Raw genomic sequence first — 129,806 nt, 5'->3', positions numbered from 1 at the left:
AAAAGTTGCACACGTGCAAAGCATGCAGGGGAGCTGAACAGTCATACCAGCTGGAGCACTACAGGACAAAAATCCAGACTGGCCATTCAGCTATCTTGCGGCTTGAACTCACGACTTAGTCAAGTCGCGACGTCAAGTTGCCAGCTAAACCTGTTTTGGAAAAACTGACTCTTCGCATTCCATTCTTACACCAGCATAAATACCCCTCATTTCCACAAAATATGTGTGGCCATTTAGAAAGAAAAACCCTAAGAGAGGTTTCTTCAAAACACCCACCCAATTAGAGAGAGCTACTCATTCTTAGAGAGAAATCTTTGTAGTCTCTTCTCATTCCCTCTCTCATTGTCATACCTATTGAGAAAAGATTTCTATCCAAACACTACCCACACCCATTTAGAGTGTTGAGTGTTTTTGGAGTTTTGGGAAGCATTGGAAGATGCCAAGGATGACGGATGCTACGGTCTAGTAGCGGAATCCGGGAAGCTAGAAAAGAAAAAGGTTCGGCGCAACCTTGTTGGAGCAAGAAGCTTGGAGGGCTTAGGTACATCGGGTAGATTAGGCTTGGAGGGTCTATTGCTGTTCATGTACCCCAACTACATTTTCTAGTGGATTATTAACCGCTTGGAGGGCGGCGGAAAGGTTTTACGCTGAGGGCTTCGGTTTCCTCTTCGATAACACATCGTGTGTTGTCCTTGTGTTTGCATCTCTCTTTCCTTTATCTTTGCCTTTTATTTTCTGCTGTGGATGTGATTTTAATTAGCTTAGATTGTTTACCAATTCTGTTTTTAGCTTTTGTTCATGTTCCGCACATTAATTGTTTGATATAAAGCTTGAATTGGTAATTTGTAATTTGGGGGTCTAAACGTTCAAGGGTGTTTATACACATATTTGAACTTTCAATCTTCTTTTCCTCGCTTTTGCCCTTTCATTTGTGACTAATTAAACAAGATGGACCAACAGGCCTATTATTTTTATTTTAGTCATTAGTACTTGAGTATCAATCCTTTTTGAAGATTTTTGGGTTTCCCCTTTTAATATTTTGTGTTAATTAGTAGGACTGGGAAACATGGGGACTATTTGGGTAACATCCAACATGTGCACATAGAAGATATTAGTTTATATTATTTGTAGGATTCATGAGGCTTATTTGGGTAACATCCAACATATGCAGATAGACCATAGTAGTATAATTTCGATGTTCCTTAAGTTTTTTTGCCACGCATTTGCCAAGATTATTCTCATTCAGCCTAACCATATTCCCCAATGTGTGCAGATGCATCAAGAGGTTACAATATATTAGAAGGCCAGCTCTCTGTTTATATTGGAGAAACCAAAAGGAGGAGTTTTGTTGTCCAAAGTCCATACTTGAAGATTCCTTCATTTCATTGTAAATTTTGCATGTTCTATATGAAATTCGGAAGTCAGAACTTCCCATGCAAATATATCAAATAGATTTTTTTTTCTTGCTTTCCATAATTATTTTTTTCTCTTTCAACGAGGCTCACTTCAATAATCATAAAAAGTTGATTACTGAGTTCTTCAATATCCATATGCAGTTTGTGTCCTAGCCATCCTAGGTTTGGTTTGTCGAATGAGAAACAGGACTTTAAGGTAGAATTGAAAAAACATATGGAAGTCATTCTGACTGATATGATCAACTGAAACTGATATAAATATATATATATATATATATATATATATATAATTTGGTAAAGCTGTTCAGCACTTCAGCATAATCATTGCTTTCTTGATCTTGCCCCTAAAAGCTTTAATTGTTTTCCTTTTTTTTTTCTTTTACCTTCATAATGTAACTATGCTTTTCAATTTCATCTTACCTGTTGCTAGTGGTAGAGTTAGGAATTTGTATTTGAGGGGCCAAATACAAAATGATATGATTAAATTTGTATGTGTATGTATTGTATACATAGTATGCATGATACTCTAAAATAATATAAAAATTATCATGTTCAATTGATTCCTCCAAATCCCTTCCATTTTTAGTTGGATGTGTGACATGTTCCATTTATTTGATTTTGAATGTCACACATTTTATATCTAAATAAAAATTAGAGGGAATGAAATGATTCAATAGGATAGCCCAAATAGGACAATTAAAGTACAAAGATTTTTAAAAATAAAAAACTAACAAATTGAAGATTGCTAAAAACTAGAAAAAGAATCATGGAACGCAAATGAGAAATATATTTATATGATATCTAAAAGATAAATCGTAACATTTATTATTACTATACTCCTATTAAGTTAGTATTGCATTTCAAACCATTTTGATCCATTTGGTCCACTTCAGTCAATTCTGGTGTTCACTTTAGTCTACTTTGGTCTATTTGGTCCACTCAGTCCACTTTGTCTCCTTCGGTCAATTCCAGTCTTTTGGGTCTGAAAGTTCAAAAACGTGTACAAAACACCTTTGAACGTTTAGACCCCCAAAATACAACTTAACCAAATCAAGCAATATGTCAAACAACAAGTGTGCGGAAACTTAACACATGCTATAATATGAAATTGGTTAAACAACTATCTAAGCCATAACAAAATAAAACCACAGCAGATAAAATAAAGGCAAAGATAGAGAGGAAGGAAGATGCAAACACAAAGACAACACGCGATGTGTTATCGAAGAGGAAACCGAAGTCCTCGGCGAAAAACCTCTCCGCCGCCCTCCAAGCGGTAATCAATCCACTAGAAAATACAGTTGGGATACAAGGACAGCAATAGACCCTCCAAGCCTAATCTACCCAGTGCACCTAAGCCCTCCAAGCTTCTTGCTCCAACGAGGTTGCGCCGAACCTTTTTCTTTTCTAGCTTCCCGGATTCCGCTACTAGACCGTAGCATCAACCAATGAAGATTGGCTCCTTCCTAACTGCTTCCCAGAACTCCAAACGACTGTCTCACAGAGATGATGATGGTGAGAACCAGGTTTGGTATAATGCCTCTCAAGGATTTGACAATGGAGAGGAAGAGAGTAAGGGAATTTGAAGAGACTCTAAGGTATAGATAGTGGGTGAAGCAATCTGGTTTTTCTTTAGGGTTTCTCTCTCAAAATTCTCTCTGGAAGCTCTCTTTCAATCGTGGGTTAAAGAGGTATTTATACTGGAGTGGGAGAGGAATGTGAAACGTCAGGTTTTACAAAACAGGGGTGGCTCGCGGCTTGACCAAGTCGCGAGATCCAGTCGCGAGTTAACCGTATGGCCAGTTGTCCTGTTTTGTCCTGTAGTGCTCCAGCTAGCATGACTGTTCATCTTCCAGCATGCTTGGCACGTGTGCAGCTTCTGGCGGCTTGCAGCCGTGAGTCCACCCGCGAGTCCCAGCCGCGAGTCTCTGTTTTCTTGCACACTCTTGAGCAAACTCCAGTCTATCTCACTCACTACCCTTACAACAAACCCACCTAAATACAGGGTTACTAAATGCTGAATTACAAGCAAATCTGGCACGGAATAAAGTCAATTAGATGGTTGAATAAATTCAACCTTACAATCTCCCCCTTTGGCTATTCTGTGACAAAACCCTAAAACAGACTCTAGACTTAACATGTGAGTTGGGAACAGTTGAACAAAACTCACTCACACCTAACTCTAGAAGCTGTGAAGCACTTGAATCATATAAACATAATTCTCCTGAAACACAACAATACACCATGATCATTGTAAGCAGAAAATTATAAATGCATATGAAACATGAAAGTTCAAAAACGTGTACAAAAACACTTTTGAACGTTTAGACCCCCAAAAACCAACTTAACCAACACAAGCAATATGTCAAACAACTAGTGTGCGGAAACTTAACATATGCTATAATATGGAATTGGTTAAACAACTATCTAAGCCATAACAAAATAAACCACAGCAGATAATGTAAAGGCAGAGATAGAGAGGAAGGAAGATGCAAACACAGAGATAACACCCGATGTGTTATCGAAGAGGAAACCGAAGACCTCGGCGAAAAACCTCTCCGCCGCCCTCCAAGCGGTAATCAATCCACTAGAAAATACAGTTGGGATACAAGGACAGCAATAGACCCTCCAAGCCTAATCTACCCAATGCACCTAAGCCCTCCAAGCTTCTTGCTCCAACGAGGTTGCGCCGAACCTTTTTCTTTTCTAGCTTTCCGGATTCCGCTACTACACCGTAGCATCAACCAATGAAGATTGGCTCCTTCCTAACTGCTTCCCAGAACTCCAAACGACTGTCTCACAGAGATGATGATGGTGAGAACCAGGTTTGGTATAATGCCTCTCAAGGATTTGACAATAGAGAGGAAGAGAGTGAGGGATTTTGATGAGACTCTAAGGTAGGGATTGTGTATGAAACAATCTTGTTTTTCTTTAGGGTTTCTCTCTCAAAATTCTCTCTGGAAGCTCTCTTTCAATCGTGGGTTAAAAGGGTATTTATACTGGAGTGAAGAGGAATGTGAAACGTCAGGTTTTTCCAAAACAGGGGTGGCTCGCGGCTTGACCTCGCGGCTTGACCAAGTCGCGAGTTAACCGTATGGCCAGTTGTCCTGTTTTGTCCTGTAGTGCTCCAGCTAGCATGACTGTTCATCTTCCAGCATGCTTGGCACGTGTGCAGTTTCTGGCGGGTTGAAGCCGCGAGTCCACCCGCGAGTCCCAGCCGCGACACTCTGTTTTCTTGCACACTCTTGAGCAATCTTCACTCTATCTCACTCACTACCCTTACAACAATCCCACCTGAATACAGGGTTACTAAATGCTGAATTACAAGCAAATTTGGCACGGAATAAAGCCAATTAGATGGTTGAATAAATTCAACCTTACAATCTCCCCCTTTGGCTATTCCGTGACAAAACCCTAAAACAGACTCTAGACTTAACATGTGAGTTGGGAACAGTTGAACAAAACTCACTCACACCTAACTCTAGAAGCTGTGAAGCACTTGAATCATATGAACATAATACTCCTGAAACACAACAATACACCATGATCATTGTAAGCAGAAAATTATAAATGCATATGAAACAGGCAATATGAGATCAAGCAAAGATGGAGTTAATAAACAAACCATGGCTTGATCAACCAAGTGAACACCACAAGGTAGTGATCACAGTGCTCATTCACACTTGGAATGAACATAAGGACATACAAGTTAACAAGCACAAGGCAAGACACTTGTATGCTCAACACTCAACCAATGCATAGCACACAAGGCATATGCATCTAGGAACAATCCTACAAGGGCACAAGAGTGACAGTACATAAACCAAAATGTAGAACATTTAGATTAAGGTACTGATTTCAACATAGCATAAAGGCTGCACTTAAGCAAGGTACATACCATAAAGCCTACAAACTATGCATAAACCATAAACCCTAAAAGCTTACAAAAGCATATGGGTACAAACACACAGAATATCCTGAATAACAGTTTTACAAAACACAATATATCAACTTAAAGAGAGAAATGAAACTGAAAAAAATAAAGACACTCCCCCTTAGATAAAGACGCTCCCCCTTAGGGTAATATCCTCCCCCTTTGATTATGCCTATCACTCCCCCTTTTTGTCATGGAATAGGCTAGTCATCCTCTTCGAGCTTCCTCTGAATTTGATCCAATTGAGTTTGAAGAGAAGTAAACTTCATATCCCATCGGTTGCTTTGATGGTGTAGAGAAGCAGTGAGTCCAGACATCTTTGTATTCAACTCGTGGACAGAGGAAACAATGCGATCAAGTTTCTCATCGAGGGAGAGATTGCTGAACTGAGAGTCACTGTGAGAGGCAGAAGTTTCTGGTTTGGCTCTCTTCCGACTATGTCCAACACTTGCATTGTATGTACGCATGTTGATCGGACTCGGTTTGGGGATAGGAGACTCATCAGCCATTGGATAAATTCCCTTGAGCTTCAAGATCCGTGAAATGAGACTGCAGAAAGGAATGCAGATCCGAGACTCACTTCGAAGAACCGTTTTGCGCAGAACATGAAAGATATGAGCACAAATGTCGATTTCTTCATCAGAGATTAGATCATGAAGAAACAAAGCACGTCCGAGATTCATATACCCAGTACTTGATAAAGGGTACAAATTGTGAAACATCACAATTGTAAGCACTCGCAGTTTCGGAGAAAGGGAGGAAACACTGATGGATTTTCCATTGGGTGAGAACTCCAAGTCTTGACCAAGACTTTGTTTGAGAAGATCCTCATCAGGACATAGATCATCATAGACCGGTGAATGACGAAAAATGGGTCTGTTGATGTGAAGAATTTCGGCCAGGTATGTAGGAGAGACAGAAAAGCTCTTTTGCCGAACCCAGCACTTAAGTTCATCTCCTTCCACAATTGCGTTAGCATAAAATTCTTTAACCAACTCTTCATACACGATATCCGGATCAGAGAGAAGGTAATTCCAATCCTTGTGAGCAAAACATATCGGAATGCCAGTGTTGTGAAGTGAGGGCAGATCCACAGCTCTCTCTAGTAATGGTGTGGCATGAAGAAAAAAATTTTCATATGACTGATAGGCTGAATAGGATCTGAACTTATTGGGATCGAATCGCTGTGATGAAGAGCGAGTCACTTTCGGGAGAGGTGTGTCTTCATCAACATCAATTACGGGTTCCTTCCCTTTGGAAGAACCTCCTTTCACAGCAGCCTTTTTGAATGGAGACATGACCAGTCTGTATTATAAACAAGGGAAATGACAGAACACAATCCAACAGACTATATCAGCAGTGGGTTAGTGAAAATTTAGGAACAATGAAGAAACCCTAACAGCTGGATGAGTATGGTCAGAAAGTAACAATGAGGGACATCAAAGGCCCAAATTAGAACTACACAGTATAGAGAGATCAAATATAACCACATAATCAGCTGAGAAAGGACCAAAATCAACACCACATCAACAAAATACCACACAAGATCAAAGTGAAACATGATAGCAACAGCAGATCAGACAAAAATTAGCTAACCCTAGCTAAGCACATGATGAAGAACACAACCAACAAAAAAAATTAGCTCAAAACCAGAAGCACAGGTTACCATAAGCTAAGAAAGAACAACGATGACATCACAAAACCCATCACAAAACCCATCACAAAACCACAATCAAAAGTGAATAATCCAGAGGGAAAACCAAGACATTAGGAAAATTAGAGTGCAAGACAGAGAACCATACCTGTTAGTCGATGATTTTTAGCTGAGAAGAAGCAAACAATGGAGATCGACAATGGAGGCACGGTGTGAAAGGGAAAGTGCAGAAGTAAAAGACAATGAACAGTCACAAAAAGATCGAGGGAAAACAGAAAATTTTAAAAACTGCCCCTGTATGTCCAAAACACGCGATTTTCGCGACTGGAGTAAGTCGCCACATAGTCGCCAGCTCAAGCCGCCAAATCACTCAAGAACAAAATTTTGAAAAATTTTCTAAGTGTTTTTCGAGACTGGAAGGTCTACCCGCGAGTGAGTCGCGAGCTGAGCCGCGAAAATCTCTGAGTGAACCTCGCGACTGGACCTTCCACTCGCGAACAAGTCGCCAAACATGACCAGCGAAGATGCGACTGAGGCTCGCGACTTGACATACCCGCGACTGAGCCGCCAAAACAGGGCAAAACTGTATTTTTGAAATATTCAGATTTTTCCAACAAAACACTTTCCAAAAACATCTAAAACACTCAAAAATCTTTTTGTGCTTGAATTAATAAAGATTGAGCATGTGAAAACACATTTTATCAAGTACAATCACACAAATGAATATGGCATTTATTGAACATAAACTTGTGTGTTGTGTGTGGATATCAACAATGAGATAGTCCTTTGTCTAATGTGAAGCTTCAATGATCAATTCAACCAAGGCATACATAATTAGCACAAGATCATGTGACCAATCTCAATTATAGAAATATGAATATATGACCTCCCACACAACTTGATAACATAACTTGGAGTTTTTCATTTGACTCCACTTTCAATCATAACATTTGATCTTTTTGATCTTTTTGAGACAATCATCTCTCATTGTGAGAGGGATATGTAACATTTCTCTTTGAAGAACAGGCCTTTGGCCTTTTTGAATGAAATTTCACTTTTAATATACGGTCGCTTACCCTTTTTCCTAGTCAAATACTAGAATGTGCGACAGGCTTTTGCAGCTCAATATCTCTTTTCATTTGGAGATTTACATTTGGTGAGCTCTTTTTAGCAAAACAAAAATAAAACGTGGGAAGATATATAGACACAAGTCTATGCATGTCTCAAGATCAACATAACCATTCACTAATCATTCATGACAAGGTTGAAGATCTATTTACAACAATCACATAGATTTCAAGATTTTTCCCATAGTGATATGAGTGCATGAAAACAAGCAATGCTCGAAAATGCACAAAGCCATTAGCACAAAGGTACAAGGCAAAATAAGTTTTGAGACAAAACTCAACAAAGTCAATCAAGCTTTTTGATTTTCTAATTTTTATGTGATTTTTGGATTTTTGACACAAGAAACAAAAATGATTGAACAAACACAAAAATATCCAGCAGTATACACAAAAGAACAAACAAACAAGAAACATGTTGCAAAAAAAATGTGTGCCCCAACACAGACAGATTTAACATATTATAACAATGTGAAGCACACAACACACAAGAGAGTCAAGGAATTGTACCGACACCAATGGTCTTATGGAGTGATTCAAACCGTGGACCATCGAGAGGCTTGGTGAAGATATCCGCCTTTTGATTGTCGGTGTGTATGAACTCAAGACACACAACTCTTTCCTCTACCAAATCCCGAATGAAATGGTAACGTATCTCTATGTGTTTGGATTTTGAATGCTGAACAGGATTTTTGGAAAGATTGATGGCACTGGTGTTGTCACAGAAGACACACATCGTTTCTTGAGGAATTCCATAATCATGAAGTAATTTCTTCATCCAAAGAAGCTGAGTGCAGCAACTTCCAGCAGCGATGTATTCTGCTTCTGCAGTAGATAGAGACACTGAATTCTGCTTCTTGCTCATCCACGAAACAAGATTGTTACCAAGATAAAAACAGCCGCCTGAAGTGCTTTTCCGATCGTCTACACTGCCAGCCCAGTCAGCATCCGAATACCCAGCAAGACACGCATTTGAGTCTTTTGAATACCACAGACCATAGTTTGCAGTACCATTCACATATCGAATGATTCGCTTAGCAGCAGTCAGATGAGATTCCTTCGGATTAGCTTGGTACCTGGCACAAACACCCACACTGAAAGCAATGTCCGGTCTACTTGCTGTAAGGTAGAGCAAACTTCCTATGATGCTCCTATACAATGTAGGACTTACTTCAACTCCTGATGAATCCACATTCAGTTTAGTGGAAGAGCTCATGGGAGTGGAGGCATGTTTTTTGGAGTCTAGGCCAAACTTCTTGACAATATTTCTGGCATACTTCTCTTGAGATACAAATATACCCTCCTTCTGTTGTTTGACTTGAAGACCCAAAAAGAATGTGAGCTCCCCCACCATGCTCATCTCAAACTCCTTCTTCATCTCCTCAGAAAATTCAGTAGCACGATCTTCGATAGTAGCTCCAAACACTATGTCATCAACATAGACTTGTGCCACAAGGAGATAATCTTCATAATTTTTGACAAATAGAGTTCGATCGGCGTACCCTCTCTTGAAACCTCTATCTAGAAGATAATGTGTAAGACGATCGTACCAGGCTCTAGGCGCTTGTTTTAAACCATATAGTGCTTTCTTCAATCTTAATACATGATCTGGAAAATGAGGATCCTCAAATCCTTTTGGTTGCTCAACAAAAACCTCTTCATTTAGATATCCATTCAGAAAAGCACACTTAACATCCATTTGATAAAGTTTGAACTTCAAAGTACACGCAATGGACATGAGGATTCGAATGGATTCGAGTCTTGCCACCGGAGCAAATGATTCATCAAAATCCACCCCTTCTACTTGTGTGTATCCTTGAGCCACCAACCGAGACTTGTTTCGAATTATCTCTCCATCTTCATCAGTTTTATTTTTAAAAATCCACTTTGTGCCTATAACATGAACATTCTCAGGCCGTGGAGCAAGTTCCCACACGTCATTCCTCACAAACTGATTCAGTTCTTCATGCATTGACTCAACCCAATTCTCATCTTGAAGAGCCTCTTCAACCCTTTTTGGTTCAAACTGTGCAAGATAACAGTGATATGTTACATGATTGGCAAGCAGAATATTTCCTTTCCTGAGGCGAAGACCGTCATCAAGTGATCCTATGATATTACTTTCAGGATGATTCTTAATAATTCTTGAGGAAGGCCTTTTTGAAGTGGAAACTTCATCACTGCGAGAGATAGGAGGATGAACTTCTGGAGGAGTAAGAGGACTTGAAGTTCTAGACATCGATCTCGTTTCCCTTCTTGGGTTGATGGGAGTCGATTCTACTTCTGGTATAGGTTCTTCACCTTCTATATCCAAAGCTTCTACCTCAACATCAGGCTCTTCTGTGCTCGGCCCTTCGACATCATTAATCATTTCCACCTTAGGTAGGGCATCATCAATCTTGACATTTATGGATTCCATCACAGTCTTTGTTCTCTTGTTAAACACTCTATACGCTCGACTTGTAGTAGAGTAGCCAAGAAAAATACCCTCATCACTTCTTGCATCAAACTTCCCAATATTCTCTCGATCATTTAAGATATAACATTTACTTCCAAAAACCCGGAAATACTTCACTTTAGGCTTCTTCCCATTCCATATCTCATATGCAGTCTTCTTTGTACCAACTCGAAAGAAAATCCTATTTCCAATGTGACACGAGGTGTTGACAGCTTCTCCCCAAAATTTTTGAGGTATTTGCTTGTTAAGCAACATGACTCTGGCCATTTCCTGAATCACACGATTTTTTCTCTCAACCACTCCATTTTGTTGTGGAGTTTTGGGAGCTGAAAACTCTCTTTTAATACCATTCTTCTCACAGAAGGACTCGAATCTTGCATTCTCAAATTCTCTCCCATGATCACTTCTAACTTTGGCTATTGGAATCCCCTTTTCATTTTGTAGTTTCTTGCACAGAATCTCCAGCTTCTCACAAGCTTCTGATTTTTCTCTAAGGAACTCAACCCAAGTGTATCTTGAGTAGTCATCCACAATGACCATAATGTATCTTTTTCCCCCTAGGCTTTCAGTTCTGGTGGGCCCCATCAGATCAACATGAAGTAACTCCAAACAACGAGAGGTGGCTATCACATTTACCTTGTGATGACTTGCCTTAGTTTGCTTCCCCATTTGACATGCTCCACAAATGGTCTCCTTTACTTTTCCAAACTTAGGAAGTCCCTCGACAGCTTCAAGTTTGGAGACTTTTGCTACTTGTTTGAAGTTGGCATGCCCAAATCTGTGATGCCACAACTCCAACATATCCACCCGAGCACTTCTACACGATATTGGTGCCGTGGGAACTATTCCATAACAATTATCCGTAGTCCGATTTCCTTCCAAAACCTGAATCCCCTCTTTATTGATGATCAAACATCCTTTCTTGGAGAATTGTACCAGGAAGTCGTCATCACAAATTTGAGTGATGCTCAGCAAATTTGCCTTCAGCCCTTTTATGAACAGCACATCTTTCAACAGAGGCAAACCGGGTATCTCAATGGTTCCTTTGCCTAGGACTTGAGCATGGCTTCCATCCCCAAAGGTCACATAGTCACCCACTTTTTCTTTGAGTGACTTAAACAGTGACTTATCCCCTGTCATATGGCGAGAACACCCACTATCAAGATACCACAAACATGCATTAAACACCTTTAATGAGGTATGCACAAATAGGTTCACATGTGACAGACAATCTTGACCTTCAAACACAAACTCATTATCAGGTTTCATGCTACTTTTAGATTGATTTTTCATTTTCAGATTCTCAATCATCTCACACAACATTCTATTCTTTCTTTTATATTTCTTAATCAATGATTTTGATTCAGATATGCTACTGTGTAAGACAAGATTCTGATTCTCAAGATATTTCAGCATGTGAACAAAAACTCTAGTATGTTTCTTAGTTATTAATAACTCTACAAGATCATCAGTAAGACACCTTTCAGACATATGCATAGAGACATTTTCACAAACACTTGAGCTACAATTCAGCATGGTATAAACGAAAACAACAACCACAACACAGGGGTCTAGGATCACACTGAGGTGATAAAACCAAAAGCAGTGTACCTGCTCTGATACCAATTGAAAGTTCAAAAACGTGTACAAAAACACTTTTGAACGTTTAGACCCCTAAAAACCAACTTAACCAACACAAGCAATATGTCAAACAACTAGTGTGCGGAAACTTAACATATGCTATAATATGGAATTGGTTAAACAACAATCTAAGCCATAACAAAATAAACCACAGCAGATAATGTAAAGGCAGAGATAGAGAGGAAGGAAGATGCAAACACAGAGATAACACCCGATGTGTTATCGAAGAGGAAACCGAAGACCTCGGCGAAAAACCTCTCCGCCGCCCTCCAAGCGGTAATCAATCCACTAGAAAATACAGTTGGGATACAAGGACAGCAATAGACCCTCCAAGCCTAATCTACCCAATGCACCTAAGCCCTCCAAGCTTCTTGCTCCAACGAGGTTGCGCCGAACCTTTTTCTTTTCTAGCTTTCCGGATTCCGCTACTACACCGTAGCATCAACCAATGAAGATTGGCTCCTTCCTAACTGCTTCCCAGAACTCCAAACGACTGTCTCACAGAGATGATGATGGTGAGAACCAGGTTTGGTATAATGCCTCTCAAGGATTTGACAATGGAGAGGAAGAGAGTGAGGGATTTTGATGAGACTCTAAGGTAGGGATTGTATATGAAACAATCTTGTTTTTCTTTAGGGTTTCTCTCTCAAAATTCTCTCTGGAAGCTCTCTTTCAATCGTGGGTTAAAAGGGTATTTATACTGGAGTGAAGAGGAATGTGAAACGTCAGGTTTTTCCAAAACAGGGGTGGCTCGCGGCTTGACCTCGCGGCTTGACCAAGTCGCGAGTTAACCGTATGGCCAGTTGTCCTGTTTTGTCCTGTAGTGCTCCAGCTAGCATGACTGTTCATCTTCCAGCATGCTTGGCACGTGTGCAGTTTCTGGCGGGTTGAAGCCGCGAGTCCACCCGCGAGTCCCAGCCGCGACACTCTGTTTTCTTGCACACTCTTGAGCAATCTTCACTCTATCTCACTCACTACCCTTACAACAATCCCACCTGAATACAGGGTTACTAAATGCTGAATTACAAGCAAATTTGGCACGGAATAAAGCCAATTAGATGGTTGAATAAATTCAACCTTACAAAACAGGCAGAGTGTGATCAAGCAAAGATGGAGTAAGATACAAACCATGGCTTGATCAACCAAGTGACCACCACAAGGTAGTGATCACAGTGCTCATTCACACTTGGAATGAACACAAGGACATACAAGTTAACAAGCACAAAGCAAGACACTTGTATGCACAACACTCAACCAATGCATAGCACACAAGGCATATGCATCTAGGAACAATCCTACAAGGGCACAAGAGTGACAGTACAAAAACCAAAATGCAGAACATTTAGATTAAAGTACTGATTTCAACATAGCATAAAGGCTGCACTAAGCAAGGTACATACCATAAAGCCTACAAACTATGCATAAAACATTAACCCTAAAAGCTTACAAAAGCACATGGGTACAAACACACAGAATATCCTGAATAACAGTTTTACAAAACACAATATATCAACTTAAAGAGAAAAATGAAACTGAAAAAAAATAAAGACACTCCCCCTTGGATAATGACGCTCCCCCTTAGGGTAATATCCTCCCCCTCTGATTATGCCTATCACTCCCCCTTTTTGTCATGGAATAGGCTAGTCATCCTCTTCTAGCTTTCTCTGAATTTGATCCAATTGAGTTTGAAGAGAAGTAAACTTCATATCCCATCGGTTGCTTTGATGGTGTAGAGAAGCAGTGAGTCCAGACATCTTTGTATTCAACTCGTGGACAGAGGAGACAATGCGATCAAGTTTCTCATCGAGGGAGAGATTGCTGAACTGAGAGTCACTGTGAGATGCAGAATTTTCTGGTTTGGCTCTCTTCCGACTATGTCCAACACTTGCATTGTATGTACGCATGTTGATTGGACTCGGTTTGGGGATAGGAGACACATCAGCCGTTGGATAAATTCCCTTGAGCTTCAAGATCCGTGAAATGAGACTGCAGAAAGGAATGCATATCCGAGACTCACTTCGAAGAACCGTTTTGTGCAGAACATGAAAGATATGAGCACAAATGTCGATTTCTTCATCAGAGATTAGATCATGAAGAAACAAAGCACGTCCGAGGTTCATATACCCAGTACTTGATAAAGGGTACAAATTGTGAAACATCACAATTGTAAGCACTCTCAGTTTCGGAGAAAGAGAGGAAACACTGATGGATTTGCCATTGGGTGAGAACTCCAAGTCTTGACCAAGACTTTGTTTTAGAAGCTCCTCATCAGGACATAGATCATCATAGACCGGTGAATGTCGAAAAATGGGTCTGTTGATGTGAAGAATTTCTGCCAGGTATGTAGGAGAGACAGAAAAGCTCCTTTGCCGAACCCAGCACTTAAGTTCATCTCCTTCCACAATTGCGTTAGCATAAAATTCTTTAACCAACTCTTCATACACGATATCCGGATCAGAGAGAAGGTAATTCCAATCCTTGTGAGCAAACCATTTCGGAATGTCAGTGTTATGAAGGGAGGACAGATCCACAGCTCTTTCTAGTAATGGTGTGGCATGAAGAAAAAAATTCTCATATGACTGATAGGCTGCATATGATCTGAACTTATTGGGATCGAATCGCTGTGATGAAGAGCGAGTCACTTTCGGGAGAGGTGTGTCTTCATCAACATCAATTACGGGTTCCTTCCCTTTGGAAGAACCTCCTTTCACAGCAGCCTTTTTGAATGGAGACATGACCAGTCTGCATTATAAACAAGGGAAATGACAGAACACAATCCAACAGACTATATTAGCAGTGGGTTAGTGGAATTTTAGGGACAGTGAAGAAACCCTAGAAGCTGGATGAGAATGGTCAGAAAATAGCAATGAGGGACACCAAAGGCCCAAATTTGAACTACACAGTATAGGGAGATCAAATACTACCACATAATCAGCTGAAAAAGGACCAAAATCAACAACACATCAACAAGATACCACACAGGATCAAAGTGAAACATGATAGCAACAGCAGATTAGACAAAAATAGCTAACCCTAGCTAAGCACATGATGAAGAACACAACCACCAACATAAACTAGCTCAAACACAGAAACACAAGCATCCAAGCGAAGCTAGAACAAAGAATAATAGTTGAGCTAAAAACCCATCACAAAATCACAATCAAATGTGAATGAACCAGAGGGAAAACCATAAGAACAAGTAAAATAGAGTGCAGGACAGAAAACCATACCTGTTAGTCGACGATTTTGAGCTGAAAAGAGACAAGTATGGGAGATCGAAAATGGAGGCACAGTGACACAATGTAAGAGCAGATGAGAAAGACAATGAACAGTCACAAAAAGATCGAGGGAAAAATAAAAAGTTTAAAAACTGCCCCTGTTTATCCAAAACACGCGATTTTCGCGACTGGAACGAGTCGCCAAAAAGTCGCCAGATCAAGCCGCCAAAACACTGAAGGACAAAAAGTTGAAAAATTTTCTAAGTGTTTTTCGCGACTGGAAGGTCTACCCGCGAGTGAGTCGCGAGCTGAGCCGCGAAAATCTCTGAGTGAACCTTGCGACTGGACCTTCCACTCGCAAACAAGTCGCCAAAAATGACCAGCGAAGATGCGACTGAGTCTCGCGACTTGACATACCCGCGACTGAGCCGCCAAAACAGGGCAAAACAGGATTTTTGAAATTTTCAGAATTTTCAAATAAAATACTTTCCAAAAACACCTAAAACACTCAAAAATCTTTTTGTGCTTGAATTAACAAAGATTGAGCATGTGAAAACACATTTCATCAAGTACAATCACACAAATGAATATGGCATTTATTGAACATAAACTTGTGTGTTGTGTGTGGATATCAACAATGAGATAGTCCTTTGTCTAATGTGAAGCTTCAATGATCAATTCAACCAAGGCATACACAATTAGCACTAGATCATGTGACCCATCTCAATTATAGAAATATGTATATATGACCTCCCACACAATTTGATAATCAAAACTTGGAGCTTTTCATTTGACTCCACTTTCAATCATAACATTTGATCTTTTTGATCTATTGAGGCAATCATCTCTCAATGTGAGAGAGATATACAGCATTTCTCTTTGAAGAATAGGCCTTTGGCCTTTTTGAATGAACATTCACTTTTAAAATAAGGTCGCTTACCCTTTTTCCTAGTCAAATACTAGAATGTGCGACAGGCTTTTGCAGCTCAATATCTCTTTTCATTTGGAGATTTACATTTGGTGAGCTCTTTTTAGCAAAACAAAAATAAAAAGTGGGAAGATATATAGACACAAGTCTATGCATGTTTCAAGATCAACATAGCCATTCACTAATCATTCATGACAAGTTTGAAGATCTATTTACAACAATCACATAGGTTTCAAGATTTTTCCCACAGTGATAAAAGTGCATGAAATCAAGCAATGCTCGAAAATGCACAAAGCCATTAGCACAAAGGTACAAGGCAAAACAAGTTTTGAGACAAAACTCAACAAAGTCAATCAAGCTTTTTGATTTTCTAATTTTTTTTTTTTTGTGATTTTTGGATTTTTGACACAAGAAGCAAAAATGATTGAACAAACATAAAAAGAAACAACAGTATTCACAAATGGACAAACAAACAAGAAACATGTTGCACAAAAAGGCTAATCAAAAAGGTGTGTGCCCCAACACAGACAGATTTATCATATTATAAATATGTGAAGCACACAACACACAAGAGAGTCAAGGAATTGTACCAACACCAATGGTCTTACGGAGTGATGCAAACCGTGGACCATCGAGAGGCTTGGTGAAGATATCCGTCTTTTGATTGTCGGTGTGTATGAACTCAAGACACACAACTCTCTCCTCTACCAAATCCCGAATGAAATGGTAACGTATCTCTATGTGTTTGGATTTTGAATGCTGAACAGGATTCTTGGAAAGATTGATGGCACTGGTGTTGTCACAGAAGACACACATCGTTTCTTGAGGAATTCCATAGTCATGAAGTAATTTCTTCATCCAAAGAAGCTGAGTGCAGCAACTTCCAGCAGCGATGTATTCTGCTTCTGCAGTAGATAGAGACACTGAATTCTGCTTCTTGCTCATCCACGAAACAAGATTGTTACCAAGATAAAAACAGCCGCCTGAAGTGCTTTTCCGATCGTCTACACTGCCAGCCCAGTCAGCATCTGAATACCCAGCAAGACAAGCATTTGAGTCTTTTGAATACCACAGACCATAGTTTGCAGTACCATTCACATATCGAATGATTCGCTTAGCAGCAGTCAGATGAGATTCATTCGGATTAGCTTGGTACTTGGCACAAACGCCCACACTGAAAGCAATGTCCGATCTACTGGCTGTAAGGTAGAGCAAACTTCCTATGATGCTCCTATACAATGTAGGACTTACTTCAACTCCCGACGAATCCACATTCAGTTTAGTGGAAGAGCTCATGGGAGTGGAGGCATGTTTTTTGGAGTCTAGGCCAAACTTCTTGACAATGTTTCTGGCATACTTCTCTTGAGATACAAATATACCCTCCTTCTGTTGTTTGACTTGAAGACCCAAGAAGAATGTGAGCTCCCCCACCATGCTCATCTCAAACTCCTTCTTCATCTCCTCAGAAAATTCAGTAGCACGATCTTCGATAGTTGCCCCAAACACTATGTCATCAACATAGACTTGTGCCACAAGGAGATAATCCTCATCATTTTTGACAAACAGAGTTCGATCGGCGTACCCTCTCTTGAAACCTCTATCTAGAAGATAATGTGTAAGACGATCGTACCAGGCTCTAGGCGCTTGTTTTAAACCATAAAGTGTTTTCTTCAATCTTAATACATGATCTGGAAAATGAGGATCCTCAAATCCTTTTGGTTGCTCAACAAAAACTTCTTCATTTAGATATCCATTCAGAAAAGCGCACTTAACATCCATTTGATAAAGTTTGAAATTCAAAGTGCACGCAATGGACATGAGGATTCGAATGGATTCGAGTCTTGCCACCGGAGCAAATGATTCATCAAAATCCACCCCTTCTACTTGTGTGTATCCTTGAGCCACCAACCGAGACTTGTTTCGGATTATCTCTCCATCTTCATCAGTTTTGTTTTTAAAAATCCACTTTGTGCCTATAACATGAACGTTCTCAGGCCGTGGAGCAAGTTCCCACACATCATTCCTCACAAACTGATTCAGCTCTTCATGCATTGACTCAACCCAATTCTCATCTTGAAGAGCCTCTTCAACCCTTTTTGGTTCAAACTGTGCAAGATAACAGTGATATGTTACATGATTGGCTAGCAGAATATTTCCTTTCCTGAGGCGAAGACCGTCATCAAGTGATCCTATGATATTACTTTCCGGATGATTCTTGATAACTCTTGAAGATGGCCTTTTTGAAGTGGAAACTTCATCACTACGAGAGATAGGAGGATGAACTTCTGGAGGAGTAAGTGGACTTGAAGTTCTAGTCATCGATCTCGTTTCCATTCTTGGGTTGATGGGAGTCGATTCTACTTCTGGTATAGGTTCTTCACCTTCTATATCCAAAGCTTCTACCTCAACATCAGGCTCTTCGGTGGTCGGCCCTTCTACATCATCAATCATTTCCACCTTAGGTAAGGCATCATCAATCTTGACATTTATGGATTCCATCACAGCCTTTGTTCTTTTGTTAAACACTCTATACGCTCGACTTGTAGTAGAGTAGCCAAGAAAAATACCCTCATCACTTCTTGCATCAAACTTCCCAAGATTTTCTCGATCATTTAAGATATAACATTTACTTCCAAATACCCGGAAATACTTCACTTTAGGCTTCTTCCCATTCCATATCTCATATGCAGTCTTCTTTGTACCAACTCGAAAGAAAATCCTATTGCCAATGTGACACGAGGTGTTGACAGCTTCTCCCCAAAATTTTTGAGGTATTTGCTTGTTAAGCAACATGACTCTTGCCATCTCCTGAATCACACGATTTTTTCTCTCTACCACTCCATTTTGTTGTGGAGTTTTGGGAGCTGAAAACTCTCTTTTAATACCATTCTTCTCACAGAAGGACTCGAATCTTGCATTCTCAAATTCTCTCCCATGATCACTTCTAACTTTGGCTATCGGAATCCCCTTTTCATTTTGTAGTTTCTTGCACAGAATCTCCAACCTCTCACAAGCTTCTGATTTTTCTCTAAGGAATTCAACCCAAGTGTATCTTGAGTAGTCGTCTACAATGACCATAATGTATCTTTTTCCCCCTAGGCTTTCAGTTCTGGTGGGCCCCATCAGATCAACATGAAGTAACTCCAAACACCGAGAGGTGGCTATCACATTTACCTTGTGATGACTTGCCTTAGTTTGCTTCCCCATTTGACATGCACCACAAACGGTCTTCTTCACTTTTCCAAACTTAGGAAGTCCCTCGACTGCTTCAAGTTTGGAGACTTTTGCTACTTGTTTGAAGTTGGCATGCCCAAATCTGTGATGCAACAGCTCCAACATATCCACCCGAGCACTTCTACACGATATTGGTGCCGTGGGAACTATTCCATAACAATTATCTGTAGTCCGATTTCCTTCCAAAACCTGAATCCCCTCTTCATTGATGATCAAACATCCTTTCTTAGAGAATTGTACCAGGAAATCGTCATCACAAATTTGAGTGATACTCAGCAAATTCGCCTTCAGCCCTTTTATGAACAGCACATCTTTCAACAGAGGCAAACCGGGTATCTCAATGGTTCCTTTGCCTAGGACTTGCGCATGGCTTCCATCACCAAAGGTCACATAGTCACCAACCTTTTCTTTGAGTGACTTAAACAGTGACTTATCCCCTGTCATATGGCGAGAACACCCACTGTCAAGATACCACAAACATGCATTAAACACCTTTAATGAGGTATGCACAAATAGGTTCACATGTGACAGACATTCTTGACCTTCAAACACAAACTCATCATCAGGTTTCATGCTTCTTTTAGATTGATTTTTCATTTTCAGACTCTCAATCATCTCACACAACATTCTATTCTTTCTTTTATATTTCTTAATCAATGATTTAGATTCAGATATGCTACTGTGTAAGACAAGATTCTGATTTTCAAGATATTCCAGCATGTGAACAAAAACTCTAGCATGTTTCTTAGTTTTTAATAACTCTATAAGATCATCAGTAAGACACCTTTCAGACATATGCATAGAGTCATTTTCACAAACACTTAAGCTACAATTCAGCATGGTATAAACCAAAACAACAACCACAACTCAGGGGTCTAGGATCACACTTAGGTAGTAAAACCACAACAAGTGTACCCGCTCTGATACCAATTGAAAGTTCAAAAACGTGTACAAAACACCTTTGAACGTTTAGACCCCCAAAATACAACTTAACCAAATCAAGTAATATGTCAAACAACAAGTGTGCGGAAACTTAACACATGCTATAATATGAAATTGGTTAAACAACTATCTAAGCCATAACAAAATAAAACCACAGCAAATAAAATAAAGGCAAAGATAGAGAGGAAGGAAGATGCAAACACAAAGACAACACGCGATGTGTTATCGAAGAGGAAACCGAAGTCCTCGGCGAAAAACCTCTCCGCCGCCCTCCAAGCGGTAATCAATCCACTAGAAAATACAGTTGGGATACAAGGACAGCAATAGACCCTCCAAGCCTAATCTACCCAGTGCACCTAAGCCCTCCAAGCTTCTTACTCCAACGAGGTTGCGCCGAACCTTTTTCTTTTCTAGCTTCCCGGATTCCGCTACTAGACCGTAGCATCAACCAATGAAGATTGGCTCCTTCCTAACTGCTTCCCAGAACTCCAAACGACTGTCTCACAGAGATGATGATGGTGAGAACCAGGTTTGGTATAATGCCTCTCAAGGATTTGACAATGGAGAGGAAGAGAGTAAGGGAATTTGAAGAGACTCTAAGGTATAGATTGTGGGTGAAGCAATCTGGTTTTTCTTTAGGGTTTCTCTCTCAAAATTCTCTCTGGAAGCTCTCTTTCAATCGTGGGTTAAAGGGGTATTTATACTGGAGTGGGAGAGGAATGTGAAACGTCAGGTTTTACAAAACAGGGGTGGCTCGCGGCTTGACCTCGCGGCTTGACCTCGCGGCTTGACCAAGTCGCGAGATCCAGTCGCGAGTTAACCGTATGGCCAGTTGTCCTGTTTTGTCCTGTAGTGCTCCAGCTAGCATGACTGTTCATCTTCCAGCATGCTTGGCACGTGTGCAGCTTCTGGCGGCTTGCAGCCGCGAGTCCACCCGCGAGTCCCAGCCGCGAGTCTCTGTTTTCTTGCACACTCTTGAGCAAACTCCACTCTATCTCACTCACTACCCTTACAACAAACCCACCTAAATACAGGGTTACTAAATGCTGAATTACAAGCAAATTTGGCACGGAATAAAGCCAATTAGATGGTTGAATAAATTCAACCTTACAGGTTCCATTTTGGACCCCTTCAGCCCATGTCGTACCTTTTCGTCCATAAGGTCTACTTCAATTCATTTTGGTCCACTTTGGTCCAGCTCTTGGCCATCTCAGCCCGTGACCACTGTTGAACAGCCAGTCAGATACTCCCTCTCAGCCTCACCATGGGTCTTGGCTCTACTAAAGCTAATCCCAATTTTCTTAATTTCAAATTTTGAGACTTTTATATTGTTTACTGAAATGGGAGGATGAAGAAGGTAAAGATGTACAGCTAGTCTTAACAATTAATTTGATGTCATGTTTCATGAAGTATATAATTAGAACAAAACAAAAGCTATATAATCTCCATATGTTCTTATAGACAATCTAAAATATGATGAGCCAAATATTTTTAATGATGACCAGTTTGAAATGTCCATCAAATTATCACTGCTTGGGACTTGAGGAGGCCGATTTCACAGTTTAAATTGTTGTTAAGTACAGAAAGAAATGATGGTCATGTACATTGTCCAGCCATGAATACCAAGTATAATCAGGATGGTCACAACCATGGATATGATGCTCTGTACCGAATTTAGACTTCTCTATTCAAGAATATATATATCAAAACAATATTGCTGCTTCCTTTCTTTCTTTCTTTCCCCATTATATAATAAAACAAAATATGAGCCATGAAAATATGGAACAGAATTGAATGACCCACAATGGATAATTGGCCTTTGCATGCTGGTGTAGAAATTTGTTAGTTATATGAGCCATGGTTTTGATTGGTGAGTTGTACCTTAGAAATTATGATGAATTAAGTCTATGAGCACTTAGCATTTAAAAAAATCATTACAATTCTACATCCTAGGCAACCAACACTAAGCATAATAGAGATGGTTAATAATTGATCACTTGGCTTGCTGGTAATGGTCGAACTGATAGAAATTTGTTTTGCCCATAAAGAATGAAATTTATCAGAGACATGGCTTGCTGAATTTGGTGGTTCTGGTTCAGTTGGGTTGAGATGTTAGCAGCATAGAACATCATCACATGCTAGGTGGTTTGGTGCTCCCACTTCAATTTATCTCCCTTTCAGATTAAGGTCCTGGTCATATAATCACAATACTTCCCCTCTATGCATTAAGCAACATCAGCACATGAAGTGACAATCTGTTTGTGATGAAAATATATGTGGACAATGTGGGCCTCTGTTGCTTGCTCAGTATTTGAGAGGTTAATATTGATGAATCAAAGCAAATAGGTCATAGCATGAAATTAACAAGACCTTGAGGGAGGCAAAATCATGTGACCCCTCTTGACAAATGTCCTTTAATGGTCCCCCCAGTGGTACATTTCCCCTTAACACTGTTTCCAGTTGAAATTGATGGCCACATAATAGATACATTTCACATTAATGTACTTAAAGACCGACAAATTCTAGTGGTTTTAATTTTGGAATTCTTATTAAATGCAGTTCTCTTCTTGCATATTGTGAATACTCTTGCAGGTAGCTGCTGCTTTTCAAGTTTTTACAGTTTGGTGTTTTTTTTTCATTTTAATGTTTCACTGAATTTTTTCCCAAATGTTCCAATTGTGGTTATTCAAGCTAACTCAGAAGGTATTTGATCTTTGAGGAAACGATCACACAATAGTTTTTTAAATTATCCAGTGCATGGAATGATGAATTTACATCTCCTATTCTAAAGAAATGAAACCCTGAGTAAGTTGAGGTTTCATAATCTAACAAGTAACAAGAGGTTGGCCAATTAACTCAACAGAAGGTTTCTCTTATCCACATCTCTTATATTCAAGGGGGGGTGGGGGGGCTTGTAGGTTGTGCTCCCTGTTGAAATGGTTCGGCATAAGTCTTCTATAAAGTACAATTTGAATCAGGACAAGTTCTTGATTATCAATTGGAAGACAAAACCATGTGATCCTTCATATGACTGTCTCTCACTAATATACACCCAAATTCCTCACAACTGACACCACTCACATTTTAGAGATTTTCCCACACCCATTTTCATCTATAAATACACGCAAAGGTTATTCCATAGCCAAATCAGGTCTTCTTATTCCCCACTAGCAAATATTTACCTGCATTTTTTCCTCCCAACTCATTTGTGAGCTTCAACCTTTTCCTAAGTGTTAATATATAAATGGCTATCCGAGTTCCTGCCATCATGCAAGTTAAGCAGATTCTCCGCAGGTCTGTTCTGAGTAGTAAAGAAGCAGCTTTTACGGCCAAGAAAGTTCCAAAAGGTTACTTTGCAGTCTATGTTGGAGAGGAACAGAAGAAGCGATTTATTCTACCTATATCATACCTGAATGAACCTTCATTCCAGAAGTTGCTTAGTAAAGTTGAGGACGAATTTGGATTTGATCATCCAATGGGTGGTCTAACAATTCCCTGTGGAGAAGATGTCTTCATGGATCTCACTTCTCGCTTAAATGGATCATGATTCATAACACCGAGATCAATCAGCAGGGACAGATTTATGGATTCACGCACATTTATGCCTCCTTTCAGCGAAGAATTAGATGGCATGCATGTTTAAACCCACTTTAGAACAGCACTGCTGTATCTTAAGAACATATCAATTTGCCATGGACTATTCAGCCAAGCAGAAGCAGATGTGGATGGCTCAACTTGGAAACACACAAAGGAGGTGCTTCATGGTTCCAACTTCATCCAATGGGTGGTTCTCACAGAACCTCATGCAGAGAATCCTTCAGTGATCAACTTGTGTTTTGGATACCTCAGGAGAGAAATGAAAGACATGATACTGAGTATTGAAAACATAAACTTTTCAACATTCTTAACCCAAAAATCTATCTGTTCAATTTTGAAGAGTATTAGATTATTTCATAACTCATTGTAAAATTCCTTTTTTTTTTAATGGTTATGAAAGTTGGGAATCATATCAAAAATTTCTGTGCAAATATTTCATACAAAATTATTTTTTCTTTCTGCAAAATCTGCTTCCATTTGATGGCAATGCAGTACAAGTAATCACGAAAAAATATGCAGATTCAATTTCAGCTGCAAGCAAATGTGCATAATATTTATCATTTATTTATGGATGTGTATTAGCTCCTTTACTTCACATTCTGTGAAACAATCATTTACATTTAAAAGTTCAGGTCAAGTCTACCAAAGGCTAAAAATTCTAGCAAGGCTTAGTTTTCAATAGCCATATGGACCTATACATAGGTGGAGCTAGGATCATGGGAATAATGAGTCGCTAAGAGAGCCCTCGAGTTGGATTCTAAGAATGTTTGGATATATATGTGCTATGTTATCAAACGTATATGCCAGATGTGGTATGTGGAATGAGATTGAGCAGTTGAGGGAATAAGTTGACTGTAGGATGCAACCTTTGATTCTGAAAGAGAAAAATACACAGAAACAGACTATATAAACAAACCTAAAACTATCATAAATTGTTTTATATCTTAAACCCTTTTGAGTCACAAGTAATTGATATTGCCCAACTTCAGGTTTGAGATGCATGCCAATAATTGTCATCAGTTACAGACAAATTTGATTATGTATTTTGAATGGTTTGGGTTCCAATGACAATGAGGACCATGCATAAGACACACTCCTTATGCCCTTCACAAGGGTTTTTTGTAGTACCAAAGCTACAAGTGCATGCTCTTCACAAGGGTATGTCGTGCAACCAATGTACCAAAGCAATAAATGATAGTGATTTTGGCTTTGGATATGTTATTTAATTCAATTATCTTCAGCCTCAATTTTTCTGTCTGGAAATAAATAGACTTATATGTCCTCCTATGTACCAATCACCCAAAGTTGTCCACAAGAGGTTTCTTTTTTTCATTTCTCTTACATATCAAGTTGCTCTCTTGTGGTTTGTTCGCCAAGAAAAATAGTCTCAATCAATAACAATTTCTCAATGATGATTTGTAGACAGGACCATGTGATCCTTCAAGTGCTTGTGTCTTGGGCTAATCCCCACCTGATTGACTCCACACCACTCATCCACATACCAGAGATTCTTTAGACAACCTTCCATCTATATATACTAAACCAAAGTAAACAAATTCCACAGCCAAATCATATCCTCACAATCTCTTCTAGCAAGTATTTTTCTTTCTTCTCCAAAGTCAATTGTGAACTAAATCCTCTTCTAAAGTCATAACATAGACAGAAATGGCTCTTCTATTGCCTGGTATTCTGCATGCTAAGCAGATTATCCGCAGGTCTGTTTCTGGTCTTGCTAAAAATGTTCCAAAAGGCTACATTGCAGTCTATGTTGGAGAGGAACAGAAGAAGCGGTTTGTGGTACCCATATCATACCTGAATAAACCTTCATTTCAAGAATTGCTAAGTAAGGCAGAGGAAGAATTTGGGTTTCATCATCCCATGGGTGGCCTTACAATTCCCTGCAGAGAAGACATCTTCATTAATATCACTTCTCGCTTAAGTGAATTTTAGTACATGTCACTAAAATTGATCAGAGCAGACAGATTTGTGCATTTCTTCTCTTTGTCAGAATGGATAGAGCAAGAAATGTCTACCAAGTGATGAAAAATCACTGCAGTTTCTCAAGGAAATGAGTCTACTTAAGGTCACTTCACTTGGGTAGACATTTTCCCAAGATCATTCAGACTATAAGCATATTCTCCAATGGGTGCAGACGACTCAAGGTCACCATATGTATCAGAAGGCCTTATTTCAATGCCTGCCATGATCTCACTGGTTGCTTGAATCACTCACAAGAAAGATGAAAGACATGAAAACCACTAGTCCATTAAACATGAACTGTCAGACAAATTAAAGAAAAAGCCGTTCCTCTTGAGTTTTGAATTAAGATAATTGATTTATTCATTCATTTCATTGTAAAATTTTGCATTGTCTATGATGAAATTAAGGATTCTGAACTTTCCATGAAAATACATCAAATAGAAGATCTTTCTTTCTTCTCATATAATTTTCTCTTTGATGGAAATGTCATTACAAGCTTTCACCATGAATTTGCAGACTCAATTCATCTTCTTTTCCTCACTTTTGCCCTTTCATTTGCGACTAATTAAACAAGATGGACCAACAGGCCTATTATTTTTGTTTTAGTCATTAGTACTTGAGTATCAATCCTTTTGGAAGATTTTTGGGTTTCCCCTTTTAATATTTTGTTTTAATTAGTAGGACTGGGAAACATGGGGACTATTTGGGTAACATCCAACATGTGCACATAGAAGATATTAGTTTAAATTATTTGTAGGACTCATGAGGCTTATTTGGGTAACATCCAACATATGCAGATAGACCATAGTAGTATAATTTCGATGTACCTTAATTTTTTTCGCCACTCATTTGCCAAGATTATTCTCATTCAGCCTAACCGTATTCCCCAATGTGTGCAGATGCCTCACGAGGTTACATATATTAAAAGGCCACCTCTCTGTTCACATTGGAGAAACCAAAAGGAGGAGTGTAAGGTTGAATTTATTCAACCATCTAATTGGCTTTATTCCGTGCCAAATTTGCTTGTAATTCAGCATTTAGTAACCCTGTATTTAGGTGGGATTATTGTAAGGGTAGTGAGTGAGATAGTGTGAAGATTACTCAAGAGTGTGCAAGAAAACAGAGTGTCGCGGCTGGGACTCGCGGGTGGACTCGCGGCTTCAACCCGCCAGAAGATGCACACGTGCCAAGCATGCTGGAAGATGAACAGTCATGCTAGCTGGAGCACTACAGGACAAAACAGGACAACTGGCCATACGGTTAACTCGCGACTGGAACTCGCGACTTAGTCAAGCCGCGAGGTCAAGCCGCGAGCGACCCCTGTTTTGGAAAAACCTGACGTTTCGCATTCCTCTTCACTCCAGTATAAATACCCTTTTAACCCACGATTGAAAGAGAGCTTCCAGAGAGAATTTTGAGAGAGAAACCCTAAAGAAAAACCAGATTGTTTCACCCACAATCTCTACCTTAGAGTCTCATCAAAATCCCTCACTCTCTTCCTCTCCATTGTCAAATCCTTGAGAGGCATTATACCAAACCTGGTTCTCACCATTATCATCTCTGTGAGACAGACGTTTGGAGTTCTGGGAAGCAGTTAGGAAGGAGCCAATATTCATTGGTTGATGCTACGGTGTAGTAGCGGAATCCGGAAAGCTAGAAAAGAAAAAGGTTCGGCGCAACCTCGTTGGAGCAAGAAGCTTGGAGGGCTTAGGTGCATTGGGTAGATTAGGCTTGGAGGGTCTATTGCTGTCCTTGTATCCCAACTGTATTTTCTAGTGGATTGATTACCGCTTGGAGGGTGGCGGAGAGGTTTTTCGCCGAGGTCTTCGGTTTCCTCTTCGATAACATATCTGGTGTTATCTCTGTGTTTGCATCTTCCTTCCTCTCTATCTCTGCCTTTATATTATCTGCTGTGGTTTATTTTGTTGTGGCTTAGATAGTTGTTTAATCAATTCCATATTATAGCATATGTTAAGTTTCCGCACACTAGTTGTTTGACATATTGCTTGGGTTGGTTAAGTTGGTTTTTGGGGGTCTAAACGTTCAAAAGTGTTTTTGTACACGTTTTTGAACTTTCAATTGGTATCAGAGCAGGTACACTTGTTGTGGTTTAAATACCTAAGTGTGATCCTTGACCCCTTGTGTTTATTTGCCATGGATTGTGCTTTGTATGACTCTTTGCATGATTTGGTTGGTGATGAATGTAACATGCCACGTGTTTGTGAAAATGCCTCTATGAGTGTTAATCCTCGTAAGTGTGATGACATGTTATTTGAATCTATGGGTGTTGTTGGCAAACTCTTCAAGAAAAATGCTAAGAAGTTTCAAAAGAATTTGAGCAAGTTATTTTGTGAAAAGGATGATTTGATTGCTAAGCTCAATGAATCCAACAAATTGGTTGAGAAATATAAAAAACTTGCTGAAATTTCTCTTGAAAAGCTGAAAGAGTTTGAATGTTTGAATATGGACTTGGATGCTAAACTTGTTTTGTCTAACAAACTTGTTGATGATCTTAAATGTGAAAATGAATCTCTTAAGATGCATGCCAAGTGTTTGATTGCTGAACCTATTGTTAAAAAGGATGATAATGTTTGTTGCAATCATGTTGTGGTACCCGATTTTGTGCCTAGTGTGTGTTCTACCTTAAAGGACAAATCGGTGTACATTCCTCCACATAAAAGAAATCAAAAGGTGGAGAGAAAGGCTGTTAAGTCAAAGCCTTCGTTTAGGTCTCAACCTAAGGCTTTGGATGGATCTAAGTTTGTTCCAACTTGCCACCATTGTGGTGTGATTGGTCATATAAGACCTCAATGTCATAAGTTGAAGAGGGAACAAAACCATGTTGATAGATCCATTCCCAAAAAGCCTGGTGGACCTAAACACATTATTTGTCACCATTGTGGTGCCTTTGGTCATCTAAGACCTCATTGCTCTAAGTTTCAAGCTCTTAAGAGAATCAAAAGAAAAGAGAAACTTGAGCTTTTTGGAAGTTGTGCTAAAAAGAGTAAACTGGATTTGAGTGAAAATAGCATGTTGTTAAAGAAAATGTTTAATGCTCTTAACTCCTTGACTATGTGCATCTCCGGTTCTCATTCTTCCAACCCTCGTCTCGCTTCTCTTGAGACACTCATTCCAAACAATCGTTCCGTTTGGATGAGGAAGGGTTCCTATGGTTGAGCTTTTGCTCTTTTGGTCCTTGATCTAATTCTTTCGATCCTTGTAGGACCCTTCATGCATTAAATGTCATATCTTCATGCATTTTGTGCATCTTGCATTTATTTGTATGCATTGTTTCATTTTTTATCTTACTTTTATGTTTCTATTTTTGTGTGAGTAAAAATCCAAAACCACATAAAAAGTGAAAAATTCAAAAAGTTTGATCGTATATGTTTGAGCACATATCACATGTGAGTTTGGCCTTGTACCTTTGTACAAATGGCTTTGTGCATTTTCGAGCTTAGCTTGTTATTTTTGCACTTATATCTTTGTGGGAAAAATCTTGACATCTTTGTGTGATTGTTGTAAATCGATCTTCAAGCTTGTCATGAATGATTTGTCAATAGTCATGTTGGTTTTGATACATGCGTAGACTTGTGCTTATATCTCTTCCCACTCTTTTATCTTTATTGCTTAAAGAGCTCAATAAATGTAAATCTCAAAATGAAAAGAGATAATGAGCTGCAAAAGCCGTCGCACATACTAGTATTCGACTAGGAAAAAGGGAAAGCGACTTATATGAAAATGTATGATGCCCAAAAAGCCAAAGGCTTGTTCATCAAATTGAAATATCAAAAATTTCAGGCATCAATCTCAAAAATGAGATGTATTGCTCAAAATGAGTTGTATTGATTCAAAATGATCAAATGATATGAATTGTAAGAAGCCAAATGAAAAGCTTCAATCTTATGTAATCATTTTCTTGTGGGAGGTCATATATGTTCATTTCTATAATTGAGATAGACCACTTGACTTAGCACTAGTTGTGTATGACTTGATTGAATTGATCATTGAAACTTCACTCTAGACTAAGGACTATTCCACATTTGATACACACACACAACACACATGCCTAATGTTCAATGAATGTCTCATTCATTTGTTAGATTGTACTTGTCTAAATGTGATGTGTGTGTGTGCTCAATCATATATGGTTCAATTCAAAAATATTTTTGATCATTTTATATGTTTTTGGAAGTGATTTTTATCACTTTTTGTGTTTATGTTTAGTGCTTACTTTGTTTTTCAATGTTTAAACATGTTCTGGTTTGAAAAACAAGTGTCAGATTTTTTGGCCACTCATTTTGGCTGGTCGCGTGAGCTGCCAGCAAGCTGCCAGTTTTGGCTGGTCGGTTTGGCGGCTTGCAAGCCGCGAGTCTAAGCCGCGAGTTCAGACAGAGAGGTTTCGCGGCTCACTCGCGACTTGGCTCGCGACTCGCCAGTCGCGAGTCGCCCAGAATCAGCTTTTTAAAGAGCTTTTTCGTGGGAAACTTGTTTTAAACCTCTCCCATCCTCTCTAAAACCCCTCTTTCAATATTTTTACATCAAAACCCAACCAATTTGAATGGTTTTTCAATCCATTAACATCTCTAAGGTAATTATAAACTCTTTTCATTGATTTTGATCCTTAGATTATGTTTTGGAGAGTTTTGTGCTCTTGGTTGGGATTTTCATCATTGGGGTTGGGAAAACTTATTTTTTTGTCAAATTTCTTTATGGGATTGGTTTCTTTTGTTGATATGCATTGGATGTTAGCCCCTTCTGGCAGAAAGAACATGTATTAAGGGTGGTTTTCATGATGTTCATGCATTGTTTCACATTATTGTTCATAGTGTGCATGCTAGGTGTTTGATAAAATGCCTCTTAGACATTTTCTCGCTTGTTTGGACTCCGATGAGTACCAAACTTTGGGGTTTCTCATGTTTCCTCATTAGGAACATGTTTGGTTCATTAGTTGTGTATTTTGCACACTTTGCCCCACATGTGCATTTTTCATGCATTGGTCATGCATTGCACTTAGCCACCTCTTGCACACACCTTTGCTACCCTTGTCATGCATTGGTCTTTACCTTATTTCTTCATCCTAGCATGTCATGGTTACCTTATGCTTTGTAGCATGTTACTTTGTCTTAGGTTTGAGCTTCATTTTCTCATTCATCTTGCACCCCTCATGCATCATTATCATTGTTCATACCTTCATATCTTGCCCTCGTTTCTTCTTGACCCTTTGTCTATTCCTGACAAAAAGGGGGAGAGTATACTCTAGAGAATGTTTCGGAGTATTTTGTCATTTCTATATGACTCTTGTGCACATCCTTAGGGGGAGAAATTCTATTTCTCATGCACATCTGTAGGGGGAGATATTTTCCATAGGGGAGATGCATATACCAAGGGGGAGAAGACATTGTGTTAACTAGAAAACCTTGTTCTATTTGTTTTCTTGTTGGCTTTATGGTGCTTTGAGTTATGCTTTGTTGTTCTCACTACATCATGTTTGTGCTTTGGACATGCATATATCCCTATGCTATTATGCTTCATTGAATGCATGTTCAGATGATCATTTGCTTTGCTATGTGATCATTATAGCCATTTCTATACTTGTTATATTATACTTGTTCTTTATTACTTGCTTTACCTTGAGGGTCTAATGTGTTTTGTGCAAGTGTTTCAGGTTACAAGTATATATGTTCCAAGTGCATCACAGCTTCTCATCACTTTAAAGGGGAGAAATTTTAAGCACTTTTAATTTATATTGTTTAAGTTTATATTCAGTATTTTGTGGTTTGTACCCATATGCTTTTGTAAGCTTTTAGGGTTATTGTTTTATGCATAGTTTGTAGGCTTTATGGTATGTACCATGCTTAAGTGCAGCCTTTATGCTATGTTGAAATCAGTACCTTAATCTAAATGTTCTGCATTGTGATTGTTGTACTGTCACTCTTGTGCCCTTGTAGGATTGTTCCTAGATGCATATGCCTTGTGTGCTATGCATTGGTTGAGTGTTGAGCATACAAGTGTCTTGCCTTGTGCTTGTTAACTTGTATGTCCTTGTGTTCATTCCAAGTGTGAATGAGCACTGTGATCACTACCTTGTGGTGTTCACTTGGTTGATCAAGCCATGGTTTGTTTATTAACTCCATCTTATGCTTGATCTCATATTGCCTGTTTCATATGCATTTATAATTTTCTGCTTACAATGATCATGGTGTATTGTTGTGTTTCAGGAGTTTATGTTCATATGATTCAAGTGCTTCACAGCTTCTAGAGTTAGGTGTGAGTGAGTTTTGATCAACTGTTCCCAACTCACATGTTAAGTCTAGAGTCTGTTTTAGGGTTTTGTCACGGAATAGCCAAAGGGGGAGATTGTAAGGTTGAATTTATTCAACCATCTAATTGGCTTTATTCCGTGCCAAATTTGCTTGTAATTCAGCATTTAGTAACCCTGTATTTAGGTGGGATTGTTGTAAGGGTAGTGAGTGAGATAGTGTGAAGATTGCTCAAGAGTGTGCAAGAAAACAGAGTGTCGCGGCTGGGACTCGCGGCTGGACTCGCGGCTTCAACCCGCCAGAAGATGCACACGTGCCAAGCATGCTGGAAGATGAACAGTCATGCTAGCTGGAGCACTACAGGACAAAACAGGACAACTGGCCATACGGTTAACTCGCGACTGGAACTCGCGACTTAGTCAAGCCGCGAGGTCAAGCCGCGAGCGACCCCTGTTTTGGAAAAACCTAACGTTTCGCATTCCTCTTCACTCCAGTATAAATACCCTTTTAACCCACGATTGAAAGAGAGCTTCCAGAGAGAATTTTGAGAGAGAAACCCTAAAGAAAAACCAGATTGTTTCACCCACAATCTCTACCTTAGAGTCTCATCAAAATCCCTCACTCTCTTCCTCTCCATTGTCAAATCCTTGAGAGGCATTATACCAAACCTGGTTCTCACCATTATCATCTCTGTGAGACAGACGTTTGGAGTTCTGGGAAGCAGTTAGGAAGGAGCCAATATTCATTGGTTGATGCTACGGTGTAGTAGCGGAATCCGGAAAGCTAGAAAAGAAAAAGGTTCGGCGCAACCTCGTTGGAGCAAGAAGCTTGGAGGGCTTAGGTGCATTGGGTAGATTAGGCTTGGAGGGTCTATTGCTGTCCTTGTATCCCAACTGTATTTTCTAGTGGATTGATTACCGCTTGGAGGGTGGCGGAGAGGTTTTTCGCCGAGGTCTTCGGTTTCCTCTTCGATAACATATCTGGTGTTATCTCTGTGTTTGCATCTTCCTTCCTCTCTATCTCTGCCTTTATATTATCTGCTGTGGTTTATTTTGTTGTGGCTTAGATAGTTGTTTAATCAATTCCATATTATAGCATATGTTAAGTTTCCGCACACTAGTTGTTTGACATATTGCTTGGGTTGGTTAAGTTGGTTTTTGGGGGTCTAAACGTTCAAAAGTGTTTTTGTACACGTTTTTGAACTTTCAAGGAGTTTTGTTGTCCAGAGTCCATACTTGAAGATTCCTTCATTTCATTGTAAATTTTGCATGTTCTATATGAAATTCAGAAGTCAGAACTTCCCATGCAAATATATCAAATAGGTTTTTTTTTTCTTGCTTTCCATAATTATTTTTTTCTCTTTCAAGAAGGCTCACTTCAATAATCATAAAAAGTTGATTACTGAGTTCTTCAATAACCATATGTAGTTTGTGTCCTAGCCATCCTAGGTTTGGTTTGTCGAATGAGAAACAGGACTTTAAGATAGATTTGAAAAAACATATGGAAGTCATTCTGACTGATATGATCAGCTGAAACTGATATATATATATATATATATATATATATATATATATATATATATATAATTTGGTAAAGCTGTTCAGCACTTCAGCATAACCATTGCTTTCTTGATTTTTCCCCTAAAAGCTTTACTTGTTTTCCTTTTTTATCTTTTACCTTCATAATGTAACTATGCTTTTCAATTTCATCTTACCTGTTGCTAGTAGTAGAGCCAGGAATTTGTATTTAAGGGGCCAAATACAAAATGATATGATTAAATTTTGTGTGTGTATGTATTGTATTCATACTATGCATGATACTCTAAAATAATATAAAAATTATCATGTTCAATTGATTCCTCCAAATCCCTTCCATTTTTGGTTGGAAATGTGACATGTTCCATTTATTTGATTTCTGAATGTCACACATCTTATATCTAAATAAAAATTAGAGGGAATGAAATGATTCAATAGGAGAGCCCATATAGGACAATCAAAGTACAAAGATTTAAAAAAAAAAAAAAAAAAAACTAACAAATTGAGGATTGCTAAAAACTAGAAAAATAATCATGGAATGCAAATGAGAAATATATTTATATAACATCTAAAATCTAAACCATAGCATTTGTTATTGCTACACTCCTATTAAGTTAGTATCACATTTCAAACCATTTTGATCCATTCGGTCCACTTCAGTCAGTTCCGGTCCATTCGGTCCACTTTCATCCACTTCGGCCCATTTGGTCTACTCAGTCCACTTAGTCTACTTCGGTTAATTCCAGTCTTTTTGGTCCACTTCAGTTTATTCAGTCCATTTCGGACCACTTCGGCCCATTTCGGTCCTCTTCGTCCATAAGGTCTACTTTGATCTATTTTGGTCCACTTTGGTCCAACTCTTGGCCATCTCAGCCTGTGACCACCATTGAACTGCCAGTCAGATACTCCCTCTCAGCCTCACCATGGGTCTTGGCTCTACTAAAGTTAATCCCAATTTTCTTAATTTCAAATTTTGAGACTTTTATATTGTTAACTGAAATTTTTTTTTTTTTTGGGGGGGGGGGGGGGGGGTGTGAAGAAGGTAAAGATGTATATAGCTAGTCTTAACAATTAATTTGATGGCATGTTTCATGAAGTATATAATTAGAACAAAACAAAAGCTATGTAATCTCCATATGTTCTTATAGACAATCTAAAATATGATGAGCCAAATATTTTTAATGATGACCAATTTGAAATGTCCTTCAAATTATCACTGCTTGGGACTTGAGGAGGCTGATTTCACAGTTTAAATTGTTGTTAAGTACAGATAGAAATGATGGTCATGTACATTGTCCAGCCATGAATACCAAGTATAATCAGGATGGTCACAACCATGGATATGATGCTCTGTACCGAATTTAGACTTCTCTATTCAAGAATATATATATCAAAACAATATTGCTGCTTCCTTCCTTTCTTTCTTTCCCCATTATATTATTAAACAAAATATGAGCATTATTTTTCCATAAGATTCTTAATACTTTTCTCTGCCACTTTGGAACATTCCCATTTTATTGGATCTAGTGGGTTTATTAGAACTTGTTTTGGAGGAACAGAATTGAATGACCCACAATGGATAATTGGCCTTTGCATGCTGGTGTAGAACTTTGTTAGTTATATGAGCCATGGTTTTTGATTGGTGAGTTGTACCTTAGAAATTATGATGAAATAAGTCTATTATCACTTAGCATTTAATCAGATCATTACAATTCTACATCCTAGGCAGCCAACACTAAGCATAATAGAGATGGTCAATAAATTGATCATTATGGCTAGCTGGTAATGGTCGAACCAATAGAAATTTGTTTTGCCCAAACAGAATGAAAATTTTTCTTTATCAGAGACATGGCTTGCTGAATTTGGTTGTTCTGGTCAAGTTGGGTTGAGATGTTAGCAGCATAGAACATCATCACATGCTAGGTGGTTTGGTGCCCCCACTTCAATTTATCTCCCTTTCAGATTAAGGTCCTGGTCATATAATCACAATACTTCCCCTCTATGCATTAAGCAACATCATCACATGAAGTGGCAATCAGTTTGTGATGAAAATATAAGTGGACAATGTGGGCCTCTGTTGCTTGCTCAGTATTTGAGAGGTTAATATTGATGAATCAAAGCAAACAGGTCAGAGCATGAAATTAACAAGACCTTGAGGAAGGCAAAATCATATGACCCCTCTTGACAAATGTCCTTTAATGGTCCCCCCAGTAGTACATTTCCCCTTAACACTGTTTCCAGTTGACATTGATGGCCACATAATAGATACATTTCACATTAATGTACTTAAAGACCGACAAATTCTAGTGGTTTTAATTTTGGAAATCATATTAAATGCAGTTCTCTTCTTGCATATTGTGAAAACTCTGGCAGGTAGCTGCTGCTTTTCAAGTTTTTACAGTTTGGTGTTTTATTTTCATTTTAATGTTTCACTGAATTTTTTCCCCAATGTTCGAATTGTGGTTATTCAAGCTAACTCAGAAGGTATTTGATCTTTGAGGAAACGATCACACAATAGTTTTTTAAATTATCCAGTGCATGAAATGATGAATTTACATCTCCTATTCTAAAGAAATGAAACCCTGAGTAAGTTAAGGTTTCATAATCTAACAAGTAACAAGAGGTTGGCCAATTAACTCAACAGAAGGTTTCTCTTATCCACATCTCTTATATTCAAGGGGGGGGGGGCCTTGTAGGTTGTGCTCCCTGTTGAAATGGTTAGGCATAAGTCTTCTATAAAGTACAATTTGAATCAGGACAAGTTCTTGATGATCAGTTGGAAGACAAAACCATGTGATCCTTCATATGACTGTCTCTCACTAATATACACCCAAATTCCTCACAACTGACACCACTCACATTTTAGAGTTTTCCCACACACGTTTTCATCTATAAATACACACAAAGCTTATTCCATAGCCAAATCAGGTCCTCTTATTCCCCACCAGCAAATATTTACCTGCATTTTTTCCTCCCAACTCATTTGTGAGCTTCAACCTTTTCCTAAGTGTTAATATATAAATGGCTATCCGAGTTCCTGCCATCATGCAAGTTAAGCAGATTCTCCGCAGGTCTGTTCTGAGTAGTAAAGAAGCAGCTTTTACGGCCAAGAAAGTTCCAAAAGGTTACTTTGCAGTCTATGTTGGAAAGGAACAGAAGAAGCGATTTATTCTACCTATATCATACCTGAATGAGCCTTCATTCCAGAAGTTGCTTAGTAAAGTTGAGGACGAATTTGGATTTGATCATCCAATGGGTGGTCTAACAATTCCCTATGGAGAAGATGTCTTCATGGATCTCACTTCTCGCTTAAATGGATCATGATTCATTACGCTGAGATCAATCAGCAGGACAGATTTATGGATTCACACACATTTATGCCTCCTTTCAGAGAAGAATTAGATGGCATGCATGTTTAAACCCACTTGAGAACAGCACTGCTGTATCTTAAGAATATATCAACTTGCCATGGACTATTCAGCCAAGCAGAAGCAGATGTGGATGGCTCAACTTGGAAACACACAAAGGAGGTGCTTCATGGTTCCAACTTCATCCAATGGGTGGTTCTCACAGAACCTCATGCAGAGAATCCTTCAGTGATCAACTTGTGTTTTGGATACCTCAGGAGAGAAATGAAAGACATGATACTGAGTATTGAAAACATAAACTTTTCAACATTCTTAACCCAAAAATCTGTCTGTTCAATTTTGAAGAGTATTAGATTATTTCATAACTCATTGTAAAATTCCTTTTTTTTTTAATGGTTATGAAAGTTGGGAATCATATCAAAAATTTCTGTGCAAATATTTCATACAAAATTATTTTTTCTTTCTGCAAAATCTGCTTCCATTTGATGGCAATGCAGTACAAGTAATCACGAAAAAATATGCAGATTCAATTTCAGCTGCAAGCAAATGTGCATAATATTTATCATTTATTTATGGATGTGTATTAGCTCCTTTACTTCACATTCTGTGAAACAATCATTTACATTTAAAAGTTCAGGTCAAGTCTACCAAAGGCTAAAAATTCTAGCAAGGCTTAGTTTTCAATAGCCATATGGACCTATACATAGGTGGAGCTAAGGGGGGCCTGCCACCCCCCCCCCCCCCCCCCCCTAGCTTTTGAAATTTTCCGTTAATAATCTTTTACATTTGATAATTAATCTAAAAATTATACAAAAATGTATTTACCGGCCCCTCCTAAGAAAATTTCTTGGCTTCGCCACTGGACACCTATACATTTCTCTTTTATGCAATGGCCATATATGCAATGGCAGTTGAACTACTTGTAGGACATACTTCATATGATCTTCACGGGGGGTTTGTCTTTTGGAAGTCATTGTAATAAGGCACCAAAAAGTCAGTGAGTTAGATTGAGGACATTTTATTTAGTACTTTTTTCTTCCTCAACTTAAGCCATGATGATCCAAGTACAAATCTTCAGATATTCTCATGTTTCTTACTATTGTAAATAACACTTTCATTTTTAAACATAAATGAATGTCTAAATACTCTATTGGCGAAAATCAGGGTCTTTACTGATACAAATATCTTTTCTTTCTGATATTTTGATTGCATTGAGGTTAATGGTTAACTCATCAAAATTTGTTCTGTGAAGAATATACTATGTCAGGGAAGCTTTATCAAAAATTTTATTTGCCTCAAATGCACGAAGCTAAACCTAGTGTGTTTCGCATCAATTTTTAGCTATTATGTACAGTTTTTTAAAACCTCACCTTTTGAAAGTACAAGTATACGTTAGCACACGTTTAACAAAAAGCTAAACAAAATGATGCCAAACGCACATTTATGGAAAAGTTATGAGTAAGATTTGCATGATGTTACTACAGTTCCCTACCAAAAAGGATTAATTTGGAAGAGATCATAATTATAGCTAATTGCTTGTCTAAAAGACCCATCATACAAGAGATTAATCCGTGTAAGGTTGAATTTATTCAACCATCTAATTGGCTTTATTCCGTGCCAAATTTGCTTGTAATTCAGCATTTAGTAACCCTGTATTTAGGTGGGATTGTTGTAAGGGTAGTGAGTGAGATAGTGTGAAGATTGCTCAAGAGTGTGCAAGAAAACAGAGTGTCGCGGCTGGGACTCGCGGCTGGACTCGCGGCTTCAACCCGCCAGAATCTGCACACGTGCCAAGCATGCTGGAAGATGAACAGTCATGCTAGCTGGAGCACTACAGGACAAAACAGGACAACTGGCCATACGGTTATCTCGCGACTGGAACTCGCGACTTAGTCAAGCCGCGAGGTCAAGCCGCGAGCCACCCCTGTTTTGGAAAAACCTGACGTTTCGCATTCCACTCCACTTCAGTATAAATACCCTTTTAACCCACGATTGAAAGAGAGCTTCCAGAGAGAATTTTGAGAGAGAAACCCTAAAGAAAAACCAGATTGTTTCACCCACAATCTCTACCTTAGAGTCTCATCAAAATCCCTCACTCTCTTCCTCTCCATTGTCAAATCCTTGAGAGGCCATTATACCAAACCTGGTTCTCACCATTATCATCTCTGTGAGACAGACGTTTGGAGTTCTGGGAAGCAGTTAGGAAGGAGCCAATATTCATTGGTTGATGCTACGGTGTAGTAGCGGAATCCGGAAAGCTAGAAAAGAAAAAGGTTCGGCGCAACCTCGTTGGAGCAAGAAGCTTGGAGGGCTTAGGTGCATTGGGTAGATTAGGCTTGGAGGGTCTATTGCTGTCCTTGTATCCCAACTGTATTTTCTAGTGGATTGATTACCGCTTGGAGGGCGGCGGAGAGGTTTTTCGCCGAGGTCTTCGGTTTCCTCTTCGATAACATATCTGGTGTTATCGCTGTGTTTGCATCTTCCTTCCTCTCTATCTCTGCCTTTACATTATCTGCTGTGGTTTATTTTGTTGTGGCTTAGATAGTTGTTTAATCAATTCCATGTTATACCATATGTTAAGTTTCCGCACACTAGTTGTTTAACATATTGCTTGTGTTGATTAAATTGGTTTTGGGGGTCTAAACGTTCAAAAGTGTTTTTGTACACGTTTTTGAACTTTCAATTGGTATCAGAGCGGGTACACATCTGTTTGGTTTTATTACCATTGTGTGATCCTTGACTCCCTTTCTTTTGAGATGGATAGGTCTCAATCCCTTAATGCACCTCCATATTTTGATGGAAGTAATTATGCATTTTGGAAGGTTCGTATGAGAGCCTTTTTATGCTCTATTGATGAATCCGTGTGGGATGCTGTTGAGATGGGTTGGACCAAACCTGAAGCAGCCAAATCCACATGGGATAAGGCAGCACTTACTGCATCTAATGCTAACAGTAAAGCACTAAATGCTATTTTCTGTGGTGTGTCTCCAGATGAATTTCACAGGATTTCTCACATTATTATTGCCAAAGATGCATGGGAGATTCTGGAAACAACTTATGAAGGCACGAAGAAGGTGAAAGATACCAAGTTACAAATGCTGACCACTCGGTTTGAGGAGCTCAAGATGAGTGAGGATGAGTCTTTCGACTCGTTCTATGGGAAGTTAAATGAAGTGGTTGTCAGTAAGTTTAACTTGGGGGAGAAGATGGAGGACTCTAAGATTGTCAGGAAGATCCTCCGATCATTGCCGGAAAGCTTCCGTGCCAAAGTGACAGCCATTGAAGAGAGCAAGGATCTTGACGACATCAAGGTGCAGGAGCTGGTTGGTTCTCTACAGACCTATGAAATGTCGTTGCCAAATCAACGGAAGGGTAAATCCATTGCTCTAAAGACTGTTAATGAGAAGGTGGAAGATCAAGGCTCGTCAGGAGAAGATATGGTTGACAAGGATGTAGCCTATCTTGTTAAAAATTTCAAGAAGTTTTTGAAATTCAAAAACAATGGAAAATTTGATGATAAGAGAAAATTCCAAAATTCTGGAAGGGAGAAGAGGGATTTCCAAAGGAAAGATGGAAAAGAATCCCAATCCACACAAGGTGTTACTTGTTTTGAATGCAACGGGCATGGACACTTCAAGAAGGAATGTCCTAACTATTTGAAATCAAAAGGCAAGGTGTATGCCACGACCTTGAGTGATTCAGACTCGTCCGACTCAGAATCTGAAGAGAGCTGTGATGGAGAAGGGAACTACTCAGCTTTCATGACTATTGCTCATGTTGAGTCTTCGGATGAATTGAATTTGCTTGTTCAAGACCTTGGAGAACATAGTGAGGATGACTCACTAGGAATTGCTGAAGAATCTGAAGCTGAAGAAGAAGAAAGCACAGCAACTCTTCAAGAAAATTACAACTCACTTTTGGAAAAATCAGGTGAATACACAAGGGTAGCCAAGGCTGCTGTGAGAAAGATGAAGAAGGCTGAGGAGGACTACAAAAGTCTCCTAATCCGGTATAGGGAGGCCAAATGCGAGATTGAAACTCTTAATGGTGAGCTGTCCGAAGCCTACACTAAAGTGAGATTCCTTGAGAATGAGGTTGTTCAAGCAAATGCAAAAATAGAGAGGGTCACCACCAAGAAGCTTGATGATGTTATATCATCTCAAAAGAGCTTCTCAGATAAATCCGGACTGGGATATACCGGAGGAAGTAGCTCAACTGGAAATGTCACTAAAGAAGTGAAGTTTGTGAAGTCCAAAGATCCAGTTGTAGCTGACTCTACGAGTGTGAACCTCGAGGTGGAGAAAAAGAAGAATGTGGTGGACCAACGGATGCTGAATCATCGGAATCAGTCTATGGGCAGGTCCGAGTCTCGTGCCAAGTCACGTCCACGACCACAAAGAGGTCCTAGAGGAATGTATGTGTGCCATTATTGCGGACTTCAAGGGCACACTCGACCAAATTGCCAAAAGCTGAGGGCAATGAACAGTGCAACTCCTCAAAGGTCAGGAGGACCAAGAGTTGATAGGAGAACTTGGGCAGGTGATCAACCTAGAGAGCAACATGGAGATCCCGGAATGGTGAACGTGATGAAGATGATTGGTGCATTCACCAACTGCTTGGAAAGCTTCTCACGAAGGTTTGAAAGCCCTAACTCCCGTACCCAATCCTCTAAGGAAATCACCCCAAACGCAAGTGTCGTGTGGGTGAAAAAGGGTACTCATGCATAAGCATTACAACATGTCCATGCATTAATACTTCCTATGCTTTGTGACTATGTTTGTTTAGTATGCTTGTTGTTTTTTTTTTTGGGTGTTTGTTTGTGAATATTTCTTAATTGTGTTTTATCAATCTTTTTGTTTCTTGAGTCAAAAATCCAAAAATTACATAGAAAATTTGAAAATCAAAAAGCTTGATCGACTTTGTTGAGTTTTGTCTTAAGACTCGTTTTGCCTTGTACCTTTGTGCTAATGGCTTTGTGCATTTTCGAGCATTGCTTGTCTTCATGCACTCATATCACCATGGGAAAAATCTTGAAATCTATGTGATTGTTGTAAATAGATCTTCAAACTTGTCATGAATAATTAGTGAATGGTTATGTTGATCTTGAAACATGCATAGACTTGTGTCTATATCTCTTCCCATTTTTTATTTTTTTTTGCTAAAAAGAGCTCACTAAATGTAAATCTCCAAATGAAAAGAGATATTGAGCTGCAAAAGCCTGTCGCACATTCTAGTATTTGACTAGGAAAAAGGGTAAGCGACCTTATATTAAAAGAGAAATTTCTTTCAAAAAGGCCAAAGGCCTGTTCTTCAAAGAAAAATGTTGTCTATACCTCTCACAATGAGAGATGATTGCCTCAAAAGATCAAATGTTATGGCTGAAAGTGGAGTCAAATGAAAAGCTCCAAGTTATGTTATCAAGTTGTGTGGGAAGTCATATATTCATATTTCTATAATTGAGATTGGTCACATGATCTAGTACTAATTGTGTATGCCTTGGTTGAATTGATCATTGAAGCTTCACACTAGACAAAGGACTATCTCATTGTTGTTATCCACACACAACACACAAGTTTATGTTCGATAAATGCCATATTCATTTGTGTGATTGTACTTGATAAAATGTGTTTTCACATGCTCAATCTTTGTTAATTCAAGCACAAAAAGATTTTTGAGTGTTTTAGGTGTTTTTGGAAAGTGTTTTGCTGAAAAATCTGAAAATTTCAAAAATACAGTTTTTGCCCTGTTTTGGCGGCTCAGTCGCGGGTGTGTCAAGTCGCGAGCCTCAGTCGCATCTTCGCTGGTCAGTTTTGGCGACTTGTTCGCGAGTGGAAGGTCCAGTCGCGAGATTCACTCAGAGATTTTCGCGGCTCAGCTCGCGACTCACTCGCGGGTATACCTTCCAGTCGCGAAAAACACTTAGAAAAATTTTTCAAAATTTTCCTCTTGACTGTTTTGGCGGCTTGAGCTGGCGACTGTGTGGCGACTTGAACCAGTCGCGAAAATCGCGTGTTTTGCAGAAACAGGAGCAGTTTTTAAACTTTTTCAGTTTTTCCCTCGAATTTTTGTGACTGTTCATCTTCTCTCTAAACACTCTCCCTCCCAAACACTCCGTGCTCCCTTTTCCAATCTCTTGTGTTGCATTCTTACCGCCCAAAATCGTCGAGTTACAGGTATGGGTTTTCTGATTTTCACTCTTTTCTACTTGAATTTGTGCTTTTACCCTTGATTTTTCGCATTTGATTGTGTTTTTGAAATGGGTTTGTGGTTCGGTCTCTGCTCTTTGTTCTTGCTTAGCGTGTGGATGCTATTGATATAGGTTGTGCTAATGATAGTCATTTTCCTATTGCTCTTGTGCTTAGCTAAGTATTCCTTTCATTTCAATCTGAACTTTGAGTTGTTGAGATGTTACTATTGGTTCTGTTTGAGGTTGTGAGTTTTTCCTTTGCTAGATTTGCATGTCTTAGACTGTTAATCTGTGGGAAGATTCTGTTAGGCTCATTATATTGTTTGTATGTCATATCATTTTTCCATAATCTGCCTCAATGTCATTCAACTGCCTTCAGGATAGTTTCATCATGTTGTTCATGTGTTTCCTATCCTAGGCTTGGGTTATCCATATGTTTGAACTAAATTGCTTGTTGTTTAAGTGTTTGAAATACATTTGTTTGGTTGATATCTCTCTCTGTTTACTACATGGTTCTGACTGGCTCTGCACATATGTTGCTATATGTTGTTGTGGCCTTTTCTGAGTGTTCACAGATGGCTCCTTCACCTCAGAAGAAGAAATCTACTGCGAAGAAGGCTGACAAAAGACTTAAGATGGATCCTAGATTGTTTAGGTCAGTTCACCATTTTGAGAGATACAAGGATAACTTCTTGAATGCAGGAATCATTCAAGAAAGATTTGTGGATTTGGAAGATTTAAGGCAAACTTTTATTCCCAGTTGTTTTGAAGGAAGGGGATGGGAAAAGCTTTTGGGTGGTTTCCCTGTTGTGTGTGAACCCTTAATTAGAGAATTCTACTCAAATGCTGTGATAAAGGACAATGAGTTGAGTTGCTGGGTGAGGGGTAAAGAGTTTGTCTTAGATGCTCATGTCATAGATGATGCATTAGGGCTTGAAGGATTAGATGATGAAGAATTTATCAATTACAAGGATAGGAGTGTGTCCATTGAAACTATTCAACAAAGGATAGGTGGGCAGAGAGAGGGAAAATGTTTGAATACCACTGCCTTTCCAGTGGACATGAGGTGCCTTACCATAATCATGATGTTTAACCTCTATCCCATTAGGAAATTGACTACAATCAACTGTGCTAGAGCAGTCTTTCTGATGGATCTAAAAGAAAAGAACTTCATAGACATCAGTTCCCACATTTATGACACCATTGTGGATGAGACTAGAACAACCTCTAGGCCTAAATTGATCTTTCCAAGTTTGCTAATGAGGATTTTTAGGAGTAAAGGAGTTCCAATCCCTCAAGACATCAGTCCAATGTCTACACCCTCTGCAATCAACAAGCTCACCTGCAAAAGGATAAGTGTCAGGCTTCCAGGAGAAGAAGATGAAGGTGATGAAGGAGAGGCTGCTCCAATGGAGACTGAAGCAGAAGCAACTGGACTTGCATCAACTTCAACACCTAGGAGAAGTGGCAAAAGACACAGAGCTTCAACCTCTGCAGACACACCTCCAGATGCTTTCCAGATCATTCTGGAAAGGCTTGATGGGATCAGGGCAGTCCAGAATGAGCATTCTGACAGGATGAGAGCCATGCAAGACCAGATTGATGTCTTGGCTGCTACACTTGACAGCTTCACAACTCAGCATGACAAGTGACCCTTTGGCCATTCCATGTCAAAAAGGGGGAGAAGTTCATTGATAATTGAGAAGCAGAAAAGCAGCTCTTAAGGGGGAGTAATTTGTTGAGGGGGAGTAATTAGTGTTTTTATGGTTTTTATAGTTTTAATACACTGGGTTTTGGTGTATAACTGTTCCTAACTCATTTCATATACTTTTGGTTTAAACTTTTATATATGTTTGATGATGTTATTCAGGTATTTGTTGGTTTGTACCCATATGCTTTTGTAAGCTTTGAGGGTTTATGTTTTCTGCATAGTTTGTAGGCCTTGTGGTATGTACCATGCTTAAGTGCAGCCTTTATGCTATGTTGAAATCAGTATGTTAAATCTAAATGTTCTGCATTGTGGTTTATGTACTGTCACTCTTGTGCCCTTGTAGGATTGTTCCTAGATGCATATGCCATGTGTGCTATGCATTGGTTGAGTGTTGAGCATACAAGTGTCTTGCCTTGTGCTTGTTAACTTGTATGTCTTTGTGTTCATTCCAAGTGTGAATGAACACTGTGATCACTACCTTGTGGTGTTCACTTGGTTGATCAAGCCATTTGTTCATTAACTCCATCTTATGCTTGATCTCTTTTTGCCTGTTTCATATGCATTTATAATTATCTGCTTACAATGATCATGGTGTATTGTTGTGTTTCAGGAGTTTATGTTCATATGATTCAAGTGCTTCACAGCTTCTAGAATTAGGTGTGAGTGAGTTTTGATCAACTGTTCCCAACTCACATGTTAAGTCTAGAGTCTGTTTTAGGGTTTTGTCACGGAATAGCCAAAGGGGGAGATTGTAAGGTTGAATTTATTCAACCATCTAATTGGCTTTATTCCGTGCCAAATTTGCTTGTAATTCAGCATTTAGTAACCCTGTATTTAGGTGGGATTGTTGTAAGGGTAGTGAGTGAGATAGTGTGAAGATTGCTCAAGAGTGTGCAAGAAAACAGAGTGTCGCGGCTGGGACTCGCGGCTGGACTCGCGGCTTCAACCCGCCAGAATCTGCACACGTGCCAAGCATGCTGGAAGATGAACAGTCATGCTAGCTGGAGCACTACAGGACAAAACAGGACAACTGGCCATACGGTTATCTCGCGACTGGAACTCGCGACTTAGTCAAGCCGCGAGGTCAAGCCGCGAGCCACCCCTGTTTTGGAAAAACCTGACGTTTCGCATTCCACTCCACTTCAGTATAAATACCCTTTTAACCCACGATTGAAAGAGAGCTTCCAGAGAGAATTTTGAGAGAGAAACCCTAAAGAAAAACCAGATTGTTTCACCCACAATCTCTACCTTAGAGTCTCATCAAAATCCCTCACTCTCTTCCTCTCCATTGTCAAATCCTTGAGAGGCCATTATACCAAACCTGGTTCTCACCATTATCATCTCTGTGAGACAGACGTTTGGAGTTCTGGGAAGCAGTTAGGAAGGAGCCAATATTCATTGGTTGATGCTACGGTGTAGTAGCGGAATCCGGAAAGCTAGAAAAGAAAAAGGTTCGGCGCAACCTCGTTGGAGCAAGAAGCTTGGAGGGCTTAGGTGCATTGGGTAGATTAGGCTTGGAGGGTCTATTGCTGTCCTTGTATCCCAACTGTATTTTCTAGTGGATTGATTACCGCTTGGAGGGCGGCGGAGAGGTTTTTCGCCGAGGTCTTCGGTTTCCTCTTCGATAACATATCTGGTGTTATCGCTGTGTTTGCATCTTCCTTCCTCTCTATCTCTGCCTTTACATTATCTGCTGTGGTTTATTTTGTTGTGGCTTAGATAGTTGTTTAATCAATTCCATGTTATACCATATGTTAAGTTTCCGCACACTAGTTGTTTAACATATTGCTTGTGTTGATTAAATTGGTTTTGGGGGTCTAAACGTTCAAAAGTGTTTTTGTACACGTTTTTGAACTTTCAATCCGGTTCCAATTAAATGTTGTTATCTAGACATAATTGACATATATGTCTAAACTTGTCCTTCTTTTGCAAAAGGACAGCCAGTGGTTCAGTGTTTACTCCAATCCATGTGCCTTTCAAATCAATGGGGTCCCCTTGCAGCTGGTTGTTGTCCTGGAAATGCTAGGGCATATTGTATTCCAACAAATATAGGGTCTCAATCACTACCAATTTCTTGACAATTTGTTGGAAGACAGGTCCATGTGATCCTTCAAATGCTTATCCTCTAGCCAAACCCCAGCCAATTCTCCTCTACACCACTCATTCCACAAAAGATAAATTTTCACACACACACCTTCATCTATATATACAGGCAAACATATCATCCAAATCCAAAACAAGTCATCACATCCTTTGATATCAAAATCATTACTTTCTTCTCCCTTTTCTTTTGTGTACTTGACCATTTTTCTTGGCAATATTATATATCCAGATATCCATGGCCATTCGTTTGCTCGGTGTTATGCATGCTAAGCACATTCTACGACGATCAAACTCGTTTGGAAAGCAAGTAGCTTCAACATCTATAGATGTTCCAAAAGGCTACATTGCAATATATGTTGGACAGAGTGAAAGGAGGCGGTTTGTAATTCCTATTTCATTTTTGAATCAGCCTTCATTTCAAGAATTGCTAAGAAGAGCTGAGGAAGAATTTGGATTTGATCATCCAATGGGTGGCCTTACAATTCCCTGCAGCGAAGACCTCTTCATCAATGTCACTTCTCAATTATATGACTTGTGATATGGTGCCACTAAGATAAAGCAATAGAAAAAATTTTGTAAATATTTGTTATTTATTTATTTTAGGCAGAAGAAGAGATGGCTATTTTCTATCCACTAAGAATTTTACAAATATAATTATTACAGTTCCTCCCACATTTTTAAGAAAAATGTTAAACTGTGAACACATTTTGGTTGAAATTTATCTTCTTTCATTTTTATGATATTTCTAGTCCCTTTTTTAATTTTTTTTTTTTTTTTTTTTTTTTTTTGCATCGTTTTCCATGAAAAGTGATACTTCCAGTCAAGTCTACCAGAGGCTAACAATTGAAGGAAGGCTTGGTTTCCAATAACCACAAGCTGCAAACCCACGCAATGCATAAAAAAAAATTGACAATTTATTTTTTTGTTAAATGATTAATGAAAATAGTAGATAAGGCTTATAAATGTTACTCTCAAACCCTTCTTAAAATGATGCAATTAAGTAGATGTGCTCATATATAGATGTGCTCATATAATCCCTTCTTTATATAGATTTGCTCATATACAACATTCTAATATTAATCACATGGCCATTTTCGCCTCTTTTATAGTTGATTTCCATTTTGCAAGTTCATCTACACTAAGTAAGAGGAACCAAATGTATTTAACCATTTATCCTTTCTGTTTCTGTTTCATTTCCAATGTTTATTTTTTTTAGAAGATTGACTTCGAGAAGTATGATATCAATCTAGGAAATATTAAATAATGCGTCAGATTATATTTAGATATGCAATTTTGATAAAGAAGGGATCCTAGTAATTTTAAGTCTTACAGTGTATGATCAGTTGATCATATGTACCAAAATCTCATAAGGCTATGGTTGTTACACTTTTTTACTTTGAATCTTTGACAATGCGACCAGAACAAAGGTCAAGGAAACAAGGGAGAAAAAGGCCAAAATCTGTTTTGCCAGTTGATAGCACCTAAAATAACTTGTCTACTGATGATTTTGGTACCAGTTGCTTGCAATAATCTCATCTCTTACAATGCCATGTATAGTCCTTCATATGGGGTGGGTTGCAGTTGAACTACTTGTAGGACATACTTCATCTGCTCTTCATGGGGTTTGTCCTGGAAGTCAGTGTACTTAGGCGCCAAAAAAGTTTGTGAGTAATGTTGAGGACATGTTAGTATGCTTCTGTTCCTCATCTTAAGCCATGATGATCCATGTACGTATCTGTGGATTCTCATGTTTCTTACTGTTGAAAATTTCACTCTCAATTTTATAACATAAATGAATGTCTTATATTCCGTTGGAGAAAACTAGTTTCTTAACTAATGCAGATAAATTTTATTGCTTTCCTTTTCTTTTCTATAATTTAGATTGCATTAAGGTTTAAAATTAAGTCATCAAAATTTCTTCTGAAGATATCTTAACAATAGCTAATTTTTTGCCCAGAGGCCCCATCATACAAGAGAATTATTTTTGTTCCAATTATTGTCAAGAAAAAATCAACATATATGTCTAAACCTGTCCCCCATCGAAAGAGGTCAGCTGGTAGTTCAGAGTTTTATCCAATCCACATATCTTTCATCTTGATGAGGTCCCCTTGCTGCTGCTTGTTGTCCTTGAAATACTTGGGCATATAACTTATTCATAAAATAAAAGGTCTCAATCACAACCAACTTCTTGATAATGAGTTGGAAGACAGGTTCATGTGATCCTTCAAATGCTTATCTCTCTCACATAACCGCAGCCAATATTTCCTCTACACCACTTATTCTACAATCCACAAAACAGAAATTGTCACTCACCATTCATCTATATATACATGAAAGCATAACATCAAAAACCAAGACAAGTGCTCACATCCTCTGATATTAAATCCTTACATCCTTCTCCCTTTTCTATTGTGAACTCTATCATTTTTCTCAGCAGTAGTCAATGGCCATTCGTTTGCTTGGTATTATGCATGCTAAGCACATTCTCCGACGATCAAACTCATTTGGAAAGCAAGTAGCTTCAACATCTATAAATGTCCCAAAAGGCTATATTGCAATATATGTTGGAGAGAGTGAAAGGAGGCGCTTTGTAATTCCTATATCATTTTTGAACCAACCTTCATTTCAAGAATTGCTAAGTAAAGCTGAGGAAGAATTTGGATTTGATCATCCAATGGGTGGTCTCACAATTCCCTGCAGCGAAGATATCTTCATCAATCTCACTTCTAGCTTATATGAATTGTGAGATGGTTCTACTTAGCTAAAACAGCAGAAACAATTTTGTTAATCAATGTAAATTCTTTATTTCTTTTAGGCAGAAGAAGAGATGGGGATTGTCCATCCACCAAAATATTATAATAGAATTATTGCAGCTCCTCCAAAATTCTTCAGAATATTGTAAAACTGTGAACACATTTGGTTGAAATTAATCCTCTTTAGGTTTCATCATAATTCTAGTGCCTTTTGTTTAATTAGGGTCTTTACTGATACAGATATCTTTTCATTCTTAAATTTTGATTGCATTGAGGTTAATGGTTAACTCATCAAAATTTGTTCTCAGAAAAAATATGCCATTCCAGGGAGACTTTATCAATATTTGTATTTGGCTCAAATACAAGACGCTATACTTATTGTAAAATTCTGAGTAAGGTTTGCATGATGTTACAGATGTTTCCTACCAAAAAGGATTTGGAAAAGATCTTAAACATAGCTAATTTCTCGTCTAAAATCCCCATCATACAAGAGACTAATCCAGTTCCAACTATATGTTATTTTCTAGACGTAATCAGCATATATGTCTAAGCTTGTCCTTCTATTGCAAGAGGTCAGCTGGTAATTCAGAGTTCTCTCCAATTCATGTATCTTTCATATCAATGGGGTCCCATTGAAGCAGGTTGGTGTCTTGGAAATGCTAGGGCATATTATATTCCGAAAATATAGGGTCTCAATCACTACCAATTTCTTGATGATTTGTTGGAAGACAGGTCCATGTGATCCTTTAAATGCTTATGACTCTGACAGATCCCCAGACAATTTCCCTCTACACCACTCATTCCACATAAGAGAAATATTCACACACACCATTCATCTATATATACACGCAAACATATCATCCATATCCAAAACAAGCCCTCACATCCTTTGAAATCAAATTCTTACTTTCTTCTCTCTTTCCTTTTGTGTACTCCATCAATTTTCTCAGCAATATTATATATCCAGATATCCATGGCCATTCGTTTGCTCAGTATTATGCATGCTAAGCACATTTTGCGACGATCAAACTCATTTGGAAAGCAAGTAGCTTCAACATCCATAGATGTTCCAAAAGGCTACATTGCAATATATGTTGGAGAGAGTGAAAGGAGGCGCTTTGTAATTCCTATATCATTTTTGAACCAGCCTTCATTTCAAGAATTGTTAAGTAAAGCTGAGGAAGAATTTGGATTTGATCATCCAATGGGTGGTCTAACAATTCCCTGCAGCGAAGACATCTTCATCAATCTCACTTCTCGCTTATATGAATTGTGAGACGGTTCGACTTAGCTAAAATAGCAGAAACAATTTTGTTAATCAATGTAAATTTTTTCTTTCTTTGAGTCCGAAGAAGTGATGGCAATTATCCATCCACAAAAAATATTACTAATAGAATTATTGTAATTCCTCCAACATTCTTCAGAAAAATATAAAACTGTGAACACAATTTGGTTGAAATTTATCCTCTTAAGATTTTATAATATTTCTTGTCACTTTTGTTTAATTTATTTCTGCATCGTTTCTACAAAAACTGAATACTTCTAGTCAAACCTACCACAGGCTGCCAAGAGTCTTATAACTCAATTGGTTAGCACCTCCTAATGTTTCCAAAAAGACATCCAGGGTTCAAATCCCCCCACTCTCAACTATCGAATTATCAAAACCAAAATTATATCAAAGGCTAACAATTCAAGCAAGGCTTAGTTTTCCAAAACCATGAGGTCATATACAACTTTCCAATTTGCCCATTCACTGAGAATAATTAAGTCAGAGGAATCAAAATGTCTTTAACCATTTATCATTTCTGTTTCTGTTTCTGTTTTATTTCCAATGTTTAGCTTGGTTAGAAGATTGACTTTAAGAAGTATGATGTCTATCTAACTAATATTTAACAATGTAGACAAAATATTAGTTTCATTTTAGATGTGCAATTTTTCAATAGAAGGAACCCTGTAAGGCTTACAAAGTGTGTGACCACATATACCCAAATCCCAAATCTCATGAGACAATGGTTGTTACACTCTGTTACTTTAAATCTTTAATAATGAGACCATAACAAAGGTCAAGGAAACAAGGGAGAAAAAGAGAGGAAATGTGTTTTGCCAGTTGTCAGCATCCAAAATGACTTCTCTACTGATTATTTTCGTGCTCACTGCTAGCAATAATTTCATCTCTTAGACTGCCATATTTAGTCCTTGATATGGTATGGGTTGCAATTGAACTACTTGTAGGACATACTTCATGTGCTCTTCATGGGGCTTTGTCCTAGAAGTCATTGTACTGAGGCACCAAAAAAGTCAGTGAGTAAGGTTAAGGACATGTTAGTACAATTTATGTTCCTCACCCTAAGCCATGATGATCCATGTGCATATCTGCAGATTCTCATGTTGCTTACTGTTGGTTCACTCTCAATTTTATAACATGAATAAATGTCTTATCCTCCATTAGAGGAAATAAGTGTCTTATCTGACACGTAAATTTTATTGCTTTTCTTTTCTTTTCTAGGATTTAGATTGCATTAAGGTTCCCCCCCACCCAAAAAAAAAAAAAAAAAAACGAAAAGAGAAGAAGATATCTTAATTATAATTAATTTTTTGTCCAAAAGCCCCATCATACAAGAGGTTAATTTAGTTCCATATATTGGCAAGAAATATTCGACATATATGTCTAATCCTGTCCTCCTATTGAAAGAGGTCAGCCGGTAGTTCAAAGTTTTATCCAATCCATGTATCTTTCATCTCGACAGGGTCCCCTTGCTGCTGCTTTTTGTCCAGGAAATTCTTGGACATATAACTCATTCAAAAAATAAAAGATCTCAATCACTGCTAACTTTTTGATAATGAGTTGGAAGACAGGTCCATGTGATCCTTCTAATGTTTATCTCTCTCACATAACCCCAGCCAATATTGCCTCTACACCACTTATTCCACAATCCACATAATATAAATTTTCACACAGCATTCATCTATATATAGATGAAAGCATATCATCAAAATCCAAGCCAAGTCCTCACATCCTCTGATATCAAATCCTTAAATTCTTCTCCCTTTTCTTTTGTGGACTTCATCATTTTTCTCAGCAGTACTCTATAGCCAAATATCAATGGCCATTCGTTTGCTCGGTATTATGCATGCTAAGCACATTCTCCGACGATCAAACTCATTTGGAAAGCAAGTGGCTTCAACATCTATAGATGTTCCAAAAGGCTATATTGCAATATATGTTGGAGAGAGTGAAAGGAGGCGCTTTGTAATCCCTATATCATTTTTGAACCAGCCTTCATTTCAAGAATTGCTAAGTAAAGCTGAGGAAGAATTTGGATTTGATCATCCAATGGGTGGTCTCACAATTCCCTGCAGTGAAGACATCTTCATCAATCTCACCTCTCGCTTATATGAATTGTGAGATGGTTCCTCGTAGCTAAAACAGTAGAAACGATTTTGTTAATCCATGTAAATTCTTTAATTCTTTTAGGCAGAAGAAGAGATGAGGATTGTCCATCCACCAAATATATTACTAATCAAATTATTGCAGTTCCTCCAACATTCTTCAGAAAATGTAAAACTGGGAACACATTTTAATTGAAACTAATCCTTTTTAGGTTTTATGATATTTCTAGTCCCTTTTGTTTAATTTATTTTTTCATCATTTTCTACCAAAGGTGCAAACTGCCAGTCAAGTCTACCAAAGGCTAATAATTTGAGCAAGGCTTAGTTTTCAATAACCATGTGGTCGTATTCAACTTTTTAATATTAATCAGATGGTCTTTTTGCCTTTTCTGTAGTTGATTTTCCATTTTCCCCATTCACCGAGACTAATTAAGAGGAACCAAAATGTTTTTAACCCTTTATCATATCTGTTTCTGTTTTGTTACCAACGTTTCAGCTTGGTTAACAGATTGACTTTGGGAAGTATGGTATCTATCTGGGTAAAATACATTTGGAACAAACAATAAGTAAAAATGCGGAATTTTTTTTCCAAATAACCTTAAATATCAAATTATTTAGTTAGTTGTCACGTTTCAAAATAATGTGAAAAACTAGCATCTCGAGTGTCTAAAACTCGATTTCCAAGATAAAACTTGAGTTTATAAGTTTCGATTTGTAAGTGGTGAGTGGTGATGTGGGAGAAAAAATCCATGTGGAAAAAAATCCATGTGGAACTCGAGTTTTTAAGACTTGAGTTCCACCATTTTATTTCTCTTCTTCTTCCTTGCGTCTGTTCGTGTTCTGTGTTCTTCTTCGTCGCTCCACCCAGCGTTCTTCTCCAGCCAGATCTCCCAGCGTCACTAGTGTTCTTCTTCATCGCTCCACCCAGTGTTCTTCTTCAGCCAGATTGCCTACCCAGCGTCTCTTCGTTCTTTCTTCAGATCTTCTGTGGGTTCTTCTCTTCTTCTCAGATCTTCATTTTTTTTTGGGTTCTTTCTTTTTTTTTTGGGTTCTTTCTTCTTTTTTTGGGTTTTTACGTTTTTTGTTCTCTGTTTGAAATCGAGTGTAAAAAACTCGAGATTCATTTTTTTGAACTCAACTATTAAAAACTCGAGATCTATATGACATTATCATGTCCAACTCAGCAAGTGGGAAGCGAGCCTTTGAGGCTCGAGATTGATATGGAACTCGAGTTTCTAAAACTCGAGATGCTAGTCCGCAATTTTCTTTCAAACCCATATTAACTTATTATATTTTATCCCTTCACAACGTTAGTTTGCAAATATCCCCAAAAAATGTGTATGTTGCAGTTTTGCTAAAGTAGAGATCCTTATAACTCTTACAAAGTGGATGACCACATGCATCCAAATCTCATGAAACTAAAGTTTTTACACTCTGTCACTTTGAATCTCTATAACAAAGGTGAAGGAAATACAGGAGAAAAAGAGAACAAATTTTTTTTTTTGTAGGTTGTGAGCACTCAAAAAGACATGACTACTGATGTTTTTTGTGCCAGCCTCTTGTAATAATTTCATTTCTATGGGATGGGTTGTAGTTGAACTTGTAGGACATACTTCATGTGCTCTTCATGAGGGTTTGTCTCAGAAGTCATTGTACTGAGGCCCCAAAAAAAGGGTGAGTTTGGTTGAGGACATGTCATTGATTATGTTGCTCCTCAACTCAAGCCACAAATATGCATGTGCATATCTGCAGATTCTAATGCTTCGTACAGTTGAGTGTCATTCTGAAGTACATAACTTACATATACCCGGCTGAGAATATCAGTCTTTATTGCTGCAGAGAACTCCTTTTTTCTTTTTTCTTTTCCATGATTTAAATTTCATTGAGGGTAACGGTTAAATGTTAACTGTTGACACATCCAAATTTGTTCTGTAGAGCACATGAAGTATGTCCTAACATCAAAATTTCAAGGCGTCTTTATTAACATTCTTACTCAGCAATTGAAAAGATATGGCTTAGTTTTCATTAATCCCTAAGATAGGTAATATTTTATCCAAAACTCCCATCATACCAGAGACTACTAATCCAGTAGTAATCCAGTTCCAACTATTTATTGTCACCTATAAATAATTGACATATATGTCTAAACATGTCCTCTATTATTAGAGGTCAGCCAATTGGTCTGAATTTTCTCCAATCCATATATCCTTCATTTGAAATGGGTCCCTTCTTGTATCAACAAATGTAGAGTCTCAATCACTGTCAAGTTCTTGATGATTAAGTTCGAAAACAGATCATGTGACTCTTCAAGTGCTTATGTCTCTCACACAACCCCAGCCAGTTGTCTCTATGTCATCCAGTGCACATTTCAGAGATTTCTGCGTATACTGGTCACTTATATATATGCACACTCATATCATCCCACCAAAGCCAAAACAAGTCCACTCATCCTCTCATATCAATTCCTTACTTTCCTCTCTCGTTGCTTTTTGATCTTCATCACCTTTCCAGAAACATTTCATACTAGTTAGATAGCCATGGTTATTCGATTGCCCAGTATTATGCATGCTAAGAACATTCTCAGACGATCAAACTCATTTGGAAAGCAAGTACCAAAAGGCTATATTGCAATATATGTTGGAGAGTGTGAAAGGAGGCGCTTTGTAATTCCCATATCATTTTTGAACCAGCCTTCATTTCAAGAATTGCTACGTAGAGCTGAGGAAGAATTTGGATTTGATCATCCAATGGGTGGTCTCACAATTCCCTGCAGCGAAGACATCTTCAATGATCTCGCTTCTCGCTTACATGAATTGTGATATGGCGCCACTAAGATAAAACAGCTGTGACAATTTTGTATATCTATGAAAAATTCTTTCTTTCTTTCTTTAGGCAAAAGAAGATATGGGGAATGTCCATCCACTAAAGATGTTACAAGTAGAAATACCATAGTCCCTCTCACATTCTCTGGAGAAATGTCAAAATTGAGTTAACTTTTTGTTGAAAGTAATCCTCTTTAGTTTTTATGATAACTAGCCGCGGCCCGCAAACCCGTGTGTTGCGCGTGATAATTATTTTTATGGTGGTTTTATTAAATTTTTTTTACAATTTAAACTAATCTAATAATGAGTAATGTATTTTGTAATTATATTTGTATTTATTATAGGAACAATCATAAATGTAATATAGGAACAATTCAAAACACCAAAAAAACGTAAACTAAAAAAAATTAATAAAACTTAACAATGATTAATTGAACCAATATTAGGATAAAATTTTGTTTTTGATAATCTATTAATGTTATTTTCTTTGTAGAAATTATAATTTCGGCAGCCCAAAACATATTATCAAATAAACAATTATTAGCAAAATCTAATAATTAAATTTCTATACATGCATTGTTATAAAATAATAATAATAAAAATAAAATTGCAAAAGTTAAAATTTGTCACCTATCCGATTATTTCTATTTGGCTAACCTTTGCTTTTCTTTAAATAAATGGCATTATAGAGTACTTCTAATGCAATTATTAAGAGTACTTTGTCCACCACAAAGGATTAGAAAATAAACAAAAATGAGTAAATTCTCATAGTTTAACATCTAAATTGAGCACTATAAAAAATCATGCTATGTAACATAATAAATACTAAATTATCCAAATCATGCTATGTAATAGAATAATACTATATTTTTATATACTATATTTAATTCTTTAGAACGCAATAGGATAACACTTAACAATCAAAGAGAATAAAAAATAAATAAAAAACAACAACAACAACAACAATTTAAAAAACAAAAATAAATCACATTAACCCAAAATAGAGTTTTAAAAAATATAAAAAATTATCAACCTAAAGTAGAGATGCAAGGAAAAAAAAATCCACCAAAAAATTTAGAGAGAGAGAGAGAGAGAGAGAGAGAGAGAGAAAGAGAGGGAGAGAGAGAGGGAACTTTTTTTTTTTTTTGTGAGAGAAAACTATGCATAGAATAGAAGAGATAATGACAAATTTATAGTAAGAGAGTGTGAATAAGAAGAGACAAAAATAAAGGAAGATGAAGGGAAAGAGGAGGAATGATATTCATTTAGAGGGTAGTGGGGAGATGAAAATGTAAGGAGGGGGAGAAAGATTGAAGAAGTAGTGAGGAGAATGGTAAGGGAGAGAGAAAGGTTGGAGAAGTGTAAATATTAAAAAAATAAATGTTAAAAACAATTATAAGAAAATTGAAAAAAAAAAAAAAACTCACCTTAAAGCTTGAAAGGCTTCAACGTTTTTTTTTTTTTTTTTAGCTGAAAAGGCTCACACAAAACCCTAAAGATGAATTGAAAAGGCTTTGAGTTGGGCTTGATAGTGGAACTAAATAAATAAGAAATAGACTGGATTAATTATACAAATTTATTATAAGGTGATAGTGAAAGTAAATAAATAAATAGTGGGCTAGATTTATTATAGGGTGATAGTGGAAGTAAATAAATAAGTAGTGGGCTGCATTTATAGGGCTGAAAATTATAAAAACTATTTTAAAATTGTAGGACAAATTATATTTAAAAAAAAAAAAAAATGACGTGGCAACTAATGTGGTGCAACGTGAGAGAAGCAGTATTAAACGCTACACTTCAGTTTTTAGTAATATATAGATTATTGTCTTTTTTATTTGGTTTAACATGCCAAGGTTTTATAAAGGTAATAGTGATCTGTGCAAATTTTCCTATCCCAGGGTCATCTTCAATGATTTAATGGAACAATTTTTTCTTTTAGGTACTCAAGAATGATCTTCCATTGCTCAAGGAGATCAATTGAACCATATGATGAAATTCTCTAGTTGAGCTGGTCTTGACCATGAACTCAAATCACATGAGGCTCATTTACTCTTTCTTGCTTTGATAATGAGATTGTTGGAGCATTTTAAAATCAAAATATTATTTTGACAAAATTAATTAATAATACCAATGGTTAATTAAAAAGATGGGCTAAAAAAGAGATGATGTCTTTTTGGCTTAGTCAATTGAAATAATATCATTTCTTATCAATTTAATAGTCTTTTTTTTTTTTTCCTTTTTTTCTTTTTCTATATACATATCTTGCTGGTTTAGCCTTCATATTTGTTGTGGCTGATATTCACACTTGGCTAAGAATTTGCTCCCACTTCTTGTTGTGGCTGAAATTCATTCTTGGTTGAGAGGGAGACTTTGCGCTCACCAAGAAGTGGGTAGTTTTTCCCAATCAAGGACTATTGCATTCCAACAAAAAATATATGTAAAGGCTAAACCAGCAAGATATGTATATAGAATCTTTGAGAAAAATCATCAAACACATAGAAGGCATACATAATGCACACAAGATTTATGTGTTTCCATTCGATACTAAGCCCAACTTCACCAAAATGAAATCTTCCAAACAACTTGTTGAAATAAACTTCAAACACCTTTGAGACACTTGCTTCAATAGGTTTCCATAGCCATGGTAGACTGAGGAAGAATAGCTCACAACCAAGCCCTTATCTCTCACCCTTATGTAGATGCATAATTTTTTTTTTTTTTTTTTAACTAAATGCAAGTTTAACAAGTCTAATGAGAATGCTATGCTAGCTTCCCACATTTGTAATTTAGTTACGTTTCTATTTTTAATATGATAAATTACAGATTGTCCTAAAAGGCTAAAAATTAAGTTTAATTATAAAATGAGAGGTAAGTTGTAGGCAAGAATCAAACCCTAAAATCTCTTATTTGAAGACGGTTAAGCTAACTGAAGCCCACGAGTAGGTCTAATTTTTTTTTTTTTTTTTGGCAGAAAAATTCGGTTAAAACTTAAGCCAATAGGAAATTATGAATCTAATCATTTAAATTAATATATATATATATATATATATATATTTAATATAAAGTATCATAAAAAAAAAGTTTAAAACAAACAAGTAAATAAACCCTAATGAGCTTGGGCTAAACAAGGATCAAAACTTGATGATCATAAAAAAATAAAAATAAAAAAGGCTCAATACTTGATACGGGGTTGAACAGTTGAACTACTTGTAGGACATACTTCACGTGCTCTTCATGAGAGTTTGTCCTAGAAGTCATTGTACTAAGGCACCAAAAAGTCGATGAGTTAGGTTGAGGACATGTTATTCAGTACGTTTCTCTTCCTCACCTCAAGCCACAATGATTGATCTACATATCTGCACATTCTAATGTTTCTTACAGTTGGAAATTTCATTATCATCTACATATTTTATACTCTCTTCCAAAAATCAGGGTTTTATTGCTACAGATAACTTTTCTTTCTTTTTCTTTCCATCATTTGGATTTATTAAGGAAATTTGTTTTGAAGAGTACCTGAAAATATGTCCATTAACCCATCAAAATTGTAAAGTGCCTTTATTAAAAATCTTCATGGCTACACTAGTTGTAAATTTGCAAGTTATGATGTTACAAATTGTTTATCCAAAGGGCCCATCATACAAGAGACTAATCCAGTTCCAATCATATGTTGTTTCATATAAATAATAGACATATATGTCTAAACCTGTCCTATATTATAAAAAGTCAGCCAATAGGTGAAAACTTTCCAATACATATATCTTTCATTTGAATTGGGTCCCTTCATGTACCAACAAATATAGAGTCTCATTCACAGCCAAGTTCTAAATGATGAGTTGGAAGACATATCCATGTGACTCTTTAAGAGCCTATGTCTATCACACAACACCAACCAATTGCTTCTACACCATTCATTCCACACTTCAGAGATTTTCACACTCACTATTAATCTATATATATGCACACGCATATTATCCATAACCAAACCAAATCCTCACATCCCTTGATATCAATTTCTTAATTTCTTCACCCTTTGCTTTGTGATCTTTATTATCTTTCTCAGCAATATAAAATAGATAGATTGCCATGGCCATTCGTTTGCCCGGAATTATGCATGCTAAGCACATTCTTCGACGCTCCAACTCATTCAGAAAGCATTTAGCTTCAACATCTATAGATGTTCCAAAAGGCTACATTGCAGTTTATGTTGGAGAGAGTGAAATGAGGCGCTTTGTAATTCCTATATCGTTCTTGAACCAGCCTTCATTTCTAGAATTGCTAAGTAAGGCTGAGGAAGAATTTGGATATGATCATCCAATGGGTGGTCTCACAATTCCTTGTAGTGAAGACATCTTCATTGATCTCACTTCTCGCTTACATGAACTGTGAAATGGTGCCTCTAAGATGAAACAGTAGTGACAATTTTGTATATCTATGTAAATTCTTTCTTTCTTTGGGCGGAAGAAGAGATGGGGATTGTCCATCCACTAAAGATGTTACAATTAGAAATACTATAGCCCTTCTCACATTCTCCAGAGAAATGTAAAATTGAGTCAACTTTTTGTTGAAAGGGATTCTCTTTGGTTTTATGATATTTCTTGTCCTTTTAATTTGATTTAACATGCCAAAGATTTCTATGGGTTAGTGATCTGTGCAATTATTCTCCTTAGACTATGATATTTCTACTCCCTTTAATTTAATTTAACTTGGTATGATTTTTCTATGGATAATAGTGATCTATGCAACTTTTCCCATCTCAAAGTCATCCTCAATGATTTATTGGAACAATTTTTTTTTATGTATTCAAGAATGTTCTTCCAATGTTCAAAGATTTCAATTGAAACCAAATAATGAAATCATCTAGCTGAGCTGGTTTTTGGTTTGCACAGCATGTGAAACCAAAAATTGACATCTCTTAACCATTAACTCAAATCTCTTGAGGTTCTGCTTGTTCCTTTTCTTCTTTGATAACGAGATTGTTAGAATAATGCTTAAAGGATTAAATTCATCATTTCCTAATAGCTTGAGCTTCTAGGACAACCGGTAATTGATCGTGCAATCAAAGTAAATGGTCCTGAATTTGAACATTGTCTCAACACTACCTCCCATTTAAAAAAGTTAAAAATCCCATGTGTTAAGTTAAATGATTGAATTCACCTAACATTTGTAATTTAAAAGAGATCATAGCAAAGTTCAAGGAAATATGAGGTAAAAAAGAGATGAAATTTGTTTTCTAGTCATTACCCAAAATGATATGTATACTGATGATTCTTGTGTTGCTTGCTCGCAATAATTTTGTCTCTTACAATGCAATAGTCCTTGATACAGGGTAGGTTGCAGTTGATCTACTTGTAGGACATGCTTCATGTGCTCTTCATGGGGGTTTGTCTCAAGTGTCATTGTACTGAGGCAGCAAAAAGTCGGCGAGTTAGGTTGAGGACATATTATTGAGTACGTTTTCCTTCCTCACCTAAAGCCATGATGATCAATGTACATATCTGCAGTCCGCAGATTCTCATGTTTCTTTCTGTTAGAAATTTCACTTTCATTTGTATACATAAATGAATGCCATATACTCTGTTGGAGAAAATCTTGGTCTATAGTGATACAGACAATTTTTTTTCTTTTTTCTTTTATAGGATTTAAATGAAGTTGAGAAAACGGGTAACTCTTAAAATATGTTATGAGAAATATATGTCAAGGAGGATTTATCAATATTCCTATTTGGCGCAAATAGATGAGGCTATACTATTTGTAAAGTTATAAGATTTGCATGATGTTACAGACGTTCTCTACCAAAAAAACAAAAATGAACAAGAAGATAAATATACTTTAATTATAACTAGATGTTTGTCCAGAAGCCCCATCATACAAGAGACTAATCCAGTCCCAATTTTGTTGTAGTAAAAAAATATTCGACACATATGTCTAATCTTGTCGTCCTACTGCAGTAGTTCAGAGTTTTCTCCAATCCATATATCTTTCATATCAATGGGGCCCCCTTGTAGCTGGTTGCATTGGAAATGCTAGGGCATAATGTGAAATATTAGGTCTCAATCACTACCAAGTTCTTGATGATGAGTTTGAAGACAGGTCCATGTGATCGTTCAAACGCTTATATTTCTGACAGAATCCCAGCAAGTTTGCCTCTACCCCACTCATTTTACACAACAGAAATGTTCACACACACCATTTAATGAAGAAGAAGAAAAATATATCTTAATTATTACTAGATGTCAAGAAGCCCGATGATACAAGTGACTAATCCAGTTCCAATTATGTTAGTCAAAAAATATTTGACATATGTGTCTAATCTTGTCCTCCTGCAATAGATCAGACGGTAGTTCAGAGTTTTCTCCAATCCATATATCTTTCATTTCAATGGGGCCCCCTTGCAGCTGGTTGTATTGGAAATGCTAGGGCATAATGTGTTTCTACAAATATAAAGTCTCAATCACTACCAAGTTCTTGATGATGAAATGGAAGACAGGTCCATGTGATCGTTCAAAAGCTTATATTTCTGACAGAATCGCAGCCAATCTGGCCTCTACACCACTCATTCCACAACAAAAATGTTCACACACACCATTTATCTATATATACATGCAAACATATCATCCAAAGCCAAAACAAGTCCTCACATCATCTGATATCAAATCCTTACTTTCTTCTCCCTTTTCTTTTGCGAACCTTGTCTTTTTTCTAAGAAATACTACCAGATATCCATGGCCATTCGTTTGCCAAGTATTATGCATGCTCAGCAAATTCTCCGACGATCAAACTCATTTGGAAAGAAAGATTCTTCACCATCTATAGATGTTCCAAAAGGCTACATTGCTATATATGTTGGAGAGAGTGAAAGGAGGCGCTTTGTAATTCCTATAACATTTTTGAACCAGCCTTCATTTCAAGAATTGCTAGGTAAAGCTGAGGAAGAATTTGGATTTGATCATCCAATGGGTGGTCTCACAATCCCCTGCAGCGAAGAGATCTTCTTTGATCTCACTTCTCACTTATATGAATTGTGATATGGAGCCACTAAGATAAAACAGAAGAAACAATTTTGTAAATCCATGTAAATTCTTTATTTCTTTTAGGCAGAAGAAGAGTTGAGGAATGTCCTTTTACTAAAAAAATTACTAATAGAATTATTGCAACTTCTCTTACATTCTTTAGAAAATTGTGAACACATTTTGATTGAAATTTGTCCAGTATAGGTTTAATGATATTTCTAGTCCTTTTTGTTTAATTTATTTTTGCATCATTTCCTACGAATTGCGTGTATACTGCAGTCAAGTCTACCAAAGACTAACAACGCAAGCAAGGCTTAGTTTTCAATAATCATATGGTCATAAATATTTTTATAATATTTGTCACATATTCACATGGTCATTTTCTCCTTCATTTATTTATTTTTTATTTTCCATTTTGTTGGTCCACTGAGACTAATTAAGTGAGAGGAATGGGGTTATTTGTGGAGCCTACTTAGCTTATTTACTTATGTAAACCTATATAAAGCCTCACTTTTTATTAGTAAAACTGTACTTTTGCCCATTTTATGAAAATCAAAACCAACACAAGAGTAAGGGAAACCAAAATGTCTATAACCCTAGATTATGTCTATTTCTGTTTCGTTTTCAATATTTTAGCTTGGTTAGAAGATCAAATTTGGGAAGTGCAATGTCTTTCTGATTACTATTTAACACATGCAGACAAATAAATTAGTATAAATTTCTAGATGTGCAGTTTTTCGAAAGAAGGGACCCTTGTCAGGCTTACAAAATGGATGACTAATGTACCCAAGTGTCATGAGGCTAAGGTAGTTACATTCACTTTGAATCTTTTGTAATGAGACCATAATAATGGTCAAGGGAAAAAGGTAGAAAATGTGAAGAATTTTGTTTTTCCAGTAGTCAGCACCCAAATTGACATATCTGCATATTCTTATGTTTCAAACAGTTGGAAATTTCATTCTCAAGTACATAATTTATATTATGTAGACTCTTGAGAAAATCAGGGTCTTTACGTCTTTTGCTTTTCCATAATTTAGATTTCATTGATGTCAATGACTAACACATCAAAATTTGTTTTGAAGAGCACATTAAGTGTGTCCTATAACTCATCAAAATTCCAAGGAGCCATTATTAACATTCGTAATGGATAAAGCAATAGTTAGGTTTGCACAATGTAATCATAAATGTAGGTAATAGTTTATCCAAAAGGCTCATCATACAAGAGACTAATCCAGTTCCTTTAATTTCTATGTTGTTTCCTATAAGTAATAGACATATCTGTCTAAACCTGTCCTCTATTATAAGAGATCAGCCAATAGGTTGGAATTTCTCTAATCCACATGTCTTTCACTTGAACTGGGTCCCTTCTTGTACCATCAAATATACTGTCTCAATCACTGCCAAGTTCTTGACGATGAATTGGAAGACAGGTCCATGTGACCCTTCAAATGCTTATGTCTATCACACAACCCCAGCCAACTTCCTCTATGCCAGTTTTTCACACATTCTATTCATCTATATATATGCACACACATATCATCAAAATCCAAAACCAAGTCTTCACATCCTCTGATATCAAATCCTTACTTTCTTCTCCCTTTTGTTTGTGATCTTAATCATCTTTCTCAGCAATACTTCATAGATAGATTGCTATGGCCATTCGTTTGCCTCATATCATAAATGCTAAGAACATTCTCCGGCGATCAAACTCATCTGGAAAGCAAGTTGCTTCAACATCTATATATGTTCCAAAAGGCAACGTTGCAGTATATGTTGGAGAGAGCGAAAAGAGGCGCTTCATAATTCCTATATCATTCTTGAACCAGCCTTCTTTTTTAGAATTGCTAAGTAAGGCTGAGGAAGAATTTGGGTATGATCATCCAATGGGTGGTCTCACAATTCCTTGCAGTGAAGACATCTTCATTGATTTTACTTCTCGCTTACATGAATTGTGATATGGCACCACTTAGATAAAACAGTAGAAGCAATTTTGTAAATCCATATAAATTCTTTATTTCTTATAGGCTGAAGAGATGGGGATTGCCTATCCATTAAAGATGTTACAAATAGAATTACTGCAGTCCCTGTCACATTCTCCCAAGAAATGTAAAATTGAGACACCTATTAGTTGAAATTGATCCTCTTTTGATTCTGTGATATTTCTAGTCCCTTTTAGTTGATTTAACTAGGCATGATGTTTCTATGGATAATAGTGATCTGTGCAACTTTTCTCATCTCTGAGTCATCCTCAATGATTTATTGGAACACTTTTCTTTTAGGTACTCAAGAATGTTTTCCATTTTTCAAAGAGTTCAATTGAACCCAAATGATGAAATTATCAAACTAAGCCAGTTTTTGGTTTCCACTATGCACTACAAGTCAAACCAGGAACATATTTGAAATGCATTGGAATTTTATGCTTTCTATTTCTACTTACTCAAGATGTAGCTCTTGGGATCCTCCAGTCCCCCTTTTGTAAGCCACACTTATAGAGGGAACTACTTTTGCCACAATATTGCTAAATGGTCCAGTTTGTGTAACAGTGAATGAAATCAACTCCATCCTGGATTTTTGCCTTAGGTTATAGAAGGGAGATGGTACTAGTTCCATGCATTTCTAATTTTTTTTATTTTCTTCTTTTAATATGTATATAGTATTATTCCAAATAAAAATAATAATAATAATAATAATAATAATAATAATAATAATAATAATATAATAAAGCTTTACAAAAGTTTTGAGAACTTGGGACAAAAACTAAGGTAATAAACCTTAATGAGGTTGGACCAAACAAGGCTCAACACTTGATACAGGGTGGGTTGCACTTGATCAGTTGAACTACTTGTAGGACATACTTCATATGCTCTTCATGGGGGTTTGTCCAGGAAGACATTGTACTAAGGCACCAAAAAGTCAATGAGTTAGGTTGAGGACGCGTTATTCAGTATGTTTCTCTTCCTCACCTCAAGCCACAATGATTCAAGTACAAATCTGCACATTTTAATGTTTCTTACAGTTGTAAATTTCATTCTCATGACTCGTGCATATCTTATACTCAGTTCCCAAAATCAGGGTTTTACTGCTACAGACACTTTTTTTTTTTTTTTTTTGCCTATCCATAATTTAGATTTATTGAGGTTAAAAGTTAACACAACAAAATTTGTTGTGAAAGGTACCTGAAAATATGTCCTAAACACATCAAAATTCTAAAGAGCCTTTACCAACAATCTTCATGGCTACACTTGTTGTAGATTTCATGTTACGATGTTAAAAACTTAAAATTGTTTATCCAAAGGGCCCATCATACAAGAGACTAATCCAGTTCCAATTATATGTTGTTTCATATAAATAATATACATATATGTCTAAACTTGTCCTCTATTATAAGATGCCCGCCAATAGATAAAAATTTTCCAATATATATATATATATATATATATCTTTGATTTGAATTGGGTCCCTTCATGTATCAACAAAAATAGAGTCTCAATCACAGCCAAGTTCTAAATGATAAGTTGGAAGACATGTCCATGTGACACTTCAAGTGCTTATGTCTATCACACAACACCAAACAATTGCCTCTACACCATTCATTCCACACTTCAGAGATTTTCACACATACTAATCTATATATATATGTTCATGCATGTCATCCAAATACGAACCAAATCCTCACATCCTCTGATATCAAATCCTTAATTTCTTCACCCTTTTTCTTTGTGATCTTCATCATCTTTCTCGGCAATATAATATAGATAGATTATCATGACCATTCGTTTGCCCGGTATTATGCATGCTAAGCACATTCTCCGACGCTCAAACTCATTTGGAAAGCAAGTAGCTTCAACATCTATTGATGTTCCAAAAGGCTACATTGCAGTTTATGTTGGAGAGAGCGAAAAGAGGCGCTTTGTAATTCCTATATCATTCTTGAACCAGCCTTCATTTCTAGAATTGCTAAGTAAGGCTGAGGAAGAATTTGGATATGATCATCCAATGGGTGGTCTTACAATTCCCTGCAGTGAAGACATCTTCATTGATCTCACTTCTCGCTTACATGAATTGTAATATGGTGCCACTAAGATAAAACAGTAGCAACAATTTTGTATATCTATGTAAATTCTTTCTTTCTTTAGGCATAAGTAGAGATGGTGATTGTTCTTCCAGTAAAGATGTTATAAGTAGAAATACTGTAGTCCTTCTCACATTCTCCTGAGAAATATAAAATCGAGTCAACTTTTTGTTGAAAGGGATTCTCTTTAGTTCTTGTGATATTTCTTGTCCTTTTTGCTTGATTTAACATGCCAAGGTTTTTTATGGATAATAGTGATCTGTGCAATTTTTCTTATCCCAGGGTCATTTTCAATGATTTATTGGAAGAATTGTTCTTTTACATACTCAAGATTGTTCTTTCTTTTTTTTTTTAAAGAGTTCAATTGAACCCAAATTATGAAATCATCTAGTTGAGCTGGCTTGGTTTTTCACTACATGCTAAACTGCAAAATGACATGTCTTAACCAGGAACTCAAATCTCGTGTGGTTAAGCTTATTACTCTTTCTCACTTTGATAATGAGATTGTTAGAATAATGGTTAAAGGATTGAATTCACCCTTTTCTAATAGCTTAAACTTTTAAGAGAACTAGTAATTTATCATAGTTTCAAAGTAGGTGGTCCTAAGTTTGAAGTTTGAACATTGTCTTAACTCAACAATCCATTTAAAAGTTAAAAATCCTATGTGTTGGGTAAAATAATTAATTCACCTTACTGTGGTATTTTATAAGAGATCATACCAAAGGTCAAGGAAAAAACAAGGTAAAAAGAGAGACTGAAATTTGTTTTGAAAGTCATCACCCAAAATGACATGTCTACTGATGATTCTTGTGTTGGTCGCTTGCAATAATTTCATCTCTTATAATGCAATAGTCCTTGATACAGGGTAGGTTCCAGTTGAACTACTTGTAGGACATACTTCATGTGCTCTTCATGGGGCTTTGTCTTACATGTCATTGTACTAAGGCAGCTAAAAGTTGGCGAGTTAGGTTGAGGACATATTATTGATTATGTTTTCCTTCCTCACCTTAAGCCATGATGATCAATGTACATATCTGCAGTTTGCAGATTCTCATGTTTCTTACTGTTGGAAATTTTACTTTCATTTGTAAACATAAATGAATGCCTTATACTCAGTTGGAGAAAATCTTGGTCTTTACTGATTCAGACAACTTTTTTTTTTCTTTTCTAGGATTTAGATTAAATTGAGGTTGATGGTTAACTCTTAAAATCTGTTATGAGAAGAATATGCCAGGGAGGAATTTTTTTTTCATTTAACATTAGATTGCTAAGGATTTCGTTAGTTGCCTAGTTTAAAACAAAGTGGAAAAGTAGCATCTCAAGTATTTAAAACTTGAGTTCTGGGTAGATATCGAGTTTGTAATGCTCGAGATCTTGAGCTACAAACATCTGACATGGACTTTTTTCCACGTGGAGCCACGTTGAAATCGAGTTTCTAATACTTGATTTGTGATCATATTTCAAACACAAAACACAGACTCAACTTTTATTTCACTTCTCATTCTCACTTAAGTGTCCAAAACACTCTTACTCTCCTTCACACCCAAACATACAAACCCCAAACCCTCACTCTACCAGAGACAAGCGCATCCCATCGGTGGCAAAAAACTCTCATCTCCTCTCATCGGCAACCTCTCACTCAAAACCTCACTTAGCTCTCTCACTGTCTCGCACTGAGGTCAGTAGTAAGACATAGCCCCTCTCCTTCTATATTTACTCACAAACATTTGGCAGTTCTCCTATCTTTTATCACTACTCCCATTTATTCATTATCAAACCACATCAATCTACTGGGAATTTTGTTTTTCCCTCATTTCCACATAACCCCAAACCAAATACATAAAACACTTAGATTTTATTCTGGTAGAAATCGAGTCTTGCAGACTCGAGATGAGTGGCATTTCCCGAAGAAAATCGAGTCTTAAAGACTCGGTTTTGCTTTGTAGAACTCGAATCTTTAAGACTCGAGGTCTATGTGGCATAATAGTGTCCAACTCAGCAAGTAGGAAGCCAGTCTTTAAGCCTTGAGTTTTATATGGAACTCGAGTTTCTAAAACTTGAGATGCTAGTTTGCAATTATCTTTCAAACGCGTGTTAACTTACTATATTCTATCCCCTTACTATGCTAGTCCCCAAATATCCCCTACTAGGGAGGCTTTATTAATGGTCCTATTTGATGCAAATAGATGAGACTATACTTGTTGTTAGGTTATAAAATTTGCATTATGTTACAAATGTTGTCTACAAAAAAATAAAAAGATAAGGATATCTTAATTATAGCTAATTGTTTGTCCATAAACCCTATCATACAAGAGGTTGATCCAGTTTCAAATATGTTGTTGTCAAAGGCTATTCAACATATATGTCTAATCCTGTCCTACTGCAATAGATCAGCTAGTAGTTCAGACTTCAGAGTTTTCTCCAATCCAAGTATCTTTCATATCAATGGGGTCCCCTTGTAGCTGGTTGTTGTCTTGGACATGCTAGTGCATAATGTATTACAAATATAAGGTCTCAATCACTACCAAGTTCTTGATTGATGAGTTGGAAGACAGGTCCATGTGATCCTTCAAATGCTTATATCTCTAACGGAACCCCAGCCAATTTTGCCTCTACACCACACATTCCACACAACAGAAATTTTCACACACACACCATTCGTCTATATATACATGCAAACATAACATCCAAGCCAAAACAAGTCCTCACACCATCTGATATCAAACCCTTACTTTCAGTTTTCTAAGAAATACTATACAGCCAGATATCCATGGCTATTCGTTTGCCCAGTATTATGCATGCTAAGCACATTCTCCGACGATCAAACTCATTTAGAAAGAAAGTATCTTCGCCATCTATAGATGTTCCAAAAGGCTACATTACAATATATGTAGGAGAGAGTGAAAGGAGGCGCTTCGTAATTCCTTTAACATTTTTGAACCAGCCTTCATTTCAAGAATTGCTAAGTAAAGCTGAGGAAGAATTTGGATTCAATCATCCAATGGGTGGTCTCACAATCCCCTGCAGTGAAGAGATCTTCATTGATCTCACTTCTCACTTATATGAATTGTGACATGGCGCCACTAAGATAAAACCGTAGAAACAATTTTGTAAATCCATGTAAATTCTTTATTTCTTTTAGGCAGAAGAAGAGATGAGGAATGTCCATTTACTAAGAAAATTACTAATAGAATTATTGCAGTTCCTCTCACATTCTTCAGAAAAAATGTGAAACTGTGAACACATTTGATTGAAAATTTTCCTCTTTTGGTTTGATGATATTTCTAGTCCTTTTTGTTTAATTTATTTTTGCATCATTTTCTATGAAACACGCATACTGCAGTCAAGTCCAGCAAAGACTAATAATGCATGCAAGGCTTAGTTTTCAATAATCATATGATCATATACATTTTCTTTTAATATTTATCACATGGTCGTTTTCTCCTTCATTTCTTTATTGTTGATTTTCCATTTTATTTGTCCACTGAGACTAATTAGGTAAAAGGGAAGGGTTATTCGTGGAGCCTACTTAGCTTATTTACTTATGTACAATTTTTTAAATCCTCACTTTTTATAGGTAAAAAACTATAGTTTTGCTCTTTTTATGCAAATCAAAACCAACACAATAAAAGGAATCAAAATGTCTTTAACCCTTGACCATATCTGTTTCAACTTGGTTAGCAGATCAAATTTGGGTAGTAACTAGTAAGTATGATGTCCTTCTGGATAATACTTAATACATGCAGACAAATAAATTAGTATAAATTGTTAAATGTGTCGTTTTTCTAAAGATTGGACCCTTATAAGTTGTAAGGCTTACAAAGTGGATGTCCAATGTACCCAAATCTCATGAGGCTAAGGTTGTTACTCTCACTTTGGATCTTTTGTAATTTGACCATAACAACAGTCAAGGAAACAAGGGAGAAAAGGTGAAGAATTTTGTTTTGCCGGTAGTCAACTCCCAAATTGACTGGTATACTGATGATTTTTGTGCCAGTTGCTAGCAAAAAATTCATATCTTATAATGTCATATATTGTCCTTCACATGGTGTGGGTTACAGTTGAACTACTTGTAGGACATACTTCATGTGCTTGTCATAGGGGTTTGTCCTGGAAGTTACTATATTGAGACACCAAAAATTCGGTGACATGTTATTGAGTACGTTTCTCCTCCTCACCTCAAGCCACAATGATTTATGTACATATCTGCAGAATCTCATGTTTCATAAAGTTGGAAATTCACTCTCAAGAACATTACTTATATTTAGAATGTTGAGAAAATTAGGGTCTATGTATTATGTATATTGTATACTCTGTTGAGAAAATTAGGATCTTTACTGCTATAGATAATTTTTCATTCTTTTGCTTTTCCATAAAGTTTTTTTTTTTTTTTTTTTGATAAGTAACTTAAAAGTTTATTGAAAGAACACAGCCCCGTACATAGGAAATGTATGAAAGAGGCAAAAACATCAAGAAATCAAAGTACAATGATCAAGCAACCCAAAAAGGGAAATACAAGAAAAAGAAGGTAAAACCAAACACCATTCGAGAAGAGTAGAAAAGAAAAAAGACTTAAACTCAAGAATGGACCGTTCGCGATCCTCAAAACTTCTCGAATTTCGTTCCCGCCAGATACACCACATCAAACAGTGCGGCACAATCCTCCAAATAACTATATTACGATATCGCTTGAAGTTGCAAGACCAACAATCCAACAAATCCGCTACCCTTTGCAACATCATCCAACAAATACCAAACAAGCATAAGATCATACTCCACATCTCAAATGCAATAGGACAATGAAGGAGGAGATGATCTACAAATTCCCCCACCCTTTGCACATAAAACACCACTCAAGAAAAACAAAGTGCCTCTTCCTAAGATTATCTATAGTTAAAATCTTGCCTAAAGCCGCAGTCCAAGAGAAAAAAGCAACCCGAGGAGGAACCTTCGATTGCCACACCATAAAGTTAATGATTAACACATCAAAATTTGTTCCAAAGAGAACATGATGTCCTATAACACATCAAATTTCCAAGGAGCCTTTATTAACATTAGTATTGGGTAAACTTGTAAGTTAGGTTTGCATGATGTTACAAATGTTCTCTACCCAAAAAAAATAAAAGAACACACACACATAAATGCAGGTCATAGTTTATCCAAAAGGTCCATCATACACAAGACTAATCCAGTTCCAATTATATATTGTTTCCTATAAATAATAGACATATATGTCTAAACCTGTCGTCTATTATAAGAGGTCAGCCAATAGGTCAGAATTTTTTCTAATCCACATATCTTTCATTTGAACTGGGTCCCTTCTTGTACCAACAAATATAGTGTATCAATCACTACCAGATTCTTGATGATGAATTGGAAGACAAGTCCATGTGACCCTTCAAGTGCTTATACCTATCACACAACCCCAGCCAATTTCCTCTATGCCAGATTTTCACACATTCTATTCTTCTATATATATGCACACACATATCATCAAAATTCAAAACCAAGACTTCACATCCTCTGATATCAAATCCTTACTTTCTTCTCCCTTTGCTTTGTGATCTTCATCATCTTTCTCAGCAATACCATGGCCATTCGTTTGCCTGGTATTATGAATGCTAAGCATATTCTTCGACGATCAAACTCATTTGGAAAGCAAGCAGCTTCAACACCTATAGATGTTCCAAAAGGCTACATTGCAGTATATGTTGGAGAGAGCGAAAAGAGGCGCTTTGTAATTCCTATATCATTCTTGAACCAGCCTTCTTTTTTAACATTGTTAAGTAAGGCTGAGGAAGAATTTGGGTACGATCATCCAATGGGTGGTCTCACAATTCCCTGCAGCGAAAACATCTTCATTGATCTTACTTCACGCTTACATGAATTGTGAAACGGTGCCACTAAAAGAAAACTGCAGAAACATTTTTGTAAATTCTTTATTTCTTGAGGCAGGAGAGAGATGGGGATTGTCTATCTACTATAGATTTTGCAAATAGAATTACTGCAGTCCCTCTCAAATTCTCCAGTGAAATGTAAAATTGAGACGCCTTCTAGTTGAAATTGATTCTCTTTAGATTCTATGATATTTCTACTCCCTTTAAATTAAATTTAACTTGGCATGATGTTTCTATGGATAAGTGATCTATGCAACTTTTCTCATCTCAAAGTCATCCTAAATGATTTATTGGAACAATATTCTTTTAGGTACTCAAAAATGTTCTTCCATTGTTCAAAGAGTTCAATTGAACCCAAATGATAAAATCATCAAACTGAACCGGTTTTTGGATTGCACTTTGCACTACAAGTCAAACCACAAACATAATTGAAATGAATGGATTTTTTTTTATTTCTATTTCTATCTACTCTTATCTTCTTGAAAAGAGTGAGCAACTTATGACAATGTATCTTGTAAAGCTGCATAAAACAAAAGCGTTTCAAATGAACAGCTAAACTCAAGGTTAATACCTTTCAAATTTTTTCCTCTAATTCCTCCATGGATCCTTTATATTTTGTTTTCAGAATTGTAGATTATAAAATTTCATCCAAAATAAAGGAATTTACTACCATCTAAACCCTTTAAGTTCAAGGTTGCTTCTCAATTTGTCCCTTAACTATGAAACTTGTAATTTTCATGTATTGCAATAATATCAATATGCCCCTTCCATCACCATTCATTTAGAATCTTGCTGTTAACCTATGCAAAACACAGTCTTTTGGATAGAAAAATGACATTGATTGTAGTCAGGTTAATACAATAGCAAAAATGTGACAGATCATAACAGAATGGGCACTTTGACATTGTTACCATAGTCAAGGGTATAAATTGCAAGTTTTGAAAGTAGAGGGACCAATTTAGAAGCAACTCTAAACTTAGTGGGTGCAAATTACTTTTCTTTTTTTCATCACTGACTCAGAATCTCAGATATCATGCAGGTTGAATTCAACTCTTCAAAACTGGTTCCATGAGCTAGTAAAATATTCCAAAGCAATATCTTAAAGTTTTAACTAGGCTAAAAGATGCATGATAATACAAATGTAGGTAATATTTATCCAAAAAGAAAATCATTGAAGAGGGTAATATGATCCCCAACTTTATATTATTGTCAAGAACTAAAAGACGTGTCAACCTGTCCTCTATAAAAACTTGACCAGTATTTCAGAGTTTTCTCCAATCCACATATCTTTGATTTCAAACTACTCCTTTTTAGGTTGTTCTCCCAGCAGGGTTGGGCAAAACGTGTCCCAACAAATATATAGACTCTGTCATTACAAAAGTTCTTGATGATGGCTTAGAATACAGGTCCATGTGATCCTCCATATGCTAAAGTTTCTCACAGGACCCCAGCCAATTGCCTCTTCACTGTTCACTCAACATTTCAGAGATTTTCACCCACACCATTCAGGTCAGCCAGTTGTTCATAGTTTTCTCCACTCCACATTTCTCTGATTTCAACTGTGTCCCTTGTACCCAGAAGGGTTTGGGAAAAATGTCCCAACAAATATAGTCTCATTCACTACCAAAGTTCTTGATGCTGAGTTAGAAGACAAGTCCATGTGATCCTTCAAATGCTTATGTCTCTAACAGGACCCCAGCCAATTGCCTCTACACCACTCACTCCACATTTCAGAGATTTTCACACACAACATTCATCTATATAGATAAACACATATATCATCGAAGCCAAAACAAGTCCTCACATCCACTGATATCAAATTCTTACTGTCTTCTCCCTTTGCTGTTGTGATATTCATCATCTTCATCTGCAATACAGATAGATAGACGTGTCTATTCGTTTGCTCAATATTATGCATGCTAAGCACATTCTCCAACGATCAAACTCATTTGGAAAGCATGTAGCTTCAACATCTATAGAGGTCCCAAAAGGCTACATTGCAGTATATGTTGGAGAGAGAGAAAGAAGGCGCTTTTTAATTCCTATATCATTCTTAAATCATCCTTCATTTCAAGAATTGCTAAACATGGCTGAGGAAGAATTTGAATTTGAACATCCAATGGGTGGTCTCACAATTCCCTGCAATGAAGACATTTTCATTGATCTCACTTCTCGCTTACATGAATTGTGATAAGGCACCACTACGATAGCTGAGACAATTTTGTAAATCCATGTATACTCTTTATTTCTTTAGACAGCACAGGAGAGATGGGGATTGTCTATTTATCCACTAGAAACATTACAAATAGAATCATTGTAGTTCCTCTCCAATTCTTCAGAAAAATGTAGAACGGATAACACCATTTATTTGAAATTGATCCTCTTTAATTCTATGATATTTCTAGTCCCTTTAATTTGGCATGGTTTTCTGTGGACTCTTTTTTTATCCCAAGTCATCTTCAGTGATTTATTAGAAAACTTTGAAGTTTGAAGTACTCAATATTCTTCTATTGTTCACAGAGTTCAATTAAAACCAAAATGATGATAATATCAAACTCAAATTTATCTAAATGAAACAATGAATTATTTCTCCTTGGTTTGTTTTTTCCTGATAGTGTCATAATAATTTAAAAGTTCATAGTCAACTTCAATTTTGAACATAATGACCATTTTGCACTTTGTTGAGAAAATGAGTTTCTTTACCGATAACTTTATTTGTTTGCTTTTCTTTTTTCCCCTGGATTGAGATATCATGCAAGTTGAGAATCAGACTCTACAAAAATTGGTTCATAGAGAATATTCCATAGCGGTTATCTTCAAATTTCAACTGTGTAAAAAGATGCAGGATCTTACAAATGTAGGTAATTGTTTATCCAAAGGGCATATTATTGAAGGGACTTATCTGGTCCCAGTTAGACATTTGTTTCAACCTGTCCCATTTAATTATAAGTGATCAGCCAGTTGTTCAGAATTTCTCATTCCACATATCCTTGATTCACCTGGGTCCCTTTTAGGTTCTCTGCCAGAAAATCTTGGCCAAAACATGTTCTAACAAATATTGAGTAGACACTACTCACTACCAAGTTCTTGGTTATTAGTTGAAAGACAGGTCCATGTGATCCTCAAATGCTCATGTCTCTCACCAATTCCCACCCAAATGCCTCTACACCACTCACTTCAAATTTCAGAAATTTTCACATACACCATGCACCTATATATACACATACATATCATTCCACAGCCACAAGTCTTCACATCCTCTGGTATCAAATCCTTACATCTTCCTCCTTCTCATTTGTGATCTTTGCCATTTTTCAGGCAATAATAGAGACAGATAGCAATGGCTATTCGTTTGCTTGGTATTATACATGCTATGCACATTCTCCGCCAAATAAACTCATTTTCAAAACATGCAGCTTCAAAATCTTTAGATGTTCCAAAAGGCTACCTTGCAGTATATGTTAGAGAAAGTGAAAAGAAGCGATTTGTGATTCCTATTTCATTCTTGAACCAGCCGACATTTCAACAATTGCTAAACAAGGCTGAGGAAGAATTTGGATTTGATCATCCAATGGGTGGTCTCACAATTCCCTGCAGTGAAGATATCTTCATTGATCTCACTTCTTGCTTACATGAATTGTGATATGCCAGCAAAAAAATGAAAAAAATAGAAAATTTTGTAAATCCAAGTACATTCTTTAATTCTTTTAAGAAGAAGAGGAGATGGATATTGTTTATCAACAAAAAATGTCAGAAATTGAATTATTGCAGTTCCTCCACATTCTTCAGGAAAAAATGTATAATTGAGAACACCTTTTAGTTGAAACCAATCCTCATTGATTCTATGATATTTCAAGTCCCTTCTTAAATTTGATTTGTCATGGTTTTCTATGGATAATAGTTTATGCAGCTTTTATGCAATCCCAAAGTCATCTTCAGATATTTTTTTGAGTAACTTTCCTTTTTAAGTACTCAATTGTCTTCCATTGTTCATAGAGTTCAGTTAAACCAATTACGATGTCATCAAACTCAGCTTTATCTGAATGAAACGACTCATTTCTCCATGTCACTGTATACTTTTTTTTTTATAGTAAACATGTCACTGTATACTTGGTTTTGTCTTTTTGGTTGGTAATTTAGAAGTTTAAAATAGTTGCAGATCCACGCAATGCGTGAGAAAAAATAATTATTTTGTAATTGTAATATAATGTATAATTTTTTTCTCTAAAATTTATTGAAGATAATTTGTTCTTTCCAAAAATTAAACAATTTCTATTCGATCCAATTAGGTCTACTTTGGCCCCATTCCATCCAATTTGGTCCACTTTGTCCACTCATTCAATTTTGATCCACTTTGGTCCATTTTGGATTCATTAGGCCTTAAATTGATTCTCTTGATAGGTTGCCTTCTCAGATTTAGCTTTAAAAAAATTATATAATTTTTGGGTTGAAAAATATGAAATTTTATTATATTTAGGCTAAACTCTTTAGTTTTGAGTTAAAAAATAAAAAATAAAAAATATATATATTAAAAATTAGAAATATGAGCCCTAAAAATGTGATAAAAATTATATATATTCAAAAGCCCTATTCGGTCCATTATGCCCTCTTCGGTCCACTTCAATTTTATTAGGTCCTTTTCAATCCACATTGGTCCTATTCTGTCCAATTCAATCATATTCAGTCCACATTGGTCCAATTCGGTCCACATTGATCCTATTCGTTTCATTCTGTCAATTTTGGTCCACTTCCATCCTATTTGGGCCATTCAGTCCTCTTAGTCTTATTCGGTCCATTCTGTCCACTTTGGTTCTATTCGGTTCACATTGGTCCTATTCAGTCCATTACGTCTACTTTGGACCTAATCTGTCCATTCATTCTTATTCAGTCCCCTTAAATCCTATTCAGTGTAAATTGGTCCACTATGTTCTATTCAGTCTACTTAGGTCTTATTCAGTCCAATTCGGTCCACCTTATTCCCATTCAGTCCTATTTAGTCCATTCAGTCCTATTTTGTCCATTCAGTCCAATTTGTTTATTTGGTCCATTTGTGTCCACTTCGGTCCAATTCGGTCAATTTTGGTCAACTTTGGTCCATTTTTGTGGACTTACCTATAGGGAAAATGCATGTTTAGGTTGAGAGCACTTATTTTAAATCTAAATTTATTAAAAATTATATGGATCTCAAACTCGTAATATCTAAAATCTTAAGAATAGTATTTACTAGTCGGAAACTCGTGCAACGCACGAGAACTTACCTATTTATAATAGACTAAAATAATTTTATAAAATTTTAAATTGATTATGAAACTATACTATGGCGTGAATTGCTCCTATCTTTTTGAGTTAAAATTTGATGAATAAGCCAAATTTAGATATTGAAAAAAAATAACTAAAAAGTTCTGATGTTAAAACGTTCGAAAGGGGAAAAAAATCAGAAAATTTACTGGCACTGCCTAGAAATTATTGAAACAAAACAAAATATATATGACTACCAAATAGAGAAATATAAAAGAAAGATAGGTTACCTTCAAGAGAATAATCCATAGTTATAATAGTTGAAATTTGCTAAACTGTTTTAAATATTGCAAAAAATTGAACCCAAAAATTTAGATGGTCAAACTTTCAAAAGACAATAAAATTAAAAATCAAAACATTCAGAACCTACAAATTATAAAATAAAAAAATATAAAAAAAAAAGTCATTATTGCGAGACAATTTCAGTAAGGATGGAAAGCTTTTCTAAGTTTTTTTTATCCAATTCTTCCTAATTGATGAAAAATTTGGTTCAAACATTGTCGAACACTTTGAAGGTGCAAATAATATAGGCTTCTAACATAATCTTTAATTAATAAACAAAGAAACATGACACCATAAGAGAAAACATAAGATAACATATAGTGCATATACCTTACTCCATAACTGTGAGAAAATATCCACACAAAAAGAATTGAAAACTTGTACATACGTCTCCATAAGGTAAAGCTTAAGGTTATATAATCTAAAATAATATAGAATATAACATCTTTGAACCACACAAAAAGTTAGCAAACTTACTACAATACTTGCAGTTATACTATATTTTGTAAAGTACTACTCCATACAAAACAAAAGCAAAAAAAAAAAAAAAAAAAAACTAATTCACAAAAAAGAGAAAAAGCAATAGCAAGCGTACCAAAGAAATTGAAGTTTAGGGTTTTCTCTCTTAGTGGAGACGGACAGAGAAGATTGCTTTAGGGTTTTCAAAGATTTTGTCTACTCCTGTTAGGACTCTCTCACTATTTAGTTTTAAAAATTAATTTTTTTTTAAATTAAAATGATGATGTGGAAAATTGTGGGAGTTTCAAAGGTTTCGGTTATATATATATATATATATATATATATATATATATATATATATATATATATATAAGAGAAAGCAATAGCAAGCGTACCAAAGAAATTGAAACTTAGGGTTTTCTCTCATAGTGGAGACGGACAGAGGAGATTGCTTTAGGGTTTTCAAAGATTTTTTCTATTATATATATATATATATATATATATATATATATAAATATAAAAGAGACTTCTGTTAGGACTCTCTCACTATTTAGTTTTAAAAATTAAATTTTTTTTAAATTAAAATGATGATGTGGAAAATTATGGGAGTTTCAAAGGTTTCGGTTTTATATATATATATAGATTATTGCTACACTTTTGTTAAACCACATTAACGTAGCATTTCAGACCACTTCTATCCGGTTAAATTTAAATGAAAGTCTTTATAAACATGAATGCTATGAATATACAAATCTAATCTTTAAGACAGTTACTCTTTTTTTTTTAAAGTCGTTACTTCTAAATGAATTGTATGAAGTTAATTATACTTTCAAGCAGAATATATATATATATATATATATATATATATATATATATATATATATTAAATAAATTTGTACAGAATATGATAATCAAAACTTATAACAAACTTATACTGAATATGTTTAATTTATTCTCTAAATTTTATTGTACATAATTTATTCTCCCTAAAAATTAAACAATTTCAAAAAGTAATTTCCACCACTCTATTTTTACAAATATATAATTTAATCATTTTTTACGTTTTTATTGATATTATTCTTTTTTGAAATGATCCACATTTTTTTTGTAACAATTGTTATTATGCATTATATTTTTTTTCAAAATTATTATTCAAATTCTCATTCTCTTAAGGAGATTATTATAATAACTAAAACTTATCATATAATTACAATTGATAGTACTCTTAACCCAAACTTGTATTTTCTCATTCTTAAGTAGGTACACCAAATTGGACAAAAGTGATTAGAAATAAACCAAATGGACCGAATATACCAAAGTGGACTAAATGGACCGAATCGACCAAATTGGACAGAATGGACCGAAGTGGACTGAAAAGGACCTAATAAGACCAAATAGACCGAATCTCACTGAATTGATCAAAGTAGACCGTATGGACCTAATTGAACTGAAGTGAACCAAAGTAGACCAAATTAGACCGAAATCACCAAGTGGACTGAAGTAGATCGAAGTGGACCAAAATGGACCGAATGCCGATCTGTAATTAGCATAGTCAAGATTGTGCTTTGATATAAACTCAAATTTTTACTTCCAAAATAATCAAGTATTAACTCAAACAAAAATCAAATCGAAACTATAAGAGAGAGAGATACTACTTGTAATGGGGAACTAAAAAATACAACACCAAAACATATGGACCCAAAATAAAGTTTTAAAAATCACAATGATTCATCAATATAAAGTAGAATCGCATGAAAGAATAAAAAATAAAGAGAGAGAGAATAACCACTTTTTCAAGAGAGAATAATAAGAAAATTGTAGAAAATAATGTAAGAAAAAAAAAGTAAAAATAAAAAATATAGTAATAAACACTAAATTACCTAGGTCATGTTATGTGATGTGATAAAATAATATTATATTCTTATATACTATATTTATAATGTAATAGGATAACATCTATGAAATCAAAGAGAAGAAAAATTATAACAACTTAAAAACACAACTTAATCACATTAACCCAAAGTAGAGTTCCAAATAATACAACATTTTATCAACGTAGTAGATGTTGAGGCTACATTTAAAGAAGTTGAGGCATGTGTAAATTAAGGAGGTGATAGAGAGTATGATTTTGGATAGGATAGAATTATGGAGATTAATATATGTGAATGACTCCTATTAGTTTGTGGTTTTGTGACTAAGGTTTTGTTGCCCATTCATATATCATGCAGGTTGAGAATCAAACTCTACAAAATTGGTTCCAAGAGAATATTCCAAAGCAGTTAAGTTTTCATTCGATAAAAAGAAGTAAAATCTTACAAGTGTAGGTAGTTATTTATCCAAAGCGAATGTCATTGGAGACGCTAATCTGTTGCCTATTCTTGTTAAGAAATATTAGGCATATATGTCTCAACCTGTCCTCTAATATAAGAGGGTCACCCATTATTTTGAGTATTCTCCAATCCACATATCTTTGTTGCCAACTGGGTCCCTTGTAGGTTGTTCTCCAGAAAAATTTGGACAAAGTGTGTGCCAACAAATATGAAGTCTCAATCACTACCAAGCTGTTGATAATTAGTTGGAAGACAAGTCCATGTGATCTTTCAAATGCTTATGTCTCACCAAGTCTACCCAAATGATTCTACACCACTCAATCCAGATTTCAGAGATTTTCACATGCACCATGCTTATAATATATATACACACACACAAACATATCATTCCACATCCAAAACAAGTCCTCATATCCTCTAGTGTCATATCCTCACTTTTCCTCCTCCCATCTCATTGTGATCTTCACCATTTTTCAGGCAATAATAGAGACAGATAGCAATGGCTATTCGTTTTCCTGGTATCATACATGCTAAGCACATTCTCCGAAGAACAAACTCATTTTCAAAGCAAGCAGCTTCAACATCTTCTGATGTTCCAAAAGGCTACCTTGCAGTATATGTTGGAGAGAGTGAAAAGAAGCGATTTGTGATTCCTATTTCATACTTGAACCAGCCCACATTTCAACAACTGCTAAAAAAGGCCGAGGAAGAATTTGGATTTGATCATCCAATGGGTGGTCTCACAATTCCTTGCAGTGAAGACATGTTCATTGATCTCACTTCTCGCTTAGATGAATTGTAACATGCAGCATTAAAATAGATGAGCAGTGACAATTTTGTAAATTTTTATGTAAATTTTTTAATTCCTTTTGGCAGAAGAAGAGTTGGGCATTGTATACCCGTTAAAAATATTACAATTAGAAATATTGCATTTTCTCTCACATTTTTCTGTCGAAGTGTTGAATGCAAAACATTATTGAGTTAAAATTGTCCCTCTTTAGATTCTACAACAATTATTTGTTGGCTATGTGGAGTCTAGTTTGTCTTTGATCCGAATTATGACCGGACCTAATATAAAATTACTACAGTTTTTAATGAGAGATTTTTATAAGGCTTACTTCATGAAGTGGAAGCTTGGGAGAATATTTTTGACCCGTTTTTAGCCCATTGTGAATCCTCTATGTGGGATATAAATACCATCATTTCATATTAGAGTTTGATTCGTGTTGTTTTGAGAGAGAGATATAATACTGTTGCATTTTGTTTGTATTTTTCTCTGGAAAAAAAATGAAATCACTTCAACTATATGGACAAAAGCAAATTGACAAACCACATAATTTCTTTTGTCAAATCTGGGAATTCGGTATATTCCCAACTATCCCCCTCTCCCCCCCCCCCCCCCCCCCCCCCCAAAAAAAATTTGTTTCATGTAACAAGGGCATGTATAAAATATATATATACTTACTGTTTGGTCCAGTTTGGTCATTTTGGTTCATGTCGGTCTAGTTCGGTCCAGTCTGGTCTTTTCGGTCTATTTGTTTTTATAACGGTAATAACTGAAATAACCAAAGTTACCAAGCTGCCCCTGTGAGTCTGTAAATAACATATATTTTACATCGAACACCTAGACTTCAAAGCTTATAATTTCTATGTCCAACCAATGCCACTTCCAAAATGCACAAATCGTAGATTCTATCACTGGATTCTTAAACCATTGTTCTCAAAGTAGGAATCTTAGGGACATTAAGAAGCTCCATGCTCATCTACTTAGAACAGGCTTGCTCTTTATTTCCCTTAATTTTCATACTGAACTCATCCATTCGTACACCACATGCCTTCACAGAAACAACCCTCAAACCCTGACCAACTTCTTCAAATGCATGAATCCCAAGAACCCAATTCCCTTTAATGTTATATTATCCGGCTTTAGCCGAAATGGGTTGGCATTTAATGCACTAAAAACCTTTTCTTTCATGCACATCTATGGTGTGCCTATAGATACATATACTTTGTGTAGCTCTTTAACAGCTTCCTCTTCTATCAGAAATGTTAAATTTGGTCAGCAGGTACATGCCCTTGTGGCTAAATCCGGTTGGTCATCCAGTGTTTTTGTGGGAAGTGCTCTGGTTGATTTGTATTCAAAGTCGTTGATTATTGATGATGCAGAAGGGGTGTTTGATGAAATTCCTGAGAAAAACAGTGTGTGCGCTAATGCACTGTTGTCAGGTTATGGTGAGGCCAAGATGTGGCTTGAGGGACTTAAACTGGTTCGTAAGATGCCCATGTTGAATTTGGATTATGATCACTTCACATTGTCAGCAATATTGCGGGCATGCGCTGGACTATCTGCAATTGAATTCGGGATGCAGGTGCACGCCTATTTGATTCGTAGAATATATGATGTGGGAAAGGATGTGTTTCTTCAGAGTTCATTGATTGAAATGTACGGAAAGTGTGGCCTAGTAGGGAAGGCTTGGCAAGTCTTTAATTTGGCAGGAATTGGGAAAGGAAAAGAGCGTCAAAGGGATGTCGTTTTATGGACTTCAATGCTTGGTGTATATGGTAGAAATGGACACAATGAAGAAGTTGTTAGATTATACCAAGAGATGTTAAAGGAAGGGATTAAACCAGATGAGGTGGCATTTGTGACAGTCCTATCTGCTTGTGATCACACTGGCCAAGTGAACCTTGGAGTTGAGTTATTCAAATCCATGACTCATGACTTCGGGTTGGACCCTGGCCCTGAGCATTACAGTTGTCTGATTGACTTGCTTTGTAGGGCTGGTCAGTTGGATAGGGCATTGAGGCTGGTGAATGAGATGGTCCATAAAGGACATGGAAGTTGCAGCGTTTCCATGTGGGGGGCTTTGCTTAGCGCCTGCAAGGATTGCGGAAATATAGAGTTGGGCAAGTTGGCTGCTCAAAGGGCAATTGACTTGGATCCTCAGAATGTGGGGATTTATATTATGTTATCAAATTTATATGCCAAGTTGGGTATGTGGGATGAGATTGAGCAGTTGAGGGAACTGATGAAAGAGAGAGGGTTAAAGAAAGATGTTGGATGTAGTTGGATTTAGGTCACATGATTCTGAAAGAGAAACATATGGAGCATTTGAGGTTTCCTTGTGAAGAGATACCATGATACTGCCTTTAAACTCAAATTGTGATGTTGCAAGTAGTCAAATGGTAGCATCTAAAGTCGAAACAAGAAGTGAAAAGAAGGGAATAGGTCTGAAATTGACAAGTTCTTGGAGAATTATTGCATTAATCAAAACAAAAGTGAAGCTAGGACCTTACTTTACACCTTTTTTGTTCTCATAGTTGATCATAATCTTTAAAAAAATCATCCTTTGAACTTCATTTAGTGCTTCCGGCCAAAATATCAAAATAGAACTTCAATCAGTTGGTGTCTTCTGTAGGCTGATTGTGCTGAATGCAACTGCATATGCTCTTAATTTGGTGCAGATTGGCATCTAAGATATAAGCAATACAGGCAGTAGGCATGTACTTTGGGATGCTCTCAACCAAACAATCCTGTGCACAAGACTCATACCAGTAACTTCGTGAGCAGGTTAGCACTTTTCAACCTAACAAACAAATGCATCATCAATCAAGTTTCATCAGGGATTTTATCTCTCTGTAAGAAATGGTTGGTTGATTCACGATATATAATGGGACTTTGCATTTGTGCTCACATAATTAGTTGTGTATATAGACATATACACACTTCTCCTTCATTGTTCTTGTACTTGGATGAAAGGGACCTCCACCTCAGTTTTGTGAATTGAAGTAATAAAATGACTCATTTGATCTTGTCTAGCATTTAATTGGGAATTCTGAACCACCATTCAATTTGTGGCTGTGAAAATAATGGGTGGGTGCTGCTTTAATTTCTCTCAGCTTTCAATGATCAACTTTCTTGTAAAGGATCTGCCCTTGAGCAAAAGAAAAAAAGTCTTGTAAAGAATCCCTAAAGTTGCCGATCATGGGCTGATTCATCAAAATATATGGACCCATGAATGAATGATTCAAACTTTTGAGTCAGCCTCTTGCATAAGAACCCAACCACACAAGCATCTTGAGTTCTCTTCTTTGTCGTCATCATCATGTTTTGAGCAGAGTAACTTTCACATCTAACATATTCAGGAGCTTGCAATGATGGTTCACATAATTGCACCCAACTGAACAAACTAACATTGCTGCTAAGTATTTAATCTCAAATATACTCATCAAAAGAAAGAAATCGCAATAATTAACTTTAATTTTTTTTTTTTTTTTTTTTTTGGTTAAAGGTCTCATATCGACAAGACAACAACACTTGTCATGCCATTCATTTTTCCCCCCCTAAATAGTTATAAGGGATTAGTAGATACAGCTCATAAGTGTAAGCCTTAAACTCCCTTCAAAATGAATACTCTAGTCTCACTTATCCGTTGCTAAACCCAAAGTTGGGACTGTAAATCATTCCAGCCAAGCTGAGTATTAAAAGTTCAAGCTTATTCATTTAATTTTGTTTCAAACATGAATCGAGCTAGAGCTTATTTCAAAATAAGATTACATATTCAAATTTGGTTCATTTTCTTGATATACAAACTCAAGCCTATTCAAAAACTACTTAATTAACTTACTCTTTTTCCATATATAGTCAAACCATGACTAAAATGTTTTATCGATTCACAAATCTATGAACATCACCACGAATGGATTGTTTATGTTATCAATAAACTACAAATAATAATTGGATATGATATCATATGAACATATTTACAAACTTGTATAATCCAATCTCAAGTCTATATACATATATATTTTGACAAGTATACATTATAATTAGATTAAGCCTCATCTTCACAAATTTTTTCATGAACACATTATTACGTTTGAGTTTGGCTCGTTTAGTAGTTAAATCCAAATAAAACAAACAAATATGAACAAGCTTTTCCCCGAACCAAACTCAAGTGCTTCATAAACAATTTGGTTAATTAATAGCCCTAAGCATGAAGTGTCATGAAAAACAATAATTATCTTATGCACAACATATGCTACATCTTTCTCAGAGCATCTAGACGACGACAACAACAACAATAAGCCTTATTCCCAAAATTTTATGGTCAAATATATATTCTCAACAAATAAGTTAAGAGTGGACTACATGTATTTTTTTTATTTTTTTTCCTTTGTTTTATTATATTTTAATTCATATTTTCTATAACTTTCTTCATTGCAAGTCTTTTTTTAAAATTACTTTTACTAACGTTATTTTACGTCTTTCTATAGCTTTTTTTTTTTTTTTGAACAACTCACACTTTCTAACCAATGCATTAATTACTCTCATAGCACGTAGGCAAAGAAAAAAACTAATAGAGAATTTACAAGTCTAGCCTTGGCTTTTGGTTTAGGTTGGTGTTTGGTTTGACAAAAATTGATTTTTGGAAAAGATTTTCCACATCTACAGGTGTTTAGGGCTACTAAAAATGTTGATCAACCAAAAATTATTTTCCAATTCACCGTAAAATAATAGCACTTATAGCGGAAATTGGTTTACACCTTCATATTTTGTAAACTATTTCCCACCTCTCTCAAAACTCATTAACTGAACCTTAACCCCCACTGTTAGCCACCTAACCACCACCCCCCACAAATGTCCCCAGTCTTCAGTCGCCAACTACCACCACCACCACCAGTCGGCTCTAGTCACCACCTCCTCCAGTTGTTGGAGGCCGCTAGTTGCCTCTTGTCTCTACCATCATTGGTCACTGGTAGTCGCGAGTCTCTACCACCATCAATCACTAATTGCCACCGATCTTCGTCATCACTAATTTTTTATATTATTTTTTGAAATGCAATCAAACACCGGAAATATTTTCTTTTCTGAAATGTATTTTCACCTGAATTATTTTACAATTGAAAAATATTTTCCATTGAACCACAGCTTAGACATGGCTTTTGGTTTAGAAAAGTTGTGTGAAAAACCAAAATCTTCCCAAGGATAATGGCATCATTGCAAAACCACCCACAAATCTAGATTTTAAAGTCATACTCATACCCGTCATTTTAACGGTAAAAGAAAAGGCTAGTGTTTGAGTATGGTGGGCTCACCTATATAAACCATTCATGAGCCCTCCACCACAGTAAAAAAGGGTGTTTTAGTCATTTGGTCAAGTAAAATTTTTCTGACTTAGTGATGTGTCATAGTTTTATTGGTTTCACATAATACATCTGTGAAGCCTTATCATAGGCTACCCTTCCAGAGACCCCTAGTGGTTTGGAGACCGTACTCTGTAACCTCGCATAGAAAAACCCTAATTTCTTGGATTCAAACTCCGATTCCTAAGAAGAAGGAGGAAATTTGTTGTAGGAAATGAATAACAGTTCCTCTTCCAAAAAACACAGTCCAGATCAGCCAGAGACAAGTGGACCCACATTCAAATCACAGCGAACCAAAATGGACACTGAAAAGAAGGTAATGGTTTCTCTGTGTTTCGATTCAAATTTTGATGACTACCCATTTCCTAAATCACCAAAATATTGATACCCAGATGCTCAAAATTTGTTTTTGATAACAAAAATCTTTTTTTTATTTTTATTTTTTTTATAGTTTGCTTTAGTTATTGTAAGTTTTAGTGTTTTCTATTGTATTTGTTTTTCATGAGCTTAGTGTTAAAATCAAATTTGAACGTGCACCCGTTGTCTTAATTAGCATGAAAATGTTTACCACAAGTTCAAAAACAAATTTTGAATTTTACACAGTGATACTCTGTTTTGAACTTTCATTATCTATGTATAGAATGGTTGTTTATTTATTTATTTTTTATTTTTATTTTTTGGGTGTAGATTTTGAATAAAAAACTCAAGGATGTTGAAATAAGCTGTCCCATTGTGTATGGTAGCATGGCATTCTGGCTAGGGAAGAAGGCAAGCGAGTAAGTATAGTTTAGGTGTTTCACTGTTTTGTTTATAGCTTTATAGCTTCTGGAATAGCCTGTTTTACATATTGAATACAATGCTTGTTCTTTACATTCTCTAACTTGTGAATGTAATAAGGTACCAGTCACATAAGTGGACTGTGTATGTTCGCGGGGCGATGAATGAGGATCTGGGAGTGGTGGTAAAGCGCGTTGTTTTTCAGCTGCATTCCAGTTTCAATAGCCCTACAAGGGTACTGGAGTCGCCTCCGTTTGAGGTATCGGAAGCTGGATGGGGTGAATTTGAAATCGCCATCACGCTTTATTTCCATAGTGATGTTTGTGATAAGCCTGTAAACTTGTAAGTTGCTTTGCTTTGTATCTGGTTCTGATTTCTATGGTATTTGCTCAACCAAACTGTAATTTAATACTACATGTATTTAGGAGTATACAGTAAAGATCCAAATCGTGATCAATAAGAACAATACTACTAAATCAAACAACAATTCTAAATTAAGATTGAAACAGCTACTACTTGGTTTTGATTTCCACAATACTATCATGGTCATCAACCTGCCTAAGCTGTTACCAGCGTCCTCTGGGAACAAATCCTGCAGCATTAGCGCCTTATTGGCATAGATAGTGGAGTTAAAATCACCTTCTGAGTGGGTCAGTGTTGGATTGGTTTTAACAAGAAAAAATTTTCAATTACAATAGTTTTAACAGTGTAATTTAAATATATTTTGTTCACAAAACATTTTATATGGTCATCTCCAAAGATTTTTATTGGAACCAAATGACTGAAAAGACTGAAGTAGGTGGGCTGACTTTTAACATGTATCATGTGCTAAAGTATGAAATCTTTTCCTGATCTTTTGTGTTTAAATGAGAAGATCCTATCAAATAATTGTCCTGACCCTTTTGTGTTTAGATAAAATATAGGATGCAGTCAATAATGATAGCCCAATATGTAAAAAGATAATATAAACTCTTAGCTTACAGTATGTTGTTGAAGTTTAATATATTCACAGATATCATCATTTGAAGTTGTACCCCGAGGATGAATCTGGTCCCATGTCTACCAAGAAGCCTGTTGTTTTGGAAACTTATGATGAGATTGTGTTCCCTGAGCCTTCAGAAGGTTTTTTAGCTCGTGTGCAGAATCATCCAGCTGTAACCCTGCCCAGATTACCAATTGGATTTACTTTGCCTCCTCCTGGTTTGTGCTTTCCTAACCAGCTCTGTAGTCTTTTGCTATTGGCCATGCTTTCAATGGATAAACGTGCCTTTTAATGTCATTTAGTACCAGTTGAGGATGCAAGTAGAAGGAAGAGAGGTGACACTAAAGATCACCCCCTAAGTCAGTGGTTCATGAATTTCTCAGAAGCAGATGAACTTTTACAACTTGCAGCAGCTCGTCAACAGGTCAGCATGAGTGCTTCCTTGAAATCATGAATGTTGTCTGTCATGTCATGTAAGCATTCTTGTTGAACACGATTATCATCCAAGCCATAAACAATGTAAATGTGTCTTTAGCTCTCTTGGTACAGAATCTGAGCCCCTATGCATTTCATGTTGCAGTGTTCATAGTCATACCATCCTTTCTGCGCATTTATTTTTCTGTTGAGAGACTTCATCTTGAAAGAGCTCTTTGCTCTTATTCTTTCTGCCATTTAGAAAGAACCTGGGTTACATATTTGGAGGACTATGTTTTAAAATCTAAAGTGGATCTTTTTCTCTTATTGTGTATATGAGTTGTTGCATGCCTTCTTTGAAATAATGCTTGTTTTCTAGTTGCATTTTTCAAGTGAGTTCTTAGGTAATTGTGAGACATTTTTGTTGTTTGTGGTGGAAAAATGAGTCTCTATTTAGATCTGGATTAATCAAATTTTACAGTTTCTTATCTATGGCTCTATTTTTTCTTTAAAATGTAAAAAATGATTTGGCTATATTTTCTTGTCACAACATCTTGTATATGGGATTTGGTATGCTTGATAAATCATAATATTACTCAATAGTTAGCATCATGTCATTCAATCAAATGAAACTCATACGGCATAAGCTTTGACTTTGCAATGATAATTAAGAAAAATGCATCATGGTGCATGCTTGTAGTGAAGAAGACTGCTAAGGAAACAGGATGGGGTTGGGGGTGGGGGGGGGGGGGGGGGGGGGGGGGGAATAAAAACATAGCTTGGTGGAAACTGATAGGGGGGGAAAAAACTAAACAAAAGACGTAGCTTGCTTTGGGTAATATGGTTGTTGAAACATAGGAGTAATATCGTTCCTCTTTGTTTGATGTGGTGTATTTGGAAGGAGAGGAATAGTAGATGCTTTGAAGACTTTGAGCGTGCTATGCCTGACCTCAAGCTTCTTTTCATCCGAACCTTACTTGAATGGTTCTCTGTGTGGAGAAACCATCCTTTTTCTATTTTGGATTTACTTGACTTTTGTAATTTTCATTCTTGACTTGCTCCCCCATGTATACTCCCTGTGTGCTTGGGTGTATCTTTTTTATTATCAATGAATTCTTATTACTTATCAAAAAAAAACATAGGAGTATGATAACTGTGCATTATTAGGTGGACTCCTACAATTCTGAGTTACAGGACTGCTAAGTTTGGTGCAGTCTTAATGGTTAGCATTGGATTGATGATGACATTGATGCATGGATTGTTAAAAATGAAAATAAAACGGCTTCCGTTCAAAGGGGAGGCGAGTTGGATTGTATCTAGATATGACGTGGTAGAAGCTTTACTCATGAAGGAAGGAGAGATTTGTTGGAATATTCACATGTGATTGTTTAAGTTATCAAGTCCCACATCAGTTTATAGTGACAAGACCGAGTAGTTTTTTTTGATAAGTAATAAGATATATTGATAAAAAAGGAACACCCTAGTGCACCGGAAGTGAACAAGGGAAAGGAAATCAAATACAAAAAATGCAAGAGTCTAGGAAAACAATAAAAGAAGGGAAAGATTTATTTTGCAAAGCAAACAACCAATCCCTTAAAGTTCTAAAAAAGAGAAGCTTGAGGTCTGGAATAGATCTCTCAGAATCTTCAAAACATCTACTATTCCTCTCCCTCCAAAGGCACCACAATAAGCAGTGAGGAATGATAGACCAAATAAAACCATTTCGATGACGACCAAAGCTGCCTTGCCAACACCGAAGCAGCCCCAAAACAGTGTGCGGCATAACCCAAGAAACTCCAAAAAGACCCAAAACTATAGACCATAGATCCGTAGCAAAAGGGCAATGAAGGAATAGATGGTCAACCGATTCACCATTTCTCTTACACATGTAGCACCAATCCAAAATCCACACCTTCCTTTTACGTAAATTATCAATCGTCAACCTTTTCCCTAAGGCAGCAGTCCAAACAAAGAAAGCTACTCTAGAGGGAATCTTCTGCTTCCAAATACTTTTCCAAGGAAACCCAAAGAAAGCGGAGCCAGCTAAAATTCTATAATAATCACTAACCAAGAAACCCTTAACTTTGCTAGGAATCCAACACATTTTATCCTCACCTAGCCCCCTTATAGGAGAACCATAAATGGTTTCCATGAAGTCAGACATAGCCTCTAGATCCCGAGCATGCACACCCCTAACGAATCTCACATCCCAAAAGAGGACACCATTGGTGGACATCATAAGCTCAGCCACACTAGCATCCTTATTCCTGCAAAATCTGAACAAATCTGGATATCTAACAGCAAGAGATGTCTCTCCACACCACCGGTCCTGCCAAAACTTCACTCTAGACCCATCACCAATATCATACAGAATATGGCGAGACAATATGGCGAGACAATATCGAGTAGTTAATATAATATTATTAGGCACAGTCCTATTGGCTTCAGCTTTTAGGATAATGTGGTATCCCAACAAGTGTTATCAAGCCTTCATAAAGAGACTTTCCAAACTCTCAGAGATCTATGATCCCATCACTGATGATGCATCTGCCATATGCATCGAACTGACCTCCTTGACATTGCTCTATATCAGAAAGTATAGAACTGGTCTAGCCAGAGATTATTTCTCTCTTCAGTTCAGTTTCTTTCATGGGCAGTTGCTCACACAGAGTTATTGACATATCATTTTGGACATCATTATTTACGATTCACATCATCTGTGTTTATTAGCATGTAATGAATTCCTGTATCTCAAATGGCCTTTAATTTTAAATAGGCAACATAGACCTGATTGACTGTTCTGGGGCATGACTAGGGTCAGGACTTGGCTGAATCCTCTCTTAAGATGTGATCATAGCAACAAATTGTTTAATCACTCTTAAGATTCCTGGTATATTCTTGAGTTTTCTATGAAGCCAACAAAATAATCATATATGATTCTACAATCCTCACATGCTCACATATCTTAAAAGTTTCACAACTCATTTGTTTATTTATTTTTTAATAATTCTAGGATAAAATGTTTTTCTTCTTTCTTCATGTGCATTTGTTTTTTCATCCTGAAATTCCTTATCTAATTATATGAAGTCAATTGCAATACTTAGTTGATTCACTGAGGAACTCCAAAATAAGCCAATTAAATTGGTTTTAAACTTTGTGTATTCCCGTTGCAAGAATTTGAACTTTGTGTATTCCCGTTGCATGAAAAGCGTGTTATATAATTTCAGTCAAGCTTGTTGCCTACGTATATTAATTTAGATAAACTGTTCAAATATTATTCTGGAACATGTACAACCCAAATATTTGACTGATTGATTCTGATTTACTATACAGGTGCAAGCTCATATTGCTAAACTCAAGCGACAAATAAATGTGATAGATGGGCCACATCAACAGTTGAAATCTATCTCTGACCAGTGAATGACAACATTATTCCTGCAGATTTTTTCAGATTCTACTTCAAATTGGTTTTGCAGCATATACATTCGTTGGCATTTGCAACAATGATATGTACCTTCTTAGTTCTCGGCCGTGGAGAATTCTTTGTCAGCTTTGTTTTCCCTCTCTTTTTTTTTATGGCCTTTTTATCTCATTGACTTTGTATCAATAAGGAAAGGAGGCAAAAAAAAAATTTATCATTAGATTAATACAAGTTATAAAATTAAATTTATTGCATCTTTGCTGTCATGTATCATTGGCCTTTTTAAAAATATCTATTTTCTTTTTTGAACTTGTTCTGAAATTTTGCTTAAAGTCAATTAAGAAAATGAAAACTTGCAAAAGCTAGCGTGGATCATTTAAGAATTATGCAGAATTCTTTTTTGATGAATACTATTCTTTAGATCTTTTGTTTCACTCCAATAGTATCATATATCATAAAAATAGATAAAACACAGTGACACTTAAAAAAAATTTAAGAAGGAAGAAGAAGAAGAAGAAGAAGAAGAAGATAAAGCATTATCTGAATTATGTTGCATCTCTTGTTCTACAAGAGATTACAGAACTTGTTAATGCATAAAATATGCACAAAATAGTCAAGTTTGATTATAGAAAAGATTCTCTTCAAGTGAACCAACCTACCCTCTATCTTGGGCTATAGCTTCACTGAAACAAGGATACATTTTGTTGTTCCAGAAGTTGTTGGGCTAAAGGTGGCTTGCAAGCAATTTAGCTGTTATTGTAGAGTCAAAAAGACTGATGTAATTAGTTAATCTTTTTGAATGTATGCTGTGCTTGTATTAATATATGAGTCATGATGTTATGATAGAGCAGGAGGTTAAAATGATGCAACTAGAACAATAGTGGGTTTATTTTTCATATGCATAAATGATATAATTTCCCTTTAAGCATGATTTGCATTATCTTGCGCTTTAAGAATTGTCTGTAAGATGGGGTTGCCAAGAGGAGAGGTTCAGAATGATGTAGCTAGTTAACCTTTTTGAATGAAACCTGTGCTTGTATTAGCCTATGATTCATGATGTTGTGATACAGCAGGAGGTTAGGATGATGCCATTAGAACAATATTGGGTTTATTTGTCATGTGCATAAATGATATAATTTCCTTCTAAGCATGATTTGCAAAGAATTGTCCGTAAGATGGGGCTGCCAAGTGGAGAGGCTCAGAAATTGCTGCATAAGATTCTTCATGATGTTGCTACCATCTCTTTTTTATAATTTGTGATGGATTAAATTGTGACCTTGATATAATTTCTACTAGTACTGCACTATTTTTCTGTATTGTATCCTCATAGTTTTCTCTTTATTTGCACCTTAACCTGCTTGGTTGAATTTTCTTTCCAAAGCTTCCTGGATTTTCACAGAACATGTGATCCTGCATCAAAGTTCCCTTTATGCAGTACATATCAATTAAGCTGAGGGCCCTCCTCAAGTACGTGTATTAGTCCTTCTGATGTTTATAAGCAGTTAACTGCAACGGGACCATCCAGACTAGCTTTTGGATGGGTCCTGCACATGCTGTCCTCGCCAGTACAATTACAATTCATTTTCACCTTATCTTGGTTTGGCACATACCAGGTTCGAGTCTTATCCTTAAATCTCAGAAATCCTCTTAAATTGAAGCAGGTCAAGTGAATAATTTTCTCTTCTCTATTATTGCATAAGGCTTTTAATACTTGTTCTAGTACAATGATTAATCGTTGTCAAATTGCCTTTAGCTATTTGTGATATACGTTAGACATCACCTCACATGCTATTTTCCATTCTAGTAGTCGATTCCCTTAAAGCCACAGGCATTACTAATTTTGCTTGTTTACATTTTAATGGCATCACTATGTTTGTATGATCATGTGGCTCTCTCCATGCTTAAGAATATTTGGATATAAGTAGAACCATCTTTTGCAGATATACTCCACTAATTTTATTTCTATAGATTTTTGAGTATCTAAAGCTCTCTATTGAACATGATGTACTCTGAAATCATCATTAAGTTCCATTATTCATATTATCACTCTTCATCCAAGCATTTCTTTACAAGCCACATGAATATGTACTATGTACTACACCCAGTTGATATCATCTGAACTAATCATATTTTTCTGTGATACCATAGATATCCATATGAAAATGTAGAGATAGATAATGTTTCTAGTAAGAACATTGCCAATGAGTTCTAAGTTCCAACTCAAATGCTATATCCTTTTGTTGTAAGAATTAAGAATAAGGGAGAGGATGAGATCGTGGGTTCAAGATCTACCATGCATATGCAATTACCATTAAAAAAAAAGACGTTGAGATAGATAAAGGCATCATGCCTTTTCATTTTTTTAATATCATGATCTCATAACTCACCACATTTTCAGTAGGAATCAGTGAAACTGAGGAAAAAAGATTTCACAAAACCTAGGGATTGATAAAAGATTCCAACTTCCAACCAGGCAGTTACAATTTAAGTTATAGCTGGGTAAATAAAGCTAACCGTTTCAAGTACTTGGAATGATCTCATCAGGACCTTTACTATGTTGTCTGTACTAGAGGTTTTGGGCCAAGAGTAACATGGCCTTCCATGTGCCAAGCCAATAAAAGCAGAGTCACCATCAACCCTAAAGAAAATCCCCTTTAGTCTATAAGCTCTTCAGTGTACCGCATATCAGTGAGAATGGTGGGCCTTTCTAGTCTCTCTCCTGTTTTTTATCTTCCATTCTCAGTCACAGAACATGGGAGAGCTCAGCTGATTCCAAAGCCGGAGACGTACCAATAATTATTTACCATACTTTACACGTTCTTCAATTCCAGTTTCACCATTGACAAGATTTACTAATTGTCACTTTCTAATTTCTACCACCCAGTTGAATAGAACTACAGTAAATAATACTATAAGTATCTTTGTTTTTCAGTTGATGAACTTTTGAAGACTTAGAAGGGACCTAGTTGTGGATTTGGATAAATGACTTAAAGGTTAAGATACTGTGTTTTAGAAGTTAGTCTTTGCCACCAATTAAGAACAAAATTATGATAGATTTGTGGGATTTCATTCTTGTGGGAATATGTGTGGTGTTCTGAACTCATAGGGTTGAGAAAAACAAAAAGGGAAGACACAAATTCTGAACAATGCTGTATCAGGCACTAAATATAAATTTTCATCACTTTCTAAGCCTTAGAAGATGGGAGGAGAGCTTTGCTGTATGGGGCCAGGCTAGGAAGATGTCAGTGGTGCATATTTGGAGTGGATTTATTTCTGTTTCCAAGTCTCTTAATTAGTGGTTGTGGTTTCAACAGGATCACATGGGAAACCCTTTTTATTGGGAGACCCTCTATGATCAGTTTGGATGTGTTTTCATTTTCATTTATTTATTTGAAAACTGTTTTTTGGGATGAAGAACAAAGAACAATTTTGTGAAATTTTGTTTTCTAACCAAAATCGCATTTGGAATGTTGAGAACGAAAAAACCAAAAAATTGTTTGGTTGCCGAAATTTTTTTTAAAAAAATCACAAATTTTATTTTCCTTCTTTTTTCTCAAGAACCAAACAAAGATTTAATTGATATTGACTCATCATTGAAACCAGCCAAACTACCCACCAAAGATTTTCCTACAAAAACTACAACTTTGATAACCCCCAAAATAACACCAACCCACCGTATAAATCTTGGAAAATATACTATTTCCCAAGAAATCTACCACCCATTAAACCCAAATTTATCACCTATCCACCAGTAAATTCCACAAATTAGAGCAAATCACACCACAGGTGCATTCGGATGAGTTCTTAGTTGAGTTAACGATTTGCTTATGTGCTTGTATTTAGGAAAAAGTGATGATTTAAAAAGTTGTATATCAAATAAACTAAGGTTAAAAGAAAAAGTTGCTAGAAAATAGACATCAAAACCACCCAAATTTTCTCTGGGAATCCCCAATTTCACTTCTAGCAAGCTTCAATTTTTTTTCCCTTAACAATGGTCAGTTCACAAAGAGGAGGTATCTTATGGAGTCGCTTCATGAGACCATTCTCTCACAACATATGAGACTCACCACATGTGAAGGGTAACTTCACGTAGCTGCTCTATAAGATCATTTTCTCATGAGCAAGGCCACCCGAAAGCATTGGAACGACCAATCAAATCAAAAATGAATTGTGAGAAAAGGGTTTAAAGAGAAAAACTTGCAATGAGACAAAAATATGATCAAAGAATAGTGATCACGTGAAGCTAAACATCATCGGGTCGCTTGAGGTGAAAAAAAAAGTAGCTTAAGAAATAGATTTATTAATGCATTACTGTGCACTTAATAGGCATTGATCCTTTTACAAAAATCTGTGTTTTCCTTGTTTTTGAAAACAAGAAATCCAAAACAGAAAAAGAGTTGTTTTTCAATTCCTTCATCTTTTGAGAACTTGTGTTTTGAATTCTCCTTCCCACTTGTTGTACATCAATGTGTGTGTATATAAATATATATTTTGGTGTACAGTTGTTTTTCTTGTCAACTTTGTTGTTAGGAATCCACCTCTCATTTCCTTAAGTTGAGAAACAAGAACTGATTTGAATTATTTCCCATTAGAATAGGCTCTCTGACTACAAATGGAAAATACTAAGGTATAGTAGCACAATTCTATTTGAATATCAGGTGAAAGACCTGCTTCCTTTTTTTAGACTGTTAGAAATACTTATACACTAAATATGTCCTCAAGCTTGAACTCACGCTCTCCCTTTACTCCCCCAAGCACTAAGTAATTAGAGAGAGGCACCATTTAGTCTAAATGACGCGGTAGGTTAAAGACCCTTTTTTCTTTTTTTTTTAATAATTTTTACGAGATGAAAATTCTACTCTAACTTAATCTAAGTGTATATATGTGTAAAGTTTCCTCTTGGAAACTTGAATCTCAGTCCTTGACCCCCACACCTCACAAGTACTTGTACTTGTGTTGTGCAAGTTAAATGGGTTATCTTCACTTATCCAAGAAGGGATTGTTTTTACTCTTCTAACCTTTTTTATTGCCATGTTACACATAGGCACATGAGCGCATATAGGAGCTGAAATTACTGAGCCCAGCAGAAAGTGGGAAAAAAAAGTAAATAAAGAAAAAGAAAGAAGTTTAGGAAGTTAGAGAATCCTTAAATTAGTCCTTGGAGTTGAGAATATTAAAATATAGGAGTCATGAAGAAAGGCTTTCAGGCTTTTGCTTTATTTGTTATATCTCTATCAGGGTGTGTGACCATTTAAAGATAAAAAGAGTAAAAGGCATTGAGGTCAAAACTCAAAACCTGCAAAGAGAGCAGTAACTTATTACACATGGGTTTCTGCAAAATATTTGTGGACTAGTAGAACCTATTATTTTTTGTCACTTTTAGTCCACAGAATCACAACCCCAACAATCAGCAAAAGCCAAACCATCAACGGGACTGTACTGAAGAGTACACACGTTATTGTCCGTGAATTCGGGTAGGGAGAGAGAGAGAGGGAGATTTTCTCGAGAATTGAAAAAGTTATCAATACTTTTTCAATTCTCGAGGAATTTTTTTCAAAAAAGGAAAATTATTGTGTGTCCTTCGGACACATGTTAGCAAAATCCTAATTAAAATATAGGAAAAATTCTACTTTCAGTTTAAGAGTAAAATAGCTTAGTTTTACAAAATTTAGGTTTTGCTTAAGTTTAGAGACTTTTTTTTTTTTTTTTTTAAAGTTAGTTTAGCATTTGTGCAGGACTAAAACTTCACTAATTAGTTTATACATAAATTTTCTAAAGATTTAAATTTTTCTGAAAATATGATTTTATTTTTTTAAGTCAAATGAGTCAAGAAATTTACATCCAAGATGTCATTCTTGAAAAGAAAAAAAAAAGTTGGATTAAAAAAGTTATATTTTTTTGGATTTAAAAAAAAAAAAAACCTTTGAGGTTATGGATATATTATTTGAATAATAGAGAGAGAGAGAGAGAGAGAGAGATTTAAAAAATGGGCAAGACTTAAGTGCAGTACTTAGGTGATGTTTTTTAGATTCCCCTTTTAAAAATCTGTCATTTGGATTTTTTGTCATTGGATGAAAGTGTATTTTTTAGTTAAATAATTACTTGGCTGAATCTTAAGATGAGAATCTAAAGAATAGTATCTGAGGTATTGTACTTAAGTTTTGTCATTAAAAAATTAGACGTAAGATAGGTAATTAAAGCTGGAATAGTGTTGTGCAATAAATATTGATGCTATATAGCAGAGGTAGATGCAGAATGAAATGGTAAGAAAAAAAAATTTGGAATGATTTTTTTTTTTTTTTTTTTTTTTTTTGGGTAATGGTACCCACATAATAATTGTTCTTCATAATTTGCTAAGGTAGTAAGTTATTATTGAATTATATATTGACTCATCATTTACATCACTTTAGTGGCTACTATTAAATATTGATAATTTATCACCTCAACTATTGTGAGAAAATTATTCGATGTCCACATGATAAGTGGTGCATTTTGAAATATTTGTAAGAAATTATCTTATGATACATGTATAATACTTATTATATATTATATATTTGGGAAATTAACTTCAATTATATTACATGCAATTAGAAGAGAGAAAATGCAAGTGTTAGAATTAATATAATTAAGAATATGAACCTATCAATTATGTGAACTGATAATTATTTTTATATATTTTTTATTATTTTTTATTGAACTTTGTTTCATTTGTTGCCAAAGCAACTTAATTTGACCAAGAATATCGTAGTATAAATCAATTGTTTCTTACATACATATTATAAAATTAATCATAGCATTTTACATAAATAATTAGTACATGAAATTAAATGCAATTTATCCTATTAGTACTTTTTTTATTATATAGGAATATTAGTACTCTATTTGTTACACAACATACATTTTGGCTACTACACCACTATCAGTTTCTTTAAGACCTTTTCCACTCTTCCCATGTGTGTGCGTTAAAATACTTAGTATTAAAAAAAAAAAAATATATATATATATATATATATATATATATATATATATAGATATAGATATATATGTATATATGGCTACTACAGTGTTGGTTATGTGTGTGTGTTCGTAAAGGATTTTTTTTTTTTTTTTTTGAAAATTTCATTAAAGGAGTTAAGGAAATGTAAACTGTTAAAATAAATATAATTAAAAATATGAACATATCACCCTAGTGAACTTACGAATATTTAACTATTTAGACTAATTTAAGACACAACTATTTTTCATATTTTTATTGCATGTGTTATTAAATTTTCTTTTATCTTTTGATGATTTTTGTTTCAATTATTATAAATCAATTAAACGATTGGAAGAATGTCATATTCCAAATCAATTGTTTTTTTTTTTTTTTTTTTTTTGAATTCTTGAAAGTAACTGTGCCAAATAAATTGTTTTGTTTGTATATAAATAACCATGTAAATTTCTTTTTATAAAAATAGTTTATGCACTGTCTATGGATAATTAATACATATAAATGGATGCATTTATCCAATTAACTCAAGGCAAGTAATTAATACATTGACATAAATGCAAAGTTTTGATGAGGTGGAAAGCTAAATGAAGAGAGTTGTACTTAACTACTTATCAAGGAATGCACCATTTGGCGAAACCTTAGACCACTATGATTGGGTGTGTGTGTGTGTATGTTTCAAATAAATTTGAAAAGTTAACGGATATCCTTAAAGCATTCACATTAGTCTATGTAAAAATTCTTATCTATTTTAGCATATGAACTTATTTTTTCTATTTTACATACTCATTTCTCAAAACATCTCACACTAGATTATCTATTTTACATTATATTTTATTAAAATATCAATTTTTCTTGGTTTTTAAAATTGTCTCTTTTTTCGCATACTACAACCACCATTCACTCCATTTTTTTCATTATTGAGATACGTAAAAAATAATAAACAACTAAATACAAAATGAATAGTATTAATGTAAATATACACAGTTATTATAGCAAACTTGTAAATTTATACAATTATACACAGACTAATATAGGTCATTTTTATTTAAAATTCTATAAATTTTACACATTTTTCTATTATACACGTACTGATGTAAAAGCTCTAAGGGTGTTGGTTTAAGAAATATAAGGGGAAAAAAACTGATTTTTTTTAATAATTTTTTATATTTCTTATGAAAGTGGTATTAAAACTTCTTTAAGGAAACTTGTTACATGACTCCAAATGAATTATCTATTATATATATATAATAATAATAATAAAATAAAATTCCTTTATAGAAATGGTTAGTGCACCTTCTCTAGATAATTAATAAATGCATTTATCCCATTAACTCATGGTTAATACATTGACATAAATGTTGGGTTTTGACGAGGTAGGAGGTTATATTAAAAGAATCATATTTCCTTAATAAATGTGCCACTTTGTAGAAATTCTTAGACCATTATGACTGAGGTTCTTGTTTTTACATAGGAAAAGTTATTGATGCCATCAAGGCATTAGTTTAAGAAATATATTTAGATATCTTTTATGAGAAAAGAAAAATTAATTGATTTTTTGACAGTCTTTTATATTAGTTATAAAAGCTGTATAATTTTTTTTTTTCTAAAATGGTCTATTAACAAATGCCCTAAAAGCACCCATTAACCGAACTCTTTTACATATACTAGTGGTAACTCATGCAATGCACAAGAAATTCTAAGATGATATGATTTTTTCTTTGTATTATTTTTATTTTATTTTTTTGTCTAAATATGAAATTTGATAATTATGGTAGTTATTAATAGTCATTTATTATTATATTGGTCTATGAAATTAAATATTCTATTACTGTGCATTTATTATGATTGTGTTTGTATAAATATGATATGTCAAGATTTTATTGAAAATTTTAAATATAGAATGAAATTTAAATTCAATTCAAAATATATATTAGAAAAATAAAGTGTAAAATAGTGAGGTTTAAAAAGCTTAATTAAGTGGCACAGTTTACATGTTCAACCAAAAATCAAACATGTTCAATTTTATAAAAATATTCCAAACAAAGTGATTTTTTTATATAAAGTTTATAAAAATAAACAGATAAATTCCCTTTATAAAAATAATTAATATACTGTCTATAAATATTTAATACATAGTAATAAATGCATTTACCCAATTTACTCATGGCAAGTATCAACTCATTGACATAAATGTAGAGTTTTGATAAGGTCCAGGTTAGATGAAAGAGAATATAAAAACTTAAATACATTATCTTAAGTGCAATTAAAATGAACATTTCTTATTACATTTAATAACTTCTAAAATTATCCAAAAACACAAGTTTTCCTTAAGCATCATGTTTAACCAACATTCCAAATGTAATCAAACTTCTATATATATATATATATATATATATATATATATATAATTATTTCATATAAATAATTATTTCATTACAAATTACAATATCTTTTTATAGAAACAAGTACACAAGTACCAAAAGTACAAAAAGCAGAGGAGATAGGGTTACAATATTTTTTATTCTTAATAATAAAAATTACAATTTCTAATATAATCTTTATTTAATGTACCAAACATATTAATAATTTTTCGCTACAAAAATTTTCTTAAACACCTAAAGAAGAACAACTTTAGACAACATGCTATAATACCTCCACATAAAGGTGAGTGTGAGAGTGATGTTGGAATTCAAGTCTAAACCAGGTTAGTTAGGCATTAAGAGAGGTGGCCTTTAAAATTCATGCTTGTACCAAAATCATCCAAACAGTACTCCATCAAAGTAGAGCTGCAAACATAATAATGAAGATATTGGTCAATTCAAAACATTAATGTGTATCGAAAGTAGAAAAGAACCTTGAGAATTATGGCTATTCAAGAGAGAGAAGAGGGGGTCCATATTGTCAATAGGAGAACCAACATAGAAGAGTAAAACCCAATGGTCTTGGCTCCCACAATGTCCTTACACAAAAACACAAACCCCAAAACACCCGTGGTCTGTCCTTTGCTCCTACACTCCACATGAGTCATGACCTCTCTCTCTCTATCTCTCTCTCTCAAGCTTCATCATAAATACCCCCATCAAGCCTCACCCTTTCCATCACCACCACCTCCTACACTTCACTACCCTCTTATCCCTCTCTCTCTCTCTCTCTCTCTCTCTCTCTCTCTCTCTCTCTCTCAATACTTTGCATAGTTGCATCACTTCCTTGCACCAAGCCCCTCACTTTCTCTCTCAACTCAAAATGGCCATAAGAAAATCAAACAAACTTTCTCAAACAGCAGTCCTCAAACAAATCCTCAAAAGATGTTCAAGCTTAGGCAAGAAAAATGACTATGATGAGGATGGTCTTCCTCTAGATGTTCCAAAGGGCCACTTTGCTGTCTATGTTGGTGAAAAGAGAAGTAGGTACATTGTTCCCATTTCATTCTTGACTCACCCTGAGTTCCAGTGCCTCCTACGCCAAGCCGAAGAAGAATTTGGCTTTGATCATGATATGGGTATTACTATTCCTTGTGAAGAAGTGGTTTTTCGCTCTCTAACTTCCATGCTTAGATGAAACAAAGCTAAGAGCTTGATGGGTTTTCTTGAAGAAGATGGCTAAGATGAAGCATAAGTTTGTGCTTCTCTTTTTTTAACGTCTTTCTTCATTGTCACTCCTGAACTCTTTTGTCCTTTTTTTGTCCTTTTCTTTTTTGTTAGGGATTTTTTTTTTTTAAATGTTTATGACTAACTTGAAGCCCATGGAAATTTTGTGGGTTAGAATTGTATAAAGTTTGGAATTTTCCTCATGGAGGTGGGTGTTACACCCTGTGAGAGAAGTTGATCTTTAATGGAAGCAAAGGCTATTTGCCAGTTTTTTTATTACTTCAAATCTCTATATCTCTCTCTTGCACAAAGATGGACATTGTGGATTATGGTATACAAATTTTAAGATAATTGAGCGTCGCTTGCAACTTATTCAAAAATAAGATCATGTGGTCAAATCAGATCAAGAGCACCTAAAACCATAATAAAAGTTGAATCCAAAAGTTTCTCCGAAAAAAAAAAAAAAAAGAAAAAAAGTTGAATCCAAAAGGAACACACCCCAACACAGCATACCTTGTCAGAGAATGTGGGGTACTTAAGATTGTACGGATCATCTGGCTATCATTATAGGATTTTTTATTTTTTTTTTTTGGGGGCCAGATTATCTTTTGATTTCAAAGTACCCCAATATGAAATGTTGGTTGGTTTTCCTTTGTTTGTTAAATAAAAATAAAATTTAACATTTTTAAAGTATCATTACAAGATGTGCTAAGCTTAAACAAGGTGTACCCAATTTAAAAGAAGTTAGTGTGGGTTGAGATGTGCTGAATTTTTCAGTTTATTTACAGTTTTAGTTTATTTTTGCTATTATTCATAGGTTTCACTGCACTTTTTGATACTATTCATAGGTCTCATTGTATTATTCAACTAATTTTTACTTTTATCTACGGTACTTTCAGCAAAAAGTTTTCAGTTTCAGCTAAATAAGTTGTTTTTAAACAGACATTTAGAGTGCTTAAAAAAAAATGTGTACCCAAAAAAATTAGGGGGCTATTTGGCAACATTATTTGAACAACAGTTTTCGTTATTTAAATAACACAACACGCATTTTCACAACACTTTTTTACTCAAGACATATTTCCACAACATTTAAATAACGTTATTAGAACCATATTACCGAATGAACCCTAGAATTTAGAAATTTAAACATTGCTTAAACAAGTTTACTCAAATAGGTTTCAAGCATGAAGCATCTTGGAAATGATCTACACCTTGAAGGATTAAACATTTAGGTTGCGTTTGGGATTAGAGTTTAAAATCAGCTTATTTACTATTTAGTTTATTTTTGCTGTTATTCAGTTTATTTTTGCTACTATTTATGAATCTTAGTGCACTTTTTAGTACTATTCATAGATTTTACTATACTATTTTATTTAGTTTTTACTTTTATCTACAGTACTTTCAATAAAATAAAAAAATTAGTTTCAACTAAATAAGTTATTCCCAAGCCAAACCTAATTGTATTTTATTTTTTTTTATTTTTTAACCAGCGTTACTTATTCAGCCAAAAGAGAAATTTAATTGTATGACAGAGATGTGTTAAGCTCAAGGAACAATTTAGATTCATGTCAAGCTCAACATGGACCGACTAGTTGCTTTGCATTTAATTCTATGAGAGAGATGTGATAAATTATCTTTTCGATTCGAGTCAAGAACTCAAGCTCACCTTGTACACTAGTTAATAGTTATACTGAAACCCACGGCATTGCATTTAATCGAATGAACAAGATAGGTTACACAATCACTCAAACACTTCTCATCTTTCGATAGTATATGTGGTCCATCACCTCTTCACGTTCTAAATTCCAAGGCCTTCTTATTGGGAAAAGGAACCTATCCATTTTCTTTAAAACAGAGAGTCCGTTTCATGATTAGGATTTGGCAATTAATAAATTTAAAGATAAATATAATGTTACATCATTTAAACTTGAACCGATAAATATATCTTCTTTATTTCAATGCAATTTGAGAAGATCCTGATATGTTGGATATATACATATGATATGAGTGAAAATCTCACATTTAAAAAAAAAAAATACAAAAGTAAAAAAGTTGATGAATTAAGAACACAATTGGACCGAAACTCATCTTCCAAGGAGTGATATAAGAGTCAATAATAGTATGCGACAAGGTTATCAATGTTCTTTTTGTAGTTGAAATAAAGATAAGATACGTATTCTTAAGTGTCTACACAAATGTATATTGCACAAAATATTTACCTATGGCGCGACAACATAGTCTTTAATACCTCTCCAACATAATCATTTTTAAGTGCGTTTGGATGATAAGATTTGAGCATGTAGATATGGCTTTAAGTGATTAAAATTCAAATATTTTATTTGGATAGGTTTAAAAGATTAAGAATTTAGATTTAATCAAATCCACCAAAAGTTTTAAATCTTTATATTTAATATAATATCTAAAATTAACAATTGAAAATTAAGGTATTTCAAATCTATTGATTTAAAATCCAAAATCCAAAATCGAAATCCATGTCTCCTATTTATGTGGAAGCACTAGTATCCTTTGATTGCAAGTTATGTAATCTCTCTTGTAGGAAAAGAACTTTCTTTTAACATTGACTTCACCTCAAGTCAAAATTTTCTATAATCCACCTTTGATTGCAAGTTATGTAACCTCTCTTGTAGGAAAAGAACTTTCTTTTAACATTGACTTCACCTCAAGTCAAAATTTTCTATTATCCATACTCCATAGGCTACCTTGACTGTTCCACTCTTGACAAGATTGATTTATAAATTGGAGGTTATTTTTAGATTGAGGTATGTACTGCAATATAATTTATGCAGAGATTATTGGTCATATGCTTTATGTACTCCTAAATATCATAGTTTCAGGCTGTCAGTTCAGCTCAACTATTAGGCATTAGCCTAAAATATTTTCTGCTTGTAAATGTAAAAGCAACAGTTAAAGTGGAAGTACTTCTTGATTTGTGATTTGGTACAAAAGAAGAAAAAAAAAACCCAATAGCATGACTTGAATGAAACTTCCCCTCTCACCTCTTCCTCTCTTCACTCTAGCTTATCCTTCTTGTTAAAATGACAAATGGAAAAACTAACCCATGCATGGATTACAATTTGCATGCTAGTAACTGACATTTGGTCACATAGACTTTTGATTCCAAGGCATCATCAACATCTAGTCATGGATTCCTTTTTTTTTGTTATGACTTTTTAATAGTAACTGCTTTTTTTACAGAGTAGGACCAGCAAAGAAGCAAAGGCTGCCTCTTGTTAGCTGGTCCTTTTATTATTATTATTAATGCATCTTTGTTTCTTTCCCTTCCAACCACAAATTTTTCTGACACACTGTCACCAACACCTCTTCCCATATAACTGCTTCTCCAACTCCCTTTAGACACACAAGAATGTCTTTTGCTGCCTAAAAATCCAATTGAAAATGAGTTACTTTATAAATAACCACCCTCTTTTTTACCATTATGTTATGTGATATATTGCAATTAGTTGTGTATTACTTTTACACAAATTCATAATTTGTTCTTTATAACTTATTATCTGTTTTATCAAAATTATGGTAAAAATTGCGGCGCAAAAGGTTATAGTGCTACTGCTAGATTCTCTCTTATGAGAATTTCCTGTTCACAAAAAACGCATCCCCAACAATGGAGAATTTCCTCAGCAGAAAAAATCTCTCCCCATATCATTGAACCTGGTGTTGTTCTTCATGCCCATTTTCCTCTCTCTGCTCTCTCATGGGCTTAATTTGTCAGGAGCATTGAATAAATAATATAGTAGTGCATGTTTTGAGAAATAATATTTCATTATTACTAGTTTTTTTGGTTTTTTTCTTCTTTCAAACTATCCCCTCTTGTGGGACGGTTTGGCTTGGAAAAAGAGACTACTTGAAAATTAAAAAGCATATATACAGTTTCAGATTATTAATACTGATAGAGGCATTATAAATTAAGAGATCCAAACTCATTATATATTTATATAATCGTATAGCAAATTAGCTTAGTTGCGGTGCTAAGTACCAAAAATTTAAGATTTATATAGGATGAGCATAGGGTTAATTATTATAGTATACCCTAATGTCTCTATTACACTCAATTTCCCTACAACAATTCTAAGATATATGAACAATTGCCATTCAGAATTTCGGAATCATAGTAATAGGTAGGGCTATTGCACATGATAGAGAAAGGTTAAAAAGATTAAAACAAATTAATCCAAGAATTAAGATTAAAGGTGAAGTTTTTAACTTTTTTTTTTTTTTTTTTAATGTTAGAATATTCAATTCAAACAATTGAGAGTGAAAGTTTAAAAAAAAATTACAACACATGCAGTGTCAGAGCTGAAAAAGCTGGGTAGGGATAGGATACCATTAAAGTCCAGAACATTAGCAAGAAATTTCACAATAAAAGCAAGCATCTTTTTCATGTAGCAATATGGGTCTAAGAGTCTGCAAGTCTATGATCCTTTTATTTGGAACTACAGAGTTTTTGCCCAATATGACCCCAACACATGCACATGAACATTTTCCCTAAATTTTAAAACATTGTTACATACTCTTATTCAAAAAAAATATATTATATACTGTTGCTTTTACAAGCTTGTGCATGCCCTCTCTCTCTCTCTCTCTCTCTCTCTCTCTCTCTCTCTCTCTCTCTCTCTCTGTGCAAGTGTGCCTGTGTGTTCATTTTTTTATCATGGTAGTTAATTATTATTTCTTGACTATTACTCATGCTTAATTAAAGGGCTAATTAAGCATGACAAGCAAAAATATTATATATTGATATTGTTACTTTTGCAAGCTTGTGCATTCTCTCTCTCACACACACTGTGTGCAAGTGTGTCTTTGTGTGTGTTCATTTTGTTATCATTGGTAGTTAATTATTAGTTCTTGACTATTGCTCATGCTTAATTAAAGGACTAATTGAGCATGCCAAGCAACAATACTTTGTTGGAAAAAAATTTCTCTAATGTTGTATCCATGTTCATTTAAACCTCTAATCAATAACAATGGACCCATATGATGAATATGTTGACAAAATTAACATATACAAATGGAAATGATTGGTGAAGTAGTCATTTTCTTTCACATCAATTTTTTGTTGGAGATACATCTTGCTAGAGGTCCTAGTTTACAGTTGGCGACATGTTCCTTCTGCAATTTTGTCCCAAATGCCAAATGCCCCACCCATGTTCTTCGTAAGTTCTTGGAGGTTGCCTTGTCTACTCAAATTTCACAATCCATTAGCTCTCTCTAAACTCAAATAAAATGTTATAAGATCTGTAGATTTCAGTTAGTTTAATCAATAAATCTTTTGTTGCTAATAAATTATCCAAATTTGAATCTAAATCTTGCTTACAACGTAATAAAGATACACAAATTTACATTGGCTGTTTGATATAATAGTAAACAACAATTATCATTAAGCGAACGTTATATATTTCAGATCCTAAAAAAATGTTATATTTTTGGATTCATCTTAATAATAATGTATGTAATAACCTCTATAGATAATTGATATTGATGATTCTGCTAAATAATTCTTAATTAAATTGCTAATCATATACAGTTCAAAAACTAAGTAAACACTTCATGCATGCACAGTTAAGTACATAACATTTCAAAAAACATTGGAAAGCTAAGTAAGAGTTTTGAGATGTCTTTGTCAAATGGCACCAACCACGTGATTAGAATAACAAGTAATTTTCAGTGAAAATAGCTAGGTTCTAGGATTGCCTCGACGTATCAATCTCATATAGGCATAAGGCATCCACAATTAAAGGGGAAAGACAAAAACCATGTTGTTTTGTCTTTGCAGAGTTTGGGCTATCACGTCCATTTATTATTTAAATCTCAGTCCGGCTAATATTCAGGAACCCACACACACTAATTTTGAGGCATCAAGTTGACCAAAGCCGACAGAGAATTAGTTCAAATTTTCAATGTCTAATACTCACTCTTCAAGGAAGATAAGATAAGCCAGCAGCCTCTCTATTCTTTAAATATGATATGTTACAAAAATCAAACCTATTTCTTTTGATTAATTCATATTATTTTCCATGGACTTTGCAAGCTAAGATCAAGATAAATAGAAAATAATATAAGCCATACACAATATTATCCCACCAAAAAACAAATTGCAGAAGACAATGCTTTTCAAATATCACATTTTATAAATGAATATAACCATAATCCATGCCATCTACTTCTCTTGGTCAAACTATCCTAAAATTAACCTAGTTCGAGAAGGCTCGGAATGATCGAGCAAGACTTTAACTTGACTCACCCATAAATTGATCAACTTAAATCCAATAGTAATAAAATCGTTGTGGATAGAGTATTTCTCTAATAATAAACATATTTCCTAGAATCTCTCATTAACTCTTATTCCATAATTATCTCATAACAAAAAAAATTTAGGATATCAATCCACAATATGCCACTCAAGTTACATTATAAATAGAGAATTTCATGCAATCATCAAGGTGTGTATTGATTATCATAAATAAAAGTCCTACTTTCTTTCTAAAAAGAGGGAATATTCAATCAACTGATTCATCTGAGTATCTTAATTAACATAGATTTTTAGAATGAAACCTGCATGCATGTCAACTCTCATAGAATTACCATATATTAGTTTTTTTTTTTTTTTTTTTTTAACATTAGTAGTTACTAGATATTATTTTGCTCATCTTGTCTCATCTGCAATTTCTCCTCTCAGATCTTAGCATCTTACCCATGGCCAACAATCTAGTTTCGGATAAGAAAACTCTAAATATGGACAAAGATTGAACTTGTTAGGGATAAGATATTATCATATTATATATAAAATATAACATTAATCATAGATTCACAGCTTTCTTTTACGTTCTTTCACTGTGTGTGTGTCCACATGTGACAATGTTTACGTGATTTCGTTGTTGTTAATGTTGTCATCTCTAATTATTTTCACACTTTTTTTTTTTTTTTTTTTTTTTTTTTTTTTTTTCTTTTCAAGGACAAGGAAAGCCACAACTGAGAGCAAGGTAGAGTATATACTGTGGGGAATAAGGCGAGGCACGTTGGGCTCCATATATATATTGTGAAGGGATACTATGAGCTTGTATTGTCGGGACCAATCTATATAGTTTCTTTTTCTTCATCTCATTTTCAACTTTTGCATTTATTTCTCCTCTCCACAAATTAAAATCGTCTTACTCAAAATTTAAACATGCAATTGTACTCTTGAAGATTTTATGTCTCTTCCATATAATATATGGTGCCTTTTCAACCATGTCATACTATATAGTAGGGTCTCTAAAGAATATAGGTTGTTGAAAAGCTTCATGCATGTCATTTTGACCATCAAAATCACGTTAAAAATTGAACTTAATGTTTACTTGCTAGTCAGTATACATTATAATCATCCCTTTTTGACATACTAATTGTAAATAGAATAAAAAATCTCCAATTTTTGACATCTTACACAAGATTTTTCTATTTTGTTTTGATTGGGAGATGAGGAGCTACAACATACAAAGATAGTGGGTGTTAAGACATGCATGGTAACAGTTCATTTATTCAATTTTACTAAGACATAGCCATGATTACCAACCAGAATTTTACCCACAGAGATGCCTAGCTCAATCCCATATATGAGCCTCTACTATGAATGATAAATTTTCTTTGATCAAAACTAAGTTACAAACTTTCAAACACACTACTTTATCAGCAAACACAAAGAAGAAAAAAGAAGGAATACGACACATAAAGAAGAATTGTCCATATGCAGATCTAGAGCAACTAATGTGGATGATATCATTGACATTCTTACTACAAGCTAGAGCAAACAACCTTCTGAAATCATAGATAACTCTTTGAACCCCTTTCAATGCATAAACAACCTCCATGAATCTTAACATTTTTGTCATAACCTAGAGCAAACTAATTACAAATCACTTGTAGAAAACTAAAATCAATATGATTTATCCTAATCCTCTAATTCCTAATAAAAATTAAGAACATAAAATTCTTTACTCTTTTGGTAGAAATAACAAATCTTTTTTTTTTCTTTTGCTTCTTTTCTTTCCCCTAAATTAGCATTGTTTTTTAAAGGGAAGAATGCAAAAATCTCCCCTAAAGTTTAGGTTAATACTAGACACTATACCTACACTTTTCACAAATATCCAATTTGTCACCTAAGCATAAACTGCACTTCACACTGTTTGTACTATTTTTCCCAAAAACTAACGGGTGTGTTCAGATTAATTGCCACAATTTAGCCCTATAGTGACTATATTATTGAAACTCTATGCATATGTGAGTACGTATTTGTATAATAAAAAGTAGATAGATAACAACTAAAGTTGGAGAAGAAAGCAGAAAAATTAAGACACGAAGGAACATGACAACTTTCAAGTGGCATTAAGTGTAGTTTGTGCTTAGGGAAAAAAAGTGGATACTTAAGAGTTTTATTAATGTATGCCCTTAGAGTATGTATAAATAAACTATTTTAGAAAATTTTTTATGATAAAAAAAAATGTGACTAACTTTTTTTAATTTCCTATAAAAAGTTTCCAAAAAATGATTATTAACATTAACCAGAACCATGTTTAAAAAGTCTTGATAGTACATAACATTAGTTTAAATCTCGTGATAGTTTTTTTTTTTTTTTTTTAAATGGTAGGTTAATGAGAACGACTCCGTTCTGTTTTGTTCACTTTCGTAGTTGGTCCCCTAACAAATTGCTCCTGGAACTTCATTTTCATATAGGAATATTCTTTCCTCTTCTGTAGATTGTCCCAAACATTTTTTGAGGCCATGATTATTTATTTTTTTAGTAATTTTAGATTCACAACTTTTATGTACCGCTATGCGCCTCTTGAGGTGAAAGTCACTTTATAAATATAAATTCTTATTGTGTAAGAATTTGTTTGGAAACAATATATTTAGTTAAAATTGAAAACTTTTTACTAAAAATATAGAAGAAAAAAAAATTAAAAACTAGCAAAATAGTACATTAAGACCTATGAATAGTATTAAAAAGTGCAATGGGATCTATGAATAGTTAAAAAAATAGTTAAAAATTCAAATAAGCTGAATTTTTCATCACATCTCAAACAAACTCTAAAAGGTAAAAGCCGAGATTTAAGTTCTTATAAGGAAACTTCACACACATGTACTTAGATTATATCAAAGTAAAATACTAATATTTCAATCTTGTTTTTAGTGTGTGTTTGGAACACGTGCATTTCTGTATTTTGCTGAAAAATAGTGGATCTCATGCACTATTTATAGGACCCAAAAATACAGAATTCAACAAAAATAAACATTTAAAACTAAGTTCCATAAAGTATTATTTATATTTAAAAATTATTTTGTTATAATATTTTTAGTAATAATTTTTCAATTTTCAACAAAATCCAGACTTTTAGAGTTAAAAAATTTCAAATCTTAAACATAGGAAAAAATCACAACTTTTACCACATTTTTTTACAATTATTTTACGTGATAGACTCCTTACCAGGAACTAGCTGACTAGGGATAAAATTGTCATACGGTAAAAGTACGAATCTGTACTGTACCAAATGGTGTGCCTGTCCTTACAGAAACTCCTTTATTTCTTGTCAGGGAATGATAATATCACCTACATTTCCATCCATATATAAAAAGCAGAGAACGGCAACAAATGAAAGTGACGGACGAGAACGTTGTTGTAATCTTATTAGTGAACGGTCAGATATCTATTGTGGTTGTGGGTCCACAACGCGTTGTCATTGCTGGGGATGAGTAGCACGTGATTGCTACCCCACCACGAGGTCCACTATACATTCAAAGAAGTGGAACGTATGATATGATGTGTAATCACGTGCCTTGGCCGGGACGCTGATGACGTGGCTCTGACCATGCTTGCATGCCTTAATTTTTTATTTTATTTTTCCTCAAAAATTTTATTTTATATTTTAATTTATCTAAAATTCTTGCAGGCCTTATATAAATATATGCTTTCTTCCATGCCATGCAACGCATGATGATAGTATGATGTTTTCCATATGTAAGACCAATCCTAATCAAACGCCATATTTCACAATCCTTCATAGTTTGTTGGGACAATAAATTGTGATTGATAGCAACATGAAGAACTCATCATTATCTATCACTTTTTCATTCATTAATCACAATTTTTAATTTAACAAGCTATGAAAAAAAGTTTAAAAATAAATTTGTTTAAAAATATTAAAAATTATTACCAATTTTTCTATTAAAAAAACTTTTAAATTGATGAAATAATGAACATGATTAATATCGCATATCAATAAAATAAATAAGTTTATTGTTTAATTTTTTGTTTCGTATTTTAAAAATTAACATATTTGAAAGTTCAAATAGCGTATAAAACACCAATGAATGTTTAGACCCCCAAATACAAAATTGCCAACACAAGCTTATAATTAAACAGTATATGTGCGAAATATGAAATATAAGCTATATCCAAATTGGTAACACACTCTAAACCATAATTAAATACAATTACAGCAGTAATTAAAAAGGTAAAAAGTAAAGGAAGAGAGATGCAAATACAAAGATAACACGACGATGTGTTATCGAAGAGGAAACCGAAGTACTTGATAAAAAACCTCTCTGTTGCACTCTAAGCGGTCAATAATCCACTAGAGAATAAAGTTTGGATACATGAATAGTAGAAGACCCTTCAAGCCTAATCTACCCAATACACCTAAGCCCTCCAAACTTCTCGCTCTAACAGAGTTACGCCAAATCTTGTCTTCTCTAACTTACCGTATCCCGTAATCGCCCATTGCATCAATCAAATAAATTGGTCTATTCTAAACTGCTTCCCAAGCACTAAAACACCTCCTCACTGATATGGGTATGGTGAGATAAGGATTTGAAAAATGTACCTCTCAAGGATATGTCAATAGAGATGATGAGAGTAGAGGAATTTGGAGAATCAAATGATGAAGATTATGAATGAGTCAATTTTATTTTTCTCTAAGGTTTCTCTCTCAAAATTTTCTCTAGAAACTCTTTACATTTCGTGGGTATAAGGGTATTTATAGTAGTGTGTATGAGGAATGCGAAAAGTCTGTTTCAACCAAACAGGGCATTCTGGCGACTTAACCTCGTGACTAGAACGAGTCGCAAGTTTGAGTCGCAAGCTAACTACCTAGCCAGATTGAAAGTTTTGTCCTGTAGTGCTTTAACTATCGTGACCCTTCAACTCCCTTGCATGCTTCACACGTGTGCCACCTTTGGCAACTTACCAATCACAAGCTAGTCGTGAGATTTAGTCGCGAGGCTCTCTTGACTACACACATCTTGAATTTTCTTCACACTCTCTCACACACTACCCTTACATAAATCTCACCTAAATACAAGGTATTTAATTACTAAATTACAAGTAAATTTGGCATGTAATAAAGCCAACACATGATTGAATAAATTCAACCTTATAACATCAATTTATAAGTTTTACATAATAAAATTTATAATAGTAGTTAGAGTATACTCTAAGTTGAATATGTAGGTTTACTCTTGCTATAGATTTTGACTTTTTACTTTTTGTCACACAATTAAATATATAAGTAACCATAAATAATATCTTTTGATAAATTCTATGCAAATAATCTATCGCAAATAAATTGTTCTCAAATCCACTGGGAAGATTTTTTAATATACTTACAAATAGTGATTGGGACAATGCGTGAATGAAGTTATAATCATTTTGCCTCAGAACGATCAATCCTACTTTTCCATCCTATCAAATCGTAATAATTCATTCTTAGGAGGTAATCACGCTTGTCTACATAACATAATTTCGAATCTACATTTAGAGAAGAGTAGTGTTATCACAAGATCGACCATCATAGTTATTTTTCATGAACACTATCTGATCAGCACGATAGTTTTGAGATCTTCAAATCATATTATATCATGCATTAAAGAGAATGCCGAGTAAAATTTTGTTGTACCCATAAATAACGCCGTTCGGCATGGAGGATTTATTTAATTATGGGTGGGTGAGGGGGGGAACAAAGAGTTAACAGGCCACCTGTGTGAGATGACTTTGAAGGGCCGTACGTACAGCATGGTATTTGTGAGAGGAAAGCTGCCTCTAGCATGTGGGGATGAGAGACTGGAGGGCCCAATATGTTCAACTTTTCCTTTTCTGGTCGGATTGTTTCATATCCGAAGTCAATAAACAGAGACACGCAGTCTAGTCTCCAGCCCAATTCTTGTTTATCTATAGGCTGAAATCCAGCCTGGTGACTACCAATGATCAGAACAAGACCATAGAAAAAGAGTAATGGTATTACCATGGTTTTAAAAACCATGCACGGTTAAAAAAATTGATAAATGAATGATTTTTTTGGTTTTTGTCGATTGATCCTGCGGTTTTTACGTTTTAATTAGACCAATTGAGGATCTAATTCCAGGTTGAATTAGCTGATTCGATATGGTTTTTAAAACTATGGATATTGTACCATTTTTGTTTTGTAATGTGATTAAAGTTACATACCAATTTTATATGAGTCCATCACTTTCATCATCTACCAACCATAACCAGTCGCTGTTCAAAAAAAAAAAAAAAAATATGATAACAAGTCATGATAATAATTATGAAAAATGGTATCTTAGACTTAGTATCTTTTTTTTATTTCCCGTAATTTTCGGTTGTTTATTCGCTAAATAATAAGAAAAGAAAAAAATAAATATGTAAAAGTTTTTAATAGCTTTTATGCTAAATGTGTGATAAAAATATAAAAGTTAGCTTATATTAAAAAAAATGTTCTTATACAAAATATTACTTGTTTGCTTAAAGATGGTAAAAATACAATTGTATCTTAAAATAATAATAAAAAATTGAATATTTGTACTTCAACAAATAAATAAATAAGTTAATAGGAAAACCGAAAAAGAAAAAGTTAATCCAAATCTATACTTAACCAGAGATCTCTGAGTAATCTATTTCATTTCATTCTCTTTTTTTATAATTAATTAAGCTCTCGAATATAATGTAAAATGATGATATTATTAGGGTATGAGTTTCCTTCACTACTTGCTTAATATTCACTAAACCCAATACTTTGTAGCCACATATGAAAGTCGTAGATTTTCAAAAAGCTTTTTATCTCTAAACTGTCCATGACAAAGATGCTCTCACCTCATAATCACTCATTATCAAGACATCCAACCTTATCTCCCAACTAATAATGCCATCATCTCTAACAGCCCGTATTAGTATTTTTTATCTTTTGGAACATATATATCTTAATTTAGGGCCCCTTTTTGGCTAAAAGTGGCTACAGCTAGTCTTTGGTTCCATCATCACGTTCCTATGTCTTGACTCTCGAGAGACTAGAAAATGATATTGGTATAGCAATGGAATAATCATATTGAACTAGAATTAGACCAATAACAAGACACATTAACAACCAACCATATTAGATTTTGATTGTATTCAAAACTCAAAAGTCATAACGAATGTTATGGTATAGTATGTGTCAACAATTTAGTTGCTGGCTAAATGTGCGTTTGGATTAACTTTCTACTAAAAATTGACAGATATATAATTATATATAAAATAAAATTATACAAAGTTGTACATAAACTAATAAATTAATGGAAAAAAAAAAATCAAAGGATTTTATATCATGCTGGAGAAACTTTGTTCTTTCCAGTTTTATAGTTGATCAGTATTGGATATTTTTTTTAAAAATAAAATAAAAAATTAGCTACCCTCTATGGATTGGGTCTAACTAGCTACAAGTGTTCAAGTGGTATTGCACATGTGGCCTTCGCACAATTGCAAGCCCACTAAGCCCTATGAAAGGAAATGCTCTAAAATCTAAACCAACTATTTGGATTGGCTTATCTCTTCCATCACCAATTGGATCAAGGAAAATTAATTCCCATGTCGCTATTATTTGACCATTAAAATTACCATTCAAGACTCATGGTCAAGAGACCAAGATTTTGTAATTCCTAGTATGGTTTGTTTTCTTTCATTAGAAAATTAAGGTTCAAATTCCCTTCCTTTATTATTGTAAATGAGGTGTGAGTTTAGTTCTTGATCATAAGCCAGTTTATTTTTATTTTTTCCCTTCCATTTGTGAGTTCCTTACTTATTTTACTTAGCTATTACCTTTTATTTATAGTACTTTATTGCAAACAGTTAGATAAGTTGTTCACAAATGGATACATTACTATCACCAAAAAAGACCCCAAATCATGAGACACACGAGTTTAGACTTACTAGAGCCTGTAGAATAATTTGACTTGGAGTAATGTTAAAGATACTACAAAATTTATTGAATAGGATTTATAGGTCACCAATCACATTCATTGGTCACATCTATTTATAAGTTTTTTGTAATAAAATATGTAATAGTTTAACATCTTCTATTCTACTAGAGATATTTTAAAATCTTAATCGATCATGGTAAAACAAGTGTATTAGATTTCGATACATCATATCAATAGCTTAAATAGATAATAAAATAGTATTTACAACTGATCACTTAAATATTAAGGATGTGACAAACTATATATAAGTCACTCTTATTTAAAAGTAATTTTTTAGATTTTAGTAACTTTATGAGAGTTACCAAACTCTCGAAGATAATATAAGACATTGATTGAATAATCTTGGAATATTCCACCTCTTTTGGATATTCAACAACCAAAACGAATTTTATTGGATTTCCTTATTTGGTACAAACATGAACTGTCCAAAAGCCCTAGAAGCTCGTCCTATGTAGAAAACTATAGTAAGCCTAATAACAAAAGCAACTTATTTGTTATTTCTTTTTCTTTTATGAACAGTATTTAAACTTGTTTTAAAAGCAAGGAGTTGGTCTTGCTAAAAAAGGAGGAATGATTGTACAAACTACAAACAAAGACCCACCATGCATACACATTACTCTATCCTCAATTTGTTCATTGGCAGAAAGAGAACAAATCACTAGATAAAAGGACAGTACTAGATGACCTTTTCCCCACAGAGGAGAGGGGTTTTCCGTGTTCACATTCTACTTCTACCATATCACTTAGCTATGTCCTCTCTTCTTTACTCACTTCTCAACCTATCTCTATTTGAGTATGAATTTGCGCTTAAATGAATACAAGTGTGTGGTTTTCCTCTGTATTTTCCTTTGGTATGTTTTTTGTTTTGTTATAGGGCTTTAACTGCACTTATAGTTGTAAACAATTATTGGGTATTCACTGGTAAAGCAGAAATTGCATGTGCAAAAAAATAAACAAATAAAGAATTTGTGTAATAAATATGATATAATTAGATTCAAACTCGTAAAATATAATTTTTTTGGGTCAAGTAACATCTAATATATCACATTGAGAGGTGTTATCAATCCTAACAACCAATTAATTGCAAAGAACAAGAGTTCTAAATTTAGCTCCCTCTTAATTAAAAAATGTATTTGCCAAAAATAATTGACTAATTGCTAACAAATCATGTCACATAAGGAGAGTCATGCGCATATGAAAATAAATAACAAAGAATTTGTGTGCATCACACACATATGAAAATAAATAACAAAGAATTTGTGTAAATAACTAAATATGACATAATTAGATTCAAACTTGTAAACTCTAATTTTTAGGTTAAGTGTATCTAGCATATCATATTAAGAGATCTTATCAGCTCCAAAAACCAATTTATTTGCTAATAACAAGAGTTTTAAATTCATCGCCCTCTTAAAAAATGTATTTGCCAAAAATAATTGACTAATTGCTAACAAACACATGACACATAAGGGGTGTCATGCGCATATGAAAATAAGTAATAAGAATTTGTGTAAATAACTAAATATGACATAATTAGATTCAAACTTGTAAACTCTAATTTTTTGGTTAAGTGTATCTAGTGTATCATATTAAAAGATCTTATCAGCTCCAACAACCAATTTATTTTCTAATAACAAGAGTTCTAAATTCAACACCCTCTTAAAAAATGTATTTGCCAAAAATAATTGACTAATTGCTAACAAATGCATGACACATAAGGGGCGTTAGTCTCGTTACGCACATATGAAAATAAATAATAAAGAAACTATTTAATAAATATGACATAATTAGATTTAAACTCATAAATTCTAAATTTTGGGTTAAGTAGTGTCTAGTACATCATATTAAGAGGTGTTTATCTGCCCCAACAACTAATTTATTTGCTAATAACAAGAAGTCTAAATCCAACCCTCTCTTTAAAAACCTATTCATTAAAAATAATTAACTAATTGCTAACAAACGCGTGGCACATAAAGGGCGTCACTCATGTGTAGTCATCTAATGTCTAACCTAATCCACATTAAACATGTGCATAGTTTGTCACAACTAAACTATAGCCAATCAAATAGTTTCAAGAAATTAGGAATTCAAGTTAAGGGACTTTAAAACTAGTCCAATTAGGTAATTACCTAAATATCAAGAAAGATGTAACAAGTATCTCACAAGATTGAGAGAAGCATGACATGTGACTTACCTTAATTGTTAATAACCATTGAGCTTTAAGTATTAATAAGAATGACATTTCAGAATAAGACACCAATTTAGCTTCAATGGTAGTTGTATGATTACCTCGAAATAGTGTGGACTAGAGCAACTTAATTTTGAATCTCTTTAATTTTACACTTGGATTTAGCGATGGTTATCATAATTGGGTAACTTATCCTCGAATATCTTAATTGCATGTTCTATACTTAGTCACAATCATTACATCCCTAATTAAAATCCTTTTCATTGAGGAATTATCAATCTCACAATGATCAAATGCAAAATCAAATAACATCCTCAAGCGAGAATATGGGGCGTTAGTCTCGTCAAGTGCATAAGAAAATAAATAATGAAGAAACTATTTAATAAATATGACATAATTAGATTTAAACTCATAAACTCTAAATTTTGGGTTAAGTAGTGTCTAGTACATCGTTACATCCTTAATTAAAGTCCTTTTCATTGAGGCATTTTCAATCCCACAATTATCAAACGCAAAACCAAATAACATCCTCAAGCGAGAATAATTGAGTAATTGCATGCTAATAAACGCATGACACATAAGGGGCGTCAATCTCGTCACATGCATACGAAAATATATAATGAAGAAACTATTTAGTAAATATGACATAATTAGATTTAAACTCACAAACTCTAAATTTTGTGTTAAGTAGTGTCTAGTACATCATATTGAGAGGTGTTATTAGCCCCAATAACTAATTTATTTAAGGCAAAAAACCCATTTTAGCTTTACATTTTTATGCGATTCTCACATTGGTCCCTATCTTTTATTTTCACCGTTTTTGTCCCTACCATTAGTGCCCTAACGGCAAAGTCCTAAGTGGCAGACGGAACACCCTATTAGCTGACATGGAACTAATGTGACAATTAAAATATTATAAAAAAATATTATTTGACATTTTTATATGTCACGTCAGCATTTTAATTTTTTTATAAAAAACCACGTCAGAAAATTTAAACCAAAAAATAAAATAAATTAAAAAACAAAACTTAAATCTAATTGAAAAACGGTTTAAAAAAAAAAATAAAAAATCTAATAAAAAAACAAACACAAACACAAACACAAACACAAAAATAAGCTTCCCAAATCTCATATCAAATCAAATTTTCTTTAACCTTAATTCTTTTTCCTTTTCTTTTAATCTCATCTCTAAACTCTCTCTATCTCTAATTTTCTCTTTCTCTCTTCACCCTCGACGAAATCTCTCTCAGACCCAAACTCTCTCAAAATCTCATCTCCACCAACTGCCAAACTCCAATCTGACCCAAACTCTCTCAAATCTCAGTGATGAGGTCGCTACTCGTTCAAGACTCAGTGAGGTCACCGCTGCCGTCAAAGAAAGAAAACCCATCGTGAAGGTCCACCGATTCGGTAACTCACCATAGTCGCCGATTGGGTATGGCTTCGTTGTACGAAACCCCAGTCACCGATTCGGTGGTGCAGATCGTGGCTCTTTCATCTGAAACCCAAATGGCTCTTTCATCTCTCTATCTCTCAGCTCAGTGGTGCAAATCGTGGTGGAGATATGTATTCCGACGGTGGGTTTGTGGGTTGTGAGTTTTGTTGATCTGGGTTTGTGGATTTGTGGTGTATGTTGATTTTTGGGTTTGTGGGTTTGTGGTAGTGTTGTATTCCGATGTTGATTTCTGGGTTTGTGGTGTGCATGGAGGCCGAAAATCTGGGTTTGAGTTGTGTTTTTTGTGTCTGGTTTCAAAGCATAAGAAAATCTTGTTGAATGCTTGTGTTTTTAAATTTTTATGGGCATGTCTTTTTATTTTGTAAATATGAGTGATTTTATGGGTTTGGTTGCTAAGAAAATGCAAGAAAAGAAAAGTAAACTTTTAATTTTTAATTTTCTGGGCAAGCTTAGTTGGAAAAGAAAATGAAGAACACATAGTCTGAGTTCTTCATGTTCTTCCAAAAAAAAAGAAAAAATAATAATTTAACTAATTTCCTTTCTTTTAAAAAAAAATTAGGTTAGAAATTTTTATATTATTTTTATCTGATGTTTAAATTGCCGATGTGGTATTTTTAAAAATGTAAATAATTTTTTAATATTATTTTAATAGACATATCAGTATTTACTGTTGGACCGTTTGTCACGTAGGATATTTCTATTAAATGAATAACGGTAAGGACTGAAACGGAATGCGTTTTTCAAAAAAAGAACTAAAAGCGGTGAAAATAAAAGATAGGAACCAAAGTGGGAATCGCGTGAAAATATAAGGGCTAAAATAGGTTTTTCACCTTTATTTAATAATAACAAAAAGTTTTAATCCAGCCCTCTCTTTAAGAACCTGTTTGTTAAAAATAATTAACTAATTGCTAATAAATGCATGGCACATAAAGGGCGTCACTCGTATCTAGTCATCTAATGTCTAACCTAATGCACATTAAACATGTGCATAGTTTGTCACAACCAGACTATAGCTAATCAAATAGTTTCAAGAAATTAGGAATTCAAATTAATAGACTTTAAAGCTAGTCTAGTTAGGTAATTACCCTAAAAATCAAGAAAGATGTAACAAGTATCTCACAAGATTGAGAGAAGCATGACGTGTGACTTACCTTAATTGTTAATAACCATTGAGCCTTAAGTATAAATAAGAATGATATTTCAGAAAAAGACACCAATTTAGCTTCAATGGTACTTGTTTGATTGCCTTGAAATACTGTGGACTAGAGCAATTTAATTTTGAATCTCTTTAATTTTACGCTTGGATTTAGCAATGGTTATCATAATTGGGTAACTTATCCTCAAATATCTTAATTTCACGTTTTGTACTTAGTCACAATCATTGCAGCCTTAATCAAAGTCCTTTCCATTGAGGCATTATCAATCTCACAATTATGAAACACAAAATCAAATAACACCCTCAAGCGAGAATTTCACTTCAAACAAACAAACCAAAATCCATAAGCACCATATATAATTTGGTTATTGTTGCATGTTAAACGAATTGTTTGTTGGGACCCAAAAAATATTATCACAAATATTAGCAATCCAAAATAGCAATCATACACAAGAACACAAATATTTACTTGGAAAACCCTTTTTCTTTGAAGGGAAAAACCACAAGACAAACTCCGAATAATTTCATTATTATCAAATCAATTACAATAATTCTTGTGTATGCCTCATGGCTAAAGGAAAAAAATCTCTCTTATTTTTCTTTGCTCTCTCACACACAAATTATCTTTCTCAAATACAACAATTCTTTTTCTTTATCCTTCAATTTGTGGGCATCTTTCTTCTTTTTCCTTTCACAGTACAACACCTACTTTTCTTTTTCTTATGCGGAACACACACCCAAAAAAATCACATATAACCCTTATTTAAATAACCCTAACTGCCACACCATCTTTGTATCACAAAAATATAAAAATCCAGTTGAACTAGAATACTAGTTGGCCACAGAAAAAAAAAAAAAAAAAAAAAAAAAAAAAAAGCCCATATATGGGCTGGACCATGTGCTTTATGCACCCAACAATCTTCCCCTCCAGCCCACTGATGGGAAGAGATCTTCAATCTTGCTCTTCAATTCAGATCCATGTCAGTCAAGCCAACTTTGAGCTTGCCCTTCTTCATTATCTTTGTAAGGTTGAATTTATTCAATCATGTGTTTGTTTTATTCCGTACCAAATTTGCTTGTATTTTAGCAATTAGAGACCCTATATTTAGGTAGAAATTATGTAAGGGTTGTGTGTGAGAGAGTGTGAAAAAAACTCAAAATGTATGCATACAAAGGAGCCTTGCGACTGGATCTCGCGACTGACTCGCGATTGGCAAGTTGCCAAAGTGACACACATGTGAAGCATGCAAGGAACTGAAGGGTCACGACAGTTGGAGCACTATAGGACAAATTATATAGCCTGGCCAAACAGTTAGCTTGCGACTCAATCTCGCGACTTGTTCCACTCGCAAGATTGAGTCGCTAGAATGCCCTGTTTGGATGAAAACTGACTTTTCGCATTCCTCACATACACTATTATAAATACCCTTATACCCACAAAATGTAGAGAGCTTCCAGAGATAATTTTGAGAGAGAAACCCTAGAGAGAAACAAGATTGACTCATCCACAATTTTTGTCATTTGATTCTTCAAATTCCTTCCCTTTCACCCTCTCCATTGATATATCCTTGAGAGGTACATTTGCCAAATCCTTATCTCACCATACCCATATCAGTGAGGAGGTGTTTTGGTGCTTGGGAAGCAGTTCGGAGATGACCAATTTACTTGATTGATGTAATGGGCTTATTGCGGGATCTGGGAAGTTAAAGAAGACACGGTTAGGCTTAACCATGTTGGAGCAAGAAGCTTGGAAGGCTTAGGTGCATTGGATAGATTAGGCTTGGAGGGTCTTCTGCTATTCATGTATCCCAACTTTATTCTTTAGTGGATCATTTGATCACTTGGAGGGCAGGGGAGAGATTTTTCGCCAAATTCTTCGGTTTCCTCGTCGATAACATGTGCCAGTGTTATCTTTGTATTTGCATCTCTCTTCCCTTACTCTTTACCTTTTAAAATTGCTGTTGTGATTGTGATTAATTATGGTTTAGAGTGTTTTACCAATTTGGATATAGCTTATATTTATCATTTCGCACATATATAGTTTGTGTATAAGCTTGTATTGGTATTGTTGAAATTGGGGGTCTAAACATTCATTAGTGTTTTACACATTAATTGAACTTTCAATCTTCACCAACACTAAGAACACCTCATCAATGTCAATACCTTTCATTCTCAAATAATTCATCTTATCTTGGATTTCTTTAATCCAATCCCTTGGCTCCCCCTTATCAGAAGCCCAGTTATTCTTGAAGCTAATAGTATGATGTTTTCCAGTAGTCCTCTTCTCACGAGGTTCAACAATTTCTAGTAGAGGATATTGCTCCCCCTGCTCAAGACCTCTAGGATCTTTCACTTCATTGTCATCCCATGTAGCCTTAGCATCTTCATATTCTTCATCACCTACCACTTCCTCTTCTGAAGCACTATTAGGCAATGAGAATTTCACCCTCTTGGTTTTAACACCATTAATCCCAACACTCATCTTTGGAGTTTTCTCAAAGATTTTAATCTCATTGAACTTCTTCTTACAGGTCTTCACATGAGTCCTGTACAAACTGCAACATGCATGTCCTTTTGAAACAATCAATGGCCCCTTAGTAAGTTTCCATCTTCCATTACCAAGGTAGTTACAATAACCCGCTCGATCCATAGCCAATGTAGAAAACACATTCATCCTTAAATCTGGAACATGTCGCACATCCTTCAACATCATAGTGCTACCAACATTGGTTTTAATGCAAACATCACCAATTCCCACAATTTTTAAGTAACTAGAATTACCCATCTTCACTGTACCAAAGTCTCCTACTTTGTACGTGGTAAACAACCCCTTTGTAGGGATAATATGGTGGGGGCTGCAGAATCAACAACCCACTCAATATCATTATTAGCAACATGCTCACACTTTTGCTCTTCAATAGAGAGCACCACAACATCCTCATCAATCACAGCAGCTGTAGTATTTTTCTCACTATCATTCTTTTCATATTTTCCTTTATTTTGTTCTTTATTCCAATGCCAAAAATCTCTTCTTAAGTGACCCCTTTTCCCACAATGGAAGTATTCTCTAATTTCCTTGAACTGAGATTTATCTCTTGATTGTGACCTATCATTGAATTTCCAATCATTGGGTCTTCTGCTTCTACCTCTACTCTTGTTCTCCATGACAAAAGCTTGATCTTGTGCATTGTCTATATTTGCATCTCTCCTGCAAACCTCTTCACTTAAAATCAAATCTTGAATATCATCATATTTGAGTTTGTTTTTCCCTGCAGAATTGCTCACCGCCATTCTCATGGCTTCCCAACTATTTGGTAAAGAAGCCAAAAGTATCAATACACGAATCTTATCATCAAATTCAATTCCCACCGTGGATAATTGATTTGTGATTGTATTGAACTCATTCAAATGCTGCGCTACAGGAATGCCTTCTGCCTTTTTTAGATTAAATAAATTCTTCATCAGATACACCTTGTTGTTAGCTGACGGCTTTTCATACATGCTAGACAAATCCTTCATCAAATCCACTGTGGTGTTTTCTTTCACAACATTGTGCGCAACTAACCTTGACAAAGTTAATCAAATAATTCTCAATACCTGTCTATCAAGAAGGTTCCAGTCTTCCTCCTTTATAGTTTCAGGTTTCATCCCCAAAAGAGGCAGAAGCAATTTCTTCCCATAGAGATAATTTTCAATCTGCATCCTCCAATACGCGAAGTTTGGACCATCAAATTTCTCAATTCCTGAACCCTTGTCTTCTTCTCTGGCCATTGCTTCCACTCTAACCTTAGCTCTAATACCACTTGTTGGGACTCAAATAATATTATCACAAATAATAACAATCCAAAATAGCAATCGCACACAAGAACACAAATATTTACGAGAAAACCCCTTTCTCTTTGAAGGGAAAAACCACGGGACAAACCACGGGATAAACTCCGAATAATTTTATTTCACTATTATAAATCAATTACAATTATTCTTGTGTATGCCTCATGGCTAAAGAAAAAAAAAATCTCTCTTATTTATTTTTTATTTTTTGCTCTCACACACAAATTATCTTTCTCAAAGACAGCAATTTTTTTTTCTTTATCCTTCAATTTGCCGGCACCCTTCTTCTTTTTCTTTTCACTGTACAGCACCTACCTTTCTTTCTCTTATGTGGCGCACACACCCAAAAAAATCACATATAACCCTTATTTAAATAACCCTAGCCGCCACACCATCCTTGTATCACACAAATATAAAAATCCAGTTGAACTAGAATACTAGTTGGCCACGAAATAAAAACAAGCCCATATGTGGGCTTTTACTTTGTGGGCTAGACTATGTGCTTTATGCACCCAACATTGTTAACGTGTACAGATCCATTCAACTTTAGACCCACTTTTCTTATCTTGTATTACATATATACTTGTACAACATACATACTTGTACTATATTCAGATGTCTCTTATATAAACGCATTGAACTTCAATATTTCTAAGTTTTAACACAAAAAAACACACACGCACTTAAAGGAAAGAGTGAAGAGCAGCATTGGCGAGCATGTTAAACGAGTTTTTGAAGTCCCAACATCTTGATAGGGCCTCATCCACCAAACTTTTGATGAATGCCTATTTTATAGCTGTGTGTGGCAGTGTAGGAACACTTTCGACCTATGAATTAAATTGCATATCATCAAACTTTTCCTTTCATTCGAAGTATCAACTTGAATAGATCACCTTCAACATCTACATGGGACTAGTTTAGTTCAACTAGTATATATGAGTCTGTCACTCGGCTTTGGGTGGACCTAATAACCTTCAAACCTTACCAAAATTAGTGATCTATTGTTTATGGGCCATGAATCTACTTTTCGTAAGAGTAATTAGCATTTTACTACTATCAAACGCAAGGTCTTGAGCTAAATTATGCCCACCATAACTTGGACTCCTCTTAGATGACTTAGTAATGCTAATCTTTTAGATAGATATGAAAGTAAATGAAATTCTTTTTCTTTTTCATTTGAAAAAATACAAACTAGTTTAGTTTTTTTTTTAGGTGTAAATCGGATTAAACACAGGTCCCTTATGGGATGATAAAATACTTTTCTCATTAAATTAACTAAAACCTATTCCATAAAATTAAAATTTAAAAAGAAAAAAAAAAAAAAAAAAAAAAAAAAAAAAACTGAAACCTATATTGCTTACCTTTTGAATATAAATAAAGAATTAGTCCAACCTTAATTAAGAGAATCCACTATATATATATAATCTCCCTAGGAAAATTTTCCATTTTCCCTTTATTTCACTCTTGCTTTTGTTGCCATTTTCCAAAAAAAATATATCAATTATGACTATGAGAGATCAATTGTGGCTCCTTTTAATTAGTTGGAACTTGGAAAAAGATAAAGGGAAGATTAAAAAGGGAAAGGGACGAGGACTATGGTACAAATCATGCACAAAATTCCTTCTTCTTTTTCTTTCTCACTATGATTGGCTTGCTTTTATAGTTTCTTGATAATCATAACGATTAAATCATCTAGAATGCTTTGCTTATAGCGAAAAAAGAAAAAAAAAAGAAAAAAAAGGCACTATCAACCTTGAAATGAAATAAAATGAAATGACTTATGAAAGAGAGTTATTCTAATCCTATCTAATTTTGCTGATTGGTGGATTGTTTGACCAAAAGAAAGAACCATGTTACATCCAACCATTATAATTGAATGTGAAACCAAAAAATATCGAAATTACATCCATCATTTGAATGGACCATCATTTATCTCTCACGCAATAGATCTTTATTTTTTGAAAACGAAACCTCTCAAATGCTTCTATATTTGTCCAAAATGAATCCTCAGCTGTCCCTCTCTATCTCTGGTCATCTTCACGTCTTCCATTGATAGAGACTAAAAGGTCTGGAAGCAAATTCCCATTTCTCTACTACCTCTTTGAGCATATAATTGTGATACATGGGCCATGCTAAGTCCCACGCATCGAATGTTACTAAATCGATCTGGACAATATAAGGGACTAATGCTCCATTCATTTTGAAGTAAAATGTTTTTCCATTTTCAAGTATTTGTTTGCATGTAAAATGTAGTCAAACTTGTAAGATATTTTCCATTGAGCATAGAATCCTTTATTAAAAGTAGTAAAACGTTAAAACATTTTACAAAAACATATAATGGCTTTCCCTTATCCCATCTAGTGACTAGGTCACAGGAGCTGGCAGTGTAGTGGTCAGAGCTGCTATTTCAACGACCGGTGTTGGTGGTCTAGTCACAAGAAACACCATTCTAGGGAATTAAGTTGTTGTTCTGGCCATGGGTGTTGCTGGTTCGATCACCAGAGACATTACTAATAGGCAAAAAACGAATTGACCCCTTGTAATAAATTAACCAATTAGTTTAGCCAAGTAAATTAATTAAGTTAATTAACATACAAACGCATGGTAGTACAAACAAATCACTAATAAACTAAGTATGCAGCGGAAAATAAATTGACACGATGATTTGTTTACGAATGGGGAAAACCAACACGGCAAAAACCCTACCGAGTGATTTTAAGGTCACCACTCCCGAAATTCCACTATTATCACAACAAGCAGTTACAAGTAAAGGAATCCCAGTACCTTATACCAACTTATAGTTGAATCCTTACCCCAATACCCAATTAGACTTGTTCTATAGTAACAATTTCTCCTTTTGATGCACGACTCCCAATATGTGACTAACCAATTGCGCGGATCCCAGTATGCGACTTCAATCACTAACTATAGAAAGTTGTTGGCTGCAAAGTCCTTTAGT

General features: G+C 35.2%; 19 protein-coding genes across 21 annotated transcripts; all 19 read left to right on the top strand.

Annotated features, from left to right (window-relative positions):
- Window positions 1-23,465: 23,465 nt before the first annotated feature.
- Window positions 23,466-24,461, top strand: LOC126705975 (auxin-responsive protein SAUR21-like). The gene has a single exon (XM_050405213.1). It carries the CDS (start codon window positions 23,790-23,792, stop codon window positions 24,090-24,092), a length of 303 nt encoding a protein of 100 aa, XP_050261170.1. The 5' UTR covers window positions 23,466-23,789; the 3' UTR covers window positions 24,093-24,461.
- A 1,233-nt stretch (window positions 24,462-25,694) lies between these two features.
- On the top strand, window positions 25,695-26,538 carry LOC126705976 (auxin-responsive protein SAUR21-like). Its single transcript, XM_050405215.1, has one exon. The coding sequence runs from the start codon at window positions 25,808-25,810 to the stop codon at window positions 26,090-26,092; it is 285 nt and encodes a 94-aa protein (XP_050261172.1). The 5' UTR covers window positions 25,695-25,807; the 3' UTR covers window positions 26,093-26,538.
- A 10,121-nt stretch (window positions 26,539-36,659) lies between these two features.
- On the top strand, window positions 36,660-37,673 carry LOC126705974 (auxin-responsive protein SAUR21-like). Its single transcript, XM_050405212.1, has one exon. It carries the CDS (start codon window positions 36,942-36,944, stop codon window positions 37,242-37,244), a length of 303 nt encoding a protein of 100 aa, XP_050261169.1. The 5' UTR covers window positions 36,660-36,941; the 3' UTR covers window positions 37,245-37,673.
- A 9,731-nt stretch (window positions 37,674-47,404) lies between these two features.
- On the top strand, window positions 47,405-48,031 carry LOC126706654 (auxin-responsive protein SAUR21-like). The gene has a single exon (XM_050406189.1). It carries the CDS (start codon window positions 47,525-47,527, stop codon window positions 47,825-47,827), a length of 303 nt encoding a protein of 100 aa, XP_050262146.1. The 5' UTR covers window positions 47,405-47,524; the 3' UTR covers window positions 47,828-48,031.
- A 1,550-nt stretch (window positions 48,032-49,581) lies between these two features.
- Window positions 49,582-50,241, top strand: LOC126706655 (auxin-responsive protein SAUR21-like). Its single transcript, XM_050406190.1, has one exon. The coding sequence runs from the start codon at window positions 49,733-49,735 to the stop codon at window positions 50,033-50,035; it is 303 nt and encodes a 100-aa protein (XP_050262147.1). The 5' UTR covers window positions 49,582-49,732; the 3' UTR covers window positions 50,036-50,241.
- Window positions 50,242-50,900: 659 nt separating this feature from the next.
- Window positions 50,901-51,458, top strand: LOC126707316 (auxin-responsive protein SAUR21-like). Its single transcript, XM_050406907.1, has one exon. The coding sequence runs from the start codon at window positions 51,016-51,018 to the stop codon at window positions 51,316-51,318; it is 303 nt and encodes a 100-aa protein (XP_050262864.1). The 5' UTR covers window positions 50,901-51,015; the 3' UTR covers window positions 51,319-51,458.
- A 1,555-nt stretch (window positions 51,459-53,013) lies between these two features.
- On the top strand, window positions 53,014-53,655 carry LOC126707315 (auxin-responsive protein SAUR21-like). The gene has a single exon (XM_050406906.1). It carries the CDS (start codon window positions 53,146-53,148, stop codon window positions 53,446-53,448), a length of 303 nt encoding a protein of 100 aa, XP_050262863.1. The 5' UTR covers window positions 53,014-53,145; the 3' UTR covers window positions 53,449-53,655.
- Window positions 53,656-55,710: 2,055 nt separating this feature from the next.
- LOC126707324 (auxin-responsive protein SAUR24-like) lies at window positions 55,711-56,458 on the top strand. The gene has a single exon (XM_050406914.1). It carries the CDS (start codon window positions 55,970-55,972, stop codon window positions 56,249-56,251), a length of 282 nt encoding a protein of 93 aa, XP_050262871.1. The 5' UTR covers window positions 55,711-55,969; the 3' UTR covers window positions 56,252-56,458.
- Window positions 56,459-60,182: 3,724 nt separating this feature from the next.
- Window positions 60,183-60,840, top strand: LOC126707314 (auxin-induced protein 15A-like). The gene has a single exon (XM_050406905.1). The coding sequence runs from the start codon at window positions 60,338-60,340 to the stop codon at window positions 60,638-60,640; it is 303 nt and encodes a 100-aa protein (XP_050262862.1). The 5' UTR covers window positions 60,183-60,337; the 3' UTR covers window positions 60,641-60,840.
- Window positions 60,841-62,866: 2,026 nt separating this feature from the next.
- Window positions 62,867-63,422, top strand: LOC126707317 (auxin-induced protein 15A-like). Its single transcript, XM_050406908.1, has one exon. It carries the CDS (start codon window positions 62,977-62,979, stop codon window positions 63,277-63,279), a length of 303 nt encoding a protein of 100 aa, XP_050262865.1. The 5' UTR covers window positions 62,867-62,976; the 3' UTR covers window positions 63,280-63,422.
- A 1,407-nt stretch (window positions 63,423-64,829) lies between these two features.
- LOC126707322 (auxin-responsive protein SAUR21-like) lies at window positions 64,830-65,416 on the top strand. The gene has a single exon (XM_050406912.1). It carries the CDS (start codon window positions 64,917-64,919, stop codon window positions 65,217-65,219), a length of 303 nt encoding a protein of 100 aa, XP_050262869.1. The 5' UTR covers window positions 64,830-64,916; the 3' UTR covers window positions 65,220-65,416.
- A 1,425-nt stretch (window positions 65,417-66,841) lies between these two features.
- Window positions 66,842-67,511, top strand: LOC126707319 (auxin-induced protein 15A-like). Its single transcript, XM_050406910.1, has one exon. The coding sequence runs from the start codon at window positions 67,030-67,032 to the stop codon at window positions 67,330-67,332; it is 303 nt and encodes a 100-aa protein (XP_050262867.1). The 5' UTR covers window positions 66,842-67,029; the 3' UTR covers window positions 67,333-67,511.
- Window positions 67,512-70,017: 2,506 nt separating this feature from the next.
- LOC126707320 (auxin-responsive protein SAUR23-like) lies at window positions 70,018-70,593 on the top strand. Its single transcript, XM_050406911.1, has one exon. It carries the CDS (start codon window positions 70,107-70,109, stop codon window positions 70,407-70,409), a length of 303 nt encoding a protein of 100 aa, XP_050262868.1. The 5' UTR covers window positions 70,018-70,106; the 3' UTR covers window positions 70,410-70,593.
- A 2,261-nt stretch (window positions 70,594-72,854) lies between these two features.
- Window positions 72,855-73,424, top strand: LOC126707318 (auxin-responsive protein SAUR23-like). Its single transcript, XM_050406909.1, has one exon. It carries the CDS (start codon window positions 72,927-72,929, stop codon window positions 73,227-73,229), a length of 303 nt encoding a protein of 100 aa, XP_050262866.1. The 5' UTR covers window positions 72,855-72,926; the 3' UTR covers window positions 73,230-73,424.
- A 3,062-nt stretch (window positions 73,425-76,486) lies between these two features.
- LOC126707323 (auxin-induced protein 15A-like) lies at window positions 76,487-77,084 on the top strand. The gene has a single exon (XM_050406913.1). It carries the CDS (start codon window positions 76,574-76,576, stop codon window positions 76,874-76,876), a length of 303 nt encoding a protein of 100 aa, XP_050262870.1. The 5' UTR covers window positions 76,487-76,573; the 3' UTR covers window positions 76,877-77,084.
- A 4,898-nt stretch (window positions 77,085-81,982) lies between these two features.
- On the top strand, window positions 81,983-82,543 carry LOC126707313 (auxin-responsive protein SAUR21-like). Its single transcript, XM_050406903.1, has one exon. It carries the CDS (start codon window positions 82,102-82,104, stop codon window positions 82,402-82,404), a length of 303 nt encoding a protein of 100 aa, XP_050262860.1. The 5' UTR covers window positions 81,983-82,101; the 3' UTR covers window positions 82,405-82,543.
- Window positions 82,544-83,197: 654 nt separating this feature from the next.
- Window positions 83,198-85,415, top strand: LOC126707312 (putative pentatricopeptide repeat-containing protein At1g68930). The gene has a single exon (XM_050406902.1). It carries the CDS (start codon window positions 83,252-83,254, stop codon window positions 84,677-84,679), a length of 1,428 nt encoding a protein of 475 aa, XP_050262859.1. The 5' UTR covers window positions 83,198-83,251; the 3' UTR covers window positions 84,680-85,415.
- A 2,392-nt stretch (window positions 85,416-87,807) lies between these two features.
- On the top strand, window positions 87,808-93,597 carry LOC126706190 (transcription initiation factor TFIID subunit 14b). 3 transcript variants are annotated; one of them, XM_050405510.1, is made up of 6 exons: window positions 87,808-88,065; window positions 88,437-88,525; window positions 88,647-88,868; window positions 89,539-89,726; window positions 89,811-89,981; window positions 93,256-93,597. In XM_050405510.1, the coding sequence occupies exons 1-5, from the start codon at window positions 87,964-87,966 to the stop codon at window positions 89,960-89,962; spliced, it is 753 nt and encodes a 250-aa protein (XP_050261467.1). In that variant the 5' UTR covers window positions 87,808-87,963; the 3' UTR covers window positions 89,963-89,981; window positions 93,256-93,597. The 3 variants fall into 3 exon arrangements, with proteins under 3 accessions (XP_050261467.1, XP_050261468.1, XP_050261466.1); XM_050405509.1 differs by having other exon boundaries at window positions 87,813-88,065; window positions 89,811-89,932; XM_050405511.1 differs by lacking the exon at window positions 88,437-88,525 and having other exon boundaries at window positions 87,811-88,065; window positions 88,654-88,868; window positions 89,811-89,932.
- Window positions 93,598-103,366: 9,769 nt separating this feature from the next.
- On the top strand, window positions 103,367-104,200 carry LOC126706674 (protein SMALL AUXIN UP-REGULATED RNA 12-like). The gene has a single exon (XM_050406207.1). It carries the CDS (start codon window positions 103,578-103,580, stop codon window positions 103,890-103,892), a length of 315 nt encoding a protein of 104 aa, XP_050262164.1. The 5' UTR covers window positions 103,367-103,577; the 3' UTR covers window positions 103,893-104,200.
- The last annotated feature ends 25,606 nt before the right edge of the window (window positions 104,201-129,806 follow it).

Source organism: Quercus robur, chromosome 11 (assembly GCF_932294415.1).
Source record: "Quercus robur chromosome 11, dhQueRobu3.1, whole genome shotgun sequence".
Lineage (NCBI taxonomy): Eukaryota > Viridiplantae > Streptophyta > Magnoliopsida > Fagales > Fagaceae > Quercus > Quercus robur.
The sequence above is the reverse complement of the archived record's forward strand: the minus strand, read 5'-3'. Positions and strand labels throughout refer to the sequence as shown.

Coding starts and splice junctions, on each gene's coding strand:
- LOC126707322 (XM_050406912.1), top strand. CDS start 64,917: ATGGCCATTCGTTTGCCTCATATCATAAATGCTAAGAACATTCTCCGG.
- LOC126706654 (XM_050406189.1), top strand. CDS start 47,525: ATGGCCATTCGTTTGCTCGGTGTTATGCATGCTAAGCACATTCTACGA.
- LOC126706190 (XM_050405509.1), top strand. CDS start 87,964: ATGAATAACAGTTCCTCTTCCAAAAAACACAGTCCAGATCAGCCAGAG. Junction 88,869..89,538: donor TGTGATAAGCCTGTAAACTT/GTAAGTTGCTTT, acceptor ATATATTCACAG/ATATCATCATTTGAAGTTGT. Junction 89,933..93,255: donor TTGCAGCAGCTCGTCAACAG/GTCAGCATGAGT, acceptor TTTACTATACAG/GTGCAAGCTCATATTGCTAA.
- LOC126707320 (XM_050406911.1), top strand. CDS start 70,107: ATGGCTATTCGTTTGCCCAGTATTATGCATGCTAAGCACATTCTCCGA.
- LOC126707313 (XM_050406903.1), top strand. CDS start 82,102: ATGGCTATTCGTTTTCCTGGTATCATACATGCTAAGCACATTCTCCGA.
- LOC126705974 (XM_050405212.1), top strand. CDS start 36,942: ATGGCTATCCGAGTTCCTGCCATCATGCAAGTTAAGCAGATTCTCCGC.
- LOC126706674 (XM_050406207.1), top strand. CDS start 103,578: ATGGCCATAAGAAAATCAAACAAACTTTCTCAAACAGCAGTCCTCAAA.
- LOC126706655 (XM_050406190.1), top strand. CDS start 49,733: ATGGCCATTCGTTTGCTTGGTATTATGCATGCTAAGCACATTCTCCGA.
- LOC126707318 (XM_050406909.1), top strand. CDS start 72,927: ATGGCCATTCGTTTGCCTGGTATTATGAATGCTAAGCATATTCTTCGA.
- LOC126707317 (XM_050406908.1), top strand. CDS start 62,977: ATGGCCATTCGTTTGCCAAGTATTATGCATGCTCAGCAAATTCTCCGA.
- LOC126707314 (XM_050406905.1), top strand. CDS start 60,338: ATGGCCATTCGTTTGCCCGGAATTATGCATGCTAAGCACATTCTTCGA.
- LOC126705976 (XM_050405215.1), top strand. CDS start 25,808: ATGGCTCTTCTATTGCCTGGTATTCTGCATGCTAAGCAGATTATCCGC.
- LOC126707323 (XM_050406913.1), top strand. CDS start 76,574: ATGGCTATTCGTTTGCTTGGTATTATACATGCTATGCACATTCTCCGC.
- LOC126707312 (XM_050406902.1), top strand. CDS start 83,252: ATGTCCAACCAATGCCACTTCCAAAATGCACAAATCGTAGATTCTATC.
- LOC126707319 (XM_050406910.1), top strand. CDS start 67,030: ATGACCATTCGTTTGCCCGGTATTATGCATGCTAAGCACATTCTCCGA.
- LOC126707315 (XM_050406906.1), top strand. CDS start 53,146: ATGGCCATTCGTTTGCTCGGTATTATGCATGCTAAGCACATTCTCCGA.
- LOC126707316 (XM_050406907.1), top strand. CDS start 51,016: ATGGCCATTCGTTTGCTCAGTATTATGCATGCTAAGCACATTTTGCGA.
- LOC126707324 (XM_050406914.1), top strand. CDS start 55,970: ATGGTTATTCGATTGCCCAGTATTATGCATGCTAAGAACATTCTCAGA.
- LOC126705975 (XM_050405213.1), top strand. CDS start 23,790: ATGGCTATCCGAGTTCCTGCCATCATGCAAGTTAAGCAGATTCTCCGC.